General features: G+C 51.8%; 4 protein-coding genes across 6 annotated transcripts in view; 1 reads left to right on the plus strand and 3 right to left on the minus strand.

Annotated features, from left to right (window-relative positions):
• Positions 1-5355: 5355 nt before the first annotated feature.
• RCC2 (regulator of chromosome condensation 2) lies at positions 5356-31146 on the plus strand. 2 transcript variants are annotated; one of them, XM_059073992.2, is made up of 13 exons: positions 5356-5442; positions 6468-6753; positions 12301-12394; positions 15364-15507; positions 18049-18180; positions 18550-18638; positions 19990-20104; positions 22020-22186; positions 24054-24234; positions 24530-24635; positions 25540-25612; positions 27845-27922; positions 28704-31146. In XM_059073992.2, the coding sequence occupies exons 2-13, from the start codon at positions 6475-6477 to the stop codon at positions 28806-28808; spliced, it is 1563 nt and encodes a 520-aa protein (XP_058929975.1). In that variant the 5' UTR covers positions 5356-5442; positions 6468-6474; the 3' UTR covers positions 28809-31146. The 2 variants fall into 2 exon arrangements, with proteins under 2 accessions (XP_058929975.1, XP_058929981.1); XM_059073998.2 differs by lacking the exon at positions 5356-5442 and adding an exon at positions 5494-5517.
• A 1316-nt stretch (positions 31147-32462) lies between these two features.
• On the minus strand, positions 32463-54745 carry PADI6 (peptidyl arginine deiminase 6). The gene is made up of 16 exons (XM_059073976.2): positions 54654-54745; positions 53751-53934; positions 51959-52031; positions 49222-49286; positions 48606-48717; positions 47669-47794; positions 43920-44098; positions 43563-43666; positions 39470-39581; positions 37946-38053; positions 37589-37743; positions 36722-36878; positions 36504-36627; positions 35339-35409; positions 34076-34237; positions 32463-32923 (listed from the first exon to the last, which is right to left on the minus strand). Exons 1-16 carry the CDS (start codon positions 54743-54745, stop codon positions 32690-32692), a joined length of 2058 nt encoding a protein of 685 aa, XP_058929959.1. The 3' UTR covers positions 32463-32689.
• Positions 54746-59635: 4890 nt separating this feature from the next.
• On the minus strand, positions 59636-91791 carry PADI4 (peptidyl arginine deiminase 4). 2 transcript variants are annotated; one of them, XM_059073983.2, is made up of 16 exons: positions 91657-91791; positions 83276-83456; positions 81392-81458; positions 79803-79882; positions 77982-78096; positions 76400-76525; positions 74683-74861; positions 74443-74546; positions 73393-73504; positions 71579-71686; positions 65940-66094; positions 64376-64517; positions 64022-64124; positions 63111-63181; positions 62419-62559; positions 59636-60553 (listed from the first exon to the last, which is right to left on the minus strand). In XM_059073983.2, the coding sequence occupies exons 1-16, from the start codon at positions 91749-91751 to the stop codon at positions 60320-60322; spliced, it is 2013 nt and encodes a 670-aa protein (XP_058929966.2). In that variant the 5' UTR covers positions 91752-91791; the 3' UTR covers positions 59636-60319. The 2 variants fall into 2 exon arrangements, with proteins under 2 accessions (XP_058929966.2, XP_066876026.1); XM_067019925.1 differs by having other exon boundaries at positions 74683-74858; positions 91657-91778.
• A 27941-nt stretch (positions 91792-119732) lies between these two features.
• Positions 119733-140444, minus strand: part of PADI3 (peptidyl arginine deiminase 3) — a 22905-nt gene continuing 2193 nt past the window's right edge. Inside the window, 13 exon segments of the mRNA XM_059037136.1 lie at positions 119733-119966; positions 121932-122057; positions 124256-124335; positions 126177-126281; positions 126377-126513; positions 128259-128419; positions 130113-130220; positions 132116-132227; positions 132330-132462; positions 132549-132701; positions 134658-134912; positions 134993-135107; positions 136061-136241. Coding sequence (XP_058893119.1) covers positions 119733-119966; positions 121932-122057; positions 124256-124335; positions 126177-126281; positions 126377-126513; positions 128259-128419; positions 130113-130220; positions 132116-132227; positions 132330-132462; positions 132549-132701; positions 134658-134912; positions 134993-135107; positions 136061-136241 — 1900 coding nt within the window.

Genomic DNA, 140444 nt, shown 5'->3' on the forward strand with positions numbered 1-140444 from the left:
GGTTTTTCTTGTCCATTCAAACTCGGTCTCTTGACCTCACCGGAAAGTTGCCTGGCTTCTCGGCTCCATTACACAACCGATGCTGGGCGAACATCTGTAAGGCCTGCAAATTGTTTGTTCTTCTCTAGCCTCAAAACCATATATCCATCCTGCCCACGGCCAGGGGAAAATAGCATCTCTGCAGTAGACAGCTTTTATTTGCAAGCTTGGATGAGGGAGAGTCTTAAAAAGACCAATTCTGCCAACTGGGTTCTATCACAGGCCAGGAACACACCACGAATTGCGAACACCAGTGAAGAAGCAGAGAGGGGAGGCACTGGTGGTTATAAACAACATACAGACATTGATGCAATTGATTTTGATTCTGTTTTTCCTGGATCTGAAAAATTAGATTGGACTCCCAAGGTGTGCCTGGTTTCACTTCAAATTTCTCCTGGACTCCCGTGTATGAAAGCAGGATAGCAGGACCAGCGGGGGGCAAACTTGTGAAGAACTGCTTGTTCCTTGAGGTGCAGGTGGCTGGAGCTACAAAAGTGTGAGCCCCTCAAGCCCTTAGGAAGAGAAGCAAGTGCACGGGCTCCAGGTACTGGGCATAGCAGAGGCTCAGGCAAGATTACTGGAATATCTTTAAATCTCAGTTTTCATCAGCCAGCATGTGAGTCCTGGTGACTAGCATCCTATACCTCTTCACCCTGGAAATAGACTTGGAATAGCTTCTGCAGGGCACAGACAGGGAGGCTTTCCTTGAGAGAGGTGACATGACTTCAAGTGGCAGTTTTTGTACTTTAACATACATACAAATCACCTGGGGGGAATCTTAAAAAAAATTCAGGTTCAGATTCAGCAGGGCTGGGGCTGGGCCTGAGATTCTGTGTTTCTCACAAAAGTCCAAGTGTTGCAGCTGCTGCTGGTCCAGGGACCACACCAAGGGTTTCCTGAACTGGTTCAAGAGGACTGTATTCTTCTTGACTCTCCTACCAGCCAGCTGTGTGGCTTTAGGTGGTCTCAGTACCTCTCTGGGCTTTGGTTCTTCATCTGGATATTATATAGGTCAACAAACATATATGGACAGCTGACTGCAAAACAGACTGCCCTGGGTGGTTGCTGGAAAAACAAAGATGAATGAATCACAAGCCCAGCCCAGGAGGGGCTTACAGACTGGGGAGCCTAAAGTTCCAAAGATAATATTTAAAGACCACTTGGATTCTAAAATTTCATGGCTCACTGGTAGAAAAGGCTTAAACGATCTTCCTCTACTAGAAAACATCTTTCCAAACACTATGACAGGGAGCCTCCACCAACTACTGTTCTCAGAATCAGGGAACATGTAATCCAGAAGTAACCCCCCGAAAATGTAGCCCAAACTATATCCTGCCATTTAGCTGATGGGGGAACGAGAGGACAGAGGCAGAAAGGGTTGGGTCCTGAGCGAATTACTGGTTTCCAGCTATGCTTTTTGGAGGTAGTGCTCTCCATTAGAAATTAAATGTGAACCACAAAATTTTAAATAGGTAATTTAAAAATTTGTGCTGGCCACATAGAAAAGATGAAAAAGAAACAGGTGATATTCATTTTAATACTACATTTACCTAGAGGTCAAAAAGATCATCTCAACATGTGATCAATATAATCAAATTATTACTGAGATATTCCATACTTTTTTATGTTGTCCTAAGTCTTAGAAATCCAGTGTAAGTACACTGACAGCACGTCTCAATTTGCACTAGCCACATTTCTGGCATGGCTCTCGTGTTGGGTGGTAAAGATCCAAGTTGTACCGTCCTAGCCTAACCCAACTGTACAAACATCATTCCCATGATCAGTGATCTTTTTTTTTTTTTTTTTTTTTGCGGTACGCGGCCTCTCACTGTTGTGGCCTCTCCCGCCGCGGAGCACAGGCTCCGGACGTGCAGGCTCAGCGGCCATGGCTCACGGGCCCAGCCGCTCCGCGGCACGTGGGATCCTCCCGGACCGGGGCACGAACCCGCGTCCCCTGCATCAGCAGACGGACTCTCAACCACTGTGCCACCAGGGAAGCCCCAGTGATCATTTTTTATAGACACTGGACCAGAAAGTTAACTGTCCAACAGGAGGTGTAGCTTTCTGTGGCCAAGTTGAATAGCATTCCTTTTCTGGGAGGGACCTTAAAAGTAGCTTAATCTAACTTGATATATGATTTTATGAACACCCGGGGCAGCAAAATAGCCTGCTGTGGGTCCCAGGGATGGCAGGCTGGCAGTTGGAACCCACAGTTCCGCAGTTCCGTGCTTGAAGTGCTTAGAACACAGTGCCAGCCACCCAGTAAGTGTCCGAGAAACCTCCACAACCTTCTCTCCTTTCTCCTCTTCCAGTTTTGCACCAAACTGGTCTATCCCAGAGAAGTTGCTCCATTCAAGTGATAGAATTCAGAGCACATCTTGGAGGCAGAAGTGTCATTTCCAGCCTGCCTGGTAGGTGCATCTCCCTAGGTGACATTCGTTACAAAGCCGCAGCATGACACACCTAACTGATGAATGTCGGCCGCACACCCATTTCAGCCAGGAAAGCCACACCGGCTTCTGCGGGAAAATAGTGGTGTGGAACTGAGGCATGTAGTTGCAAAAATTACTTTTCCCATCTGACAAGTAGGGTCAGTTCTTGGGTGTTCTACCCAAAGTGCTTTACTATGGTAGAGCGACCTCAAGAAAAACCAGTTTCGGGGCACCACACCCAGGATCATATGATGCAATCTGATGTTAGCGTCTCATTGCATCAGTGTTTTTGACGCATGTGTCTTTTGCGAAGGCAAAAGGCTTTATGATTGGGAAAGAGAAAAAAGAAAAAGACTCGCTGGCTGACATCTAAAGGTACTGTCAGTGCTGCTCCTAATTGGCCACACAGGGTGTTTGGAGGATAAACACCCACCTAACCACTGCAGCTTGACAAGCATCCGCATACCATTTCCTGGAGGGGACTTGATGGCATATTTAGGTGAAATTCTTGTCTGGTTGGCTCTACTTATGTTTTATACCAAAATATCAAGGTTTAATCTCCTAGATCTTTTTAAATACATGACTATTAACAAGAGGCTTTCAAGGGGTGCTTGGCCTTTCTGAAAAATCTCTGAAATGTACCAGATGACTTCTCATTTCCAAAGTTCTTTTACATAAGTGCTCTTGGATCCCTGGACACACATACACTTTTGACTCTGATCAAATACCTTAGATTTAGGCCTCTTGGTTTCTCTGTCTTCCTTTAAACATTTGTTGCCTCCTGAATCCTGCTTTTTTTTTTTTTTTTTTTTTTTGTGGAGCCATGTGGCATGTGGGATCTGTGGGATCTTAGTTCCCCAACCAGGGATCGAACCGGCGCCCCTTGCCGTGGAAGATCGGAGCTTTAACCGCTGGACAGCCAGGGAAGTCCCATGAATCCTGCTTCTTCCTACAGTGGTTAAGGAATTGACTGAAAAAATCCTAGTACTCTAGGGCTTCTGTGGTGGCGCAGTGGTTGAGAGGCCACCTGCCGATGCAGGGAACACAGGTTCGTGCCCCAGTCCGGGAAGATCCCACATGCCGCGGAGCGGCTGGGCCTGTGAGCCATGGCCACTGAGCCTGTGCGTCCGGAGTCTGTGCTCCGCAACGGGAGAGGCCACAGTAGTGAGAGGCCCGCGTACCATACACACACACAAAATCCTAGTACTCTAGTCATCTTCAGGAAGTTGCCTAAAGTAGGAATTTCCTTGTGCAGAATGCTTAAGGAAAAAGGAAGCCAGTAAAAATCTTTGGTAGGAGACCAAGTGATACTGAGATCATAATGGAGAAGGGGAGACCAGTCCTGCCTCTTCAGCTCGAGCCGTATTGTTCTTCTCTCAACCCCACGGGACACTTCTCCCAGGAGGCATGTCAAGACCCCTGGACTTTTGTGTGTACAGCTCCCTCCACCAGCCCTGGAAAAGTCTTCTCACCCCTGTTCATCTGTTGAGTCTTACCCACCCTGTCAGTCACTCAGCTCAGATGATTTTTCTACAGGGATGCCTTCCCCGACCCCAGAATAGGATGAATTCCCTTGCCATAATGGTCCTACGTAAGTGTCACTTTGCAATACTTATGTAGGGGAGAAAAAAAGCTTTCCTTGACCAGTCCCTGGCTGGGTTTGAAAATTATGCTGATGGAGACAGATTAACAGGAGAAAAGCCTACAAATTTATTTTAACCTAAGTTTTACATGACATAGGAGACCCAAAGAAACAGATCTGTGTATCTTTCTGCTAGTTTTGATGAAGCCTGGACAGTCTGGAGAACTAGGAGAGGTTAAGGAGCTTGAGGCTAGTAGACTGGGGGCAATTTAACAAGGCTTGTTTATCAGGATTCTTCTTGGTTTCCCTTTGTTTTCAGAGATAAGGATGTCCCTGTCCTCCTGAACAGGGAGGGCACCTCTCACCTGAGGGTTTTATGACTGTTTTTTGGGAAGAAGGTCAGAATGACCTTCCTGCTTCTGCCGTTTTCTCAAAACTTCTTCAGTTTATTCAATATGCCAAGGTGGCATAATGTAGGGTAGCATGTCTTGAACCCCATCACTTACACTTGCAATTACTTGTTGAATTATCTGTTTTACCGTTAGACTGTGCATTCCACTAGGGCACAAATCTTGTTCTCTAGCTTTGTTTCCCCAGCATCTAGCACTGTGTGTCTTGCATGTACTGGGGCCTCAGTAAATATTTGTAAAAAAATGAAAAATTTCCATCAGAACTAGCCTCCAGTGCCTCCTTGCCTTCCAAATTAATTACTAATTAATTCGCTAATACAGCAAACCTTTATGTATGTAACTCTACCGTGTAACAGCACCTTGCTACATACTGGGGCACATTCATAGGCAAATAAAATAACAGCTTCTCTCTGCACAGGAGAAAATTATTCAAATTGTATTCATCTTTCATTCCACTCAATTAGGACACGTCCCTTGTTGGCGGATTCGTGAGCGAAGTAACTATTTTCCAGCGAGTGTCCTCAGGTGACCTGTCTAGACATGCCCAGGAAAACAATCTAACACTCTCCTAACCCCCAAAGTAATCTCTGACGCGCTGGACGTGCTGCGCCGCCTGCGAAACGCGCAAGACCGGGAGTGAAAGCTGGCGGCGTGGCGCCCAGCGCAGGCTTCGGTGGGCCGGGCTGCCCCGCGGGCGAGGGCGGGGGCCGGGCCGCCGCCGGGTCCGCCGGCCGGCAGGGGGCGCGGGCGCCCCGGGACCCGCGCCGCCGGCCCCGCCGCGTGTTCGCTTGCCGCCCGGCAGCACATGTGTTTCTGTTTTGTGTTGTAGCATTTGTTCTGGAAGCTTGTATTTACATTTTAAGTGTATCTGGAGAGTGGGCTGGAGCCCTCGTCTGGGCTGGGGAAAAAAAAGCCTTTCGGTTCGTCTTTTAGTCTCTCCTCTTCCTTTTTCTCTCCGGTTTCTCATCACTCCACGCAGGTAGGGGCTGAAAATGAAATCGACAATGATCAGTTTGCGGGGTCTGGGAAAGTTTTTTTTAAAAGAGGAGAAAAGGTAAAGAAAAAAGAAAAAAACCTGGGGGAGGTTGGGGGAATTGAATGAATAAAAAGGGGAAGGAAGGCGGATCCACGTGGTTTAATCGGAGACAGACAGAGATCCCATTGTTCAAAATCAATTAAAAAAAAAAAAAAGCAGACAGGGCGAAGGCGCAGGGACGCTGGGGGAAAGTAGCGGCGGAGCCGGGCACTTTGCAGCCGGGATCGGAAGGATCTGCTGAACCGCACGCTCGGGGAGGGGCTGGGAGAGTGTCGGGCACCATTAAAGTTTTTATTTTTCGTGTCTGTGCGAGCAGGTGTTTGGGGCCGGGGGCCGGCTTTATTTGCGCCACCACCCTCCCACCCTTCCGTGGGGGGCAGCCAACCCTAAGGGGTTCGGCTAATTAGAGCCCGAGGTCGGAACCCCCAGGCTGGAGCGGAACTGGGGACTCAGGCCGGGGGTGGAGAGAATTGCATTTGAGTGGGCTTGGGGAGGGGGGTGCGGAGACAAAAGCAGCAGGTGGGGCCGCCGCGGAGGGGGGAACTCCTTCACCGAGGTGCCAAAAGGGGGTCTTTGAAGTGTCCCAAAGCCTTCTCTAATTAAAACCTCGGGGATCAGAGACTTCCTTTTTCTTTCCCTTTACTTTTTGGGGACCTGGCTGCAATTATGATGCGATGTAGGCAAACCTAACTTGAGGATGGGCCCGGGGGGGGGGGTCTCCTTTTTTCTTTCCCTGAGCGGATTGCAGTCGGGGACCTGGGCTCCCGTGCGGGATTCCCCGGAGGAGGCGCGCCGGGGCCCGGGAGGGGCGCGATTTCCTCCCGGCTCGCCCCCTCTCCGCCCACCCCGCGGCCGCCACTTTGGGGAGGGCAGGGGAGGAAGTGGAGGCCGGTGGCTCGGCTGGCTCCCCTCCCCCCGCGCAGTTTATAACCCGTCCATTGTGCGCCGCTGCCCCGTGTCTCCTCCAGCGCGACCATGCCCAGGAAGAAGGCGGCGGCGGCCTGGGAGGAGCCGAGCTCGGGCAACGGCACGGCCCGTGCGGGGCCCAGGAAGCGCGGTGGCCCGGCCGGCAGGAAGCGCGAGCGGCCCGAGCGCTGCAGCAGCAGCAGCGGCGGCGGTAGCAGCGGCGACGAGGACGGCCTGGAGCTCGACGGGGCCCCCGGCGGGGGCAAGCGCGCGGCGCGGCCGGCGGCAGCCAAGGCGGGCGGCGCGGCCGTGGTCATCACCGAGCCTGAGCACACCAAGGAGCGCGTCGTGAGTGCGGGGCCGGGGCTGGGGGCCGGGGGGCAAGGGCCGCGGCACGTCACCGCGCGCGTCCTGACCGGGGGCGGCGGGGCCGGCGCAGGCCGCGGGCTGAATCATCGCCGCCACCACCGCATAACAAAAGGGCGCGGGGCGGGCGCGGGACGGGGCCTATCCGACCCCGCCGCCGCCCACCCGCGCGGCCGTTGGCCGTTGGGGCGCGCGCCCCGGGCCCCCCGCCGGGGGAGGGGCAGCCGGAGCCCGCGCCCGCCCGCGCGAGGGGGTCATGGCCCCGCCCCCGGCGCCGCTCGAGCCGACTCCCTCCGCCTCCCCTCCCCCTCCCGCCCCGGGAAGGGAGACTTTTCCAAGTTGTCTCCGGCCGGAGGAGGGGAGGCGCGCACCGGGCCCGGGGCGCGGCGCAGCGTGTCCTCGGTTGCCCCGGGCCCACTGTGGCCGCCGGTCGGCCCCGGCACCGCGGGGGAGGGGGCCGCCGGCGCCCTGCGGGAGCGGCGGTTCACGCCGGGGCTTTGAGGTTCCCGCCGCCTCGGCTCCGGCGCTCCGGGGGGGCGGGGCTTGGCGGCAGCCGCGCATGCCCCGTGCGGCCCTGCGCCGTCTCGCGCCGCCGGGGAGGCGGGGGTGGCGGGCGCCGGGGCAGGGTGCGAGGGCGCATGCTCCGGAGAGCCCTCCCCCTGGAGGTCGGGAAGGGCCCCCACACCCCCAGAGGTGTTTGGGCTTTGTTCGTCGCTTGTGGTCTGAGGGAACGGGCGCTTGGTGTGGGCTCTGTGCAGCCCCCCCCCAACACCCCCGTAGTCTGAGTGGGCTTCAATTTGTTCATTAGAGTTGGGCCTTCAAATCTTGATTAAGATCGTTACCAATTCATATGCCTGCAAAACCCTGCGGAGCCAGAGATCTTACATGGGGTCAGTGATGCTCAATCCCCACGGGTTTAGTGTGGGACGTGTGTTTAGGGAGAGGGTCAAAGCTTTCACCAGATGCTCGGATAACTCCAAAAGAGTAAGAATTTGCACTTAGGGTCTCGAGTCTCACGGTCTGGAGGGATCCTTTTCTCAGTCCGTACCAGCGTGATTTCCCCTAGGGGAGTTCAGACAGTATTTAAATGGTTAAAAATAATTGCACTTCTAGGTCCACTTTATAGGTGAGAAAACTGGGGCACAGAGTCTAAGGGACTAGCCCAAGATCACATGGAGCTAGATTTCCACTGGGCTCAGGTTTTTTTCTGATGTCATCCTTAACGCCTCTGCAAATTGTTCATGTGGAGATGGCTTTGTAACTGCCATCTCAGTGGAAAGGGTCAACGTGTTAGATGGGGGAGGAGGGTGATGTTAAGGAGAGACTGTATCACTGAAACATGTCACTTGGGGTTGGAAGGACCAGGCCAGGGCTGTGGCCCTGGCCACAGTATTGAGAAAAGGAAGCACAGGGACTGTTTTCCTTTAACAAATGTGATCTTCTGTGCGACTCCAGACACTTTCCCTCTGATCCTGGTGTTAGGAGGGAACTGAAAAGAAAGGTCAGGTGGGCTCTGCCTCTGCTGCATTCTCTCAAGTGTTTCCAGTCAACCTTTTAGAGTAATGAGTTTTGTTATCAGTAAGTAAAAGATTCTTACCGTGATGCTGAGATTCACCCAAGGAGGGTAGAGTCACAGAGACAGAGCATGTGCCGTGGGCTGGCCAGCAGACCATCAGGAGACGGAGGGGCCAACGAATGATGCTCCTCTGTGCTTCATGGAAAGTGCACACCTCAAGCTTTAAGTCACTTTCACTTTTAGCATCCGTTGGTCCAGGGTCAAGGCCAGGCCCAGGCTTTCCCATTGCGTTCCCAATGCCTTGCCCTAGGTGGGCATTGCCCCCAGGCCTGGGTGTATCCCTGGTCCTGGGTTCCTAGACTCCAGAGGAAGCGCCTGGGAAGCAGTCCTGAGAATCCTGTCTGCTGCCCCAGGCCAGCGGCCGTCCCCAGCTCTTTTCAGAAAGAGACTTTTTACTGAGAATTTCGCAAGCCTTGCTGCCGTTCAGGGCTGTTGGAAGGAGGTTTGTATGAGAGCAGCTGCCAGGAGTTGTCTGAAGCCGTGTTGCCTTCAGTTACCTCAAAGCGGCAGATGTTGGGCTTGTGAAAGATGAACCCCAAGTACTTGTATGGTTGAGGGACAGAGTTGTCTTGAGGAAAAGCTGTGTATTTTTAAAAAACATTCTTAGGATTTCAATCTCGGAAAATGCTCTCTCCAAGGACCTCAGGTTTCCGTGTAGTTGTATCAGATGAGCATTTTAAGACCCTCTAGGTTTGATGCAGCCTGAATTCCCTGTGAACTTCATAACCCTGTAGGTAAAGCGAGCAGCCTTGGCTGACTCCTAGAAGACAGGTGAGTGTCATAAGCTGTCCAGGTCTTTGTAGTTCTTCTAGTTTTGGGTTGCTCGGGTTTTGTGGGCCCTGAGACAACTCTGTACCGTCTGAAAGGACCAAATAAATACAATTGAAAACTGAGCTTGAAGCCTGTCTTAGTCGATATTGATAGCCCACTAGGGAATAGTCGTTGCGGTCCTTTCTCTGAGTGGTCTTCCCTCCACTGAGAGCGACAGCCTTCTAAATGGATGTATGTTAAAGATTGACTCTCAGCCTCGTGAACATGCTCCTTGCACTTGGGCAGTAATTCAAAAATTGCTTTGGACCAGAAACCCCATTTTCTTGATTGAAGAAGCTCGATGCGTGTGTCCCAGCCATCGAAATTCACCCATCCTGTTGGGAGACTGTTCTCCCAGCTTTTCTGCCACATGATATTTAGACATGGGCAGTATGTCTGCTGATTTCATCCAGAAAACAATCTCTTGGCCCATCGTTGAAGCCCAGGTTATACCTGGGAGGGTCCTGTAACCTCTGGTGCTCACAGCCCTGGCAGCTGTCCCTGGGGTTCCTCTGGGTGGAGCCCCCCGCATCCGGGGTCTCTCCCACCTGTGGGCGGGTTCAGCCCTGTGACAAAGAGGGACATGGGCTGTGATTTTTTTAAAAATTTTATTTATTTATTCATTTTTGGCCGTGTTGGGTCTTCGTTGCTGCGTGTGGGTTTTCTCTGGTTGGGTCGAGCTGGGGCTACTCTTTGTTGCGGTGTGCGGGCGTCTCATTGCGGCAGCTTCTCTTGTTGCGGAGCACGGGCTCTAGGCGCGCGGGCTTCAGCAGTTGTGGCTCGCGGGCTCAGTAGTTGTGGCTCTCAGGCTCTAGAGCGCAGACTCAGTAGTTGTGGTGCACGGGCTTAGTTGCTCCGCGGCACGTGGGATCTTCCCGGACCAGGGCTCGAACCCGTATCCCCCGCATTGGCAGGTGGATTCTTAACCACTGCACCACCAGGGGAGCCCATGACTGTGATTTTTAAGTGGGTGTTAGGAGTTCTGGTCCTTACTTGAATTTTTTATTTCATATAAGGTAGAGGGAAGAATTGAATTATAAGCAGCCTACAGCAAAGAGTTATGTAGATGATAACATCTAACGTGTGAGGAAATGAGGCCCATGACAAAAACACAGTTAAGGTACGGCTTACCACCCTCCTTGGACCCCTGTCACTGGAGGAAACACAATTGACCAGTGTTGATCAAGGTTTCCCACAAACACCTTGTGTCAGAAGGCTTGGGGTTTTGTATAAATGCGCAGCTGGCTCGATGGGCCAGTACACATAAACCCTTGTCCACTTGTGCAGGTGCTGGCATCTCCAGGTCACAGAGGAGACCCTGCTCGTGCCCAGGGTGATGGCGGCTAGTTCTGGCAGAGCTGCAGGTCCCGCGGCAGCCAGCAGCACTGCTGACCTGTTTCTGTGCTGAGCGCCCCTTGGTGTGGAGTGGTTTAGCCATCTCTGTCCACCTAGGGGCCGGTGGGGGCAGCCTGGCCTGAGGTCACGGCTCTTCCAGAATCCTCTCCCCACCATCTGGCCTGGTAGCTCATCCCACGGTGCTTTGGTCCATTCTGAGTCTCTGCTGGCCCTCCACGCAGACCTGAGGAATAGTGGAGAGCAAGTCAGTATTGTGGGCAGAGACCCAGGGCTGCTCCTTCCACTGGGAACTTGACAGTCCCCTGATGCTATTTGTCTCCTGCAGTAGACCTGTAGAATGTTCCAGCCAGGCCCGCCAGTTAAACAAAGAAGGGGAGATAACCAGGGGAAACTCGGCTCCCAGTCAAGTAATTGGAGTCTGGGTGCTGTGGGGTTGGACTACCCCGATTAAGGTCATTCTCTGAATAATTGAAATGTGGCGAAGTCATCCTCCAGCCCTGGCTGCCTTGTCGCCCCCTTGCATGCTGACCCTGGGCGCGCCCTGTAGATGGACCGTCTGCCTCCAGCCCTGTACTCGTGGCCGAGCGGGCGAGCGTGACAGGACTGGCGTGGGTGGGCGGGGTGTGCCCGTGATACCGGGTTTGGGTTGCCCAGAGTTCCCTAAGAGATGGAACCCCCCCACGAGGATGTGTTCCTCTTACACATGCATGCACCGGACTGCCAGAACGTACCGCCAGGGCAGTCACTGTGTGGGGGGTTAGAATGACTGGATTTGCAGCTGTGTGGCCTTTTTTCCCTCAAAGCCTTCCAAGAACGCTTCTGTAAACCGAAAGAAAACTCCTTCTTTGCTTTTAACGTCCTGGGATGCTGATGGTATAAAGGATTAAAGCAGAACGGGAAGTTACTGCTTCCCTTGCCTGTGTGGAACTACGTGGAGCCTTCAGAAGTGGATCTTTGACTAACAGTCGACTTTAAAGAGTGTACTGGGCATCTCAGAATTGAAGGGAAGGGCTGAGCACAGAACGAGTGCCACCCGGAATCGGACCATGGCCTTTTTAAGTGGCACATGCTCCCCCTGTGACAGTGAGAGTGTGTGGCCCTGGTGATGGAGGATGGGGACTGAAGTATACTGGCGGGGCCACAGGCCATCAGTCCCCTGGCTCTCGGCCAGCAGTGAGGACGAGCCCATCGGAGGCTGCCCCGTCAGATCCGCCAGCCCCACGTGGGTCTTCCTCCCTCCGGTGGAGGAATGAACACAGGGCTGCGCGGAAGGCTCCTGGCAGCGAGGGCAGTGCACAGGGAGGATAGGGAAGTCGACCGATGTGATCGCTGTGCAGAGATGCCCCGGGGCCCCAAAGCCTTCAGGTCCATATGTGGTATGCTGTGTTTGCAGCGGGAAGATGCAGCCTTGGCCCTGAGGACAGCGGTTTTCACACTCACTCCCTGTGTGACACAGCAGGCCTATTGCAAATACCTGTACAAGGCAGTCTGCAGAGCGGAGGGGAGGAATAGCATTTGGCTGCTTTTGTAGGGTTTTGCCAAAGATGTTTTTAAAGAGAAATCAAAGGATAAAAACGACCCTGGGCTTAACCGATGAGCTGCCGGGGCAGGTTCGGGATTCCACATATGGAAGGGGCTGGCGAGGTGTTCCTCTGTCCGCTGTGTGAACCGCCGAGGGACAGCATTAACAATGAATTATTTTGTTTCCTGCTGTGGTTGGACAGATTTGGGAAGCTAGAAGCAGTGTTACAAGCTAATTCTTTCTCCCTCTCTCTTTGTCTCTGTAGAAACTTGAAGGGTCTAAGTGCAAAGGGCAGCTTTTGATTTTTGGGGCAACCAACTGGGACTTGATTGGTCGAAAAGAAGTGCCTAAGCAACAAGGTATGAGAAACAATTTCTAAAGAATAGAAGACGCTACTATTGATTGAGTGTTTCCTGTGTGCTAGGTGTCCGGTGTGATTCTGGTGACTGTCCGCCAGGTAGGTATTCTCTTTACAGAAGTGCTCAGAGAGGCCAAGCGATTTGCCCAGGGCCACACAGCCACTCTAGTGATGGGGCTGGATTTGAACCCGGGTCTTGGGCAAGTCTCTCACTTGGGTACAACTCTGCTTTTGAAAATTCCATTGAGATTAAACAGAAAAATATAAGTAGTAGCCTCAAATAAACCTCGGCACTTTTTCCCCATCTTCTCATGTCACTTATTTTCATTAAAATGAAGAGGCTGGTGCTGTGGAATGTCAAAATGTCCTCGATATTTGTCATGTGTCAGACGGCGAACCTGTTAGACATTTCAGAAGAGTCCACGTTTCCTTGCAAACTGCCAAATTGTCGAGGGAACTGGTTTGACAGAGCAAGTAGCAGTCTGGAGTGGGGGAAGCAGGGAAGTTCTAAGAAGTGTCTTAGTCCCCAAATGTTTTTAGAAAATTGGTGTCTTTTCTCCGGAGAATACTGGCCCATCCAAGAGAAGTAAGGCTGGTACTTTGCCATATTTTATGGCTTCTTGATTTCATTTGGAAAGATTCCCAAAGTACTTTCCAGCATTGCCCGGTGAACAAATACTTGCACAGGGACACTCCCTGGGGCCTCAGGATGGGCAGTGGAGATCATCTTATTCCATGAAAACAGTGGCCGGAGTTTCAGCGGCACCCAGGGTCCAGATGAGTTAGAAATGGGTTTGAGCCATTTTCTTCCTGTTGGGGAAAGTGCCCAGCCTTCAGGACCAAGCTCTCAGCCTGAGCTGCCTGATGGCTGGTGTCACCTGGAACCTCTCCTGGGACATGATAACATCAGTCTCCCTGCCAGCCCTGGCACAGGTGTCGCATTGTTTCTCCAAGCTGTTCTTTAAATGAGTGGCCCACTTGCAATTAGAGACACTCAGGCCCCAAGCGGGAAGTAGATTCCAGAGGGGAACCCGTGGCAGAGCAGGGCTGCCTCTAGTTGAAGGAATTTTGCCCCACTTGGGCTCATTTTAAGAGTGCCTTTTTGTCTTGTCTGAGGCCCACCTTTGTTTCCCAGATGTTTCTCCCTCTGAATGAAGTTTTATGTAATTAAACAAAAATTTTAAAGTCTTGCAGTGTCTTTCGGCTCTCCGTGAACTTGCCAGTAGACATAATGGGAAGGGAGGGAGAATTTGTTTTCCCACGGGTGCCAAACTCCCGCCCTCACCTTTCCCAGTCCCTCCCATTCTCGAAGCTGCCTTCCTTCCGAGAGCCCATTGGTTCTTGGGTCACTGGATCTCACAAAGTCAGCAGCCTCCTCCTTTTTCAAGGTAACACAGTGATTTTGTGCTCCACCTCTGACTAGGACCAGGCCCTGGGCATTAACGACCTCCAGCCAGGCCGAGTGGCCCGGGACTGCTGCTCTGCATTTCGTATGACCAGGATCCCTCTGAAGAAGGTTCCTTGGGAGGCCCCGAGAATCCCTGCCTCTCATGAGCTGATGACATCTTGGGTACTGACATTTGTGGAGCTCATGCAGGGGAAGATGCTTTGGCAGATCAGACCATCTACTCACCTGTGAGGGGGTCCACTTAGCCACTCTGGGTCAGCCGTGGTGTCCCCTGGCATCTCCTGGCACTGCGTGTTGTCCACAGGCATGGCACACGGCAGCCATGCCACCATGATGAGCAGACGTTAGCATAGGGGTGAAGGCTGTCGTTTCTGGTTTGCCCTTTCCCAGGAAATTGCTGGGTCTTCTTTCACCTTTCAGTGGTAGAGGAGCGTCTTCAGGTGGAGAAGCTCAGGGGTGCCCTGAATCATGGTGGGGAACTTCCCTCTCTTGCCCGACCCGCCCCGGGTAGTTAAATGAGAGGCCGCGCCCGGCACCCTCTGCTGGTGGGGTGCGGGCTGGGTGGGGACGGACGGGAACAGTTCTACAGACTTTGGCGTGGAGCCAGGTACTTGACCTCTCAATCCGTGCCTGCATCCACGTCAGTCTGACACAGTTGATTTCGGCAGCAGCTAGCATTTTATAATAGTCACCATGGACCTAAAAATGGGCTCGATTTTCTGTCCTTGAGAGCCCCAAGTTGAGGAAATTAAGCCCCAAATCGGCCACGCCCTGTCCACTAACAAGGTGAGGTGGGGGGTGTGATGGAGGCGGCTGTCTCCCCCCACCCCCCATGCCCTTGAAGGGTTCCCAGTGCCCTGCCCCAGGCACGGGGAGGCCCTGGCCCTCGGGGCAGGAGGCACGTGAACTCAGTAGGATAAGTGCTGTGACAGGATTCACAGGGCGCTGGGGTCTAGAAAGCAAAGAGTTGGAAAGGGGGATGCGGGCAAGGAAGGCTTCCCAGAGCAGGGGGTGTTTGACCTGAGGTGCGAAGAACAGAGGCAGGGGTCAGGGAAGGGCCTTCCGGGGGAGCAGATACACGGGCGGAGCTAGGGGTCATGACTCGGCCAGCATGATGGGACCCCTGAGAAAGAAGGCACGAAGGGGGTGCAGGCTCGGGCTTGGCCCCCAAGAGAGCCTCGTGGCGGCAGGCCCCCAGCCTCTCCCCACCCCCAGGTAGAGGGCCGGGAGGCAGAGGGAGACTGCGGGTCTGCTACCTGCTCTTCTGGGTCGGCCCCCAGCCCGGCGGGGCTGCAGGGCCGAGGCAGTGGCACCTGCTTTATGGCCACTGGCTTTTTGGCACATTTGGCTGGTGGGTTCGGGCCAGAGACGCAGGTGGAGCAGTGCCTGTACATGTGGCCACTGACGGGTCCACACCCCTGGTGCGCTGCCCCGGGAGCCCCCGAGGGTGTGCTTTATGTGGGGAGCGGGGGGTCGGCCCTCTGGCTGGTGACACTGGGGCAGCTCTCAGCACCCACCGGGGCTCTGCGGCTGTTTGACGTGTGTTCCCTTTGCCTTCGCAGCTGCCTACCGCAACCTGGGTCAGAACTTATGGGGGCCCCACAGGTACGGGTGCCTTTCGGGGGTCCGGGTCCGGACGGTGGTGTCGGGGTCATGCGCCGCCCACAGCCTCCTCATCACCACGGAAGGGAAGCTGTGGAGCTGGGGTAAGTACCACGGGGACGCGGGGAGACCCGTGGCGCGGCCCGTGGGTGGGCTCGAACCTTCCTCCATCCCCTGGAGGGGAGATCCTCGTCCGCCCTCCGGGGCTGTGCTGCTTGCTGTGCGTTTCCTCTCTTCCTGATGCCCGGCTAGTCTGTGCCCCGTGAAAACATCACTTCCTCCCCTCTTCTGCCACGTTTTGGTCTGTACGTAACCCCTGATTTCTCTGAATCCTCTTCTTTAGGCAGCCTTTTCCCGAACGTTCTGACTGACGCTGGATCTGATATCGAGGTGTGCCTAGTATTGAATTCCTATTTTAGGTGTGCTGTCCCCCCAGCACACAGCACAGTGTGACGTAGACCTCTGTTCTTGCCACTTTAAATGCCACCAGCTTTTACATCTGCCACGTGGTGACACCAGCCCAAGTCTATGTAGTCTTGTTCCTCTGTTTCCTGTTCCATTGCCCCAGAGAGTTGAGTTTGCTCTTTCCAAGGTGATCTGCTGGCCCTGCCGCTGGACTCCCTCGCCTGGGTGCTGGTGGGGGGGGGGGGGGCGGCGCTGTCCTTGTCTTTTAGCCTCCCTTCCCTTTCAGGGTCCCCTGCAGAGTGCTTCCACGCCGCCTGCCCTGTTTCCTCTTCCAGATCCTTCACACAGGTCCTGGCCGGGGCTCAGTTTCCCCCACGCCCTCTGCTGGCTCCGCGACTCTTCTTCCCGCAGGGGATGTTGCCGTTTGTCCTCACCCTTTGTTTCTGGCCCTTTGGCTAGCTTTGGGTCCATAAGACTGCATTTTTATTTCGGGCTGTTTGAACCTTTTTTTTTTGCAATTTCATGAGCGGCTGTACCAAAGTCCAAATACATTAACATCTGTTGTCTTCCCTGCACTCTGCTAATTTTGTAATTCTGTTGGAAAAAAAGCTAACAAGTGTGTCTGGCCCAAATTTAAACTTCGTAGTCTCTTGGTGGCACGTTGACAATTGCCATGATTTTCGTTTGCTCCCAGTTGGCACAGGGTTGCGTCCCTCCCCCAAAACCCCCTCCTGCCCACCGCGCCAACGCTGAACGCAGCCTCCTACGCTGGGGTTCCCACCTTCAGGGGTCCTCTCTCTGATCTCTCTACTGAATGTCACTTCCCTGTTGCTTCTAAAAAACGTGCCCTCTGCTGACCCCCTGGGCAGGGAATGATTCGAAAAGCTGTGCGTCTGACCTGCCCCAGAACAAAGACGTGTCCCATGAGCAGATTCACCGCTGTAGGGGGGTGAGCCCGTGGGAGTGTCATGAGGCCACAGTGAGTCCCTGGAAGGCTCAGGGCTCAGTGCTGCAGCCCAGAATTCACGGGGTCTGCACCCGCTGACCACCCGGGCCTCTCGAGCCGAAAAACCGCATCCGGTGCTCGTTCGTGCCTTTCACAGTGAACTTGGACAGTTTCCACTAGAAGCTGGTGTCCGCCTGTCCTGCTGGAGCGCCAGAATCAAAGCCTGAGGACGGTTTTCCTGTAGTAACAGCGGCTGGTCACCCCTTCTCGAGCCCTGTCCAGGACAGTTGAGGCTCATCTTTGTGGCTCTGCTCCTCCTCTTTCATGACTGCAAGGTCAAAGTTCATTCCCCCGCTTTCCGAATTGCCTGGCTTTCTGGCCCCATAAAATCTCCCAAAATGTTTGGTCACAAGTGCGGTTCTTCTCTCAGAGATACCTGGGAGAGGCCCACTGAGGTGCTGAGTTTGGAACCCTTGTAGCCTGTGTTGAGAACTAGGTACGGTTTAGGGGGGCCAGCCTTCTGGCCCCCCAGCTCTCCACACCTGCTTTGAGCTGCAGGACTGTGTGGGGCAGAGGGCCTGGCAGGTCTCGGCCTCCGGCACCCCTCGATTCCACGCCAGCGCAGCCCCAGAGGTGGAGGTCAGCCCGTGGCCAGGGAGGGCCTGTGTTCAGAGCAGGCCTGGCCTTTGGCCGTCGCTGGGGTTCACGTGGCTAAGGGTCCTGCGAAGGCTGGTCCATGGGAGGTGGGTTTAGAGAGGAGGAGAGAAGTACAGGGTCCATGGTAGACGCCTGGGGCACTGAGGGAATCAGACTCCTGTGAGGCAGGTGGTACCGTCTTTAAAATGCCTCGGAGTGAAGCGAATGAAGGAATTGGCATCTGGCAGGTGCGGTGAGAAGTGACAGCGGTGAGCTTCCCTGAGCTCGTCCGCTCGTGTGTGCCATCCAGGTTGAACCTGGTTTTCTTCCGTTTCCCCCGGGGGCAGGGAGCTGGCCAAAGTGCTCCGATCTGCCCCAGCCACTGCCCCAGAAAAGAGGGTCAGAGCAGGTGAGGCGGTGGCTGGCAGCTGCACGCCGAGGCGACTCTGGGGACTGCCCTGCGTATCTCATCTAGTCACCCGACCCCACCGGCAGCCTTGAAAGGCTGGCATTGCCTGCGGAGCCGGGCTTGCTGTCCCCCGGCGCTGGGCTTGTGGGTTTGGAGGGCGCCTTCTGGGAGACCCAGCCTCGCCCGGCAGCTGCTCCGGCCGCCCTCTCTCCTCCTCCCCACTTTATCTGTCCTGCTCCTGACCCACAGGGCGAAATGAGAAGGGCCAGCTGGGCCATGGCGACACCAAGAGAGTTGAAGCCCCCAGACTCATCGAGGGGCTCAGCCACGAGGTGATCGTGTCCGCGGCGTGTGGGCGGAACCACACCTTGGCCTTGACGGGTAAGGAAGGGCCGCTTCCCTCAAAATGGGGTCAGAGGCCAAATGGTCCACCTGGGGCGGGGGGGTGGGGCTGCCCCCGTGACCCATGGTCATGATCAGAAAGGTGCCCAGGGAGCCCGGTGGGCAGCTGCTGGAGGCATCGGGAGCCTCGCCCACGGGCACCAGTGGCCGGGGCCGTGGGAGGGTCTCCGCTGGGGAGTGGGTCTGCTCCGAGGTATCCGCCCCACCCCGTTTTGGAGAATTGTCTCACTTGCCTTCCTCCCGGCAAAGGAGCTGTTTTTATTATTTTAGACTCTTTGATTCCAAGTCTAGTCCCGAATACTCAGCATTATTTTCCCTTTGGTGATGAATGTTGTTCTTTCCTTCCAGAAGCGGGCTCCGTGTTTGCGTTTGGGGAGAACAAGATGGGGCAGCTGGGCCTGGGCAACCAGACGGACGCGGTGCCCAGCCCCGCGCAGGTGCCGCCCTCCTCCGCTTCCGGGCCTTTGTTTCTCGTTGCTTGGGGGTTGGCTCTTCTGGGGTGAGATCAGACATTCCTCTCCATTGTTTGAGTTACTGGGTCCCTTATAAAAGCAGGATCTCGATGCTCTGAGTGGGTCGGGTTTAGTAGATGGTCACAGTTGAAGAACATCCTAGAAACAGATTTTCATTCCGACTGAAATAATTTGTTCCGGAGGCCTGTTTGAAGCCTGTTCTATTCCAAAAAGTGAGAACTGTTACATGGATGTGATTGGTCTTTATCTGAGAATACTCCGAGTTTTGACTTTGTGTAACAAGTCACCGGCCAGGCACTTAGAACACAAATAGGAGGTCGGTCGTCTCTTACTCCTGAGAAACTTTGCAGTCGTTCGGAGGAGTGGGATTTATACCTAAAAAGTGAACTGCTGACACAAGGCAGCAGGATGCTACAGTGAGTGTCTAACGAGGGAAGGGACTTGGGTTTCTTGGTCTTAAAAAGAGACCTTGACCTTGGCCAAGCGTACCTGTAGTTTGGAGGATTTCCGAGGTGTTGCTGTTTTGTTAGCCATTTGCTCTGCAGTGGAATGTGACGGTTTCCAGAGTGAGCCGGGGCCGGGTCGGAGCCCAGGACTCGGCCGTCCCCTCCCCAGTCTCATCGCCTTTCCCCGCGATTTCCCGGGATGTCGGTACTTCGTGCCCTCCGGTTCCTCCGGTCTGGCTTTCCCAGACTGATTAGTTTGCCATAGCGAGTCTTCTAAGCACTTTCTCACATTTGTTTCCAAATCCCCTGTTAAATTACTCAGGGCCTTTGCTGTCTTCCAAGTTCCTAATTCCGAACCATTATATTTCTTCTTCACATCTTCAATTAAGGCTAATTAGCAAGCGGCTCTTACAGTAGTAGAAGAGAGTGTAAAACAGTTCATTTTACTGGTTGGCAATAACGCTTATAAGAGCTTTTCTTTTTAAAGTTGCGTGACATCAAAACTAGTGACTAGAGTGGGATTTGGGAACCACATGTGATTAGTTCTGTTTTCTGACACCTCCGTGCCCACGCCAGTCAGTTGAATTCAGCATTCACTGGGCACCAGGATGTGTGAGGCACAGCGTTGTGCATTTTGAGGGTTACAAAGACCCGGGGACATGATTTGCTTGTCTGAACTGACTCTGTACTGGGAGGTGTTTCTTTACGTACATTCTAAGCCTTTGCCTTCAGCGTTGTTGGGTCCATTAGAAGTCCTTTGTAGCCTAGTAATGTTTTTCACACCGACCTGTGGGGAGGTAGAGACTTTATCAATCTTTAAAAAAAAAAAAAAAAAAAAAGTCTAAAAGTCTGCTGTCTTTTCTTTTCAGATAATGTACAACGGGCAGCCAATTACCAAACTGGCCTGTGGGGCTGAATTCAGTATGGTAATGGACTGCAAAGGAAACCTCTATTCCTTTGGGTGCCCTGAATATGGTCAGCTGGGTATGCGAAGTACATTGTTTAAAAGCTCTGTAATCTAACTGTATGTTTAGAACCAGAAGTCAGTGTGGGGCCGCACACACATGGTAGACATGTGGGTAATTGATCGCAGATAATAGCCTTGATCCATTAGTGGACCAGCATGTCGTAATTCATGGGGTTATGGAGTCTGACAGTGACTTGCCTTAATGAAAGTCAGGGCTTGAGTCTGACAAAGGTTTTTTTTTTTTTTTCTGATTTGGGAATTCGTTTTTGTATAAAAGGATTTCAAAGCGTTTTTTTTTTTTTTTTTTTTTTTTTTTAAATCGAACCACCTTCATTCATTTTCATATTTAAAGATTTGCCTTCATTGAAAGTGAGGAAATTACACAAGAATAAGGTTGTTTTGAAAACCTCAGCCTGGGCCATAATTTCAGGTATACTCATGAAGAGCCCAATATGAAAAAGTGGGATTGCCTTCCGGATTTTCATCCCTAAACAGAAGGGATGAAATTTACTTATTACTCATTGAGTAGAAAAGTAAAACTCAGAAGGTAGTTCTCAACAGTTCTCAGTGAGTGGAAAATGACTCTCCATCCTGACTTTACAAGGTCTCCATTTTCTTTTCCCATCTGACACCGAAGTGTTTTTTTTTTTTTTTTTTCCCTTTCTGGCGTCTTCCCACCTTCCAGCTCCTTCCAAGTGGGAGGTGAGGAGTGGGCGCCCTCTGCTGGCTCCTGAGTTTCACGCTGCTCCGGATCTTCTGCAGCCCCTGGATCTGGGTTGCCTGGGTCTCCACGTCATTAAAAGCAGGCAGATGGAAGATAGTATAAATAGAACGAGGAGCATCTCGCTGGCCTTTAGACTTTAGGGAACAGTGACTTTGTGAAACTAAATATACCTAAGTCAGAAGTGAATAAGAGAGAACAGCCCCAATGCACATTCAGCTTTGGTTGCCAGGGAGTTGCCAGAGACTGTTGGAGAGACCCGTTTCCATGGCCACAGGCCCTGGTGCCGTCCCCAGCCCCGGTCAAAACACTGGAAGCAAGTTTCTGGTCTACTTCCGGAAACGTGCGCAACCCCCCTGCTGTCTGTGGCTGCCCCAGATCTGCAGACAGGCGGTTTGCCGCAGCAGGTAGATTTTCCTTCAGGGAAATGAAATGCCCTTGGCAATGATGATGACAGCTAACATTTAGTGAGCAGTTACCGTGAACCAGTCCCCACTGCAGCACTTTATACCGAATCTCATTTGCTTGGTGTACACTTGTTTAAAGGTATTTTGAGAAGTTGGCTTGATTTATATCTACAGAGTCAGTTAGCCTTCCCAGCTTATTTTAAAACCGGTTTTCAGTGTGATTGTCCAAACCCAGAGAGATCCCTTTTCAGAACTAGAACTTGACCTCGGAAGGTGCATCCCCAGCATGCACTCGCCCCCGTGCTCGCTCCCACGACGTGTTTACTGGGTCAGGCAAGGCAGAGGCGAGAACGTACGTTTAACTCTGCTTTAACGACCACGGCGATGTATCAGGTTACTGGTAATTCATAAAAAAGCAAGCCTGGGAAAGTGGGTTGAACTTTTTTGCCCGTTCTCTGCCCATGCAGGGCTCCTTCAGGCCCCCAGGTGGGGCACAGAGGAGACCATTCCTTTGGACCAGGAGCTTCCCACTTTTTTGGCCACAGCTCAGCCCAAACGTAGACTTGCAAAGAATTTTCACAAAGGTCCTCATTACAGACGGTGTCTTTGGGTGTTTCTTACTCTGTTCTATTCATTTTTCCAAAAAAGAAGAAACTGGTTTCAACCCACAACACCGATTCTACGCCCCACAAGTTGGGTCGTGCCTCAGGTTGGAGGACACTACCTTGGTTGACAGGAGTCCCCACGAGGACCTGCCCAGCCAGGCTGGGCAGGTGCTGACGGCCGGCCCTGTGGTCTCTGCAGGACACAACTCGGACGGCAAGTTCATTGCCCGGGCGCAGCGGATAGAGTACGACTGTGAGCTGGTGCCCCGGCGAGTGGCAATCTTCATCGAGAAGACGAAAGATGGCCAGATCCTGCCGGTCCCGAACGTGGTGGTACGGGACGTGGCCTGCGGCGCTAACCACACGGTAGGGCTTGAGCGTTTCTGGCCTTTCTTCTGGCTTCCAGGGTTTCGCCTCAGTGGAGAGACCCTTGGCTTTGCAAAGCCAGGAGCTGACCCTGGCCCCCTCGACATCCTGCCCTCCTCAAGGGCTTCTTCACACCCTCAGGTGTCCCGGGGCGTCATTCTCACCTCACAGCTTCTCCGTGGCGTCCACAGACGTAGCTGAACGTGCAGACGCTTTGGGTTGGGATCATACAGTAAGAGTTTTTCTGCTTCTGTCTAATAGAACATCACGGATGTTTTTCCAGGTTGATAGACAATATCTGAGATGGGGTGTTGAATAGATCCAGTCATTAAGGGTGTTTCCTTAAAGGTCAATCTAGATAAACGGCAATAACATTTTGTACGTGCATCTTTTTTTTTTTTTTTTTTTCTTGGCCGCTCGGCACGTGGGATCTTAATTTCCCCGACCAGGGATTGAACCCATGCCCGCTGCGTTGGAAGTCTTAACCACTGGACTGCCAGCGAAGTCCCTATGTGTTCATCTTTTTATCTTAGTTGCCTTCCTGTGGTTATTTTGCCTGAAAATGCCTGAGAGTCAGACTTGGTTCTCGTCTCGCTTGAAGGAGCAGGGCCGGGGCTGAGAGTTCAGAGACAGGTCGGTCTCCTGTGTGCGGGCAACTGGCTGAGTGACCTCGGGACTGGGAGCTTTCAGTCCCTTCGTGTCCAACAACTGATTCTCCCTTGTACAGCGTAGTCAGGAGAAATAGATCTTACTTAGGCCCCTGGTGTCAAATCATGTTAGTAAGTTGTACATTCACATGATTCAAACATGAGACATCAGGGATGCTGTGAAGAAAAGAAGATGGATTCTTTTTAATTTTTATTTTTTTAATTGAACTGTAGTTGATTTACAATGTTGTGTTAGTTTCTGGTGTACAGCAAAAGTGATTCATTTATACAAATTCTTTCATATTCTTTTCCCTTACGATTTGTTGCGGGATGTTGAATATAGTTCCCTGTGCTATACGCTAGGTCCTTGTTGGTTATCTATTTTCTATATAGTAGTGTGTATCTGCTAATCTCAAACTCCTAATTTATCCCCTCCCTGCCTGCCCTTTGGTAACCATAAGTTTGTCCTCTCTGTCTGTGAGTCTGTTTCTGTTCTGTAAATAAGTTCATTTGTGTCACATTTTACATTCCACATATAAGTGGTATCATATGGTCTTTCTCTTTCTGACTTACTTCACTTAGTATGCTACACTCTGGGTCCATCCATGTTGCTGCAAGTGGCATTATTCCGGTTTTTTTCATGGCTGAGTAGTGTTCCATTGTGTGTATGTGCCACATTTTCTTTATCCATTCATCTTTCCACGGACATTAGGTTGTTTCCATGTCTTGCCCATCGTAAATAGTGCTGCAGTGAACATAGGGGTGCATGTAAGGAGATGGACTTTAAATTGTTGACATGTCCCTGTGCACACTGCACCTGTGACCAGGTGGAGGTCATCTGTGTGAACCTGCCTGAAGGAGAATGCAGGGTGGCCGGGGCTTTTCCTCTGGGCTCTGTCTGCAGTTCAGTCAGGACTGAAATAGCAAGTGGAGTGCAGTGGCCCGCTCTGGAGACATCACATCACCCTTGTGCTTCTGATGAGGGGAAGGGGAAGACTGTTTTAATAATAGTAATTTGTTAGGGATGGAAAATGGTGTCCCTGGCCGGGAAAACAGCAAGCGTCCTCGCCTTGTGGGCCCGCTGCTGGCGCCTCCCCTGTCGGAGGCCGGTGTGGGTCAGCTTGGGTGTTTCTGCCCTTAGCCCTGGCCCCAGGCTCTCAGAGCAGCAGCCAGCCCGCCTGGCCCCTGCCCCAGCGCTGCGGTCTCTCTCTCTCCTGCAGCTGGTACTGGACTCCCAGAAGCGCGTCTTCTCCTGGGGCTTCGGTGGCTACGGCCGGCTGGGCCACGCCGAGCAGAAGGACGAGATGGTCCCCCGCCTGGTGAAGCTGTTCGACTTCCCTGGGCGCGGGGCGTCCCACATCTACGCCGGCTACACCTGCTCCTTTGCCGTCAGCGAAGTGGGTCAGTGCCTCCCCGTCTGGGCCTCGGGAGGAAGGCATCCAGGGCCAAGTCACGGGTTTCCCTCCCTGGCTGTGTGCTCTGGTGGGGAGGCCCGTGACCTTTGCCCTGTTCAAGACCAGGGACCTTGACTTCATCGACGTCCCGGATTCTTTGGAGAGAGCTCCTTGTGGTCACCGGTGCCAAGCGCCGTGCCTGGCGGGTCCCGATCCTCCTCCCTTTCTCCTTTGATGTTGCTGAGATGAGGACCCAGCTCTTGAGACGATGATGACAATGGAGACACGTTTGTCTTTCCCAGGTGGTCTGTTTTTCTGGGGGGCCACAAACACGTCCCGGGAGTCCACCATGTACCCGAAGGCCGTGCAGGACCTCTGCGGCTGGAGAATCCGGAGCCTGGCTTGTGGGTATGTGGCTGTGTCTCCCGATGAGCGGGGATGTCTGTCCCCGTCCTGGGCATGTTGGACACACCCGGGAGGTGCCTTGTCCTTTGAGGGCTCTACTCTTCCCATGGGGCATAGGGCGCACCAAACTCTAGAGTCAGGAGCGGTGGGGGGGTGGGGGGCTGTGATCGGGGCAAGAGGGGTTGGGAGGTCTTAGAACAGGTGACTCGCTTTGCTGCTTCTGAGGGTTTCGTCCTTCGAAGGCTTGGTGTGCTCTGTCCGTATTGCAGGTTCAAATCATATTTAGTTAGGAAATTTCAGTTACCGTGACACAGTGGGAACAAGAAAGTATCCTCAAGTCAGTGATTTTCCCATTTATTTTGAGGACACCTGTTGAGCTCTGTAGCACTTCTTGATGAGGAGTTTGATAATGTTCATCACCTGCCAGGTTTTGGGGAGATGACAGTGTAGTTGTTGGGGGTTCGGTATGGTTTTAATCTGAAACCTCTAGCCCCGCCCAAGTCGTCTGGCAAGTTCCGCCCCCTTTGGAATAGACTCTCACTTCATCCTGATTTGTTCTCTTCTCCTTTTCCCCCAGTGTGTGTGTTCATCTGAAAGTGACCCCCCCACCCCAAGAGCCCTAGAGCCCCGAGTAGGGTGGGGCAGGGAGATCTGGGGCCCCGAGGCTCCTGGCTCTAAGGGCTTCTGCAGTTTGGGCCTGCGCGGGACAGCATTTGGGCTTCAGAAGCAGCCCATTGCCCCTGTGCTGTGTTGTTTGGAATGGAGTTTTTAGTGGGACCAGCTTGATTTTAATGCTAGTAGGTCACACCCTGCGGGGAGCCCAGGGGAAGTGCCCGGGGCTGCTGGGTGGGTGAGGTGCAGCGCTGGGCTGCCGCCCTCGGCGGTGACAGCCTCTGCCCCTTTGCAGGAAGAGCAGCATCATCGTGGCTGCGGACGAGAGCACGATCAGCTGGGGCCCGTCTCCGACCTTTGGGGAACTGGTAAGCTGGTCCGCGTGGCAGAGGCAGAGCCCGCTCTGGGCTCCCTGAACCACCCCTGAAAACTCGCGGGAGGAAAGTGCGTGCGTGTGTGTGTGTTTCCTTGTTGCGTGAGGGTCTGCGGCATTCCCTAATGTTTAGGTCACTTTGAGGGTTCATTGAGTGTTCCTTTGCTCATCACATAATTGTGAAAGTTCTTTCTGTCCACATTGTTAAGTTGAAATCGGGAAGTTTCAGACCCCATTTCCCCTCATGTTTTGTAGACCATAATTGTGGGCTGATGTCAGTAGGAAAGAGGATGGTTTCTCTTCCCTCTCCCCAGGAGTGTTTCAGTCGACAGGAACAGCTTGTCCTTTTAGACGGTGGGGGTCCGTTGTGACCATACGTTGAATCTTCCTGGTTTCCGGCCGCTTAGGTCTCTCTCAGGGACACATTCTTCTCCTATTTTTCCCAAATAAGTTTGTCTGTGTTCCTGCTTTTATTATTTTTTTTTTTTTTGTGGTACGCGGGCCTCTCACTGTTGTGGCCTCTCCCGTTGCGGAGCACAGGCTCCGGACGTGCAGGCTCAGCGGCCATGGCTCACGGGCTTAGTTGCTCCGCGGCATGTGGGATCTTCCCGGACCGGGGCACGAACCCATGTCCCCTGCATCGGCAGGTGGATTCTCAACCACTGCGCCACCAGGGAAGCCCTGTATTCCTGCTTTTAATCTCAGCTACTTGAGTGACTAGGACCCATGGCCCTCGGAGTCCCCCACACCTTTGGCCTCCTCAACCAAACGTCTGATTCTTAGCTTCTGGGGCGTGGTGAGTCCTTAACTTTTAACGTCTTCATCAGGAACAGCCGGGCTATGGAGCTCACCCTGACGGTCTACCTGTTCTACCTGCAGTTTGATCGTTAGCCTGGCTCTTTTATTTCCTGCTGGGAACTCGGCCTGTTTTCCCTTCCCTCTGCTCTCATGGGTAGGAGCTGATGGGGTGACGGAAGGAGGCGGGTGCTTCTTGACCCCCTGCGCCATCTTCAGGGCTGGTGGCCTGAACATACCTTTTCCTCGGAGCTGTGCGCCCGCTTTCAGTCTGGTGGCTTCAGAGGAGAGCCCCACGTGCCACAGACACTGGGGGGGCCCTTCAGAGGTGGCGCCCCATATGTGGAAGCTTGAAAGAGACTGAGAACCTGGCCCAGTTTTATTTTAAATTTATTTGTTTATTTTATTTTTGGCTGCGTTGGGTCTTTCGTTGCTGCACGCGGGCTTTCTTTAGTTGCGGCGAACGGGGGCTACTCTTTGTTGTGGTGCAGGGGCTTCTCATTGCGGTGGCTTCTCTTATTGGCGGAGCACAGGCTCTAGGCGCGAGGTCTTCAGTAGTTGTGGCACGCGAGCTCAGTAGTTGTGGCTCGCAGGCTCAGTAGTTGTGGCGCACGGGCTTAGTTGCTCCACGGCATGTGGGATCTTCCCGGACCAGGGCTTGAATCTGTGTCCCCTGCCTTGGCAGGCAGATTCTTAACCACTGCGCCACCAGGGAAGCCCCCTTGCCCAGTTTTTATGGGTTGTTCCTAGAAAAGGACAGATGTTCCTAGGGCCTATCAGAAATAGAGTCGTGAGTATCGATTTGGAGACTAGAGGGGAACGAAGGGGGACTTTGGGGGCAGCCTCTCGGGTGAGGAGTTGGCGTGGCACTTGGCTGGTGGCAGATGAAGCTCACCTGCCATATGGGCCCCTCTTTGAGCTGAGCTGAGGGACCTGTCCACCTTGAAATCGCCCATCTTCACACCACAGCACGTGATAGAACCCCCCACACTTCCCCCCCACCGCCAAGCAGTCCTTGACCATCCCTTCCATCTCCGGTGTCCTGGAGTCATTGCTGATCATGGACGCAGGTGGGGACGGGGACAGCCAGCACTCCTTGTGACCTGGTGGCCCTGAAGGGCAGCAGTTGCCATTTCTTCCTGCCCTCGCCATGGTGTCATCTGACCAGTGACTCTCCCTAAAAGGTGTCCTTATCACATAAACCCCTATAGCTTACGTCTCAGCGTCTCGGGCCTGGGGTTAGGAACCGGTCACCTGCTGGCACCTGTGGATTCTTGTTGCTGCCCGGGCCTGGCTTTAGGTCTGAGACGGCGGGCCTCGGCCGCAGAGGCTTCCGGGTCCATGGGAGGTCCAGCCACATGGTGAGGTTCCCCCTTTCTGACGGGCGTTAGTGACCCGGCTTCTGTGAGCATCCCTCTGTTTGCCTCACCAGGGCTACGGGGATCACAAGCCCAAGTCTTCCACTGCAGCGCAGGAGGTGAAGACGCTCGATGGCATCTTCACGGAGCAGGTGAGTGAGGAGCCCTGGGCCCGGGAGGAGCAGGGGCGCGGGAGCAGAGAGAGCAGAAAGCAGAGCCGCGTCGTGTCTCCTCCCGCTTCTGCCCTTTGCAGCCCGCTTGAGCCTCATCGGACACCTCCTCGTGTAGCTCTCCCGTGCCCTGTGCTAGAGCTTTCTGCTGGGTGATGGGGAAGGTGCAGAGGTGTGCTGGCTAGGCCCCGTGGCTGCTGTCAGCCTGAGGGACGCCGGCCAGAGTCCAGCCGCGGCAGATTTGCTCCAGGCCGAGTGCGTCACTCAACGTCAGCTTGGTACCTTCACCCGAGACTCTGTACACCATTAGGCTGTGGGCAGCTGGTGGGGCGAGGCCTCTCGCCAGGCTGCCAGCCCTTGTCACCGATACGCACGTGGGGCTTGTGCCCTTGCACAAGGCAGGGCTGTGGTCCAGAGAGGAGGAGGGAGCAGGGAGCACGGTGCTGAGTCCCCCCAGCCTCTGCAGGCAGTCGGCGTCCAAACACTGCTGGCGGGGGGGGGGGGGTGTGCTCCTTCCGCCTTGTCTCCCCGGGGCAGCCCAGAAGGCAGGCTAGCAGGGTATTGGTGGCAGGTCACGTTGACCCTGGTGGTCCTCAGCAAAGGGCCTTTTTGAGCTTTTCAAGGATGCCTCTGTTTTGACCTCTAGTGACCCCCGTCGGCGAGCCCAGCTTCGCGGTGTCCCGCCGTCTGCTTTGGGCTTGTCGGCCCCAGACTCTGCCTACCCGAAACACCCTTGCCCACCCAGCGCTGGTTTGTCCCCCAGGTTGCCATGGGTTACTCACACTCCTTGGTGATAGCGAGAGACGAAAGCGAGACGGAGAAGGAGAAGATCAAGAAACTGCCAGAGTACAACCCCCGGACCCTCTGATGCTCCCGGAGCCTCTCCAGCTCCACACCTCTCGCGGCAGCTGTCATCTTCACGTGCACTGGGACGGGAAGTCAGACGAGGAATTTTCAAAAGCAAAAGTTGACCGAAGGTGCATTTTTGTTAAGACTCCCTGAGGTTCCGTTTTTATAAGTGATTCAACGTCAACTACCTTTTCTGTATGCTTTCCAAAGTGTTGTGTTTCTTTTTTCCCCCTTAATGATTGATTAAAATATTTGCTCATAGTTGACTTACCATTCCTACAAAAGAGGCAGAAACTTTGAGCAATCTAGGTTTGTTTTTTGCTCTTTTTAAGTTTTCCTTTTTTAGCCCCCTCTCCTACATACACTTGTCAAAGACACCCCTTCCCGGTTGAGATTAGCATTGTGAGCCCAGTGGGTGCTACCTGGGAGAGGAGTCACCACACGCTCAGAAAAAAATGTCCCTTGTGGGAGCCGGCAGCATCTAGGCAAAGACCGTCCCTGGTGGTCAGTCTCCATCCAAAATGGCGCCCGTGTGCTCGGAAGCATCTGGGTCACTCCTCTCCTGCTTTTCCTTCTAGCCCGGCTCAGGCCGTATGTGTTCTGCTTCTCCCCTTGGCTGCTTCTAAGCCCCCCGCTGCCTTTTGGCCGCGACATTAATAGAATCTGCCGTTTTCCCCCCTGGTGGGGGATCTGTGTTTAGCCATTTATATCTGCTTTAGCTGTAAAAGAAGTCCAAATGAAAATCAGGTGATTGTGGAACCAGTGGGGACTTGGGGGGGTGGGCAGATGTGGGGACAGTGTATCTGGTTCCAGATCCGGCTCGAAGGCTCCTCTGAGCCGGGGCTGCCTCGCCAGCACTCGCCATTAGAGATTGACCAGCCAGCAGTAAAAAGTGCATTCTGGAGTCCTTGCAAAGAAGGATCAGCCCTTTGTGTACCAGCCTTTATCGCCTTTGTGCTTCTGTCTTTATTCCGACCCCCTTCCCCCCGCTGGATCCTGCTGGAAGGGGCCCGGTCTGTTTGAGGCCCGGGTTCCTGTTCCGCTAACCCAGCTCTCTAGTCACGTTTGCTTGGCTGTGTAACCAAACAGTTGGGATCACGGAAGAAGTCCCCTTCCCTGCGCGTCAGCACAGAGGCTGTGACTGCCACCCCGGCTCCCCGCCAAGTGCCCTGTGCCCGAACCCGTCCCCGGCGTCGCGCTGCGTGAGTTATGAGGTGCCTTTCCCGGAACCCTCCTCTCGCTTGGACCCAAGAGAGGTGTGACAGCTCTGGCTGGGGCTCTTGGTTTCGAGAGGGTCTGGACTGGTTTGGGTGCTTTAAAATAGATTTTTTTAGTTCAGTGGTGCTTATGGGGGAAACGGGGATAGAACTTCAGTGTGAGACTTGGGTGATGGGAAAGTTAAATATTGGTCTTTTTTATTATTATTTTTTGCTTTGCTATTGTTACCACTTTCGTCTCCATGTTAAAATGCCAAAAATGATCTAGTCGTTGTTGTTTTTTTCCCTACTCGTCCCCCCTGCCCTGTCGCTCCGGACAGTGGCTTCTGCCTTCGCAGGGCGTGTAACGGTATCTGTCCTGGCCAGTCCCAAGGCCTCGCGGGAGGAGGCCGGCCTGCCTCTTTCTAAGATTGAGTCTGACTTCACGCTCGTCTCAACTGTCCTGTGTTTGTAGTCCAGGGGAGAAGCTTCTGCGACTTCAGAGCTTCTGCTAAACTAACCTGATTTGTCCAAATCACCCCCCCAACTACCATTGCTGACTCGAGCTTCCCTGCATAGAACCCCTCGGTTTCCTGACAGACCTCTTTCCTGGAATGGGCTTAGGCGCACGTGCCCCTTGTACCCGTGCAGCCTCCCTTGGGTTGTGCAGTCACCGAGAGGGTCAAGGCCTTCGCAGGAGCTGCCCTTGGCCAAGTGGGGCTTCAATCTTCAAGTGGACTCATCTGAAACCCGCCGCCAGCCCGCTCTCGGGCCCCCTGCCAGGGACCGGAGCGGGAAAGGGATGTCCCTTCCTCGTGGAGACTGCCCTGTTCCTCTCCCACAATCGCTCCTTTGGGCTTAGAACTTTAAAATGAACTTCCTAAGGGGGAAAATCCTTTAGAACAAGGAGTGGGGGAGGGGGGGGGACGGTCCTGCGCTCCTGGAGGAAGGGACACAGCAGCGGGGCTGGGGTGCGCTGATCCTTCGGGCTCCAGACATGCCTTCCAGCTCAGGAAGGAGACTGGACGGCTTAGCGTGAAGGGGAGAGTCCAAGGAGAGGTTGTGATTTGGTCGAAGGTGCCTGGTTTAGTGCTGTAACTGTCTTTTTTTATATATATATTTCTTGGAGTAAACATTTTAAATAAACGACATCATTGTTTACTCTGTTTTGGCTTCTGCACTTCTTTTTCAGCGGAACGAACGTAAGGAACACGGAACGGCTTCTTGCGTGAGCCCTTCCTGCCCCGGCCCGGGCTCCCGCTCTGGGCCCCAGGGAAGCGGGTCGTTTTAGCTTCTAGGCTTGACCCCTGCTGGGGTTGGGAGGTGAGTGGAGCTCCCAGCTCTATTCCTGGAAATGTGTGACCCTCGGGGAGACTTCGGCACCCCATTGGCCCAACTCAAAACATGGAGTTTTTCATATTCATTGCATTTCATATTCACGAGGCTTTGAGAGGACGAGGCGCGGAAAGCACCGGAAGAGGGCTGTGTAACGTGCTCTTCCCCACCCTCCACCCACTCCTCATAAGGGAGCCCTGTTGTCACTTCAGCACTGGTCACACACGTGCCCCTTTCAGGCCATGCTGGCCCCTTACTGGCAGTGTGGCGAGCTGTCCACCTGGGGGCACCAAGCAGCCAATCGTGCATGGGTTCAGAGGCCCCGGGCCTTCTCTGTTCTACCCAAGTTGACAGCCTTTGCTCCAGGCCACCAGCCACCAGCATGGCAACACCGGTCCCGTTTGTGGAGCCTCTGGGATGCCGGCTGCCTTGTGGCATCAGATCAGCCCCTCCCATAGGCGCTGCCCCATCCCACGTACCTGGACTGCTTGGAGCTTCCCGTCGGCAGGAGGAGGGGCAGGGTGGGGGCAGCTGTGGTTAAACCTCAGGATCATTCGACGTAATAGCATTTTTGTGCCATAAACATAGGGGTGGGCAGAGATAGGGCAATGGGCAGCTTTGGGTCCTAGAGTGGGTGTTTGTTTCCTCTCCCCTGGACACTTTGGGCTTAACAAGGGTCCATGCAGGCCTGCCTGTCGCAGCTTGCCCTTCAGAGTCTTAATACCTGCTGACCAAGGAGACTAGAGCCTCTCTGCTGATGCCCGCTGTCTCCACAAGGCACGGGGGTCACTCTTCTTTGGGCCTGGCCTCCTGCAGCTCCTACCAGGCCAAGGGGGAGTCCTCTCCCTTCCCCAAGCCTCTAGAGTCTGTCACATTCAGCTCAAGCATCTACATCCAGCTCATCAGATGCTCGAACTGGAGAAGAATTTGCGTGATCAGAGCCTAACCACTTCCCACTACACACAAAGACCTTAAAGACGAGGGACAGCAACTCCATGGTAGCCTGGTCCCCCGCGCCTCCCAGTGGGGGGACAGCCTGACCACAGGTGTCCCAGCCTGCTCTGCTTTCGATCCTCAGCCATTACCCCCTGCCCCGAAATGAGGCAGCCACGGCCAAAATGCAGTGAGAACGATTAGGGCTTTAATGGGCATTCGGTAACTTCTCAGTGACCACTTTCCATCTTTTTCCAAGGGGCTCAAGCTGCCAGTATTGCTGCCCCGCTGAATGCTGAGGGACGGGGGTGAACAGGGTGAGTAAGGGGTGTAGCACCCTGACTCCAGGCCCCTGAGCAGGGCAAGGGTCAGACGCTGCTGAGTGGTGATAGTGGGCCATTCATGCTGGGGCAGGGCTGGCAGCGCTAAGATGGGTCTAGGGCACCATCCTCCACCATTTGAAGGCAAAGGGCACCCGGCGGATGTTGGCACAGGAGCAGAAGTCTCCGATTTCAGTCAGGTAGCAGTCAAAGTCGTTAATGAAGTTGCACTGGAATCCCAGGGGCTCTAGCAACTGGCGGATCTTTTCCTCCAGGCAGCAGGTACCATTGATCTGGGGCCCAAAAGGCTTGGGGATGCCCAGGGTCTGGCCCATCACGATCATCTGCAGCTGTCAGAGAGGCAGTTAGGATGAACGGGGGTCAGAGCCGTGGAAGAGAGGCCCCTGTCCCTCCTCTAAGGAAGGCAGGCCGCGGGGTTCATTGCAAGGGAAAACCCAGCTGCCTCTGTAGTTGGGCTAGAGCAGGAAAGACAAGCCCAGGGTACCCCCTTCTCCAAGCCTGTGCTCAGACAGACATCGCTAATCCATCCGAGCAAACTCCACCCCGCTCTGCTTGACCCTCCAATGACTCCTGATGCGTTTCTCAATAGCAACACCAAAATCTTGCCTAGCTGAGGTCTGCCAACTTCCCTGTTCTGTCCTCTACTGCATCTCTCTTGTCCTGGCCTTCTAGTCTTGTTTGTGCCATAATCTTGCCTACCTCTCCTGGAATGCTCTCTACCCCCGGCTTTGCCATTGGACTTCTGTCCATTTTTCGCATCTTAATTCTAGCATCTCTTCCTCAAAAGCAGCTTCTCTCACCATTACCCATACCTCCCTACTCCCAGGGCCTATGAAGTCTCCTACTGCATGCCCAGAGGGCCTCACTGGTCTTGTAAAAAGAACCATGAGCGGTTGAATGCAGGGCCTGTGTCCCTGGGGCTCAGAGAAGAGGCCTGCAAGTGTTTAAGGAATCGATGAGCCCAAGTGTCTCAATTCATTCTAAGCACCTACGCGATGGGTCACAGTGGTGAGAGAAAGGTCAGATGTAGGCCATGGTTGGAAGGCTTGGCCTAGCAGGGGTATCTCATATACCCAACACCCCAAAATTCCCAATTCCTGTTCTGAATAGGAGGATGCTGCCCAGATACGTGGACAGGAGGACCTCATCAGGAAGCTTGCCCATGGTCTCACGGCCAGCAGACGGCTTTACCCCCTCAACTCTGGTGAAGCCCAGCGTCCCCGTCTGTGAGGTGGGCTCTTGAAGTTGGTCCCTGTTTGGCAAGTCGTCCAGGCTGGGCGCCCGCTCACCTGCTCCCTGGAGGGGTCTTCTCCAACTGGGGGAGAGAAGGGCTTTCCCCTCCCTTCCTCTCAGGCACCACCGTCAGCTGGGCCCCCGCCTCCGTAGTCTAGCACCGTGTCCGTCAAGAGGCTGGCCGGAGTCGGCCAGGCCGCCCCCAGCCCCAGCCCGGGGACACCCAGCCCGCGCCCCGCGCCCCTCACCAGGTCAGGGAAGTAGGGCCTCGCGTAGAGTTTCTCGGTCTGCTCGCTGGAGGGGATGTTGGCGATATGCTCCAGGCAGAAGAGCTGCGGGATGTCGATGATGTCCTGCTCCTCCAGGCCCAGCTCCCTTTTGAGGATGTTGCGGTTCAGGTCGATGCACTTCTGCGGGGCGGGGAGGGGCCGGGAGGGCAGCGAGTTGGTCGGGTACCGGGGACCAGCCCGAAGCAGCTGCATCTCCTCGGCACTGACTGCAGGCGGGGAGCCATGCAGGGCGGGGCCCGGCCCTCTGAAGTCGGGGCTCAGAGCACAGGCCTGGTCTCGAGAGGCCGGGGCCCCTCGGCTCATCAGAGCCAGCGCCGCTCCTAGACCTAATTCTGCAGTAGCATGGGCCCCCTTAGCCCTCAGTCCTGGCCAGAGTGGGGGACCTGGGCAAGGGCAAGAATAGGTCCTCAAACCCAGGCACTTGCCCCCATCCTTAGGAAGGGACACCAGCAGTGGACCCCCGGGGTACTTCCCTGCCCAGACCAGCTAGTACCCACCCGATGCCTGAGCATCTCCTAGGTCTTGACATAGGGCTTATGACCTCACACCCACGGTGAGTGTCACCAGGCCTCAGAGACGCTGTTTGGACCCCCACCTGGCTGCTGCCCACCCTGCCGTGCCCGGAGGCCTCCCCTGTTTCAGCAGAGGTCACAGGGCACAGAGCGTGCCTTGGCCGGGAGCCATAAGGACTCAGCGGACCAGGCGATTTTATGCTGACGGGTGACCTTGGGCCTGTCATCGTCCTTTCTCCAGGCCGTGGCTTCCCCGCTAGTTGTTTAATTTGATTTCTGGAAAATCTGCTTCTCACAGCCTGTGAATTCACATTTTAAGGGGCCTGAGGTGCTGGGTGATTCTGACTCTGAGCTCAAGGGCTGCTTCATCCAGAAGTGCTGAGGAGGCCCTGCTGGGTTCTCTGGTGCCCAGAGCTTCCCAGAGAAGTCAGGGTCGGGGAGGTCCTCTGTCAGGAGGCTGAGCTACAGCACTGTCTTCGGGTCCAACACTAGATGACTTGGGGTTCAAACCTGGTTCCCCAGTTCATCGGCTCAGGCTGGTGGCTTTCTTCTCGGCCTTGCTATCCTCATAGGCAAGGTGGGTTTACTTCATGGGGTTATTTTGAGGACTGGAGTGAGGTATCGCGTGTGAGGTTTGGTGATGGTTATCGCTCAGCTAGGGACCCGCTGCCAAGGCGGTCACCGCCTCCCACCAAGCCTTGGCCCCTACCTCCACGTAGCTGTTCTGCTTCCTCATTTTTTCATCAGCCAGAAGTTGATTGATGGTATTGGCCTCCCTCCCTGTAGGAAGGAGGAGAGGGCGGGCAGGCCTGTGGGCTATAGGGGGCGGGCCATGTGGTCCAGGGCTGGGCAGACTCCAGTCCTGGGCACAGCTGACTGGGTATATTCTCTGGCCAGTGACGATGGTGGGTGGCCTGGCTGGCCTCCAGGGGCCCATTCTAGGTCAAATGTCCCATGTGGGGACTCAGCAGGGTCCATGAAAGCCCAGGAGGACTTCCACTGCCACGACCGGCCACTCGGTCCCGGGTCGGAGGGGAGGGTGCCTGGGGATCGGGTCTGAGGCAGGCAGCCCGGACCAGCTGAGCAAGTGCCATCGGCCCCGACTCACCTGGCACCTCCACGCCTTCTGTGTACAGCCTGGCTACCTGCCACTCATGATCTTGCCCGGGTTACTTAACTTTGTTCTTCACTTGCTCCACTTGGCCATGAGCTGAGATAACACAAGGTCTTTGGTGTGTGCCAGGTGGCTCAGACTCAAGGTCGCCTTCCATGAGCCCTCCCAGAGCCATGAGATCCTGGGCTGCACCTCAAAATTTGGTCTGAGATTCTGCATTTCTCACAAGCTCCCAGGTGATACTGAAGCTGCTGGTCCTCAGGCCACACGCCAAGAACGTCACCCCCCCCCACTCCCTTTCTAGGTTTCCAGAAGGTTTAGAACAGAACTGCTGCGGCACCAGGCCCCACAATCTCTGCTTGTCCACTTATGTCTTCCTGCAGGGTGACCAGGAGACCCTGAAGTCCCAACACCCAGGTACTTAACCCAACCTTCCCCGAAGAGATCCAGACACCGGTGTTGGTAGCATCTGCTTTGCCCCCCACCACGTGGAGCCATCCATGTGTTAAGTTCCCCTTTGCATCTATTCTAGCAGCCTCTCAGCCATCCCAGAATTTCTGGCTGATCTGCCTGTCCTGTCCTAGTACCACCAGAATGACCCTGAAAGAGAACAAGATGTTCTAACATGGCACATTTCATGCTTTTATGCTTCCCTAGGATCCTTTTCTATCAGGAGGAACCGAGTAGAAACGGTTCTCTAGAAAAGACATCTGGGACCGAGGAGCTTCCCTCTATTCCGGGGTGGGGGGGGTCCCCTTACCATTAGAAAGGAGCTGATCTTTTCTAATCCCTTCAAACAGACGTGCGTCTCCATAGCCCTCCTTCTGTTTCTCCTTGAACAGTTTGTAGCAGGAGCTGGGGCTGGCCAGGAGCAGCCGGAAGTCCTGGGAATCAAAGAACTAGGGTCAGATTCTAGCTTCCCTTCCAGAAGTCTCTGAAAGAAGGTGGGAGACGTCCTCTCCAGCCCCCAACACAGACCTTTTTGTCCTCCACCTTGTACTGTGCAGGGAGGAAGCACATGAACTCATAGGCATGGCCAATCATCAGCCAGTCGGAGAAGAGTTCCACTGGGGCCTGGACTTGCTGGGCGTAGAGGAAGTCCCGGAGGGTCTTACTCAGGTTCCGGCAGTCCTTGCTAAAGGGAAGATGGAAAGAACAGCCCGTGAGCCGGCATGGCCCAGGTTGGCTGCCAACTACTCGGTGAGTGCCGGGCTACCTTTGGGTAACTGGCTGCTCTACCCATTGGCTGGTCCATAGCGGGGTGGGGTGGTTATTAAGAATCCCTTACCACTGTGGAGCACAGGGAACTATATTCAATACCTTGTGAGAAATCATAATGGAAAAGACTATGAAAAAGAATATGTATACAACTATAACTGAGTCACTTTGTACAGCAGAAATTAACATGACATTGTAAGTCTACTATATTTCCATAAAAATTTTAAAAAGAATCCTTTACTCTGGCTCAACTCAGGACTGAGCCAGTGGATTCTAGATAAAGACTGAACCCTGGGACGCAAGTATTTCCTGGATTTAGATGAGCGGCCACCAAGAAATCTAGCCACACATCTTGTGGCTGTAACATCATGTTGGGTCAATAGGCCAACCAAATTTAGCATGCTTCAATTTAAACCCTGGAATCACCACTCAATGAGTGGTTTGTCTGCTTTCTCTACCTCTAGTCTCCTACATGAATCAAAGACTCAGAGGCCCTGACTTGACGGTTTAAGGTCCAGAGCAGATGACCTGCTGAGTCCTCTGGGAATCAGGTGGGTCCAGGTGAACTACAAGAGTCCCTCCCTTTGGTTTGAAGGCATCTGGCCACCACCTGGCCTCTTGCCTCACCTGGGGTAAAAGCTGCTGCCAATGAGGATCCTGCCTAGAGGGTATTCTTTCCCTTGGGCCTTGACAGGTGGGGACACCATCAGGTTCCCAATGGAATCTATGCTGGCCACCGTATGGTCGTGGGTGCGTTGGGTCATGTAGCCAACCCCAGGGCTCTGGAAGGAGACCCAGCAGGGGCAGGGTGTTAGGAGGGACAGGTGTTAAGCCTCAGTCTTACCCCATTCCAGACTCAGTAGATTCCCACACCCCCTTCCCCCAGAGGCCACCTGGGCCCTCTCCCCTGGCACCCATCACTTCCAGCAGGCACCAGGCCTGAGAGGTTGGACCAAGTTCAGATCAGTCAAACCGAGCCCCCACCAGTGAGTATTTCAAGGGGAAATCGTCGAGCTTGGGGAGCCGAGGGGTGTCGAGGACCAAGGAAATAGTCTTGTGGGGAGCCTGGGTATAGCAGAAGGCCATCTCATCCTGGAGGACACAGGGAAACAAGTTGTGAGTTTCTCTCGCTCCATCAGCTGCTTTCCCACATCCGGTTTTCCAGCCACAAGTGCTCCCTGTACACGGGCCACCGCCAGAGAGCAGGTACAGGGAGAACCCCCTCAAAACCCTGCACAGGCCTCCGCCCCTTCCTGGGGATTTTCCCTGGCCTGTCCCTTCTGTTCGTCAGGTTTAAAACCTGATGAGTCACCTAAGACTCTCCCTCCTCTCGTCTCCTGCACCAAATCCGTGAACAAGCCTTGTTGGCTTTATTTCCAAAATACGTTCCAAGTGGACTCCTCTCTGGTACTGTTCAGGGGAAGCCACCTGGGGAAGACCGCCTCTTCCCCATGTGACTGTCAGGCCCTCCAATCAGCATCTCTTCTATTCCTGCCCCTTCCTAAGGCTGGCTCTCTACTTCTCAGCCAGAGGGTCTTTTTAAAACCTAGGTCAGAACGTTCAGCTCCCCTGATTCATACCATTCAACGTCATCTTGTTTGGTTTTGTTTTTGCTGCACCGGCGCGGCTCATGGGCTTTTAGTTCCCCAATCAGGGATCGAACCCCGGGCCCTTGGTGGTGAGAGCACGGAGTCTTAACCACTGGACTGCCAGGGAATTCCCCTCGTCTTGCTTGGGATTGGTTTCTTCTCTTCCTTACCTTTGTGTAAAAGGTCCCCGATATATAATTTAGCTCTTACCTACCTCTGACTGTAGTTCACTCTGATCTGGCCACACCAGCTTTTCTGTTCCTCACGTGGTGGATGTTCAGTCGGCTGTTTCTGTGCCTGAAGGGCTCCCAACTTCGAATCCACCCCCAACCCCAATCTTTGCAAAGCCAGCTCCTTGCTTCCCCCTTCTGAAGACTTTCCTGACCACCCAAAGCGCCAAGGTTAATCTAGTAACTCACTAGACCATATCATTTTCTTGCTTTCATGGTACATAGAGTTCTACCACGGCAAGATCAGAAGCAGAAGTCGGCACCCTTCTCCCTCATCGCTACTACTTAGACAGGTCCTCGTCATTTGTGACTACAGACCAGACCGCAAAAGACTGGGCTCGACACTTCCTGCTCAGCCAGGGTCAAGCTGGACCCTGGGGCAGTGCCCCGGGCCTGCCGGCCTGTAGCTGGAGGCATCAGCCCCTCAGACACCTGGGCCTTAGGGTTAGGTGTTCTGTGGTCTCGAACGTGTACGTTCTGGAATGGGAGGAGGTTGGACTCTAAGCGTTACCCCTTAGTGGCTAGGACTTGGGCAAGTCATTTCATCTCAGCCACCACTGACCTCCTAAGAACAAAGCCACCCCTGGTTAGTCTTAGCTCTGCTGGAAGGCTGAACAGAAGCTGGTGAAGCTTGTTGAATGTGCTGCACATGGTGTCTCCCCCCCCCTCCCCCACAGGTGGGGGGTTACCTGGAGCCACCTGCCCAGGCGGTTGGGATCCTCGTAGACAGATGCCACCTGGATGTTACTTTTCTCGCTTAGCTCCATCACTGTGTTCACGAAGCCCTGGACCTGCAGCTCTCTGCCACGGGAGATAAGCCGGCTCTAGGAAGGCCTCCAAGGCTCCCCGACCGGTCATGACCTCTGGGTCCCAGGGGAAGGGGGAACCTCCTTCTGGTCAGGAGAGATGATGCCCCTGCCCGTGAGGTAAGCAGAGCTGCTGTCCCCCCACGTCATGGAGCACCAGCTGGTAAGCTCAGGGCGTGCCTTGCCCGGAATCACTCGGTTTATTTTAGCTCATGGCAAAGTCAGGTCAAGAATTGCTAGTGTCTTCTTCAAAAACTAAAAATAGAACTACCATATGACCCATGATTATGGGTCATAATTATGATCATAATTCAAAAAGATACATACACCCCAATGTTCATTGCAGCACTATTTACAATAGCCAGGACATGGAAGAAACAACCTCTGTTGTTCCATCAACAGAGGAATGGATAAAGAAGATGTGGTACATATATGCAATGGAATATCACTCAGCCATAAAAAGAATGAAATAATGTCATATGCAGCAATGGATTGACCTAGAGATTGTCATACTGAGTGAAGTAAGTCAGACACAGAAAGACAAATATGTGATATCGCTTATATGTGGACTCTAAAAAAAAAAAAAGGAAACGGATACAAATGAGCTTATTTACAAAACAAAAGTAGAGTCAACGGTTGTAGAAAACAAACTTATGGTTACCAGGGGGGAAAGGGGAGGAGGGCTAAATTGGGATTGACATATACATGCTACAATAAATAAAATAGATAACTAATGAAGACCTACTGTATAGCACGGGGAACTCTACTCAACATTCTGTAATAACCTATACGGGAAAAGAATCTAGAAAAGAATGGATGTATGTCTAACTGAATCACTTTGCTGTACACCTAAAACTAACACAACATTGTAGATCAACTAGACTCCAATAAAAACTTTTTTAAATTGCTGGTGTCAATCTCCGCTCTCATGTCCTGAGACCCTGCTTGTCCCTACTCTGCAGTCACATTCCACCCCCTGCCCCAGTGATCTAGGAAATGCCCCAGGCTCTCCTGCCTTGATCTACCCAGAGGGCTGGCTCCGCTCACCACAAGGGGGCTGTACTTTTCTCCCGAGAAGCCAAGAAGCCTAGTGCCCCCTTGAGATGGCCAATTAGGCTGTCATATTCATATGGTTGTCGGGGGTGGGTCTTGAGCCCTGAGGTCTTAGTGCCATCATGTATAGCACCAGGCTTACAGGCCCACGGTGTACATCCATTCCTTGTTGGAGAGAAACCGTGATGTCTGGGGCTGACGTTGAGACCACCCATTTTACCAACAGGTCCTCATGAGTTGAATGCCAGCAAGGTCACCATTGGGAAGTGTAAAAAATTTGGATTCTAATCCAGGTCCAAAACTTGAATTGCTATTCCACGCAATAGGTTCCAAAGAACCTATTTTTCGATTCTACACAGACAAGACTGCAGGGAACTGGCCAGTCTGACAAGGTCTGAAACAGTCTGAGATGTGTGCTGGGGGAGGAAGTGTAGCCCCAGTCTTGTACACCATCTGTGGCAAAGCTGGGTCAAGCCATGCCTGAATACCACCCTTATGGGAGAGTCTTAGAAGATCAGAGTCTCAGTCGATGCCTCCTGTGAGTGAACTTCTCTCTTCAGATACAAAAGACAAGAAAGATCTTATACCTGGATATCAGCTGTCAGCAAAATCCCTCGAGCTCTTCCCTTTTACCTTCTCATTCTGAAGACTGGCGTTCCTCTGTGGACCTTACTCCCTAGCAGCCCTACCGTGGAAGAGCTATTTTTCTTCTTTCTCTCCACTGAGTCTGGAGGAGGGATGGACGTACTCCTTGCCATGAGGTGCTACAGCCAGGCCACCATGACCTCTTCAGATCCTTGACTTGACAAGGTCTTATTTCTACCCTCCCAACCCAATGGTCTCACCACCTCCAAGATCAACTGTCCAGTTGCATCACCTCCATCTTCCCTGCTCACTTTGGTCCCTGGGCCAGCAGCTTAGCTTGATATCACTGTGATGCCTGGCCCTCAACTGCTTTTATTCCCATCATCTCATGTCTTTGCTTTTCTCCTTATCCAGCTTTGAGTCTGTGATGCATCATAATAATTATACCCTTATCCTTCCCCTTGGGCTTATCTGCCTGGCAAAACTACAGTCCTGGTTAGATTCAGTTCTACATTTCTTCTTCCCTAGAGCTTGTTACCAAAAATGTCGGAGAAAAACCACAGTGATGGTTCTCTAAGTTGGCATCTTCAACAGGTCCTTAGCACCAGACAGCATCCTGCCACTAATAGTTCCTCTAGTCAACTTGCTCCTAGGAAGTGGGTGAGCTGTCCTACCTATTAAGGCCAATGTGACCTGTTCGCTTTTTCCCCACCAAGTTTTCCCCTTCTCTGCTGGATCACATCCATTAGCATTATTCTTTGCTTCCCTTAAAAAACAGCCTTCCCTTTCCCCAATCCCCTTCAGACCATTTCTCTGGAGTTCTGCAGAGTACTCCCCTCCCATTCTTCCTTTGACACAATTGTGACCCCACCGCACTTTCAAACCCACCACTCAGGATCACGCTCTGCACAGTGGCCCCCATCTTGCCAAACCCAATGGGCACTTTATTCTCCTCGGAATTTTCCATGGTTGGCCCCTTACCAGGTATCACCCTCCCCTAACCTCTGGGTCTCCACTCACCTGGTTTTTATTGGAACTTCTTCTTCCTTCTCAGACTCCTTTGCTAGGTTCTTGTCTGGAGCCAAGGGTTCTATGGCTCTAGAGCTCACTTCTCAGGCATCTTCCCAATATATTTCCTCCTCCTCTGAGCTCAGCTAGGCCTGTGGCTCTGAATACCCACAACGTGCCAGGGCCCCCCATCTCCAGCTGCCAGACTTTCCCTTGAGCTCCAGACACTTAGAAACTTAACGGGTGTCTCTAGCTTTGTGTCTCCAGAGGCAAAGCACCGATTTACCCCACCCCAGGCAGGGGCACCACCATTCTTCTTGTTGCATACCCCAAACCCAGGGGACACTCCTGTTGCTTTGCCTCCCATCCCTCAGCTAACTTGGGGGCGGGGGAGCCTACCTTCCAAGCAATCCTGAATCTAACCACTGCGCGCTCCCACCACCCCGGCCCAAGCCATGGCTGCGTCTGGCCCACATGATCGCAATGGCTGAACTGGTTCCTTTTATTTGTACCTCTGGTTTTCCACGTGGCCGAAGTGGTTGTGCAGAACCCTGGCTGGTTTCCCACGGGTTTTACCTGCCAGAGTCTTTTCTCCCCTCCCCCAGCCGCATAGCTAGAGATCGTTCCTGGCCTCCCTGCCGTTAGGTGTGGCCTGTGCCTCTTCAGGCCATTGGCACGTGAGCAGAGCAATTCAGGAGCCTTCCGGACTCCAGCAGCCACAAATGGGTGGCTTTGCCCGGACTTTGGCTCCTCCCCTTTCCTAGGGGCCGGGCCTCAGAAGTGCCTGCGCCTCCACCATAAAGATGAAGCCGCCGCCCCAGGGGAAAGCATTATCACAGCCTGAAAGGAACCAGGGCCCCTGACTGCCACTGTGGGCATCTAGGTGGGAGAAAGTTGACTCTAAACCACTGTCTGGGGGTCCGTTACAGTCCCGGAGGCTACGCCCTAATACGCGGAGGCCCTGCTCACCTTGCCCTGTCGCCCCTCCCCCTCCTCTTGCCTGCTCTCTCCTGGCTCTGCAGGCTTCCCTGCTGTCCCTATAACAATCTCCTCCTTCCCCCTCCATTTTTTACCTGGCTTTATAGCCCTGGATCCTGCCTGAAACCATGCTGTTTGTCTGTCTCCCCTTAAGACCAGAAGGGGACCGCCGTGGTCACAGCTCCAGCCCTAGCCTTGTAAGTATCCAGACAAGCATCGGATGGCTGCCTCAGGGGGAAGGATTTCACATTCCTGGTGAGAAGTCTAATCATCTTTACCCACCCCGCCGACGGACAGGAGAGCATGCCAGTTATAGAAGCGACCCGGCCCAGGCAGGCTGAGGGTTTCTTACCTGCACAGGTATACCTCCAGAGGCATCTGGGTGCTGGGGACAAAGACGCAAGGAGCTACCCGGAACACCACGGTGTCTTTGTACACCACGGTCTCTGGAATCGACTGCGATGTAAGACGAGGTCCTGCTGGTGACCTGGTTCCCCGTCCACCTTCTCCCCATCCCCCCCACCGGGCCTCCAGCTGCTCAGCCCAGCCCACCTCCGGGCCCTTACCTGTACTCTACAGGGCTCTTACCCAAAGGTGACATGACACCCTAGCTCCATCCACTGTGCTCCCATCTTCTGCCCAGCTGTGACAGGTCTCCCTTCCCCCACAGTCCCTGCTCTGAGGGCCGCTTTTCTACCCGGGGATGTACCAGGTCTTGAGACTCTTCCACCAGGGAGGCCGAGTAGGAAATCAAGCCCGAGAAGCTGGCGGACGGGAACTCTAAGCCTTCAACGTAGAAGGTTTCCTCCAAGTCATCCTCGACGGGGGCCAAGTTGTAGGTGTGCTGGTCAGGCCCCAGCACCAATTCGAAGGTGCTAGAGCTGTCTTCTAGGAAGGAGAGAAGGATAGACCGGCTGCTGAAGGAGCCTGGTGCCCGTCACCACACCCAATGGCACGTTCCTCAGGTCAGAAGTCAGGCCGGGAGTCCCAGGAGAGCGGGGGCCAAGATGGCTGTTCGGCCCCTAGGTTCCTGGTGTTTCGGGCTTAGTGGACAGCCAGGTGTTTGCCCACAAACGGGGGCCAGTTACTCACTCTTCAAAGACCTGTCAGGAGCTGGCACTCAGATAAAAACACCTGCCTTCAAGAGGTGAAGGCTCGTGGTGGTTCTACGCTTTGGCCAACTTTGGGGAGAGTATCATAAGTCTTCAGGATGAGAAACTGTACAGAGATAGGCTTGGAAGCCTCACCCAAAAAGTCCGACACAAGCTGGGGCCGTGGCCTGCTTCACCGGCCTCTCGCTCTGGGTGGTGACACAGTGGTCACCCGAGTGGGGCCGTGGCTCGCCTCGCAGACTGGCTCCAGGCGGTTCAGCAGAAGAACCTCGTCGCAGGGGCTAGGGGTGCTGGCTGCAGGCTTGGCCTTAGTGTGTGGCAGGGCCAACTGGACGGCCCCCGCGCCGGGGAGGTACCCATGTGGCCTCCTGCTTGTAGTCTGCCTGGAGGCTTCCTCGTTTGCCCTGAGCCAGACCTTGAGGGGGCGAGACCAGATGACCACCCCTTGCATTCCCTCGGGGCCCCCGCCCAGGGTTCGCAACAGGCGTGCTTGGCGTGCTGCGGGGCTGGATAGTGACTGCCCACCATCTGGTCTCTCTCCAGCTGCTGGGAGCCTTCTCTCGTATCTAGTCGCTTGCTCTTAAGCACAGTTGACGTTTCTTGTGGACTTACTACGTGCCGGCAACTGGGGTCGGGGCGCGGACTCATTTGCATCCTCACCATGCTTTGGCGCAGGTGCTGTAACGATCACCCCCATTATACAGAAAAGGAGGCCAGAAGGACCAGCCACAACACAGTTACCTTTACCTAGAAGGCCCTGTCTGCCTTCGCTCAGCTTGGCTTAACCTGAGCTCTCACCACCTCCACTCCCCAAGCCCCTGCTTGGTACTTGGCTGTCTGTCCATCTGCCCTAGGCTTTGAGGGCAGGAAATATCCTTATCCCTCTAGAGCAGGAGCCCCAGGGCACAGAGTAAACACTCCCTTGAACTGTGCTCCTTTTTTCTACCTTCTACGTACCCCTGGGCTTAGAGGTAGGGCAGGTGCCCTTTGATCTTCGATGGCACTTCTAGACCATCTCTTCATTCCTCAAGAATCCTATCCCTTTGAAGGACATGCTATCAGATAATGCCACCTGCCTCCTTCCTCGCTGTACCCGACTACCACCCTTACCATCCTCCGTGGATTGTTCTAGAACTGGCTTGTCTCCACCACTAGGGTGCTGGGCACCATTTACACCATAGACCAGACCATCCAGTCTGCTTCTGCGACCTTAGTTCAATGAACTTGAGTTCTGCATCATCTTAGACGCCAATGTCAAGGCTCATGGCTCGGATACCACCTCCAAAACAGATCTGGCGTCTTCTTTCAGTCTTTCCAGCTCATCTACAGTCTCATCCCAGCCCCAGACCTTTCTACACGGCCGATTCCCACCCTCCACCCTCCACTCCCCTTTGCATCCTCCTCGCGTTCCAAGACCCATTACCTGACCCACCACCCTGCACACGCCGTCAGCTCCCACACCAAGACCTCAACCCTGGCATTCAAGCGGCTGGAGAAAGCCACACTTTCTAGATCTTTTTAGATCTTTCCTAAAAGAAAGATCTTTTAGGATATGATCAAACCTCAGAGGGGGCCTCAGCAGTACTTGGAAACACTATTGTGGCCATTAACTCTCCCTCTTCCCATATTCTGAGTAGTGTGTATTCATTCCTATAATTTTCTCCTGAGTCTATTTCACCACCTCTGTTGGATGGGTCCCATCTGCACATGGATATGCTGTGTTCTGCCATCTTCAGCTACCGTTCCCCACCCCCACCCCATGCCCCACCCAGTTATTACCGCCACATACTTCCCTTTACGGCAGACTCCTTCCACGGTCTATGTTCTCTGTGCCTGCCCATTTTACTTTTTTTTTGGCTGCATTGCGCAACTTGTGGGATCTTAGTTCCCCAGTCAGGGATTGAAGCTGGGCCACCGCAGTGAAAGTGCTGAGTCCTAGCCACTGGACCGCCAGGGAACTCCCTACTCTTTTTTATCCCCACTATTCTTATCAAGGTCACTAATGACCAGCTTTGGAAACCAACTTTCCCACTGATCTGGGCGTCTTAGTCACTCAACAGCACTGGTCACAGTTGATCACTGCTTTCATGCAAGTGTTTTCCTTTCTTTCTCGAACCTTATGCTCTGGCTTTCAATTTCTCTGGAAATTTCTTAAATTCCTTTGCTCTATCTTTTAGACGATGGCTTTCCAACTTCAGCTCAACTCAGCTTCACCTGGAGGGTACGTTAACACAGTGTGCTGTGTTGCCCTGCCCTAAACTTTTGAATACTTTAAAAGGCAGGTAGGTGGCTTGAAGTGAGGCATCTTGGGCAGGTACACACATCCCTGGCCTCCTGGGCAGGCTCCAAGGCCCGTCCAGCCCACAGCCCGCCTCACAGTTGCCTGGACGTAGTGGGCTTCATAGGACCAGAACAGCCCTCATGGCCTGAACCAGGCCTAGAGCCACAGTTTCTAAGGCTCATTTCCAGCCCACATGTCAAAGGACCACACACAACCTGGGCTGCGTTCTCTGCTAGTCCCAGGTCACTTCCAAGTGCAGCTGTGACCTAGGTCTGCAGAAGAGATGGAAGAGCCGACTCGGAGCTGAGGCCCCCGAGCGCGGGTAAGGAGGGAGCCGCGGCGCGCTCTCCCGTGCTGGACGCGGCGACGGCCCCCACTATAAACCACATGCTCCTCAGTTGCCCAGCTGAAGCTAGACTTGGCTTTAAAAGGAAGTAGCGAAGAATTAAATCTCAATTTAGAGGCACTGAATACTAAGCCCGTTTAGGGAAATCCAAAGACTTGTTTGTTGAAGGATATTTTGATGGAGTTGGGTACATCCACTGTCTAAGCCAGCAGCCCTCCACGCTTTCATCTGTAGAATAGGGACATGCCACCCGCCTGCCACACGGTACCTGGGCTGTGTGGTACCTGGGCTGGATATGCTAGCATAGCTGCCACTCTGGCTTCCCGGCCTCCGAATTCTCAAAACCTAATACAGCCAAGTCTCAGTTAAGGAACAGATGGAGTCGCCTGGCGGGAATACTCAGGAGAAGACATTAATCTATATAAGGCTACAGCCACCCTTTCATCTAATGCCCACCTCTCTTCATCCAGCTGTGAAAGTCCTGTAGGAGAGGCACAATCATCGCCCCCACTGGGGCAAGTGGCTTGGGGGTACAGTGACTCACCCACGTGTACAGACTTACTCCATGGCGAAGGTGGCAGCCGGAGGATCCCAGGGGCACAAGTCCGGCTGTAATAGACCCTGACCTGCTGCTCTCGGTCCCCAGCTGGCTTCTGGCGGCGACCCTGCCGGGAGCAGGTGTGGCCGCAACTGGCCGTGGCATGTTGAGAAACACTCACTTTGTGGCCGGTAGACTCTTGCCTTCTCCGACTCTTCCTTGGAGGTGTGGAGAACCACCCGGCATCTCTTCAAAATGCAGCTGGGTCCCTGAACTCTCAGTATCATCTGGGACAGACTCTTTGTCTCTGAGCAAAAGACAAGGCAAAGATTCAGGGGCTTCTGGAGGCCAGCGCTCCAGGGGTGGAGGGAGCAGTAGGGTGGGGGGTGGAGGGGCTTGTATCCCGGAGCACCGAGGACCCTGTGCCTCCCGCTCTGGCCTAGGCCTGCATCATTGTCTCTGCTACTTGCTGCACCTATGGCTACGGGCAACTTGCCACGGCTGGGGCCCACTCTGAGTGAGGGTGGCATCTACCCCATCCGTTGTAAGGGGTAGATGGTCCCCAAACACCTGGAACAGGGCCTGGCATGGTCAGTTCAGCGTGGGTTCCCCTCCAGCCTTGGTGTGAACCAGGAAATCCCATTCCACTGCTGGGACCTGGAATCTACGTCCAGACCACAAGTCAGGACCAGATCCAAGAGGGCTTTTGCTAGGACCCTCAGGGTCCTGCCCCAGGCTACAAGAGGGTTTTTAGGAAGGGTCTCGCCTACTCCTTGTGTGTCTTCATTTAGTCTTCGCAACCACCTGTGATGTCCGTTTTATCACCCCCATTTTACAGATGGCAAAACAAGACCAGGGAAGTTAACATACTCAAGTTCATGGCCAGGAAGTAACTGTTTGTTACCTGACATCAGAGCCTGTGTTCTTGCCAAGGGGCCCCTTCCTGCCCAGTTACACGCTTCAAGCCATTAAGCCATTGAAAAGAGACTTGATGGGCCCAGAGCAGGGACATCAACCTGGAATTTGGGTTTGCTGGGGGTGGAGCAGTGAAGCCCCAGGGGAGGCAGAGCCCAGGGAGGAAAGTGGGTGATGGTCCTTGGTCAGCGGCCAGTTCTCACCCTCCGTAGAGAACACCTTGCTCTTCCTGTCCACGAGCTGGTGTGCGTCAGCAGGGCTGCAGTTCACAAGAAGGATGGCACCCCAGCCCTTGGGGCCCCAGACCCAGTTTTTCTGTAAAGAAGACAGCAATGTTGGTTCAGGCAGAGGCCATGTTAAGTCCTTGGCTTTGCAGATGCTACCCCACCTCGGGGGCAGAGTCAAGCCTTTCTCCAGGGCCACAGGGACCTCTGGGTCAGAGTTCACCCACTCAAGTACCTACAGGGATGGACAGTAACATCAGGTAAGCGGGCTGAGAGGAAGGCGGAGATCTAGATGTGAGTTACCAGTTTCCTACCTTTGCTCAGTGTCAGGGGAGGAGGGCTCTGGGGCGAACGGGAGGAGACATGTCCCCATCTGAAGGGGGCAGCTGACCCTCCCGCCTAGTTGGTTACACGACCAGGCTAAGATGGGAGACTAGTGCCACCAGACGTTCTAATATTTTGAAAGAGCTAGAAATTGACGTCAGCACTTCTGCCTTATATTGTAGCAATTTGACACTATGAAGGCCAAATTGAGTCTGTGAGCCAGATCTGGCTCCCGGGCCCCTGGCCTGCTTCCTGCCCCTGGAAGCCTCACCTTAGCCTGTTTGTCATTTGTCTCGAAGTTCCCGCTGCGGTAGACATCCACGTCCAGGGAGAGCTCTGCAACAGGAGGGAGAGGTCTCAACCACCTAGACCAGCTGGATGCAGCCTTGGAGCTGTAGGTGAGGCCCCAGGGCTGCCTAAGGCTGGTATCAGGTTCCTCCAGCCTTCGGGGCATGCTGCCGGCCTCGGAAGAAATTTCCTCAGAGACAGACAGTGTCTCGTGAGCAAGCCTGGAGAGGCCCAGGTATTCATGTATCTCCCCCAAACTCCTGGGAGGCCACAAAACAAGTCCACTGTGGTCATGAGGCCATTTGTGCCTCTTGGTTTCTTCCCAGGTGATTCCTACTTGGAAGGCCCTCCTCCCCTGCCTTTGGGAAAGCCCTTGGCCCTCTAGGACACAGCCAGGGCTCAATACACGGCAATTCCAAGCCCCTTTAGGGCTTAAGGATCTAGGCTTCTGCACAAGTATCACCACAGAGGCTCCTTCTCGGTTTTTACATCCCACCTCCCACCCCACCCCCACCCTGCTGACCACTGCGTGGCTTTACCCAGGTTGTATTTTTGTTCATAACTCTTGACATTCAGCGTGCTGTTTCTCAACTGGAATGTCAGGGCCAAGGGAACAGACCTCGTTTACTGCTGTCCACTCAGCACCTGGCACTGACGCTCAAGGATGCCCGTCACCAACCAGGCACTGCGCTAGGTCCTAGGGATACAGCAGTGCACGGGACAGGCCCTCTCCTTTTTGATCTTAGGATGTATGTGTGTGTACTCGTGCACACGTGCAGCAGTGGCAAGGGGTGAAGACATAAGTAAGATACATATTATGTCCAATGGTAAAATGCCGCAGGGAACAAGTGGATGGAGGGGGTGTCTCAGTTTTGGATCAGAAAAGTCTTCTAAGTGTGAACAGAGACCTGCAGGAGGTGAGAAAGTGACCCGTGTTAGTATCTGGGGTTAAAGCAATTCGAATAGGAAGTGCATGGTGGCAAGTTCAAGGGTCAGAGAGGCCAGTGTGCCTAGAACAGGATGAACAGAGGAAGAGAAAGAGGCCGTGGGTTAGAGGTAGCGTAGGGGCCAGCTCGGGTAGGTTGTGTAGGTAACGGTGATGCCAGCTTTAATCTGAGGGTGGGCAAGCGGTAGGAGGCTTTGATTGGAAGAGATGTTATCTGATAGCCTTTTAGAGAGGTGCCTCTCTGGGGGCCGAATTGAGACTGGACCTGCAGAAGATCAAGGTGGAGCAGGGAACTGCACTAGGGACCTGTCGGTGACCCAGGCAGAGATGACCATGCCTCGGACCAGGCTGAGAGCTTTGGTAGTGGCTGGTGGCTGGATTCGAGCTAGACTTAAGGCAACACTGACAAAATTCATGATCAACACGGGCTAAGAGGAAAGTAAGGGCGACACCAAGGGCTTGGGCCTGACCAGCTGGAAGGATGGAGCTTCTAGCACGATGTGGAAGACTACTAGGAAAGAGGCACTCGGGGGCAGAGGGAATCAGCTCAATTTGGGGTGTATTGAGTTTGGCTCAGACTCCACGCTTCCCATGCAGGGGTGCCGGTTTGATCCCCGGTCAGGGAACTAAGATCCCACATGCCAGCCGGGTAGGGCCAAAAAAAAAAAAAAAATAGATAATTAAAATACAAAGAGAAATGTTGATCTGAAAATTGCATATCGCTTTCTCTGAAACACTCTCCTAGGGTAATTTGATCTGGTTTAACATATAGGAAAACTGCCTATCACTCTAAGCATTCAACAAATGTTACCTGTTATTATTTAAAAAAAAAAGGTTTGAGACATTGGTCAGACACTCAGGAAGCTATATTGGGGAGTAGACCCCCACGTTTAGGGGCGATGCTGGGCTAGAGAGTTTTGCGAGTCACCTGTGGACTGTGTGTAGAGCCACGTGACCGGCTGCCTGAGCCCTGCAGCACTGCACTGACAGGCGGGGTCGGGGGGGTGTGGCCAAAGGATCCCCGCACAGGGATCTGAGAAGGAAAGGCCAGCTGCAGAGGGGCAAAGCCGAGTGCAGGGTCCCTAAATGGCTCAAGAAAGGACCACAAGTGTCATGAACACTGAGGACAGGTCCAGGAAGAGAAGAGACCACTGAACTGAGTGCGTAGAGGGTGTTCAGGGGCTCAATGAGGGCAGCACTGGTGGTAGGGGTCTGGGGTCTGAGCAGGTTCAAGGAATAGTGAGGAAAAACTAAGGATGCAGAGGGGTGGGGGAGTGGAGTTTGAAGACAACATAGGATCAGGTCTAAGAATAGGCATTATAGCTGGTTCCTTAAGAGAACAGGCATAATAACTTGTTCCTATTAAGGGAATAGATATAGTTTGTTCTGGAACAATCTAAAGAGGAGGGCAGGAGGGGTAGTGGCTTCCTACATCACTAAGAACTGCTGAAGGAATGTTATTGAATGAGAGGGGAAAGAGTCTGGTATGGTTAAGACTAACTTGGGACCAGACACGTCATCCATTGCAACAGAGGAGGCGGAATGTAGGACCCTGACACCGGTAGGTGGATGATGTGAACACGTGGGGTCCCGATGGCCTCTGTTCTGGTCAGAGAATGAGGTCAGCACTGAGCTCTGAGGGACCATGGGAACGGGTACTGTGTGAACCCATCTGTGACCCACGGGAGGCATCTCGTGACAGGGAGAGCCCCCTTCGGCGCCTCTCGCCTCTGCAAAGCCCACCCCTCCTCTCCAGGGCTGGGAGGTCACTCACCAACGCTCGTGAGGTAGAGCACAGCTGTGGCCATGGGGACGTCCTCGTTGTGCTGGTAGTAGGATACCGAAACCTGTGGGGACAGCACCCAGCAGCCGTGGGAGCATTAGAGGGCAGGGGGGCCAGAGCAGGACCCTGAGCCATGTACCTGAGTCTGGCCGTTTGACCTTGGTCTTGAGTTACAGTTTCTGAGCTTCCGGTGCCCTGCTGTGAGCCAGTACAGAGTCATCGTACTGTAATAACCCCCGTGTATAACATGCTGTGACCCTCCAGGCCCTTCCACACCGAGGCCTCACAGCAACCCATCCAGGTGGGCTCTACCCGCAAGGGCAGAGAGATCGAGGGACTAAATCATTCAGCCAGAAAAAGGGGTGGCGTAGAACTTACGATCTTGGCTGTCCAGCTCTAGAGGTCAAGCTTTAAGTTACACTATACATCCTCCCCACTCTACCTGCCCCTCCTGGGACCCCACCTGTTGACCCATGAGATGGGTCGTGAGGATGTGGGGCCTCCAACGGGTTAAGCTGCCCAAAAGGAAGCAGGACACTGGGGCGGGACAGTGTTTCCTGTGTCCCACACCAACCTCCGCCTCCAGAGGAGTCTTTAGACAAAGACCTGCCTTTCGGCCACTGGCCTTGACCACAGGCCTTGGTCGCGACCCACGGAACTAGCCATTAGCTGGGGCCAGGAGTAAGCATTCTCACTCTTGATGGTGCTGGAGGCCGAGCCCTGGGCAGAGAACATGTCTCAGATCCTCTAGGCTCGGCTGGGCCACATCACAGCCTCAACCCTTATCTGTGAGATGCTCAGTCTTACCTAAGTGTACCACCTGCCTGTTAGGGAGTCGCCTGCCCTGCGTACAGAGTGTAGAGAGGGGTGTGTACTGCCCTCAGTCAGCCCCGCTCAGTCCTCTGCTAACTACCCTCCAGAAAGTTCTGCCAACACGAGTCCCCTGGTCCTGAATGTGCTTCCTCAGCTGTTCTCACCCTCAGCTTCACATTGGAGTCACCTGGGAGCTGTGAAGCCCCAGAGGCTGATTTGATTGGCAGGGGGTGTGGCCTGGGCATCAAGTGGTTCTGATCACTCAGAACCACCACTAACCATTCAGACTCTGATGAGCCTGTTCTACGAAGTGGAAGGGCACCTCTCCCTCACAGGGGCTCCGTTAGGGTGACAGCCTGCCCAGGGGAAAGGGCACGGACTTGGGCTTAGATCCTGGATCTGTCCCACGGTAGTTTCGCTATTTAGGTTTACAGGGGTCTCTCGAGCTCCGTTTCCTTGTTATGTAAAAGGAGGTAATGCCAGCCTCTGGAAATTCAACTCATGATACCTAGTACTCAGCGTTGAACTCAGTGTAGCTCTTGAGGTTCATTAAGAGGCTCCACATCTGGGAGATCAGCCTGAGCCAAAAAGCTCATTTGAGTTCCGCTGCTGAAACCTTTCAAGCCAGACTTCAAAAGCAGCTAATTTGGAAGCTGGTGTCCTGGTCAGAAGCACATATGGAGGAGACAGACATGTTTGAGCTTGAATCCCTGTTCAGCTGATTACTGGCTTGGGCAGAGCACTTCCCTCACTCAGTGCCTCAGTTTCTTCGTCTGTAAAATGGGGTCACGGAGTGCCCACCTCACAGGTTTGTTGCAAGCACTGAGTAAGGTCAGATGTGCAAAACATTTGGCACCGAATTTCTCAGACTCAGAGCTCAGGAAATGTCAGCTGTTAGAAGGGAGACCCCAGGGTTTGTGTTAGCTCCATCTCCTGGGGGAGACCCCCTCATCTTCCCCCCAAGACCTACCTTGCCCTTGTCGTTGGCAGAGCTGGGGGATGTCATCCCCACCAGCACGTTCGTGGGATGTGACAGGGGCCACCAGTTCATGGCAGCCCCCTCCCCGATCTTTACTGGGTCTGTGCCGTAGATTTGGGTCACGACTCCCGGAGAGCTATCGATGGTGAAGGACTCGCACTGCTGTGGAGCACACCTAGGTAGCCCGGCGAGGAGATAGAAGTTGGGGCACAAGAGCCTCACCTTCTCGGCCTAGAGTGCAGCTGGTGTGGAGGGGGATGGTCCCCCAGCCTCTCAGGTGCTGAGACACCCTAACTTATGGTCAGGGCAGTTTTGGGGTCCTAACACAACTTCAGCCTTACTGTTACCATGCCCTGCTCCAAGGACCCCCGTGTCCTCCCTCCGACAAGCTCCAGCCCAGACCCCATCCTCCCACCGACACTAGAAGTTACCAAGCTATGGCTACATCTTATTTATAAACTCCTGACTTCCAAGCAGGGGAGAGCCACTTGTCTCGGCCGCAAGGGATCCTAATAGGGGAAAACCATTGGGAGGTCTGTGCCGTGACCTGGGGAGACATGGCCTTGTGAGTCACCTCCCCACTGAGGCTGCAGCTCACAGGAGCCTCCCTCACTCAATCCTCACGGCTGCCTTGGGAGCCAACCTCACCCCCATTTCACACGTAAGGGGACCAAGAAGGGGCAAGGCTCTTGCTTCTAAGGCCCCACAGCCCATGAGGGACAAAAGCAGGACTGGGAGGCCCTTAAAGACCCAAACTAGGCTCCCTGAGATGAGGCGGGGCAACAGGGTAATATACGGAGAACGGAGGTAACCCCCAACTCCCGCATAACCCAAGGGCAGCCTCGGGAGGGGAACGAGGCACCAGCCCGGCCCCACCCCCACCCAGCTCCTCACCCATTGACATCTAAGCAGATTTCCACGCCCTGCACACAAATGGCATGGGCAGGGCTGTCCAAGGACAGATGAACAATGCTCTGGAAGGACATGGCACGGCCCTCCAAGCTGACCGCCCCCAGACCTGCTCAGCAGCCCTCACACAGCGGCCTCGGATGACCCCGGGGCTCCCCATCGCCCTGCCCTCTTATGGGCTCAGGGCCTCTCCAGCCCGCCCCCTTGTTAAGCAGCTACCCAAGTGTAACTGATTTTCGCCATGGAGGTTTGCTGGGCAGAAGGGAGGTGCCGAGGAGCAGCTGGGGCCAGAGCCCGTGCATCACGAATTTATGAAGCACCTAGTTCCTGCAGACCCCCGGAGACTGAGGCTGTCTGCCTACGTCCCCAGCCTCCAGCTGGGAGCCAGAGGGGCTCTGGGAAGCTGGTGCCTGGGACTGGTCAGCCTGGCCATGGCACTGGAGGCTTAACTCAGCTGGAAGCTGTCAGGAGCAAATATCTGTAGGGGGTGCACGGGGCAGTGGTCAGGAGGGGGGCACGTGGCAGCACCCCTAGGCTCTGGGGCCTGGATTCTAAGGTGTGTGTTCCTTGGAAATTGATGAGATGAGGCACAAAGTGCTGGACCAGGGGTCCTCAGCACTCTGCTGGTTGCAAAAATGATCGGGGGATGGGGGCTTCTTAAAGTTGCAAATTCCTGGGGTGTGGTCCAGGAAGCTGCCCCCCCCTCCCCAGGTGATTAGGGGGATCCTTGACCGTAGCTGTGTCACCAGCTCCCAGCAGGGGCCCGGCAGGTACTGGTGGAATGAATAGATGAAAGAGCCTCGCTTAGCGTGGTCACCAGCTGCTCCCCGTCTCTGCTGAGTTCACTGAGCAAAGAAATGAGAACACCTGTTCCAGCCCACGAGGCTTACCAGCTCACTTTAAAACTGTTCATTTTATGTTTTAAGCGTGGGTTATAGTTATTCGTGGATAGCTCTGACGTTCATGGGTCCAAGTTCAAAAGGGGCTTAGCAGCAGTTTCCCTCCTCCTGTCTCTCACCCATTCAGTTCCCTTACGTGCAGGCAGCCAGAGGCATCAGGTTCTCCGAAGTCTTTCCAAATAAATGTTATGCGTCACCAAGGCAACATGAACCTATAACCTCCCCTCTTTCTTACATTTACATAAATGGTAATACATACGCTGCATAGTATTCCGTACCTTGCTTTCTTCACTTTATCGTATTTATAACTCAGAAGTTCTTCGTATTGGTAGGTAAAAAAGCATCCTGATCCTTTTTTATGGCTGTGTAGTATTCCGAGGAAGCCTGTACAATCATATATAAGCGTTTGTGTTCAGTCTTTTGCCCTGGCACACGATGCTGTGATGAGTAAACTGTGTGTATCTGCCTGGGGGACATAAGTTGGATACCGTGTGAAGGCTGCCGGTGAGTCAGGCTCGGTGAATTCGAGATTAAAAAGAAAACTAGCCCTCCTTGGAGGCTTTAAGCATGCAGCATAACTGCAGGAGTGGCTTTTTGGGGGGCTCTTGGAGGCAGGGGGTGGCCAGGAAGACCCTAAATGCCCCTCTGGTAGGAGGAGCCCATCATGTGTATGCTTTCACCCCAAATGGCTCACCCACACCCGTCCACCGATCTGCTCACACAAAAGCCGGCCAGAGCCCGGCTGGAGGAAAGGGATGGTCTGACTTGGGAGGGGTCGAGAGGGCTGGGCTCAGGATTCTGGAGCAGGACAGCAAGGGAGTTCTGTCCCTCCCACATTTGGGCAGCCCTGCTTTGTGCGGGGCTCTGAGTATAGTGGGGAGGGGCACCCTTGGCCTGCTGCATGGAGAACCCTCAGGGCATGAGAGGGGCTTGGAGGGATCTAGAGCAGGTCCTGCACCCCCTCTAAGGGGATTCCTGTTCACCGCTGACTCCCCATCATCCACAAGAGTCCTGGACATAGTAGGTACTCAATAAGTTTTTGTGGCCCAAAGGACTAAATGACCCCCAATCCCCGCAAAGTATAACCCAGTGGGCTTCCCCAGGTCTCTCCAATGAAGCGAGGGGTTTGTAACCATCAGGCAACTTTTACATGGATTCCCATGCTTCCTCACATGCTGATTCAGTGTAGGAAGTCCTCCCTCAGCTCCCCAGTGATGTTTCCTGAGATAATCAACTCCCATGGTCACTTTGGGTCACTGGTGGACATTGTGGGATGCCACCTGGCCCCCTTTTCAGGGCGGAGGCATTAATTCCCCAGCTGCTATGAGTGTTGGCTTCCGGCTGCTCACAGCAAGTCCCTTTCCTGGAATCGTCTACTGCCAATTCCCTAGGTTACAGCCCCTCCTTGGGGGCAGCTACATCCAATGTGGGGAGACAAAGGGCAGGCTGCTTGTCTTAATTCAGGACAACTCAGAGGGCCCAGCCCCAGAGCATCCCAGGGCATCTCCCAAAGCCTTTGTGGTCACAACATCCCAGTTCATCGTTTCCCACTGTCCCCCAGACTCCCTCCCAGGTATGGGTCCTAAGAGCACCCTCCCACCATTCCCCCCACCCCACCCCTGGCCCAGAAACCTCCTGTGGGCAGAATCGGTTTCCGGGAGCCAGATATAAAACAGTCACCAAACAATCTCAATTCAGAGGTCTGAAAGTTGAACGCCCCCCACACACAAAAGAAAACCCCTCAATTTGCTTTTATGAAATTAAATCTACCCCTCCCCCCAAAGGTGATAATTATGTGATGGGATAGAGATATCAGCTAACCCTACAGTGGTCCTCGTATTGCAATATATAAATGTATCAAATCAACACGTTTGTACACCTTAAACATGTCAATTATATCTCAATTTTTAAAAAGTTGGGCTTCCCTGGTGGTGCAGTGGTTGAGAGCCTGCCTGCCGATGCAGGGGTCACGGGTTCGTGCCCTGGTCCGGGAAGATCCCACATGCCGCGGAGCGGCTGGGCCCGTGAGCCATGGCCGCTGAGCCTGCGCGTCCGGAGCCTGTGCTCCGCAACGGGAGAGGCCACAACAGTGAGAGGCCCGCATACCGCAAAAAAAAAAAAAAAAACAAACAAAAAAAAAAAAATAAAAAATAAAAAAGTTAAGTCTTTCCCGTTAGCATTTAAAGAAGCTGCAAAACTTAGAACTCTGGAAAGGGGATGCTTGGCTTCTTTCTTCCCCTTCTATCTGTCCGGCTGGCAAATGGTGGTTCCTAACCTGTAGTGGGTTGAATAATAGTCCCCAAAAGATATCAAGGCCCTAATCCCTGGAACCTGTGTTATCTCATATAGAAAGAGTCCTTGCAGTTGTGACTAAGAGTGTTTTGTTTGTTTGTTTCTTTGCGGTACGCGGGCCTCTCACCGTTGTGGCCTCTCCCCTCTCCCGTCGCGGACGCGCAGGCTCAGCGGCCACGGCTCACGGGCCCAGCCGCTCCGCGGCACGTGGGATCTTCCCGGACCGGGGCACGAACCCGCGTCCCCTGCATCGGCAGGCGGACTCTCAACCACTGCGCCACCAGGGAAGCCCCGAGAGCCTTTGAGCTAAGATTATCCTGGATTATCTGGGTGGGCCCTAAATGCCATCACAAGTGTCTTTATAAGAGACGCAGAGGGAGTGACACACAGAGAGGAGAAGGCAGCGTGGCCGCACAGGCAGAGAGTGGAGTGATGCAGCCACCGGCCAAGGCATTGCCGACACCCACCAGAAGCTGCAAGAGGCGAAGAACGGATTCCCCCCTAGGGCTCTGGAAGGGACCCGGCCTTGCAGATATCTTGATTTCAGCCCAGTGAAACTGGTTCTGAACTTCTGGCCTCTAGAACTGTGAGAGGATAAATTTCTGTTGTTTTCAGCCACCAAGTTTGTGGTAATTTGTTAGAGCAGCTGCAGAAAACTAACATGTGAACCCAGGAGAAGGGAGGGGAGATGGGTGTTAGGGAGGGGAGGCAGCAGGAAAGTTCTTGCTCCTGGGTGCCATTACAAGATGCTCTACGGGGCTGGTAGGACTTAAACTGGTGCTTTCGCTCACTCGGGCTCCCCTGGCTCCTTTACTGATGCCCCACATTCCCGGTTGGAGGAGGCTCACTTGCATTTAGCTGATGAAAGGGCTGCTTTAGCCGGCAGCTCATCTCTCCAGCCTTCTGCAGCCCCCGGGAGTTTGGCAGGGGCTTCAGCTTTTGTCTACTGAGCTCATTCACCGCTCCAGGCTGCCCTATTGGTCAGGTTTGGGGACAACCTCACACCAGCTTCCCCTTGTGCACGGCCCCTTCTGTCCACAAGAAACACTTGTGCATCTTCTGCCTCAGCAAATTCCAAGCGGGGGGTCGGGGGGAGCTGATTCTCTTCAGAGAAGCACATGGTGACCGGGTTTATGGATCCCTTTCTCCTTAGTCTGTGTGAGGGCAGACACTCTGGATGACCATCTTTTTCCATCATCATGTTCTCCACGACCCACCTGAAAACAGCAACTCTGGGTGTTGTTTGTTTGAGCATCTCAGGCTCTATGGAGCCAAAATCTGGCCTCGATCATCAAGACCTCAAGTCACCAAGTTTTATTTTCTTCAGGGGAATCTTAAGTCCTAATGTCAGGGCCATAAAAGAAAACATATGTAAAGGACACAGTGGGAACTAACAACCTCATTGCACGGAACCCACGGCTCCTATTCTGTGCCACGTCCAGCTAGGCAGCGTGTGGCACAGCAGAAAACAAGAGGGACAAGACTCCGCTTTATGGGGCTTTCTAGCTGGTGGAACGGAAATGACAAATGGGAGAGACAATGAGAATTTGCTGATGTCTGAAACGTTTGCATGTTTGAAACGACAGTCAGTTCTCATGTCGCCCTTGGGTTCTTGCATTCCATGTCTGTTGCCTTCTCTTCAAAGGACAATGTGACCGGGAACCAGGCTGCACCTTTGCCCTCGAACCTATCGCTCAGTGGTATACGGAGAAGCCTGAGGCTGACATGACTTCATCTCTGCTGCTCTTTCCTGCCGAGTGTCCCTGTGATCCAGTCAACTTTTTATAACTTTATTTTTTTAATCATGAAATACAGAGGAGCGCATCTAACATACACACACATTAAAGCAAATAATCAAATAAGCATCCATACACCTCAGGCGGCTCACCTGGCTGGCTGGCTGGCTGGAGACCGACTTCAGTGCAGCTCTGGGGCTGTGCTGCGCCCCTGGGGGGCTCAGCCCTCCCCCTCCCCTCTCAGTCTCCCTCAGAGGCTCCTTGGGAAGCTTAGAATCAACTAGGCTCAGATCACAGAAAATTTTATAGACCAAATATATGCCCGGGAAAGAAAGACATCTGCAGGAATGTTGGCCTTCAGTGTATCCCGGTCAAACCTTCAAGGTTGTAATATTCAATCCGACCATGACAGTGAGTGAATGAGTGAACGAATAAATGAATGAATGCCAGGAGCATTAGCTTGACCTCACGTACGAAGTGACTGCAAAACGTCTTTGCAGCTTCTCACAGCAGAAGTGAGTTTTCAATGCCACGACCGTGTTGGGGTCCTCGGTGGGGATTCCAGGGGCTGGGGCACAGGGGAAGGAATCAAGCCACTGCCCAGAGGGTCACCCGCCACCCCTCCCCGGGAGCCAAAATGTCCCCAGGAGCTCTTGCTGTGCCTCACTGCAGGGGACCAGAGCCTCTGGCCAGTAGCTTCGTGGGGGTGGGGTGGGGGATGGGCTCAGGGCACCATGCACCACCACTTGAAGGAGAAGGGCTGCCGGCGCACGTTGGTGCCGCAGTGCACGTCTCCCTGCTGAACGTGGTAGGTGTAGAAGTCATCGATGAAGGTGCACTGGAGGCCCAGCGGCTCCAGCAGGGACCGCACCTTCTCCTCCAGGCAGCAGCGGCCGTTGATGATGGGTCCGAAGGGCTTGGGGATGCCCAGGTGCTTCCCCAGCACCAGCATGTTCACCTGCAAAGGAGCGGGAGCCCAGGTCAGGGGCAGCAGCGTGCAGCCTGCGGCACCATCTGAGTGCCCCCTTCCTCTTCCGACCTTTGGAAATAACAGCCCCACTTCACGGATGAGCAAACTGAGGCCCAGGCCGGTAACGTGAGCTACTTAAGGCCACCCAGCGAGTCTAGGACTTTATATTCAATTCTGTCGGACTCCGGGGTCCACACTCTTAACACTGTTCTCTCCTTCCCCACTGCCACCCTCTGGCAAACTCGATTACTCAAGGCCCAGCTCAAGTACCACCGCCTCCGTGAAGCTGCCTGTGAGTTAGTCAGTCATCCTCCTCTGTGTTTCCATAGCTCCCAGCACAGTGCCTGGCACAGAATAAGCACTTAAATATCTGTTGATGTGATCTGGTGAATAAATGACTATCTATTCGGGGGCACTTTCCATATGTTATACCTTATGTAAATGACTATGTTTCCTCCATTCTATTGGGAGGTGGCCTGGGGAGGTGAAAGGAGGATTTTGGCTTCAGGCCAACATGGGTTTGAATCCCACCCAGCACTACTATTATATAGCTATGTGGCCTTAGGCAAGTCACTTCGCCTCTCTGAGCCCCACCAGCAAAAAGAGCCCAAACATATTTCCATGGCTATGACAGTTGGATAAGAGCCTGTTTGCAGTCTGTGCCAGCTCATAGTAAGCACGGAGTCAGTCTCCAGGGCTTACGACTCACTGCGGGGGCATCTCACCGCTCAGATGCAGCCCATGCCGAGTGCCTGGCACTCCTCATTTCTCTGCCTGTTCCAGGCCCAGGCCCCCACCCCCACCGCCCATCACGGGGCTCCTGGGAGAGTCATGGCTCAGGCTCCAGCTCCCTCTGGGGCCTCGCACGGTGGAGGTACCAAGTCGGCCCTCAGCATAGCTGATTACTTCATCTGAGATGCCTCATCCCCCATCCGTCGGCATCAGCTTTCTTGCCTAGCTGGGCTGAACTGGAGAAAAAATGAAATGCTTGGGGCCAATTTTATTCCAGGGGTTAAGAGGAGGGTGCCCCCTCCTGTCTCGTTTTAGCCAAGGAACCTCTATTCTAAACAAAATCTTCTGCAGCACTTCAAGGCATGAAACAGAAAAAAATCTAAACCACTGCATTTGAGGTCCTACCTTGGAACCCCAGGGCCCTGGAGAATGGTGCCAGGGACTACAGGCTCTTCCCTGAACTGTAACCCGCAGCTGCAGCAGGAGAGGGGGCTGAAGGACCCCAATAGAATTGGGTGAGGTTTCTGCCTGGCCTTTGGGTATCTTGGAAGAGACGCGGCAAGAGGGCAGAGGGGCGGGAAATATATACTAGATGTGACTTCAAGATGGTGCTGGGATCGGTAAAAAGTTCTCGACGAAAGTGGATCTCCCTCAAGTTCACCCTTCAGACAGGTGAATCCCACTTAGCCCAGGCAGTGCCAGCCTAACCTCCTCAGAGAGGGCTTCCTGGACCAGTCCGAAAAGGTGCCCCACCTTTATTCCCTTCATGGTACTTAATTCGACCTGAGAGCATCTTGCTTGTGGCTGGTCTCCCTCCGCCAAACCTGCCCCACTCCTACCTCACCCGCCACCGGAAGTCCACAGGGGGCGGTTCAGCCAGACCCCAGGCTCCGAATCCCAGCTCTGAATCCCACCTCTTGCCAGGGACCTGGTCTCCCTGGGCATCATCTGTAAAGTGGGCGCAATGATAGTCTTTGACCCCCAGGTGGCTGCCTAAAGCCTCTGTAAGGCGGATATAGGGCTGTGCAAACCCCAATGGGTGAGGAGACAACCAAGCCTCCTGGACCCAGTGCCCAGCTGGCCTCTCTGACTTACGGCTACTCAGAAGGTCACTTCCTCACCATGTTTGGGTAAAAGGCTTCGGCCTTGAGGGTCCCTTTGAAGGCTTTCTGGAGCTCGAAGAGCTGGGGGATGTCCACGATGTCCCGCTCCGTCAGGCCCAGCTCCCGCTTCAGCACCTCCCGGTTCCAGCTGATGCATTTCTGGGGGGGCGGGAGGAGGGGACGGCGGTGGGCGGGGCGGGGCTAGCACGGGGGGGGGGGGGGGCGCGGGCTGCCGTGGGGGAGGGGCAGGTGGGGCCGAGGCCCGGCCAGGGGCAGGACCAGGGACAGGGTCAGGAAGGCGGTGATGGGCACCTCCTTTTCCTGCCTCCTTCCCTCCCTCTGCGTGGTCCCTCTGCCTCTGGTTTCTGCTTCTGTGTCCCTGCCTTTCCGGTCACTCCAACGCTTGGCCTCTCTCCTGCCTCTGTCCCTCTGTTTCTGAGAGTTTCCCCCATCTTTCTCCAACTCCAGCTTTGCCAGTTCTCTCTCTTCCGTGCATCACCTTGTGTGTGTTCCTGTAGTGGTGACCGAGGTCTCCTCTCTCTCTTATTCTCTCTCACACACACATTGACCCAAATCCCAGGGCTGTTCATCACGGAGCCCGTGGAAGGCTCTGCCTTGGGCCTTTAACCTCAGGGAAGGGGGATGGAGGTGGGGGTGGGAGTGTCAGGTCTGCCCGGAGTATGGCATCTCCTGGGCAGCCAGGCTAGTACCTCCACATATGAATTATGTTCTCTCAGTTTCTCGTTTGACAGAATGTCCTTTATTTTCTGCTGGGTTTTGTCTGTCATGGAGAAAAAGAAAAGAAAAAAAGCAGATGAATTCAGAGGTCCATTTTGCTCTTCCCAGCAGGTCCACTCAGGGCTCAGTTTTCCCATCTATAAAATGGGGGCAGCAATGATTCCTTACATATGGGTTTATTATGAGCATCTGGGAGGCAGATGACTTTAATAAACTAATCTATCAGGGTAAGTTCTCATTAAGAGTGTTACCTTCGCTCCCTTGAATTCTCTTATCTCCAAAGGGATCCCGTTTCCAGAGGGGCAAACAGAGGTCTGACCATTGCCTGATGCTACAGGACATATACAGATATTAGGTGAAAACTCTCAGCCGTGGTGACTTCAACCTCTGACTCTGGCCAGTGTCTGTGGATTTTACTGAAAAAAATATTTCATTCTGTGCTCCACCCAGACTGAACTTTTTTCAGGTCCTCAAACACATCTTGCGTTCTCCTGCCTCTGCGCCTTTGCTGTTCCTTCTGTCTGGAATATCTCTCTTCCTCCCATCCCATTGCCCCATTTGCCTGGCCAACTCCTGCTCATCTCTCACGCTCATGCTTGATCTTCGCCTCCTCCAGGAAGCCTTCCTTGAGCTCCTCCCAGACACCGCTCAATGCTCCTGTGTTTAGTTGTTTCCTTGACTCACTTTGCCCTGGACTCTGGGTCCTGAGAGCAGGGAGCTATTCTTCCCTGTTCATACAGCATCCCCAGCACTTAGCACAAAGCCTGGTGCTCAGTGGCTGCTCAGAAGATGTCTGTTACCTGAATGATTCTGTCTGGCAATAGGAGACCATGTGAAGGCAGAGGAAGTTTCCCAGGTAAAAGAACAGGCACGGCCAACTTACACTTGATCCCTTGGAACAGCAGAGCGTCCCCATGGCCTTCCTTCATTTGCTCCTGGAACAGTTTGTAGCAGGACCTGGGGCTGGCCAGGAGCAGCCGGAAGCCCTGGAGGCAGAAACCCTGGGGTCAGAGGTCAGCTTTGCCCCTGGGTCTCCTAAGGAGGAAGGCTCTGCTGAGGGTACGGGGAGTGTGGCTTGGACCTGGGCAGACCGCCTCTTACATGCCCCCTCTTGGGGGTGAGGGAAAAACAGAGTCGGGAGGGTAAGGTCAGTGACCCCCAGGCAGAGGCAGAGCTGTGTCTGGAAACCCAAGAAGAAGGCATGTGGCTTCCTCCAGGGAGCCCCCCCGGACTGCACCTTCTTGTGCACTGGAACGAAGCTCAGGAACTCATCCACGTGGCCCACAGACAGCCAGTCGGAGTAGAGTTTCACAGGGGCCTGCACCTGCTGGGCACTGAGGAAATCCTGCAGGTCCTGGTGCATCTCCTGGCTTTCCTTGCTGCCGACACAGGGTTAAAGGAGAGTTATGGGGAGATGGGGGTGGGGGAGCCAATAAGGGTGGGGATTAACAAGGAAGTCTCTGTGGGACTGGGACTTGGGAGAAGGGGTCAAGGTTCTCCTTCAGGGAAGGGATTCAGGACCCTGGGATGCCTTTTTAAACAAAATTACATTTCCTAACATCTGAGAAATTTAGAAATTGTCACCCCAGTTTTATTGGGGAAGACTGAGGCATGGAGTCAGTACGGTAAGTAGGACCAGAACTTAGCTTCAGAAAGTACTGCCTGTTGACTCAGCCTAGATGCTGGTGTTGTGAGTAAACGTGGGGTCTGGAGCCGGTCCCACGGAGTCAGTGAACTCTTATTAGCTGTGTGCTCTTGGGGACATCAGTCTTCCTCTTGCTCGGACCTCCAAGGTCCTCTGTGATCTAGCCCTTTGCTCCTTCCCCTTGCTCAGTCTGTTTTAGCCACTCTGGCCTGCTTGAACCCACTAAGCTAGAGGTCTCCAACCTTTTTGACACCAGGGACTGGTTTCGTGGAAGACAGTTTTTCCATGGACGGGGATGGGGGGTGGCGGGAGATGGTTTCAGGATGATTCAAGTGCATTACATTTATTGTGCACTTTATTTCTATTATTATTCCATCGTAATATATAATGGAAGAATTATACCACTCACCATAGTGCTGACAGGAGGCAGAGCTCAGGCGGAAATGTGAGCCATGGGGAGCGGCTGTACATACAGAGGAAGCTTCACTTGCTCACTCACCTGCTGCTCACCTCCTGCTGTGAGGGCCGGTTCCTAACAGGCCTCGGACTGGTACCAGTCCGTGGCCCGGGTGTTGGGGACCCCTGCACTAAGCTATTCTTGCCACAGGGTCTTTGCCCATGCTCTTTCATCTGCCAGGAACCCTCCACCCCAGATCTCCATGCAGCCATGTCCTCCTTGTCATCAGACCTCAGCTCAAAAGCCCCCTCCCCAGAGAGGCCCTCCCCGGTCACCTTAACATAGTTTCCACTCTTCCTCTGCCCCTCTCTTTTGTGCTCTCTTCACTGTTTGAAATTATCTTATTTGTTTGCTTTTCTATTATGAGTCTCCCCCACTAGAATAGGGGCAGGGACTTATCTGTCATGTTCATGGCTACATTCCTTCCTAGCTCCTAGCACAGTGCCGGGCACATAGTAGGTGCTCAGTAAATATTTACCTACCAAAAGTGTGTAAGTGGTAGAGCTGGAATTTGAGCTTGGAACGGTTGAGCTCCTCAGCAGGTATTACTTGCTGTGTATTTTGATTGCTCTCATACCCCCTCAACTTTGTTGAGCCTTCTTGGTCTGGGAGCAAGTAGGGAAGGCTTCTGCTCTGACCTCTGCTTTTCCCCAGCATCCCTGGGTCCTGGCCACCCCTCCCCCCGCCTCTCCTCCTTACCTGGGGTAACCGCTGTCCCCAATGAGAATCCTGCCCAGCGGGTATTCCTTCTCCCCGACTGTCACCGGGGGGCTCACTTCCAGGTTCCCAAAGGAGTCGAGGTTAGTAACTTTCCCTGTTTTGGGCACTCGAGTCACATAGCCAAAATCTGGACCCTGAGATGGGAGAAGCAGTGCCAAGAGTTAGAGAACTTAGTCCCTGGGTGAAGAGAGGGTGGGGTCCAGGTTTAAACATTAGCCTGGTCACAGGCAGTAACCTTTCAGCAGCTGGTTCAGAGCAGGTCTCATTATTATGTGCGGAATATTGAAGGAAAGCTGAGTCAGGGGGGCAAGAAAAGGGACCAGGATTTGTAAGAGTCCCTAATGGGCGCCCGCTGCTTCATTAACCTTAACTCGGGTGTAATAATGAATCTGCAAGATCTCGTTTTTATCCTCATTTTCAGAGCAGAAACTAAGGTCAGGGTGGTATGTGGCTCTTCAGGTTCCAGAGCCAGTTTGCAGAAGGACTGGGATTTGACCTGTCTCTACAACAGGCCCTCTTGGACCACATGCGGCTGCATCCTGACCTCGGGCTGGAACGAAACTCCCCAAATGGCTGTGACATCTCCATCTTCATGAGAAGACCGGGCAGGTGACACACCTCTCACCCCCGTATTAGTTTCCAGCTGCTGCTGTAACCCAGTTAGCGGCTTCAAACAACACACATTTGTCTGAAATCAGTTTCACTGGGCTAAAATCAAGGGGTGGCATGTTGGTTCCTTTTGGAGGATCTGGCAGAGAATCCATTTTCTTTCCTTTTTCAGCTTCTAGTGGCCACGTTGGCTGGTCGCCTCTTCTTCCATCTCTTCAATGCCCAGCGACCTCTGCTGCTGTCATCACACGCCTTTTCCCACCGCAACCCACCTTCCTCCCTCTCACAAGGAGCGTGGTGGTTACCTAGAGCCCGCCCAGATCCTGAGAATCCCCATCTCAAGATTCCCTAACTTAATCACATCTGCAAAGCCCCTGTTGCCATGTAAGACAGCATCTGGTTCTGGGGATTAGGCCACATTTGAGGAGCCATCATTCGGTCTACTTACTGCACCTGTAACTCTGCTTCCTACAAGTCGATGGTCTGTACCCTGGGGCTTCATGGGGGCCACAGACTCCCTGAAAACAGATTCCAAATAGTGAGCTTAGGTGCGTTTTTTTCTGGGAAGATGACTAGTCTCAAGGAGGTCTGTGATAGCACAAGTCCAAAAACCATCATTTCCAAATCCTCCCTTTCTCTCTAAAACCCATGCCAACCTGACTTCCTCCCCGGCTGGGCCGTCACCACTGCTCCCTCGAGGTCTTCGTGGTCGCGCAGCTACACCCCATGGGCAGTGGCCAGGCCTCCATGTCCATTAGCAACATACGAGTCAGCTGGTCACCCCCATGTCCCTCCCACACTTCTGCACTTGGCTTCGGCCATCGCTCCCTCTCAGCCTCCTGTGCGCTGGGGGCCCCAGACCCGGTCCTCGATTCACTCCCTCCTTTGACGATCTCACCCAGCCTCATGAAATACCATCCACGTGCTGACCGTGCCCACGTTTATATCTCAGTCTGCATTTCCCTCCCAAACGCCGTACGTGTGGTACAACGTCCGACCTGGCTGTTGACCAACTGTCTCACATTTGCCCCAAACAGAGCTGCTGATCCCCGCTTCCCAGCCCCTTGTTCCCTGTTCCCCCCTCAGCCCTCCCATCTCAAGGGATGGCACCTGCCACTCACAACGGTCAAAACCTGAAGTCACCTAGGCTTCTCACTCCCTCACAGCATCAGGAAATCCTATTGGCTCTGTCCTCAAAACATATGCCAGATCTGGCCGTTTCTCACCCCCTCCCCTGCTCCCCTGGTCTGCAGCCCCATCATCTTTCCAGTTACAGCACCAGCCTCATCCCCACTCTCCCTGCCCCCACCCTCGCCCCACTGCCATCCATTCTCAGTGGGCAGCCAGAGGTTCTCTTTAATAACATCAATCAGATCACAATCATCTACCACTTTGCCTCTTGCTCACTCAGCTCCACCCCTTCAGGCCTCTTCGCTATTCTGTGAACATGCCAGGCATGCCCTGCCTCAGGGCCTTTGCACTGGCTGTTCCACCGCCAAGAACACTCTTCACCGAGATGTCTATAGAGTCGACTTCTTCACCTCTTTCCAATTGTTGCTCCAGTGTCAGCTTCTCAAAGAGGCCTCCCCTGACCATTTTATTTAAAATTGCAATCCAATCCCCCCACCACTCTGGCACCTGTGAGCCCCTTGATTCTGCTCTTTCTTTTTCTGTAGTACTTGATTTCACCTCCCAACATATAATGTAATGTATTTATTCATTAAACATATTGTTCCTTGTCTATCTCTCTGGGCTAGAATGTCAACTCCCTGAGGGCAGGGGCCTTGGCATTGCTCACCAATAGATTCCAAGTGCCTAGAACAGGGCTGGGCACAGAGCATGTGCTCAAAGAATGCTTGATGAATGAATAGCAGATTCATCCAAGTCACTGCCCTGGCTGTCGCCATGAGAAGAAAGCTACCTAGGCTGCAGGCTTGGATTTCTGCAGGCAAATGAAGGGGTATCCATGGTCTGGAGAAGGGCCCCCCCCGCCACCCAGAGCAAGATGTACAGGAGATGCTCACATGTGCTACTTGCTACAGATTCCAGCACAGGCTTAGAATGTGTCCAAGTTCTCCTCCAGTCTTTCTGGTTCATCAAAGATGAAAGTCCCAGAGTGGGTGATGCAAATCCTTCCTTAACACCCGCTAACCTCTCGTCTTAACATGCGGAGGGCGAAACCTGGTTCGGAGTTTTTGCAGTCATTTGTGTGGAGCTGGATTTAATAGCACTCTTGTTTTCATTCTGTTTAACTTCAAGGCTCAACTCTTCTACTTATGGCAAGTGCTACTGGTGTTCCACTGACCGGTTTAAGATGTACTGATGTTGTCTTGTGGGAGAACACCCACCACGTGTAAGCTGCGTGCTAAGTGCCTGGTGTACAGTGACAGGCGCTACGGCCCAGGCCCTGCCCTTGTGATGCTTCCAGTCTAGCAGGGAGACAGAGGATGGAAAGTAAACAGTCTGGTGATTTATAACAGAGACTCCAGAAGGAACCAGCAGTGCTACAGTGGAGAATGCCAGGGGCGTGGATGTGTCCTTCAGTACCAGAATGGCCTCACTAAGGAGGGCATTGAAGCTGAGACCTGAAGGTGGAGAAACAGCCAGACATGTGAACCGGGAAGCTAACGGGGAAGCGGAACAGCATGTGAAAAGGCCCTGGGGCAAGCACAAGTTGGGTACATTTGAAGAACAGGAAGGAGGCCAGTGGGGCTGGAGCCAGGTGAGGGACAGGGAAAGTGGCCCATGACGGGGTTGGAGAAGCAGATGGGGCCGTTGCCTGGTGAGCAGTTTGACTTTTTTTTTTTTTAACATCTTTATTGGAGCGTAATTGCTTTACAGTGGTGTGTTAGTTTCTGCTGTATAACAAAGTGAATCAGCTATATGTATACATATATCCCCGTATCTCCTCCCTCTTGCGTCTCCCTCCCACCCTCCCTATCCCACCCCTCTAGGTGGTCACAAAGCACTGAGCTGATCTCCCTGTGCTTTGCGGCTGCTTCCCACTAGCTATCTATTTTACATTTGGTAGTGTATATATGTCCATGCCACTCTCTCACTTCGTCCCAGCTTACCCTTCCCCCTCCCTGTGTCCTCAAGTCCATTCTCTAGTAGGTCTATGTCTTTATTCCTGTCCTTCCCCTAGGTTCTCCAGAACCTTTTTGTTTTAGTTTTTTAGATTCCATATATATGTGTTAGCATACGGCATTTGTTTTTCTCTTTCTGACTTACTTCACTCTGTATGACAGACTCCAGGTCCATCCACCTCACTACAAATAACTCAATTTTGTTTCTCTTTATGGCTGAGTAATATTCCATTGTATATATGTGCCACATCTGCTTTATCCATTCATCTGTCAATGGACACTTAGGTTGCTTCCATGTCCTGGCTATTGCAAATAGATCTGCAATGAACGCTGTGGTACATGACTCTTTTTGAAATATGGTTTTCTCAGGGTATATGCCCAGTAGTGGGATTGCGGGGTCATATGGTAGTTCTATTTGTAGTTTTTTAAGGAACCTCTATACTGTTTTCCATAGTGGCTGCATCAATTTATATTCCCACCAACAGTGCAAGAGGGTTCCCTTTTCGAGGAGTTTGACTTTGATCCCAATTCTTTTCCTGAGTGATTTGAATACCCCAGACGAGCGTGGCTAAGAGACCGTCTCAGCCCCCCTCTTCCGAGGCTGTCTGTGGGTTGGGTGAGGACACCTGTGCTGCGGTGTCTGTCTGCCTGGCAGCTGGCTTGTGACGTCAGAGAGCCTAGCCTTCCTCACTCTTGGAGACATGGCCACTGAACACAATAGGACTGAAATCAGTGAGAAGGGCCAAAGTCTCGGTGCAGCTGGCAAATTCATCCTGTTGCTCCTGAAACAGGATTAACCTGATTCTGTGGTAGAGAGACACCAGTGACCCCAACTAAATCCCCTCCTTGGCACCACCCAGCACAGGAGAACAAGCGAGTTAAACTCAAGTTTCTTTTCAAAGCCTCCCGCATGGGCAGGGCCGCTTCCTTTCCCCTTGGGGCATAGGGTGCCCCTTGGAAAGCCATTCACCACAGCAAACCTTGCACCCCACACTCTTTCCTTTGTTTTCCCTGGTGCCTGAGGTTAGGGGGCTGTCCAGGCTCAGATCGCAGGCCTGGGGTCTTACTGGGAAAGCAGGGAGCAGGGTGCCCATGGCCCAGTTTGAATTCTGGCTTCACTCTCTTTTTGTGTGACCTCAGGAAAGCTGCTTCACCTCTCTGAGCCTCAGTTTCTTCATCTATAAAATGGGCCTAGTGATAGCATCTCCCTTAGAGGCTGTGAGATTAAATGAATCAACTCATGTAAGAATTTAGCCCTGTGACTGCCACAGAATGCGTGCTCGATAAATGTAACCATTATTATTGCTATTATTATTCCTTGCTGAGTTTGCCCCAAACTGCCAGGTTAGTCGAGCATGTCTCACGAATACGTCACCCTCGCCCCAGCCCCCCAAACACACGTAGAGACCTTGGCTGGTAAAGTCACCCCGAGGAAATGACCACTCTGATCCTGAACACCCCCATGTCCCAGACGGAGCCCCCCAAAGACCAGACTCCTACCCAAAAGACAGAGCCTCCAGCTGGACATTGGGGAAGGTTCTGGTCCTGGCCCTACCCTCACCTTCCAGTGGGATATTAGCTCTCCGACCAGGGATCGAATCCGTGCCCCCTGCAGTGGAAGCGTGAAGCCTTGTCCACTAGGCTGCCAGGGAAGTCCCAAGAGCATCTATGGAGAGGACTTATGTCCTCGGCAGGGTTTTCCCGAGGACAAAGTGAGCTCATGGCCAGAAAGGGCTTTGGGAAAGGAAGAGCCAGATCTCATCACATAACAAAAAAGCCCCGGCCACCTGTGTGACGGCTGCTTGGGCAGGACGCACACCTGCAGGCTGCCCAGCAGCAGGCGGGGGTGGGAGAGAGAAACTGAGGAAGGAGGCCTCAAGGCCAGGGTTTCAGCGCTGGTGCCCATCCCCGCCTAGTACATACCAGCACGCATTTGATGGGGAAATCCTTCAGGCCTCTGTTCCTGGGGGAGTCAAAGACCACGGGCAGCGTTTTGTGTGGGGCTTGGATGTAGCCGATCTCTATCTCATCCTGTGAAGATCGAGTGGAGGGGAGGCTGTTACGTGCGCTGCCTGGGTCTCAACCCCCAGCGCAGGGATGGGGGTGTGGAACCATCCACACTCTCTCCCCCTTGCAGTCAAGGGCAAACGCATGTGGGACATTCAACTCCAGAGGAGGAGCTCCGGGGAAGCAGAGCTTACTGTCCTGTATTTCAACCGATGCGTAGTGGAATCCATGACGTGCCCGACACTCTCGCGGCTGGTGAGAGCCGGGCCAGATGCCAGGGACCCGTGGCGTACGAGCCTGTCCTCAAGGGGAGAGCCAGGAGCCGGCCACTCACCAGCCGGTGCTAGGAGGTGATGGGAGGGAGGTGAGGGGTCTTCGGGAACACGGAGGAGGGACTCCTGATTCAGATGGGACGGGTCAGAGGAGAGTTCTTAAAAAGAACCTACTTTATAGCACCGGGAACTCTACTCAATGCTCTGTGGTGCCCTAAAAGGGAAGGGAATCTAAGAAAGAGAAGATATATGTATATGTGTAACTGATTCACTTTGCTGTACAGCAGAAACTAACACAACACTGTAAAGCAACTATACTCCAATAAAAATTAATTTTTAAAAAAGAGAAAGAGCATTGCTGAGCTGAGGCTGGAGGGCAGAGGTAGCTCTGCCCCAAGGGAGGGCAGGTGAGGCCCCAGCCAAGCCCGTGGGGCAGAGACGGGGAGGGTGCAGAAATGAATCGGGTACACATCCTGCCTGCATTTTAGCAGGCAGGCGTGATGTTGGACGCATCACTACTAGCTGAACCATCCGAAACTGCCATTCTTGGAGGTAAAAAATGGTGGCATATCAGCCATTTCTTCCGGTTCAACCTGATTTAACACAGATGGAAGGATGAGAAAGGAATAGAGAGGGTATTATTTGGAGGTTTAGAAGAAAGAGAAATGAATTCCCGCTGGAGGGACTGAGGACATTGATGGAGGGGATTCGAGCTGGGATTGGCCAGGACTGATTTGGACGTGGGGGTGGGAATGGGGAGGGCGGCTGGCGAGAAGGGGCAGGGCTATGGGATGGGGTGGGGGCAGGGCTATGGGGTGGGGTGGGGGCAGGGCGGGCAGCATGGAAGGAGAGGCACGGAGGCTCGGTCAGCCCGCCAACTGCCCACTGGCACCACCCAATGCCAGGTTCTGGGTGCTGAGCTGAATGAGACTCCCTCTCTGCCCTCAGGGGGCTCATGGCACGACGGGGTGGAGGGGGAGCCTGCCACAGAGACGGAATGGGGATCTAGTGTGGCCGGTGTGGGACAGCCAGATTGAGAGGCAAGCTGAGAAGGAGGAGATGGGAGCCGTGGAAAGTGCTGGAGCAGGGGCGTGGCCTGGCCTGGTGGGCGAGCCCGGGAAGGCTGGCTTGGAGGGAGACTGCTAGGGGGAATGGTTGGGCTCCAGCCCCCTGAGCTTTGCAGCATTTCCTCGATTTCCTGAAGTTGTCTGAGGGTTTTCAGGCAGGAAGGTGGTCATCTTGGTGACCACGGCGGGCATGACGTGGCCACAGTAGATGTCAGGGTCCTGTCATCTACTGTGCCTGAGCCCTCCGTCTGCGAGGACCCTCAGGGGCTCCTAACTCCCTGCCTGTCTGAGGAAGGGTGGCCAGCCAGGTGCTTGGCCGAGCCCTAGGAGCCCAGGTCCCCGTGTCCCTTGACCCTCAGGGATGCGTCTCCTGTGTGCCCGGGCCTCGCACCTGTATCCACCGGTCATTCATGTTCTCCTCCTTGGCGCAGACCATCAGCTTGCACCTGGCTTTCTTGGCCAGAGCAGCCACTGACTTCAGGAAATCCTCATTTTCAAATAACCTAGAAAGAATAGAAAAACAATCTCCTTAGTGCCCTTGATTTAGCAGCCAGTGGCCTTGGCTGGCCTCCGAGGGGGGCAAGCTGGACGCCCTGGGGTGTCTCTAGGGATGGAGTAGGGGCTCAGGGCTGGATGGAGTAGGGGCGGGGCACAGTGGGTGCTCCAAGGCACCTGGAGCCCGGACAGAGACCGCAGCTCACCCGGTCTCTGTGCTCTTAGCAAGCTTAGCTCACTGAACTCCGCTCACAACCCAGGAGGGGAACTAGCGGGCAGCCTTCCACTGAGGAGGAGACAGAATGAGGAGGTCAGAGCTCAAGGTCACGCCCTCTGGATTCGAACCCAGGTCTTGCTGGCTTCCAGCCTGCGCCCTGACCACGGGGTTACATTCTCACCCCTTCTGCCCCAAAGCAATGGGAAGAGGAGAGGGGCAGGTCCCCCCTGTGACCCTGCATGGTTAGCAGGGGCTCTCAGACTGCGGGAAGGATGCCAAGCCTCCCCCGGCAACTTGTGAAAACAGCGGAGCCCCGTCCCATCCCCAGAGTGGAGACCCAGCAGTTCAGAGGTTGGCCGGGAACGTGCATCTTAAATGAGCGCCCAGGGGTTTCTGGTGCAGAGGACGCACAGGCTGCCCTCTGAGGAGCCCTGGAGGCCTCACCCAGGGACTCAGACTTCTCATCTTCCAGGTCTGGCAAACTCTAGAGGCCCCCAGGAGCTAAAGCAGCCCTGGCCTGCCTCAGGGCAGGATAGTGACACGAAAACACCACCAATCATGATTTTCCCGACCTTTTTATGGATCTTAACAAGCCTCAGTCCTCAGCAAGTCATAGCACAGATATCACCTTTTCCCCATTTACGCAGCAAGTGCATGACGGGCTCCTGGTCCTGGGCTCTCCCTGGGGGTGTGTCTGTGCCCCGCCCTCAGCCCTCCAGGGCCCCTCACCTGCACACATACACCTCCTTCGGGGGCTGAGTGTTGGGGGTCATGATCCAGGGAGCCACGTGGAAGACCACGCTGTCTTGGAAAACCAGCGCCTTGGGGAGCTCCTGCAGGGGGAGGGGCGGGGGGGAGGAACTGTCACAGCAGCCAGGGCCCAACACCTACTGCTCCCCAGTGGCTGTTTGGAGCCCCCTCCACAGCTGGGCCAGTGCCTGGCAGCCCAGATCCCCCCTCTTGGCCTACCGGGTTGGACGTGTCCAGCAGGGAGACATTGAGGGAAATGAGCCCTGGGAAGCTGGCATCTGGGAAAGCCAGGCCCTCCACATAGAAGTCTGTGCTGTGATGGCCACCCTGGAGCTCCAGGGGGTGAGAGGGATGCTGTGGCCCCAGGATCATGCCGTACCTGGAGGGCTGTTTGTCTGCTGGGAGAGAGCAGGGGAGGCTCAGGTCTGCAACCCTACTTCTGAGACCTTGTCTTCTTGGTGTGTGATGCCTTCCCAAGGCCGTGGCATCTCACCCCTAAGGACCCCTCACAGCTGGATCTGGCAGGAGCCTCCCCTTAGGAGGAAGGGACTAAAGGCCCCACCCTCACCCTCCCGATGGAGGTCCAGGAATGGAGTGATGAGGGGGCCTGAGTCATTCACAACTTTACAGAAAGTCCAATATACATTATAGTTCATTCATTCATTCATCCATCCATTCACTCCCTATCACCTGCTCTCAGCTGACACCTGGGAAGACCAGGGTGACAGTCACTGTCCTGGCCCCCAGGGAGTGCACAATCTCCTGGGTAAGTAGGGAGGAGCAAAGATAGTCAAAATTACAGGTAGTAGTAAGTTCTGGAAGGTCAGGGAAGGCTTCCTGGAGGAGGTGATACCTCCACAGAGGCAAGGAGTTGGTTTGTGGCCAAACCAATGTCAGTCTAATCACTGTGGTTTGAATGGAAGTCAGATCAAGTTGTGCCTCTGCACAGCCCTCAGATGGCCCCCCACTTCCCACAGACTAGAAGCCACAGTCATTTCCTGCCTCCCTGACCCAGCCCCTTCCCCTCTGGCCTTTCTTCTCCACCCTCATCCCCGCATCCCCCCCCCCACCCCCGCCGCCCCTTAACCCTTGCATTATGCACTCCAGCCGAGCTGGCCTCCCTACATTCCTCAAGCCCATGGGCACATCCCACCTCAGGGCCTTTGCACTTGTGGTTCCCTCTGCCAGGAGTGCCCTTCCCCTGGGTGTTCCCACACCTCCGTCCGCTCAATGACACCTTCTGGGGGAAGCCTTCCCGGCCCCCCTTCCCCACAGCCCTCCTTCTCTTCCTCTTCGCCGTTGCATCCTTCTGTGTAGCATTTAATGCCGTCTGAGGCACTAGACACTTCACTTAATGATTTTACATATCATTGCTCTCAACCCGCTGAGATGAAAGTGACATGAGGGCAGAGACTTTGTTTTGTTCTTTGCTCCGTGCCCTGTGCCTAGAACCGAGCCCGGCACTCAGTGGCAGGTGCTCGCAAAGCCGCTGAGAAGTTACTGATGTCTCTGATCGCCAGGTTCTTGGGGAACAAATTATTACATATTACAGTTATTATGTGCAGTCAGCTTGGATTCAAAAACCTCTGTAAACAACAGTCCTGTGTGTGTGTGTGTGTGTGTGTGTGTGTGTGTGTGTGTGTGTGACAGAGACAGACACACAAAGAACAACTACAACAGTCCTGGGAGGGAGGTCATTTCCTTCTCAGTGCCCATCCAGCACCAGACATCATCTTGTTTGCAGCATTTTATCTGTGCCCTTTCTGCAAGGTAGTGGGCAGAGATGTCCATCTTGCTCACTGCTGCATCCTCGGTTCTTAGAACCTGGCACAGAATAGGTGCTCGGGAATTATTCAGTGAAGTGTGTGTGAAGGGGCTGAGTCCCATTGGCTGGGGTGGGAAGGGAACACCAAGGTGACGGCCAAGGGCGACTCACCGTTGGCTTGAAACACCCTGACTTTGTCCATCTCAGATTTGGCCACGTGGAGCACCAGCTGGTGCTTGCTGAAGAAGTCCCTGGGGGTCTTTGTGCTCAGGGTCAACAAGGACATGTCCTTCAGGTCTGGAATGAGAAGGGCGTGGCCGGAGATGCAGGCCCCTGAGACTACGCCTCCCCCACCAAGACCACCCTTCATCACGTCACCTGGCTTTATTTTCCTTATGCTCTTTCCAGTATTTAAACAATATTTTTCATTTTAGAATTAAAGGAATTCAAGGTTTTGGTCCTCTCCCACTAGGATGAGCTTAGCATGTAAGCTCGCCAAAGCAGAAATCACATTTATCTTGTTTGTTGCTCTGTTCCCAGCTCCGAGAAGCATCTAGAACAACGCCTAGAACGAGGCAGGTGCTCAACAATTATTTGTGGGGTGAATGAGTGGAAAGGTTTATCCCCGAGGCCTGCATGGGAAGTGAGCCAACCTGAATAGTGGCCGGCAAAGGCTCGGGGGGATTGAAGCTGGACGAGAGTCAGAGGCTGGACAAGAGTCACGTGGTCAAGGGCACTGGAGTGGGCGGGGTTTGAACCCTGGATCTGTGTGAGCTTGGGGAGGTATTTCAGCTCTCCGTGACTCTGCTTCCTCGTAAATACACAGGGCTAAGCGCAGAGCCCATACAGAGGGAAGGATGCAGTCATATGTGTAAAGTGCATATTACAGCGCCCGGCATCCTGGGAGGGTACATACGGGCTGTTTGATTATTACTGTGTGCCAGGCACCATGTAGAGGCTGCTCCCTGGCATCAGGCCAGGCCAACTCCACGCAAATTTAAAATGCATCCATTTCTAGGCCGTTCTAGCAACTCCCCGGGAAGGCAGCAGCTGCTGCCCTGGCCAAATGACCCCGCCCCCCTCAGCGCCCTCCTCCAGTGCCGGTCTTCCACCCTGGCCACGCCTCAGAGGTGTGCCAACAGGGACCCGGCGCCCAACTTGTGCCCCTAAACCTGCCCTGGTGTTGGGATGCCTGGGTCCAAATCCTGAGCCTGTGACTTACTAGCTGTGTGACCCAGAGCAAATTGCTTAACTTCCCCCCATACCTCAGTTTTTCCATCTGTAAAGTGGGGGTGAGGACCATACATACTTCTGAAACTTGAGCTGAAAGATCAAATGAGTTAAGAATTCTGAACTGGTCCGAGCAGTGCCCAGCCTATGGCAGGGGCTCAGGGCCGCTCTGACGTGAACTTGGGGCTCTGGTCAGGCTTTCATTTTGAATTATTTTGGGCCCCAGGTTTGACCCAAGAGCAGAAGTTTGGGTTGGTCAATGGGCTGGGGATGGAAATTGGGCCCTGGAGGAGGCATTGGGAGACTCAGCATTGCTCCCAGCTCTTTCCAGGCTGCTGTGTGACCTTGGGCAGGTTACTTGCCTTCTCAGGACCCCTGTCCATTCCTTCACCTACATAACGGGCGTGCTAACAAGAACACGCTTCCAATAACCCTGGTTTCTGAGGGTTGTTACAAGGCTCAGGACAAAAGTCTTCACAAAAAGGCAAAGCTCTATTCCCATTGGTTCTTGGGGGGTCTTTACCTTCGCTGTCAAGCTGGTCATCCTTGAAGTCCACAGTAGAAGATTTGGGATTGTCTTTGTCACAGTTCACTAGCAGGATGGCGCCCTGCCCATGAGGGCCCCAGCTCCAGGTCCTCTGCGGACATGCAGCAGAGATGGGGCACACTTAGGAACCTGTGTATGTCCCTCCAACTCCTGGGAAAGCCCAGCCACCTTGCCCTAGCACCTCGATAGCCTTGTGTGATTTACACATTTTGTTCCCACATCAGGTAATTTTTTGATCCCAAGAGTGGATTTTTGCCTCCCCCAAAAGTCATAAACAAATTCCATTCATCCACTTAAACAAAGGAGCCCAAGACAGTAAAATTGATTTCAACAGCTTTTAAAAACTGTTGGATTAGCAAACCAAACTGAGCTAAATATTTGTGTCTAGATTCGAATCTAAATAGCTCCTCTTCTGAGAGCTCTTAATTACTCGTTCACCAAAGTGTGGGCACTATTCTTAGCAGCCAGTTACTGTCTGCCCAAAGATGAAAGCAAATTGAGCAGCCCCTCCCAGCAGGAATCTACTAGTGAGGACATCTTCTGTTTGTAGGAGACCATTCTCCTCCGGGGAATGACTGCGTTTTGGGAGGGACCCAAGGATGAATTCCACTCCCAGAGCTGTAATTCTTCCCCCCACTTTTTTTTTTTTTTTTTTTTTTTTTTGCGGTACACAGACCTCTCACTGTTGTGGCCTCTCCTGTTGCGGAGCACAGGCTCCGGACGCGCAGGCTCAGCGGCCACGGCTCACGGGCCTAGCCGCTCAGCGGCACGTGGGATCCTCCCGGACCGGGGCACGAACCCGTGTACCCTGCTTCGGCAGGCGGATTCTCAACCACTGCGCCACCAGGGAAGCCCCTTCCCCCCACTTTTGACTGACCCCACAAAGGGATCTTAATTTTTGACAGGTCATATCATCCTAAAGTGCACACCAGCATATGGGGAATTCCCTGGCGGTCCAGTTACGACTCAGTGCTTTCACTACCCGGCCGGGGAACTAAGATCCGGCAAGCCACGCAGTGTGGCCAAAATAATAATCAACAAACAAACAAACAAACAAACAAATAAATAAAATAAAGTGCACACCAGCACAGAAATGTGCAGGCAGCTTTGGGGTTTCAGGGACACCCTGAGGTTTATCCACGGACCCCAGTTAAGACGATTCATCACCTGCGTACCACACCACCCTATATTTCTGCAACATACATTCCCTTCCCCCACCTGGCTCCTTCCCTCCTCTACCCACTGCCTCTTTTCTTTATTATTCACCCCATGTGAACCTCTCCCACCAGTCGCTAAAATCTAGTATAGGGGATTTTTTTTTTTTTTTTTTTTGGCCACGCTTTGCACTTGTGGGATCGTATTTCCCCGACCAGGGATCAAACCCGCGCCCCCTGCAATGAAAGTTTGGAGTCCTAACCACTGGACAGCCAGGGAAGTCCCCATAGTATAGGGGATTTTTGAGCCAGAGTTGAGACCTGCCTGCAAATTTTCTCTCTCCTGTGCATGAACTGGGTGAGTCTAGTTTCCAGTTTGTGGGACAACACATTCTCTGAACCCACAATCGTGAAAATCTAGTTTTGTAGAATAGATGGGACCTATGTAAACCAAAACGGTAATGGTATTCGTGATTTTAATTTTCTTTTTTTTCCCTGTTCTTCTTAAATTTGTGTTTCTTTTACTGTTAACATGGATACATGAGACAGACCGCTGTTCACCTCATCACCACCAGGGGGCGCGCTAGGAGAACCCAGTGGAATTTCGGGAGCATTTGGGGTGCAGGACAAGGTCGAGCCATACCTGGTCCATTCTGCCTCTGGTGGAAGTGCGAATTTTTTTCATTTTGCCAGTGCGAGTGAAGTCCGCGCTCAAGGAGATTTCTGAAATCCCGGGGAGTAAGAGGAGAGGGTTAGCGAGGGTGCAAGGTGGGAGCACTCAGTCTGGTCCCAGATGGACAATCCTTTCCCCAGGAGACCTATCTGCACAAAGGTTTCTTTCTCACCGGTTCAGAAACACAGGTTCTAAGATACCCCCATGTCTCCCAAGAAGAAGTCTGGCTGCAATTCTGACAGCAGAGCCGGGGCTTCTAACCACACACAATCTCCTCTCACGGAGGACCTGCCACAGCTGTGATGCCAGCCAGACCCTGCATGTCTGGCCACCCCCAGTGGCCCCAGAAAGAGTTTCTGGCCGCCCCAATGGATGCAAGGACACCTTTCCAGACTCTCAAAGGCCTCTGACCCCAACTCCAGCCCCCAGTGACTTTGGGGTAGAGGACACAGTGGTTATTCCAACCCCACCTGGCTCTTCGTTCTGTGTACTGTGACTGCACTGGGGGCAAACCACAGCCCCAAACATACCCTGCTCTGTCCAAATGGCATGGCTGAGAAAGCGTATGTTCGCTTCTGAATCCTTCCCCTCTCATCAGAACGCATGACTATACGGCCATTCCAATGCCATTGTGTAGCGACCTCGTGAGCTCACAGAATGAGATTGACCTAGATGGCATTTTATACATATCCATAGCCACGTATCAATGCTGGGCCATAGAGCATAGCGCTTGGTGGCCAGGACTTCCTGGCTCCTTTGCTAACCAGCTGTGTAATCTTGGGCAAGTCTCTTTACCTCTTGTACCTCAGTTTCTTCATCTGTAAAATGTGGTAATAATAGTGCCAATTTCATTGGATTGTTGTAAGGTTTAAATGTAAAGTCTTGGCACCCTGCCTGGCGTAGAGTAAGTGCTGTATAATAATAACAACAACAATAATTATTATTATTTTGAAAATGTGTATTAATGAAATGAATGAATGAAATTCATTAGTGAAAAGAAACCTGAAGCTTTCACATGCTGTTCATATATTTAATGTATGTTTAAATAGTAATAATAATATTACGATATTATTATCCCAGATGAGGTCAAGTTAAAAATGTACTTGATTTAAAGAAGAATACTAAATAAATATGAGTACAAGCAGATCACTGATGTGGCAAAAATGGTGAAGATGGGATGTAAATAATGGAATTTGGGGCACACTGGTCTATATTATTGTGTAAAACAGTCTCATCATCTACTTTTTCTCACAAATATTTGACGTTTTCAAAAGGTAGAGAGACTCGTAGGTTGAAAATCCACGTACCACTTCCTAAGCTGAGAAATAAAATATTGAGATGTAATTGAAGCTTCCTGCAAATGTCCCCTCTCCCCAGCTTTATTCGGGGTTCACTGACTGGGTAAGGAATACTTATGAACTACCAGATGCATGACTGGCTAGAAATTATCCTTTTCTCTGCTCAGTCTAAAGGGTGTAGTTTCTCCTGGAGAGATGCCTTGCATGGGTGTGTGTGTGGAGGGAGACGGGTGGTGCTCCAAGATCCCTGGCGTCACTTACCGACCCCGGTGATGTAGAGCAGGGCTTCAGCTGCAGTGGTCTCGGGTCCATAGTATGAAATCTGAACCTATAGGACAGGAGCAAACCACTAATGATTTCCCTTAGTCATTCAACAAACACTAACTGGCCTGCTATGTGCCAGCTCAGAGCAGGGTGCTGAGGAGACAAGGATCAGGATCCCAGCCTGTTAGGAACACCCCAACTGGTGGGGTTGGAAGGGGAGCAAAACACTCAAGTGACTATGATGTATAGAAGAGGGTCCTTTGGGAGACCAGGGAGGCAGCGGCTTCCTCTGCCTGCATGGTGTCAAGGAGGTACACTCTGAGGTAGATCTTGGAAGGGGAGCAGGAGTTCAGCAGATGGGGATGTGGTGAAGAGGCAGTGGAGGGAGAGTGGCAGCACCAACTCTCACAGCCCAAGGTCAAAAATCCAGGAAGAAGCCATCTGATTGGCCCAGGCTGGCCAGAGGAGGGCAGAATGTCAGGAAGCACATTTCTAAGCAAGATGACGGAGGGGAGTTCCCCAAAGCAACACCAAAGAGCTGCCACCAGAAGAAGGGGAGCTCCTGAGGGTCTCGCACTGAGGGGTCTCGACCTGTCCTGCAGAGAGTGGGAATCCAGGGAAATGTCACGGCCACTGTCACCTTGCATCTGGACCACGGCCACAGCCTCCAGTTGCCCTGCCCCCAGTCTGCTGCCTAGATCTAACGGACTCACTACACGGCAGCCAGTGGGTCTTTCTAACACACATATGTGGTCTTGTTACTCCTGGATGAAAGGTTTTCATTGGCTTCCCATTGTCCTAAGAGAATGAGGTCTCTGATGCCAAACCCTCTATACTGTCTCCCTCTCTCCCTCACCTTCCCTTCTACCTTCCTTTCTTTCCATACAGCTCTTCCCCAGCACACATCTCACCCTCTCTTATCCACAGTGTGCACACAGGCCACATCCTCTGTGTAGAGCTCTCGCTTCTCTTTTCCTCTCGTAAGCAGGTCACTGATACCATCCATCAGCTTGCCACTTCTCCCAGGAAGCTTTCTCTGATTGCACCCTTGCTGACCGGCTTTGATGCCCAAGGTCTGTATTCTTAGAGCAGGCAACACCTCTGCCCCAGGAGGTATCCTGCTTGGCCTGTCCTGCTGGGAACAAGTGGTTGTTGGCCCAGATCCCTGTGGGAATCCTGGAGGGTCCTGTTGAGTCCATCTATAGTCAATGCGGCTACAGTGGGTTGAATGGTGATTCCCCAAAAGATATGTCCACATCCTAATCCTTGGATCCTGTGAAAGTGACCCTATTTGGGAAAAAAAGATCTTTGCAGATGCAATCAAGGATCTTGAAATGAGTTCATCCTGTATTATCCAGACAGGTCTTAAATCCAATGACAAGTGTCCTTATAAGAGTGAGGCAGTGGGCTTCCCTGGTGGCGCAGTGGTTGGGGGTCCGCCTGCCGATGCGGGGGACGTGGGTTCGTGCCCCGGTCCGGGAAGATCCCACATGCCGCGGAGCGGCTGGGCCCGTGAGCCATGGCCGCTGAGCCTGCGTGTCCGGAGCCTGTGCTCCGCAACGGGAGAGGCCACAACGGTGAGAGGCCCGCGTACCGCAAAAAAAAAAAAAAAAAAAAAAAAAAAAAAAAAAAAAAAAAAAAGAGTGAGGCAGAGGGAGGTTTGACAGGTTGAGGAAGAGGTAATGGACCACGAAGGCAGAGACTGGAGCCACGTGGCCACAAGTCTAGGAATACCAGCAGCCACCAGAAGCTGGGAGAGACAAAGAACTGATTCTCCCCAGAGCCTGCAGAGGGCTGGGACTCTGGGTCGATTGAGCAGCTGATCTGTTATGAGCTGCTGACCTCCTCCTACACATCCCAGCCCACGGCTGCCACACTCACCTTCTGGTCACCTGTGCTGTCACTGGCAGCTCTCATGTTCAGGCTCACCTCCAGCCCGGGGTCCAGGGGCCACTTGAAGGAACCCGTGAGATTCTTCTTGGCTGGAGGGTGGTGGCCAACATCTACCACCACTCCTGGGGAAGCACTGATGCTAAAGGATGTGCAGTCCTTGGGGGCAGAGCTGTGGAAGAGGCAGACGGGGAGGACAGGGGGACACAGTGAGGCAGGGCCGGGCGCACTACCGCTCTCCCTGGTGTTCTTCCTTTTCCCACCAGTGTGGACGCCAGAAGGCAGCCAGACTGACCCTGCCCATGAGAGGAAGTACTGGTAGGTTGTCAGGAGGTAGTGAGAAACAGAAAGAAAATCCCCTGACCTGGAGAGATTACCCTTGAACTAGGAGAAGACACACACACACAGTTGTATGCATAGAGTGATGTGTGCACCCAGAGGTTCATATTACACAAACATGCACACACAGCGTTGTGCATATACGAAGAATCACACAAACAGTACAAACAGCACTCTGAACGACCTTCCCCTTACAAAACAACTGGATCATGGTTAGAATATACTTATTTATGTATGGCTTCGTTTCTGTGTGAGGGCTCTCTCTAGTTGCAGCGAGTGGGGGCCACTCTTCATCGCGGTGCGCGGGCCTCTTACTATCACGGCCTCTCGTTGCAGAGCACAGGCTCCAGACGCGCAGGCTCAGTAGTTGTGGCTCACAGGCCTAGTTGCTCCGTGGCATGTGGGATCCTCCCAGACCGGGGCTCGAACCCGTGTCCCCTGAATTAGCAGGCAGATTCTCAACCACTGCGCCACCAGGGAAGCCCTAGAATATACTTTACAAAGCATTGCTGAGATGTGAAAAGTAAGGGAAATTGCCAAGAATCCCCTTCTCTGCATACACACACACACACACACACACACACACACACCTCACTGTGGTTAAGAATACCAAAGACAAACAGATCTTAAAGGTATCCAGAAAGAAGAAAAGTCAGGTCACCTATAAAAGAATGATAATTATCAATAGATTGAAAGTAGACTTCACAACAGCAGTAATGAAATACGGAATAATATCTTCAAAGTATCTTGAAAAAATAACTATTAACTTAGAATTGTGTACTTAAAAAACTATATTTTAATAAAAACATTTTCAGATGGAGAAAAACTGATATTTTAAAACCAACACACTTTCACTAAAGCAACTTCTAAAGACATACTTTAAGGAGATACCTAGGGCTTCCCTGGTGGCGCAGTGGTTGGGAGTCCGCTTGCAGATGCAGGGGACGGGGGTTCGTGCCCCGGTCTGGGAAGATCCCACATGCCGCGGAGCGGCTGGGCCCGTGAGCCGCGGCCGCTGAGCCTGCGCATCCGGAGCCTGTGCTCCGCAACGGGAGAGGCCACAACAGTGAGAGGCCCGCGTACCACAAAAAAAAAAAAAAAAAAAAAAAAAAAAGATACCTAGTGTCAGAATCATCTGAATGCAAGAAAAAATGGTGAACAAATAGCATGGTAAATATTTTGGTAAATCTAACAATTATTGTCTGTATAAAAAATAGTTTATAAAGAAATCAAAATTGTGAGATTAAAAAAAAGAGCAGAATGTAAACTGGGAGAGATAATGAGAGTTAAAGTGGTATGAGGTCTTCAACTGAAGAGAGAATTAAGATAGTGTTTAATTCTAGAAATGTAAAAGTAGTCACCAAAAGAATAGAAATGGAGTTCATAAATTTCTATACATGGAGAAAATGCAATAATTTTTTAAAAGAATGGATAATTCCATTCAAAAAGGCAAGTACAAAGAAAAAGGCGACATAGATAAAAATAGACAACTAAAAACTAAAAAGCAAATGGTAAAAGCAAACTCAAATATATAAATGATCAAAATAAATATAAATAATGTTACTAGTTAAAAGAGAGTTTTGGACTAGATAAAGAAATAAAATCCAGCTCCATGCTATTTATAAGAGATGAACCTAAAATACACGGATCCAGGAAAGATGAAGTTTTTTTAAAAAGATACATTAAGCCAATATTAGCCAGAAGAGAGCTGGGATGGATATATTAATATCAGACAAAATTAATTTTTAGACAAAAGCCACACTATTAGCATATAATTTATATTAGGAAGAAATACTGTAAAGTACCTAGGATAAACCTAACAAAAGATGTGTAAGGCTTTTATGGAGAAAAATGATCAAACCTTATTAAAATCAATTAGAGAAGACCCAAATTAAAAGAAAGAAATACCATGAACATGGTTAGGAAGGCTTAATATCATCATGGTATGAATTCTCTCCAAATGGATTCATATGGTCAGAGAAATTCCAAGGTTTTACTTGAACTTGACAAGTTGATTCCAAGGTTTACTTGGAAAACCAAGGGGCTAAGATAGTCAAAGTACCTTGTAAGAAAAAGAAGCAAAAGGTGAGGGACTTGCTCTACAAGGTATGACTTACTGTAAAGTCATGGATTGCATTGTAATGGCTTAGGTAAAGAAAATGACAGATGCAATTTAAGAGAGATTCTACTTGATCTATGACAGAGGTGGTCTTGCAAATAACTGGGGAAAGTGAAGATTGTGTAATAAATGGTGCTGGGACAATTGCTTATCCATATGGAAAATGATTACATTGAATAAATAACTAAATTGATGTGAGGATGGGTCCTCACATCATATACTAAAGACTTAAGAAAGACAGAATTTTGGATCTTTTTTTTAAAAAAACAGCTCATTTTCTAGAGAAGTTTTAGGTTCACAGCAAAATTGAGAGGAAGGTACGGAGATTTCCCATATATCTCCTGCCCCAACTCATGTATAGGCTCCCCTATTATCAATCTCTTCCCCCAGAGTGGTACATTCTTTAGAAATGATGACCCTACATTGACACATAATTATCACCCAAAGTCCACAGTCTACATTAGGGTTCCCTCTTGGTGTTTTACATTCTGTGGATTTAGACAAATGTGTAATGACATATATCCACCATTATAGTAACATATCGAGTAGTTTCACTGCCATAAAAATCCTCTGTGCCACATCTAAAGACGAGTTGACTATATCTATGCATGGCTGTTTCTGTCTCTATTCTATTCCATTGTTTCATTTGTCTATTCCTTTGCTAATACCACATTGTCTTGATTACTGTAGCTTTACAGTTAAGTCTTTTTCAAAAAATAATTTTTGTTAGGGTATAGTTGATTTACTTTACAGTAAGTCTTTTTTTTTTTTTGCAGTACGCGGGCCTCTCACTGCTGTGGCCTCTCCTGTTGCGGAGCACAGGCTCCAGACGCGCAAGCACAGCAGCCATTGTTCACAGGCCCAGCCGCTCCACGGCATGTGGGATCTTCCTGGACCGGGGCACGAACCCGTGTCCCCTGCATCGACAGGCGGACTCTCAACCACTGCACCACCAGGCAAGCACTTGGAGAATCTTTTGCACATGTACACCAGGAGACACGTTCAAGGATGTTCAGAGCAGGCCTTTCTGTGACAGTGAATGACCCACAGACAGTGAAATCCTCACAGACAGAAGGGCTAATAAATTGCAGCAGATTCAAACCATAGTGGAAACAACTTAGAAAGGCAGCCCTCACTCCATAATGTCACAAGACATGGATTTTATGATTACACTTTTCATTTTTATTTTTGTAATAAAGTTCTTTGTCTCCCTATCAAAAGCTGTAGGTATTTCTTGTAGAGAATTAGGAAAATACGGGAAAAGTACGTGGTAGGCAGGATTCTGAGATGTCTCCAATAATCCCCACCCCTGGTGTTCATGCGCTTGTGTAACTTCCTCCCCTTGAGTGTAGGAAGTCTTCCCAGAGACTTCCTTTCAACCAATGGAAAATGGCAAGAGTGATGAGCTGTTACAAGAGACCTCTTCCCCCGCCTCTTTTTCTTTCTCTCTCTCTCTCTCTCTCACCTTCACTCACCTTGATGAAGGCAGCTACCATGCTGTGAGCTATGGAGAGGCCCACAGGGCAGGGAACTGGGGGAGGCTTCCTGCCAGCCACGTGAAGGGAACTGAGGCCCTCAGTCCACAAGCCCACGAGGAGCTCAATCCTGCAAGAGCCACGTGACTGAGCTTGGACACAGGGCTTCCCTGGTCAAGCCTCAACATGACTTTAGCCCTGCTGACACCTTGATTGCAGCCTTTGAGCCCCCAGGGCAGAGGACCCAACTAAGCGCCACTGGATCCTGACCCACAGAAACTGTGAGATCATAAACGCTATTGTTTTGAGCCAGCACGTTTTGGGGCAATTTGTTACATGGTGATAGATAACGAATACAGGATCAGTCCTTGACAAAGACACCGTTCCACTTCTGCTAAACTCTAACAGCAGGTGTCCCTGTGTGTCCCCTGATGCAGGCACTGGCTTTCCTACCTGCCCCCAACTGCTCCCAGCACCATAGTGGCCGGGGAGCAGGATGGCTGGGTTTTCGTCCCTGGGAGGCACTGACTGTCTGAGTTGGGGAGACAGCCAGGGTCAATGTGGACAAAGCATACAAACTATGCCTGCCACCACATCGAATAGCCCAGGGGCCAGTCTGTCTACACCAGCTGGCTACGGCACATGCCTGTGGATGTGGTGTCTGCAGCCTGCTGGGGCTCTTTGTGATCAGACACTTGCCTGCAGACTAACAGGGACGCGGGGGCTCAGCTGCCCATGGGGAAACCTCTCCCAGGCCAGCCCGGGAACAGCAGGCAGCCTCAAAGGGCTGGAGAGTGGCGATGCTTGGGCCACTTCTGACAGGCTGTGTGACCTTGGCCTAGGCACTGACCCTCTCTGGTCTCAGTTTCTTCCTCTGTAAAATGGGAATAATGTTTACTACGATGATGCTTTCTATGATGTTGTGCAGATTGAAGGGCCCACGTGTGGTGCTCGCCCCTCTTCAGTAGCTGGGTAATAATATCAGAAATGAAGGGACATGATGGTAACAGTAATAATAAGGAATGCGTGGCCCTTGCTGGAGGAGAGTTCACGTCCAAGAGACGGTACAGCAGAACCAGTGCCCCTCTGCTCAAGTGCCTCAGTGGACCCTACACCTCCCTGGCCAGACCAAAACTTAAGAAAAGCCCTGGTTTCTCTGCCAAAGCCTGGAGGCTCCTTCTCTGCTCCATGCGCAGCTGTCTGCCTTTATGCTCACAAAGCCGAGGTGGGAAGCCAGGCGTCCCCAGCTGCCCAGGTGCCGTGGCAGGAGGATGGGGATGGGAGAGGGACACGCCATGTGTCTGTTACAACAGGAGAACGAACAAGAGGCTCAAAGAACAATGAGGAGACAGAGACTTGGAGACAGAGACAGTGGGGGACAAAGCGGGATGCAGGACCTGCCCGCGGGGCGGTTCCCCTCGGCTGGCTCTGCCTGACATGGCTTCCTCTCCAGAACCAAGAGAAGAGCGTGGACAGATGGGTCTGCCACCTGCTGGGGCTCTACAGCCATCCTCTCTGCCAGATGGGAAACGGAGACTCAGAGAGGTGAGGCCCTGCTGGGAAGTGGCACCACTGGACTTTGATTCAGGATGCGTGTTCTTTCCTTTGGCTGTTTTCCAGACCCTCTCAGGTCCTAAACAAGGGACTTTCATAAATACACAAGGGTTTTTACTGTGTTGGGGGCTGGGGGACCCGTGTGTGCTATTATAAGATAACCCAGAGCTGAATCTTCTAGTAACTTCCAACAGCCTCCATAGAGGCAGCACCAAGAACTTGGGCCCCAGACAAATGACATCATTCCTTCAGCTCCTGCATCTAACATTTCCTTACAACGACCACCAGATGGGCAGCAGCGTCTGCAACACTCTCACATTCAACAACACATGCAATCCTTACGGAAAAGGGGGACCACTCTGCCAGACTCTTGGCATGCATTGTATAATTTAATCCTCAGTGCAACTCAGCAGGGTGGGTGTTAATTTCCCCATTTTACAGATGAGTAAACTGAGGCTCAGAGACACGAACAATCTTTCCCTGCTCTCCACTGTCACACTGAGTGGTTTCCTGTTGAGAAGGAGGCGCCAGAGGAAAAGGAGCACCCCAGTGATTGCAGCTCCAGAGTGCCCACAGTCCTCCGTGGTTGCCACCTCCTGGAACCCCCACCCCTACCCCTTCTGGATCTCTCAAGCCCTCTGGAAGCTCTGGAAGCTCTACCAGCCAGGCAGCAGTGCCTAGCAAGGCCAGACCCACAGCATTGGGAGGCAGCGTGTGCTGGGGAAGCTGGGGAGTCCTGGGTTCAAATCTCCTGGCTTTGACACCTTTAATTTGGGTGACCTTGGGTAGGTGTTTTCACCTCTTGAGGCCTCAGTTTACCCCTCTCTAAAATGGGCATGCCGATCGTGTTTACCTTGCAGAATTTCTGTGAGGATTAGAAACCAGGAACAAAAGGGCCTGGCACGTGGTAGCTGGAGCCATGATCCCTCCCTGACTCCAGCTGCAAGCATCACAGAAAGCCCTCGACAGGTTTCAATATTCATCTCAGGTCAGCGGAATTTTGTTTGACTATAATCAGTGTATTTCCCATTGCAGACAAAGTACTTTCCAAACTCAGAATGAAAATCATAAGCAGAGCTTGTCAGAGCAGCTCTGGAAAGGCACCCATAGCCTGTGGTCTGTTCCTCTACAACCTTGTCTTTCTAACCCCTGGGACCTCTGAGCCCAGCTGCAGGGACACAGCTTGAGCAAAGGTACGGAAGCTTGTGCTGGGAGGGGGTCAAGGAAGCAGTGCTGGTGAGGGGGGTTGCCAAGCCCATCTGTGTTTTTGGAAGGGAATTAATTCAGGCCGAGTGAGGGTGGTGGCTGTACAGGACATGGGTGTTGGCAGGGAGCTGCTGTGAAGGGCAGGCAAGAAGTGACAGGAAAGGCTGTTTCAGGGATGGAGCAGGAGAGAGGAGGGTCCCAGAGCCAGGCTGCGTGGCTTTCAATCCTGGCTCCCTTACTAACTAGCTGTGTGGCTTCAGTGGGTTACTCAACTTCTCAGAGCCTCAGCTTTCCCTTCTGCAAAATGGGAATTACAGCACTGCCTACCTCATAAGGGGGCTGAATGAGTTGTGTGGACCAAGTGTGATGTGAATATCAGCCATTTTTGTGTGAGACATCACACATCACAAGGGTACTTGAATACAGGGCTCAATGCCTCACTAATGGAAGGCTCTCTCCTGGGAGTCGGGTGGCCTCAGATGACTGTCAGCCTCTACTCCTTACCCTCTCAGTCTCTGCTGTTCTCCTACTGCTGGCTGGGGGCTGGAAGCGAGCGACACTTCCAAGGAAATGTGCCAGACACTCCTGTGGGCACCATTCTAGGACCACATCTGTGGAGCATTAGATGGAGGAAGCCAGGGGCTGCCACTACTATTACTGACAACAGCAATGACCCCAGCCATGCCCACCAAGAGCGTTCCTAGACCACCTTGTTCAGCCAGAGCCTGGCACAGAGCTTGGACATAATAGGTATTCAATTGGTATTTGTTGAATGAATTAATTAATGGATGAATGAATGAACAAATACTAGGGGTAGGCTCAGCACTGTGCTAAGTACTTAACAAACTGTTTTTTTTTTTTTGCTGTACATGGGCCTCTCACTGTTGTGGCCTTTCCCGTTGCGGAGCACAGGCTCCGGACACGCAGGCTCAGCGGCCATGGCTCACGGGCCTAGCCGCTCCGCAGCATGTGGGATCTTCCCGGACCGGGGCACGAACCCATGTCCCCTGCACCAGCAGGCGGACTCTCAACCACTGAGCCACCAGGGAAGCCCACTTAACAAACATTTTTATGGTTTTCACATTTAATCCCTACAAGCACCCTACGAAGTGGGTATAATCCCCATTTCACAGATGAGGAAACTGAGGCTCAGTTGCCCAAGGCAGCCCAGCTAGCCAATAGCAGGGCCTGGTCTCATCCTCGGCCTCTCCATGCCACAGCCCGTCTCATCACACCCACGCTATTACCCACCCACAGAGGGAGGCTTAGCTGAGAGGTGTAGGGTAACAAACTGCAGGGGGATCCAGGTCTGGGCTATGAAGTCCAGGGTCCAGCCTTGCTTCCAGGGCACACTTGCTGTGTGACCTTCGGTAAGTCACAGACCCTCTCTGAGCTCCCATTGCCTCAATGGTGAAAGGATAGGGTCCTGTTTGCCCTATAATAATTCGTTTGTGGTGAGGCCCTGGGGAAGACCCACTTGTTCATGGCAATGAACTCACTGCCTTGAGTCCACGCACATCCCAGGGCCACTCAGGTCTTAGTTCTCTAGCTTCTCCCCTGCCGGTGGCTGCAGAGGCTGGAGCCTGAAGCTTGAGGCAAACACACGTCTTGTGTCAGCAGAACCTGCTCATCCAGCATCACCAGACCTGCCCTCCGACCCCAGAATGTCCCCTGCTCACCCATAGACATCCAGCTGAGTCTCGGTGCCCAGCACACACACGGCATAGGTGGGCTGCTCTGGGGCCACATGGATCACTGTACCCTGGGCCATCATCTGGCCAGCTCGTCCCTCCGGCTGTAGAATTCCCCAGGGCTGGTTTGTTCACAGAGCCCAGTGCCCAGCGGAGGCCATGAGTCAGCACCTGTGGTTTGTGGCCCAGCCCCTCCCCACTCAGGTCCCCCGCATGTCTTCTTAGCCCCTCCTCTGCCCTGAAGCTTCCCCCTCAAACCAGAACCCTGTGTGGTGTTGATGCCAGAATCAGTGGCAGCCTGGATCGTTAGTTTCCTGGGAAGAGCCAAAGAATCAGGAAGCCTGGGGGTAGGGGTGCGATTCTGAGGCCTCATGCCCACTGCCCCGTCCCTGCCTGGGACCATGAACCCCTGGACTCATCCAACCTTGCTTCACTGTGCCAAACAGGGTATCAGAGAGGAGAAGGCAAGAAAAGGCGGAGGCTGGGAGATTTTATGCACAAGGTCACAGACGGGGCTACACGTTGAAAGACTGACCTGGCTTGGGCCAGGTCTCCCCAGGCTGGGTCACCCACGTGACATCCCACCCTTCTGTATTTTCTGTGTGCCAGGCACCTTTCTCTGGCCGTCTTGTGGAATAACTCACTAAGGCAAGCCTGTGAGGTAGGGACTATTATAATTCCCTCAGTGCATTCTCTCAGCATCTCTCTGAGGTCGGTACAATTATTATTCCCAATTTCCAGAAGAAGAAACTGAGGCACAGAGAGGTTACACAGCTAGAAAGTGGTCGAGCCAGGATTTGAACCAAAGGCATCCTGCTCTTGGGGGTATGAGATTTATCGGTTGCCTGTCCACGTGACACGAGCTTTTCAGACTTTAACACATCTACTTCTTGTGGCAGTACAAGGTCTGTATGGGCTTGTTATTACTACCCATTTTACAGAAGGGAAAACAGAGGCGCAGAGAAGAAAGGTGATGGGCCCAAGGCACCATAGCTAGTATGTGGCAGAGCTTGAAGCCAGAGTTCCCTGCACACATGGGAACACTCACTCAGCCACAGAGCCGGGGGTGTGGGCCCCCGGTGCTAGGCTCTGCCTGCTAGTCGGGTGATGGGTGAGGGGGCGGAGGGACAAGTCCCAGAGGGAACACCCAGAGGAGGCGTGCACAGGGATCTGGAGTGAACAGAGTGTGTCTTGGGGGTTGGAGATTGCACGTGTGTTTTTTGTTTTCTCCGGCTTTGAAACAAGGCATTTGCCTCGTGAATGAAGAGCCAGGCTGTGGGATTAGACAGGCCTGAGTTCCAATCCTGCTTCATACCAACGTCCCCATGTCCCCATGAAGTGGGTCCTATCACAATGCCCACATTATAGTGAGGCCACCGAGGCTTCAAAACATGAACCGGGGATGGGGAGACACAATTCAGTCCACAGCACTGCTGGACGTGAAGGCTGTTTACAGATTTTCTGTATCATAAACCACTCTGTAATGCATTCATTGTGTCCATGTCTGTGGTTATTGGGAGGGACTTTGTGGATTTATCTTTGTCTCTCTTAATTCTCTTGCAGAGCATTTGGTTCTTTTCCTGAAATTTGCCACAGTTTGTCATTGTGTGTGTGTGTGTGTGTGTGTGTGTGTGTGTGTGTGTGTGTGTGTGTTTAAATGTCTGTGCCCCAACTAGGCGTGAGAGCAGGGACTTTGTCCGTTTCAGCTGCACCCTCAGTGCCTAGAACAGCTCCTGACTTGTAGTAGGTGCTCACTAAACCCTTGTGGCTGAAGACCATGGTGTTCTCCAGCACCCAGCACCCAGCCCAGCGCTTGACCCATGGTGGGACCCCTGAGGGCAGTTTCCTGTGAGGATCCCTGAGAACCTGGCCCGGCCCTGGCCTGGCCATTACCCTCACAGAAGACATTACCCTTTCAGAGCCTGAAAGGGGCTTTGGGGTTTGGGAAGCAAATCCTTTTGCACATGAGGGCATCTGGCTCCGAATCCAGGTCAGAAACCCCAGAGGAAGTGGGCCTCTCTTTCTGCTGAAAGGCAGAAACACCAGCCCAGCTGCTCGCCAGGAGGAAGCCAGGTTGTGCTGAGGTTGCCCAATGCCCTCTGGGCGTTTGGGGCCAGGTCACTGGGCACCTGAACTGATTGATGCCCCAGTGACCAGCCTGTCTATCCTCCTCCAGGTGATTGTGATGACATCATTCTGGGCAAAGGAACTGGCGTCAGGGATCGTTCCCAGAGGCTGCAGGACTGAGTATGCTGCAAAGCTGTGCTTGGAGGAGATGGCCGGGCCATTCCTTCAGTGTTCTTCATTCATAGACATAGCTCAGATTCATTTATTTAGCTCTTCACCCAACATATATTCATCCAGTGCCTCTCAAGTCCCTGGCGCTCTCTTAGAGGCTAATTAGGCTTTGTCTAAAACAGATTTACAAGGACTAAGGTGATAACAGAGACTCCCATCTATTAGACATCCACCACGTGCCACACTTGCCACCAGGTCCTTGGGCTGTATTCTTTCTTTCTTTCTTTTTTAATATTTATTTACTTATTTATCTGGTTGCACCAGGTCTTTTTTTAAACCAGTTTTTATTGCATACATTTGTATACAATTTTTAAAAATAGATAAATTTATTTATTTATTTATGGCTGCGTTGGGTCTTCGTGGCTGTTCGCGGGCCTTCTCTAGTTGTGGTGAGCGGGGGCTACTCTTCATTGCGGTGCGCAGGCTTCTCATTGTGGTGGCTTCTCTTGTTGTGGAGCATGGGCTCTAGGTACGCAGGCTTCAGTAGTTGTGGTGCACGGGCTCAGTAGTTGCGGTGCACGGGCTCAGTAGTTGCGGCGCACGGGCTCAGTAGTTGCGGCGCACGGGCTCAGTTGCTTCGCGGCATGTGGGATCTTCCTGGACAAGGGATTGAAACTGTGTCCCCTGCATTGGCAGGCAGATTCGTAACCACTGCGTCACCAGGGAAGTGCCTGCACCAGGACTTAGTTGTGGCATGTGAACTTTTAGTTGTGGCATGCATGTGGGATCTAGTTCTCTGATCAGGGATCAAACCCAGGCCCCCTGCATTGGGAGCATGGAGTCTTAACCACTGCACCACCAGGAAGTCCCTGGGCTGTATTACTTCTAATTCTCACCATAAACCAGTGGGCAGGACTTATAGTCTCATTTCTGCAGAGGCATGAAGCACTGTGTTCAAGGCCACATGGCTTCTAAGTTGGTTTCAAACCCAGCTTTGTCTAACTTGCTCTGCTTTCTGGTGTGGTCCTTACCTGTGCCAGGCTGCTGACATGCATCATCTCTAATCCTCACAGCAAAATTTGTCTGAATTATACTCTCCCCATTTTCCAGATGAGGAAACTGAGTCTTGCAGGGGTTAGGTAACTTGCCCACGGTTGCACAGACAGGAAGTGGTGACATTTGGATTGAACTTTACCCCTTGTCCCACTCCATGCGATGTGCAGCTGCCTCCTCCTGGTCAGGTCCCTTGGCCAATGAGCTCTGAAGTCCCTCTGAGCACAAATAACCCCAGTCTCTCCATAACTTCAAGTAGAAAACTGGGAGTGTATCTAGATCATCCAGACTGGCCAAAATTGGCAAGTCTCCCCTTCTTACTAAGGTGTTCATCTAAGAGCCCTGTGTCTGCACTTTCTTCCTCTTTTTGCTCCCACAGTCCTGCCCCGCCCCCCGCACCTCTCCCTGCTCTCCTTCACATAACCCATCCAGGCTCTGGAAGGATTTGGGCGTACAAGGGCAACATCTGACTCTAAGATGTGCCAGGCCCTGCACTGCACTGTTTTTATTGCATCCACTCATGTGAACCCCACAACAACGTGATAAAGGGAAGACCTGTTAGTCATTGACAGATGAGCATTACTTCAGGGGCAGAGACGGGAGGCGGACTACAGTTCTGTCTGCATTGAAAGCCTGTGACCTTCCACTATGCCATCTTTGAGAAGGGGAAGGGGACCTAGCAAGAGGAAGTTCAATGCCCCTGCATTCCTTTTCTGGAGCTGGCTCCTACCCTATCTTTGACCCCAGGTGCCCACTTTCCTTTTCTAGCATCCACGATTTCTCCTGGGGACAATGACCATGAGAATGTCAGCACCACAAAAGCAGGAACTTTCCTTTGTTCATTGTTATACCCTTAGTGCTTAGAATAGTGTCTGGCTCAGAGTAGGTGTACAAGAAATATTGTATTTTATTAAATAGAAAACACCATTTATTTTAAGATACATCCTTGCTCCATCACAATTTGTTGAAAAGACTATCCTTCCTCCATTGAATTGCTTTTGCGATTTTGTCAAAGAATCAGTTGGCCATACTTGTGTGGGTTGTTTCTGTGTCCTCTATTTCATTTACTTGATCTATGTGTCTATCCACCAGCCAAACACAGTTTTGACTACTAAAGCTGTATCTTGAAATTGGGTAGACAAGTTGCTCTCACTTTATTCTTCTTTTTCAAAAACGTTTTAGCTATTATAGTTCTTCATAATTATATATAGTTTTAGAGTAATCTTACCTATATCTAAAAAAAATCTTTCTGGGATTCTGATAGTAATTGCATTAAATTTCTATATCAGTTTGGGGAGGATTGACATTTTACTATGTTGAGTTTTCCAATCCATGAACATGGTATGGCTCTCCATTTATTTAGATCTTCTTTCATCAGCCTTTTGTAGCTTTTAGCATACAAGTCTTGTACATTTACACCTAAGTATTTCATTTTCGGGGAACGATTGTAAATGGTATTGTAGTCTTAATTTTGTCCACCTGTTCATTGCTAGTATATCAAAATTCAATTGATTTTTAGGTATTAATCTTGTATCCCATGACTTTGCTAAACTCATTTATTAGTTCTAAGAGTTTTTCAGTAGATTCCTTGGGATTTTCTATGTAAATAATCATGTCTTCTGCAAATAGAGGCAGTTTTATTTCTTCCTTCCTCATTTGTATGTCTTTTATTTCTTTTCTTGGTTTATCACACTTGCTAGAACTTTCAGTACTAAGTTGAGTTAACAGTGGCAAGAATGGTCATCTTGCTTCATTCTCAGTCTTGTGAGGAAAGTGTTCAGTCTTTCACCATTAGGTATGTTGTTAACTGTAGACTTTTTGTATATGCCCTTTATCAGGTGAGGAAGTTCCTCTCTAATCCTAATCTGCAAAGAGTTTTAATCATGAATGACTATTGGATTTTTCAAATACTCTTTCTTCATCCATTGATATGATTTTTCTTCTTTAGCCTATTAAAATGGTGGGTTACACTATTTTTTGTCGAACAGAACACCAGACACCAACTACCAATGCTGGGGGAAGACTCCAACTACTTAGAGGATAGCAAGATTATCACAATGCCAGGCACCAGGAAGAGAAGTCCAAACACTTCTGCCCACTGCACCTTGGTATCAAAGTTGCCATGGAAACACAACCCAGTCAAGCACTGGATGGAAATGCTTTTACTCACATAGAGAAGAGAGAGCAGGATCAGCTGCAATAGTGTTCATCAGTCCCTCATGGTTAGCAGGTGCCGCTGGCAGCCATGGCAGGGCAACTGGCCTGAGTGCACCCCTCTTGTGCCTCAGGAGAAGAACACCTCTCCCTCCCTCAAGGAGTCTGAAATACTGAAAGCTGAGGGTGTGCCTCAGAGCTGTAGGGTACATGTTTTAACAGAATGCTCATTGAGCCTAAAATAGGGAAAATATTCCTGAGCAAGGTGACAAGCCCGGCACAGGCTGTGTGGGCTCATCTCTGAGTAAGGAAGTATTCCAGGCTCAGGGCTTATTCTTATGCGGTCTAGGGGGACCCTAAAGACTGTGCACATGAGACCTCCTGTACCAACAGTCTCGAATGTTACAACAGCCTTGCATCCTTGAAATAAACCTCACTTGGTCATAATATGTAATTCTTTTTATATATTGCTGAATTCTATTTGCTAATATTTTGTTAAGAATGTATGTCTATATAAGTGATATTGGTCTGTAGTTTGGGATTCTTTTGTATTGTTTTTGTATTGTTTTTTGTCTGGTTTTGGTATCAGGATAATACTTGCCTCTTTAAATGAGTTGGGAAATATTCCCACCTCTTCTATTTTTCTGGAAGAGACTATGTAGAATTGGTGTTAATTCATCTTTAAATGTTTAGTAGAATTCTCCAGCGAGCCATTTGGGCCAAGATGTTTCTTTTTGGGAATTTTTTTTTTCTTTTGGGGAATTTTTAAAATTATGAATTCAATTTCCTTAATAGGTGTGGGGATATTCAAATTTTCTGTTTCATATTGGGTAAGCTGTATTCATTTGTGCTTTTCAAGAAATTTGTCCATTTTTCTAAGTTGTCAAATGTATGTGTGTAGAATGGTTTGTAGTATCCTCTCATCATACTTTGGTTGTCTTCGGGACCTGTATCGATATCTCTATTACATTCCTGATATTGGTAATTTGTGTCTTTTCTCTTTTTTAATTTGTCAATTCTTGCTAGATGTTCGACAATTTTATTGATCTTTTAAACTAACCGGATTTTTTTCATTGATTTTCTCTATTACTTTTGTTTTTAATTTCATTAACTTCTGTTTTTATCTTATTTCCTTCCTTCTGCTTGTTTGAGTGTCTTTTGCTATTCTTCTTCTAGTTACTCGAGAAGGGAGCTTAGAGTACTGACTTGAGATTTCCCCTCTTTTCTAGTGTAAGTGTTTAGTACTATAAATTTCCCTCTCAACTCTGCTGAGTATCACCTATTTTGATATGTAGTCTTTTCCTTTTCACTCAGCTCAATGTATTTTTAAATTTCCCTTGAGATTTTCTCCTTGACCCATTGATTGTTTGGAAGTTCACTGTTTAGTTTCCAAGTGGAGTTTCCTGTTATTTCTCTTTTATTGTTTTCTAGTTTGATTCCACTGTGTCAGAGAATACACTCTGTATGACTTCAATTCTTTTAAATGTGTTGAGGTTGCTTTATGACCCAGGATATGATATATTTGGTGTAAGTTCTGTAAGTACTTGGAAAGAATGTTTATTCTGAAGTTCTTGGGTAGAGTGTTCTATGAATGTCACCTCAATTCTGTTAGTTATGGAGTTTTTTTAGTTCTTCTACATCCTTGTCATCTAGCTATTCTCTCCATCGTTGAGAGAGAGTGTTGAAGTCTCCAATTATTATTGTGAATTTGTCTGTTTTTTCTTTCAGTTCTATCAGCTCTTCACACCTTTTGCAGCTCTTTTGTTTGGTGCATACACGTTTAGGATTGCTATGCCTTGTGGTGGACTGAAACTTTTAGCATTATCTTATGTCCCTCTCTGTCTCCTGTAAATTTTTTGCTCTGAAGTCTACATTATCTGATATTAATAAAGCTATTTCTGCTTTCTTTTGGTTAGTATTTGCATGGTATATCTCTCTTCATTCTTTCACTTTCAACCTAGTTATTTCTTTACGTTTGAAGTAAGTTTTTTGTAGACAGCGTATAGTTTTAAAATTAATTCTGCTAATCTCTGTCTTTTAATTGGTGCATTTAGACAATTTATATTTAATGTAATCATTGATATATTAGAGCTTAAATTTGTCATTTTATTATTTGTTTGTTTCTGTTTTCTTTTTCCTGCCTTCTTGAGGGTTACCTGAATATTTCTGAGGATTTCATTTTGATTTATCTACAGTACATTTAAGTATATCTCTTGTAGTGGAGGATGATGGTGGGAATTCTGACCTCAGCTGATACCATCCTGGCTGGAAGGCATAAGGATACCTTGTTATTACTCTCCATATTGTCTCCACTAGCACTGTGTGTGTGAATGGGTAACCTCATTGCCACTGGGTAGTCATGAAAGTCCTGACTCCCCCGCTGGCCTCCTGTAAAATATAGGAACAGTTTTACTATCTCAAGAAAATATCAACCAGATGTGTTTTGGGGGCAGGGCCATGAGACATAAAATGATTCTCTCCTTGCCATAGAAGAACCACAGAGCCTATGGTTTTTAGTCACTATGACAACAGGGGACTCCAAGTCCATGTCATTTAGAGGGTTGACAGTTTATCCAGATTCAAGTTATACCTTCAAGGTAATTCTTTCATTTGCTTTGAGTCTGGAACCCTCTATGGGACTGAAGCTAAATTTTTTCAATTAATTGCTTTGCTGCCTTGTTGAATTCCAGGTTCTTTCATTCTCTTCCTTTCTGGTTTATAGTTATTTACATTACATCCAGTTGGATAATGCAGAGCTGAAGCACTTGTCTGGCACTGCCAGGGATTTGAACAGGGATTTGGACCCAGGCAGACTCAGTGCTCAAGCCTTTTTTCCTTCATCACTGGACTGTTTGATGTAAGGCGCATGCAGCAGACATGTGAGAGGGGCTTGCTTGGTGCTGGCAGCAATCAAGTATCTGGTCTGGATGGTGGAGAAGAAGAGCCCGGATCTGCTTCCCTCTTTGTGGGGAGGAGGCTTCCCCACCTTGGCAGGGATTCATTCAAAGGATCAATTCTTCTCCTCTTTGGGGAAAGCAACCAGGTCATTATTTGAGAGTTTAACATGGACACTTCCCCCACCCCCATAGTCAAGGTTCTCTCTGTAGCTGCTGGAAGAAACTCAGAATGCCTCCAGGGTTGGAGCTTTGTATCCTGCTGATGGATACCTCCAAGATACCCTACCATATTTCACATGGCAGGATTACTGAGTTCCATAGTCTCCTTTTAAAAAGTTCATGGGACCTAGAGCGTGGACTTGAGGATATGGGGAGGGGGAGGGGTAAGCTGTGACGAAGTGAGAGAGTGGCAGGGACATATATGCACTACCAAATGTAAGTTAGATAGCTGGTGGGAAGCTGCCGCATAGCACAGGGAGTTCACCTCTGAGCTTTGTGACCACCTAGAGGGGTGGGATGGGGAGGGTGGGAGAGAGGGTGACGCAAGAGGGAAGAGGTATGGGAACATATGTATATGTATAACTGATTCACTTTGTTGTAGAGGAAAAACCAACACACTATTGTAAAACAGTTATACTCCAATAAAGATGTTAAAAAAATAAAAATAAAAATAAAAATAAATAAAAAGTTCATGGGACATTTCTCCCTTCTTACTACAAGTGGCTGATAATAACAAGTTTGGGGGGGAAAAGGCTAGTTGGAGGAAACATATAAAAATATTCCCTGATTCCATCAGTCACTTCTAGCAGATAATTTTATTTCCTTCCATTTTTTTCATATATAGAATTTTAAATTTCATATCTTATGGATCCTTTTCTGTTCTTATATAACTTTGTTTTTTAAAAATTTCCAGTTCTTATACCAAAGGTAATATTTTTTAAATAGAAAGAGAAACTCCTCCTCACCCACACCCCCTCATTTCACTCCCCACTGGTAACCTCTGTTGTCAATTAAGTGTAGATCCTTCTAGAATTTCTTCTAGAGCATTATAGATGATGAGATTATGCCAAACCTACTGTTGTACAACTTTTTTCACTTTCTAGGTCTCAGACAACTTTCTATCTTGTACATATAAATCTGATTTTTTCCCTCTTTTCTCATACATTTAAAATATAAAAGACGTATTCAAAGCAAACTGTGCCCAATTTAAACCATTTCCATAGGTAATGATTGCTACAGCTGCTCCCACTTATCCATTTAACATTTTGCCGTTTCACAGGTCACTTCCTTTTGTAGCCAGATTTTTTCATCTAGCAAAAAGGTATTTATCATATTACCATAAAGACCTTGCAAGTTTCATATAATCCATCAGATGGAGGTACCACAATTTTCCTACCCATTCCCAAATGCTTTTACATTTTGACCAAGCGTTATTCTCATTTTCTGTTATGATGAATTCCAAATAAACATTTGTCTCTGAATAGGGTTACTTCCTTGTTTATTTTCCTGGAGGTAGAATTCCTAATATGTGAAACTGTTCTCCAAAGGATTATATAAAATCGCATCTATATAAGCAATTCACGCAACTGCTCACTTCATCCTGGCCTTCCCAGCGACTTTGGATTTTGTTTTCATGTCTGCTATTTTGATAGTGGTATTTTGTGTTTAGTTCTTAATGAGACTGAAAAATGTTCCAGATGTTTGCCATCCAATCTGCCACCCATGTTCTCGTTGTTTTAGAGCAGTTTTGATCAGGAAGGATATTAGGAAGGGAAAGGACGAGAGCCAGGAGCCGGAACCCTGCAGGCAATTCATCACCTCACATATTCATCACTTTGTTTTTTCTGGTTAGACTATGATTGCATCTCTCCAGCAGCAACTAGAAGTTTGAACCTGGAGCTACGTTAAAATAACACTTCTAGGGCTTCCCTGGTGGCGCAGTGGTTGAGAGTCCTCCTGCCGATGCAGGGGACACAGGTTCATGCCCAGTTCTGGGAAGATCCCACATGCCGCGGAGCGGCTGGGCCCGTGAGCCGTGGCCGCTGAGCCTGCGCGTCCAGAGCCTGTGCTCCGCAACGGGAGAGGCCACAGCAGTGACAGGCCCGTGTACCGAAATAAAAAAAACAAAAAACCAAAAAAACACTGCCATACAAACTTTTTAAAAATATAAATTTATTTATTTTTATTTATGTATTCTTGACTGGGTCAAGGGTCTTCATTGTTGCACGTGGGTTTTCTCTAGTTGCGGCGAGTGGGGGCTACTCTTCGTTGTGGTGCGCGGGCTTCTCATTGCGGTGGCTTCTCTTGTTGTGGAGCGCGGGCTCTAGGCACGTGGGTTTCGGCAGTTGCAGCACAGGGGCTCAGTAGTTGTGGCACGAGGGCCCTAGAGTGCAGGCTCAGTAATTGTGGAGCACAGGCTTAGTTGCTCCGCGGCATGTGAGATCTTCCCTGACCAGGGATCTGAACCCGTGTCCCCCTGCATTGGCAGGCAGACTCCTAACCACTGCGCCACCAGGGAAGCCCTGCCATACAAATTTGAACCAAGCGCTGGTTTAAAATAACACTGACACCTCACGTTCTTCTCAGCCAGGCTTGGGAGCTGATCTCTTCCGGGATTTGTTTGCTCAGTGGACGTACACCCAGCCGGGAAGCTGACAGGCAGGGCTGGAGAATGGTGTTGCCGAGGGGTAGGTAGCGCATGCCTGTTTGGTGGCTGCCTTCTCTAGCACTCTTCTTCCTGGGTGCTCCAGACCTCACTGTGTATCCCTCTCACTAAGGAGGGCTGCCCAGACATCTTCAGCTGCCCCTCAAGGGCCCTGTGAGTATAACATTAACATGCCTCCTTGTCCTATAAAGTCCAGGGCTCAGAAGCCATCACGGAGGATGATGAGACCTGGGGCTGCCACTGTCCTCACATTTAGGGCTCTCGTCCTGTTTTTCACCGAGCAGGGCCTCCAGTGGCTGCACTGTACTACCTGTGCACCATCCTTTCATGCAATTACTAGGCATTCACTATGAGCCAAGTCCCCTTCCCAAGTCTTAAGGAATCCAGGGAAAAAGCCTCAATTTTTCTGGGATATCCTGCTTTCAAGTATGGCATCCCAATATACGTCTTCTTAACTGCCTTTGTGCAGAGAATGTTCCAGTCCTGTGCTTCCAACCAATAGCAGCGACTAGCAGGTCCTGAGCTCCAGGCAGGCTCCAGGCGAAGTCCTTGACACACACCAACTCACGTGATCCAGGAGGAAGGGGTTATCACCCTCGTTGTGTAGGCAAATAAACTGAGGCTCAGAGAGGTTGAAGGAGTTGAACAAGATCACACACTAGTGGTAAAAGAAATCAAGATCTAAACCCAGATCGAGCAATGGCAAAGCCTTAACCACAAGGCTTTACTGGCCAATTAGGAGGGAAAATAAAAGACCCCAGACACACTGGTCTGCTGACTTAGATTCATTCACAGACATCTGCTGAGCCTGGTGTTGTGCCAGCTATGAGGGACGCAGAAGATAGAAGGGTCCTTGCCTTCAAGGGACATGAAACAAAAGTCAAAGAAACAGAACCAACAGGAGATTGTCTCTCTCTCTCTCTCAGAATGTACAAAAGTCAAAGAAACAGAACTAATAGGAAATTCTCTCTCTCAAATATATATATATATATATATATATATACACTGTGTACACATGAGAGAGAGAGAGATTTTAAGGAATCAGCTCGCATGATTATGGAGGCTGGTGAGCCCCAAATCTGCAGGGCAGGCAGGAGAGAACCCCAAGGAAGAGTTGCTGCTGTGGGTTGAGTTTGAAGGCAGTCCGCTAGAAGAATTCCCCTTTCCTTGGAGGATGTCAGTCTTTTTTCTCTTAAGGCCTTCAACTGATTAGATGAGGCCCACCCACATTATGGAGGGTGATCTGCTTTACTTGAAAGTCCACTGATTTAAATGTTAATCTCTTCTAAAGATACCTGCACAGCAACGTCTGGACTGAAGTTTGACCAGATATCTGGGTGTCATGGCCTAGCCAAGTTGACACATACAATTAACCATCACAGAACACATAGTTTAGGACAGCTGTTCCTTTTTTCTCCTTGTCTTTTAAAACAACTTTGTTGAGCAGTAATTGACAAATATAATTGTATACATTTAAAGTGCACAACATGATGATGTGATATGCATACACATTGTAGAATGATTACCAAGATCAAGGTAATTAACACATCCATCACCCGACACAGTTAACGTTTGTTAACTCTTGTATGTGTGTATGTGGTAAGAACGCTTACAATCGACTCTCAGAAACTTTTAAGTATGCAATACTGTATTATTGACTAGAGTCACCATGCTGTATATTAGATCCTCAGAACTTATTCTTCTTATAACTGAAAATTTGTACCTTTTGACCTAAATCATCCTATTTTCCGCTCCCCCAACCTCTGGCAACCACTATTCTATTTTCCATTTCTATGCAATGGACTTTTTTTCTGTTTTTTAGGTTCCACATGTATGTGATACCATACAGTATTTAAGACAGGTGTTCTTCTTGTTTTTTTACTTTTTTAAACTTTTTGTTTTGAAATAGAAGATTCACAGGACGTTGCAAAGATAGTACAGGGTAGGCCCATGCATTTACCCTTAAACAAGTTTGCTCCAACAGTCACATTTGATAGTCACAATATCAAAACCAGGAAATTGACATGAGCACAATGTGTGTGTATTTAACGTCATTTTATGACACGTGTAGATTACTCTATCTCTCACCACAATCAAGATGCAGACTATTCCTTCACTGCAAAGATATCCCTTGGTGCTATCCCTTTATAGCCACACTCACCCACCTACCCTTCAACCCTTCCAAACCCCTGGCAACAACTGTCTGTTCTCTATCATCATAATTTTGTCATTTTGAAAATAGGACAGGTGTTCTTAACGCATATGGGTCACTTACCCTTTTGAGCATTTAAAGGAGGCAATAGAGATGCCCTTAGCTTTCCTTCCCTTGCGGATGGGGAAAGTGAGGCTTGGGGAAGAGCTGTAACTGGCCTAGGGTCATGGTCAAGTTGGTGCAGAACCAAAGATGAGAGTCTCTCTTCCTGACTCCCTGTGAGCGTTCTTCATCTTCTTGGGGCTTCTTAGTTTGGGTTACCCCAGGGGAGACTCTAAGACAAGGATCTGAGTGTAAGTCGTTTACTTGGGAGGTGCCGGATACACTGGGAGGGAGTGGGAAAGTGAGACAGGGAGGGAAGAATCAGTGCAGGCATATTAGTGAGCTGGTCACCACCTGTGGGCGACTGGAGCTTAACCCACCAGGGAGCCCTGGGAAGTGGTGTGGAGCTCAGGCTCCAGAGCGAGCCCTCCCAGGAGCAGCCGAGCCAGGGCATTAATACACCCGATGCCATCAGTCGTTGGTTACGGGCTGCTCCTGGGGGCCGTTAGTTCCCTGCACTTTGATGGGCGGGCTCTGGTGGCCAGAGAAAACCTCAAGCAGAGTGCAGGTGCTGGCACTCGCGGGCTGGACCTCCATGAACTGAAGAGGGAGGGGTTAGGGGGGCACCGACAGCATCTGTTACAAGAGGTGGGCCGTGTGCTCAGCCCTTCAAGGAGCAGGGCACAGCTGGGGACACATTTCCCCTGAAAACGGCATATGTCACAGACCCCTGGGGATTCTGCTTGACGATCTCCATCTCCAGTGACTCTTTCTTCCTCTCCCCCCACCCCCACTCCCCGCACCCGCCCCGACCCGGAGATGGTCAGGGCTTTACTGACACAGCCACCCTCTACACACACGGACACACACACACACACACGCATGCATGCATGCACGCACGCGCGCGCGCGCGCGCGCTCAGGGACTCTTCCGGGGTAAGGTGGCTCAGTGATGACACTGTAGTCTGGTCACCCGTCTGTGGACGCCCTCCTATTCCCTGAGCTTTGGAGCAGCTGACCTGCTTGCAGCCCACCCCCAGAAGCCCTTCCGAAGGGCTGGCAAATCCTCCGCCATCTGCCACTGGAGGCGGGGTCTGCTCTTGTTCCGGCCGGTGTGAACCGTGTTGGTGAACTTGAGCCACTCGTGCACGCTTTCCGTGGTTGCCTTTACATTCGTGTGCACGTCTTCAAACTGCAAAATGTATCGTGCATTCGGAGGAGCCTGTAACATGCAATCATTTTAAGGAATAACAACAAAGTGAACACCGTGGAAACACCACCCGGGTTGAGGAGTCGAAAGTCTTCAGCACCTTTGAAACTGTTTGAGGACACCTCCCTCACTCCTTCCCCCCAGTTGCAGAGCAAACAACGGTGCAAACATTTGCCATCATCAGTCTGTTGCTATGCTTTATGGTTTTTACTTTATTGTTTAGTTTTGCCTGCTTTGGGTCTTTATGTAAATGGAAGCACACTTTATTCCTTTGTGACTTGCTTCCTTCCCTTAACGTGGTGTTTGTGACATGCATCCATGTTGACGCGTGAGCCATAAATGGTTCATCTTCATTGCTCTCTAATATTCCACCATATGAATGTACAACGATTGAGTTATCTATCCTACTGGCGATGGGCATTGTTTCCAGTTTGGGGATAATTTGACAAATGCTGCTGTGAATATTCATGTCTCTTCAGGTACCAGTGCAAGAGTTTCTCTAGGTATATGCCTAGGGAGTCAAGTTTCTGGTGTAGGGTGTGGGCATTTTTAACTTGCTGGGTAGTAACTATTTTTCAAAGTGGTTGTACCAGTTTTATCCCCAACAGCAATTTATATACAAGGGTTCTGTTGTTCCATATCCTCACTAACAGTTTTACTTTATGTATTTTTGCCCATCTGGTGAGCATGTAATATTATACCACTATGGTTTTCCTTCATATTTTCCTGATTACTAATGAGGTTGAATATCTTTTTCATCTGTTTATTGGAAATATGTGTTTTTTGTTTTGTGAAGGGCCTCTTAAATAATAGGATAGTTTTATAAATATAGATAATAGGCCTCTAAATAATAGGATAGTTTTATCCTATTTTTCTAGCAGTTTGTTTCCCTTTTTCTTTTTCTGTTTTTTATTGAATGGTACGAGTGGTTTATACATCCTAGATACTGGTCCACAAAGAACAAAATGATAAAGGAAAGGAAGGATAAACTTAGTTACACTAAAGTGAAGAACTGCTATTGACTAAAAGACAGATTAAGAGAGTAAAAAAGAAAAGCCACAACCTGGGAGAAAATATACCTGTAATACATGTAAGTGGTGACAGATCAGTATATAGGGTTTATAAACAACTTCTACCATGCAATAATAAAATGTCTGGCCCTCTGTTCTGTGTAAATGGTCTGTCTATCTCTGCATAAATTCTACATTGTTTGATTTACTATGAATTTATAGTAAGTCAACATCTGGTAGAGCAAGTTTTCACACCTTGTCATCTTCAGGAGTGACTTAGCTATTCTTGGCTCTTAATATTTCTATATACATTTTATAATCAGCTTGTAAGTTCTACACACACATACACTGTAGCTATTCTAATTGGGTTTGCGTTAATTTACAGATCTTGGGGAGAATTGGCATTTTTTTCAACATTAAACTTTGAATTTATAAACATGGTAACTCTCTCCATGAATTTAGATCTTCTCTAATGTTTTTCAGTACAGTTGTATAGTATACTTCATAAAGGTTTTACACATCTTCTGTTAGATTTGCTCTTTGGTGTTTTATTTTGTTTTGCTTTTTATTGCTATTATAAGTGATATATTTAAATTTAAAATTTTTTTCTATTTGCTGTTGGTATATAGAAATACAATTGATTTTTGTATTGGTTTTATAATGATAGCCTTGCTAAACCCTCTTATTGATTCTTGTAGCTTGTAGATTCTTTTGGATTTCTACATATATAATCATTCTTTTCCGATCCTTAAAACTTTTATTTCTTTCTCTTGCCTTACCTACTACTTGAACTTTCTTCGTTCAGTGCTGAATAAAAGTGATGATAGCGGACACTGTTGTCTTATTCTGATCCTAGAAGGAATAACGGTTTCAATATTCCATCATTAAGTATAGGTTTTGTTTGTTTGTTTTGCTTTTTTGCGGTACGCGGGCCTCTCACTGCTGTGGCCTCTCCCGTTGCGGAGCACAGGCTCCGGACGCGCAGGCTCAGCGGCCACGGCTCACGGGCCCAGCCGCTCCGCGGCATGTGGGATCCTCCCAGACCGGGGCATGAACCCGTGTCCGCTGCATCGGCAGGTGGACTCTCAACCACTGCGCCACCAGGGAAGCCCTAAGTATAGTTTTTGATGTGGGTTTCTTGGTTGTCAAATTCTACCAGAGCTAGTTACCTGGAGAGCTTATTGAAACAGACTACTCCCCCACCCCAAACCCCAGAGTTTCAGATTCAGTAGATCTTGGTGAACCCTGAGGGTTTTCATTTTGGACAAGTTCCTTGGCAATGCTGATGCCCTTTGAGATCCACCGTGATAGATATTCTTTATCAGGTTAAATAAGTTCCTTTCTATTCTCAGTTTTTTATTTTAAAATCATAAATGGAAGTTTTATCAACTGTTATTTTCTGATTTATGGAGAAGATTGTGTAATTTTTTTCCTTTGACCTGTTAACCTATTGAACTGATTTTCTAAGATGAAGCTTGCATTCCTGGGATCCATTTAATTTGACCTGGTATTGTATAATCTGATATTGTATCCTTTTTGAATGCAGTTTGCTAAGAGTTTTACTTAGAATATTTTTGTTTCTGGGTTCATTGCTGTGTCTATAGGTTTCCTTTCTCATGCTGTTCTTGTCATGCATAGTACTTAGCGCAGATTAAGTGCTAAAAAATGGAAGCCATTATAGTTATTATTATGCCCTTATAATCATACTTACCCTGCCAGGCTGCCATTGTCTGTTTGCCTTGCTTCTCTGCTGATCTGTGAGCTCCCTACAGGCAGGATCCACATCTGCTCATTCACTGCTATATCCCCAGAATCTACCACTGAGCTGGACACATAATAGGGATAACTGTGTCCATATAAAGTAGGCATGAGGATTAAATAGCTAGATAATAAGGAACCAATAACTATAGTAAGGCACTAGTCCTGTGGGGAGTGATTGGGAATAGAAAGTAAAGAAATGAATTTTGGTTGGGTGCTTACTGCCCGCCGGGGCTGGCCTAGTCCTCAAAGAACCCAAGAAGCAAGCAGTGCTCACATTTTACAGATGAGTAAGCAGAGGCCCTGCCCCAGGCAGTCTCTCATCGGGTTTGCTGCTACTAGGTCGTCGAGGACACTGACTGCTCCACATCTTTTACAAAGGTCTGTGTGTGGCAGGAATCGTTTGGCATGTTGCCTTGCTTCTAATCATGAGAATTAGATGCCTAACTCTGGTCCCCTTCTTGCATGGGCTGCTGGGAAGCTCAGATCCTAACTCTGAGCTTAACCACAGGTGCTAGTTCGATCCTCGTGGTCATAGGTATGTTTGTCCTTTCCCATGGCCTTTATGTCTGAGATTTTTCCTGCTTTGATGTCTTTATGTTTCTCTACTTTTTAGTCACCCGCTTGTTGAATATTTCCTTCTTATAAGTGGCCTGGAATCCCTTGAGAAATGTGTCAAGGAAATAAAAATTAAAAATAGAGATAAGTAAGGATAATGACTGAGCTGTCCAGGAGCCTCTTGGGTCATGTGACTCACAGGAAAACTCTTTTCTGAATGATTCCCTGCCCAGCCCTGCTGAGGTGCCTGCTCGCCCGAGCCCTGGAAACTGCCCAGGACAGCTATAATTTCTGCGATTAAGGTAATTAAGATGTTCCAATTGATGTAATTAACACTGAGATGCTGTTTCTCAAGATGCTGAGACTCATTTAAAGACCCAAGACAGGTTCAAAAAAGAAACCATGGAACTAACTTTACTGCTGGCCCTAAACCCTTCGAGGACAGCTCTGCTTCAGGGAGTTATCAATTGTGCTTCGTTTGCATCCACTGGTTCATGACACACACGTCAGATGGGCACCCACACCAACAAGGCTCACCCTCGGCTTTCCAAGCACGCGTTCCTTTCTAGGAACTCCAAGGGTGACTGCTGCTCCCTGACATCCTATCAGCAACCATCCCAGATCCTTGCTACCCAACCAGGAGACCCAGGACAGGTGCCCAGAACTGATGGGACGGGCTTGGGGGACTAGAGTCCAGCCCCTCTCCCACCCTGAGCCTCATGAAAACCTGCCCAATGTTTGTTTCAGCTTCAAATCGTAAGGGAGTGGCCACTGGCACATCGCAGTGGGCAAATGGGAGACACCACTGCCCACCCGCAGTGGGCAGCAAGTGCTTACACTTGTGGTCTTAATGAAGGCTTTGCTGTCACCTGATTTCTTTTTTTTTTTTCTTTTTCTTTTTTTTTTTTTTGCGGTATGCGGGCCTCTCACTGCTGTGGCCTCTCCCGTTGCGGAGCACAGGCTCCGGACACGCAGGCCCAGCGGCCATGGCTCACAGGCTTAGTTGCTCCGTGGCATGTGGGATCCTCCCGGACCAGGGCACGAACCCGTGTCTCCCGCATCGGCAGGCGGATTCTCAACCACTGCGCCACCAGGGAAGCCCATGTCACCTGATTTCTTATGTGTCCGGCTTATCTTTTTTTTTTTTTTTTGGCTGCGTGGGGTCTTAGTTGCCGCACTCGGGATCTTCACTGGGGCATGCAGGATCTTTCACGGCAGCGCGCGGGCTTCTCTCTAGTTGTGGCACGTGGGCTTTCTCTCTCTGGTTGTGGTGCACAGGCTCCAGAGTGCGTGGGCTCTGTAGTATGCGGCATGCGTGCTCTCTCGCCGAGGAGCGCGATCTCAGAAACTGCAGCGCGCGGACTTAGTTGCCCTGCGGCATGTGAGATCTCAGTTCCCTGACCAGGGATCGAACCCGTGTCCCCTGCATTGGAAGGCGATTCTGTACCACTAGACCACCGGGGAAGTCCTTGTCCGGCTTATCTTAAAAAAATATTTATCATCAGAAAAAAGCAGGCAAGATTGCTGGAGGGAATGTAAATTGATACAGCCACTATGGAGAACAGTATGGATATTTATTAAAAAACTAAAAATAGAATTACCATATGACCCAGCAATCCCACTACAGGGCATATACCCTGAGAACACCATAATTCAAAAAGACACATGTACCCCAATCTTCATTGAAGCATTATTTACAATAGCCAAGATGTGGAAACAATCCAAATGTCATCAATCGACATATGAATGGATAAAGAAGATGTGGTACATACAATGGAATATTACTCAGCCATAAAAAGGAATGAAATTGGATCATTTGTAGAGACGTGGATGGACCTAGAGACTGTCATACAGAATGAAGTAAGTCAGAAAGAGAAAAACAAACATCATATCTTAATGCATACATGTGGAATCTAGAAAAATGGTAGAAATGAACCTATTTTCAGGGCAGGAATAGAGACGCAGACGTAGGGAATGGACATGTGGACATGGCGGGGGAAAGGAGAGGGTAGGACGAATTGGGAGATTAGGATCGACATATATACACTACCACGTGTAAAATAGATAGCTAGTGGGAATCTGTTGTATAGCACAAGGAACTCAGCTCAGTGCTCTGTGGTGACCTAGATGGGTGGGATGGCGGGAGAGGAGGAGGGAGGTGCAAGAGGGAGGGGATATATGCGTACACACAGCTGATTCACTTCGTTGTACAGCTGAAACTAACACAACATTGTAAAACAACTATACTCCAATAAAAAAAGAAAATTTTTTAAAAAAGGAAAAAGCAGGCAAGAGACTCCTTAGGTGGCAGTGCAGAAAAAAACGAAGCTTTGGAGCCAAACATACCTGTCTTTATAGCTTACTCGGGTAAGTTACTTCAAGTTACTTTCTTCCTGTCACTTAGCTGCAGTTTGCTGAGTGCCAGGCCCTATGCCAATCACCTACCCGGATCTGTCACACTGCTCACAACACCGCCCTGAGATGGGTACTGTCACTATCCGCATTCTACCAATGAGCAAAGTAAAGTTCAGAGAGGTTAAGTAATCAGCCCGAGGTCACACAGCTGGCAGTGGTAAAGCTAGGAAGCACACCCTGGCAGCCTGGCCCTGGAGCCCAGGCTCTGAACTATGCCACAGTCACTGTCACTTATTGCCTGGGTACATAGTACGTGCTCAACAAATATCCACTGGATTAAATGAAAATATGTTTGAGAGTCCACTCCTGCTTCCTTATCATCTGCAGAGCTCTTCCTCACGAGCAATGACAGGGACAGTTTCTCAGGTAAACCTCAACCTGCTTCTGTGTTGCCACACCAATTGCTCCATGGCCACAAATAGGGAAGCAGAAAAGACAGAGACATTTCCCAACACGCTTTCATCAGTCCCCAAGCCCTTCCTGAGGCCCTTGGTCAGCTTCCCTCGCAGAAACCCTTGACTCACTCATCTCTCTCTGGGAAACCCTGCTTACAGTGGCTCTTGCTCCGCGAGAGAGACCCAGAACCGCAACATGAACGGGCCTGGGATGGGGTGAGGGATCAGAGAGGAGCCTACGGCGTGGGCCTGTGCAGTCTGGCCACCACTGTGAGAAGAAGCCTGGCTCTGCATCCCTAAGGGTAGGACACGAAATGAATAGAAATGAGACTTGAGCCAAAAACTGAAGGATGAGCCCTGGCAAGCTTCTCGCCGTGAGCGAGGTTTTTCTCCTGGCCCGGTCTCCTTCTCCTCTGGGTTCGGGGTGGCTAGGGGTCAACAAGGAATTCCTTCCCCATCGTCTATAACGTGGACCCGACTCTGGAGGTGGCTGCCCAGCCAACGACCACATTTCCCAGAGTCCCTGCATCCACACGTGGCCACTGAGTTCTCCCTGTTGGACTGTAAACGGAAGTGATCTGGGGCCCTTCCGGCCTGAGGTGGTTCAGATACTGGTGTGCTTTCTCCAACCTCTCTCTTCTCTTTTCTGGGGGCTCAAGGTCAATGCCCAGAGTGACGCCAGCAGAACCTCCATCAGCCTGGGTCCCTGAGGGACTGTATGGAACAGAACCCCCCCCCTCTACCCCAACATTCATACTTACCATTCAGACCTGAGCCACCTTAGACTGTTGGCCTGAGCAGGAAATAAACACATGCGGCGTCTGAGCCATTACACACTGTTAGTCTAGTTGTTAGAGCAGCTGGCCCCCCTGAATGCTCGCTTCCTCCCAAACTGCTCCTACCCCTTTTTTCTCCACAGCATCACCATTCTCCCAGTGAATAAAGCTAAACACCTTCTAGGAATGTATTCTAGAGAGACTCATGAATGTGTACACCAGGAAACATCTCCAAGAATGGTGAGAGCCGCACGGTTATAGCAAGTGTAGGAAGAACCCGAGACACTTTGACAGAAAGAGGTATAAATAAATCTCATTCACAACGTGGAATACTACACAACACTGAAAAGGAATGGATTACGGTGACCAGCAACATGAAAGAATCTCGCCAACACAGTGGTGAGTGAAAAAAGCAAGTCACAGAATAACACAACAAATACTGTTCTATGCATATGAATTCTAAAAACAGGCAAAATGCAAGAGTAGGTCGTTCAGAGATACTGAGATAGGTGGTAAAATTATAAAGAGAAGCAAAGTCATGATAAACACAAAATTCAGATTAGTGAGACCCCTGGGTGTGGGAGAGGGGTGGGAAGGACATTCCAAACCCCTCCACAGGACTGCGGAGGGGTTTGGAATGTTCTCTTTCTTAAGGAAATCAGCGCTGAGTACACAGCCTTTTCGCTTCCTGATTATCGTTTAAATCATTCAGAAATATCATAAAAACTTTTTTGTACCCTTATCTACTTCATAAAAAATCAAGAAGTAATAAGTCTGGAAACCTGGCAGCTGATCCCGCCTCTCCCCATTCTCACCTCCTGTCCGTCTGTCCGTCAGCAACCTGCTGCTTCCTGTTTTCACCCAAATGGAGAGTTGAACGCGGTCGCTTCTCTGGCTGAACTGACGTGCAGCCCTCTGACCTGTGTCTCTGCTCCCATCCCATTCCTTACCCCCAAATCTCACGCTAAGCTGTTCCACATCTAGAGCAATCTTTAAAAAAACGTAGACCAAATCACATCACACCCTGCTTAGAGGGGTCCCCACTGCTTCGGAGTGACAGCCAAGCTCATCGCTGTGGCCTGCCAGACCCCAGAGACGGGGACCTGCCTTCTCTTCTACCATCACTCACATCACTCTCCTCGTTCCCTACGCTCCCCGCTGGAGGCCTTTGGCCAGATTTTAGAACATGTCAGGCCAGTCCCCACTCAGGGCTTTGGCATCGTCTCCTGTCTCCACCTGGCTCCTTCCCATCCTTCCAACCCAGTCGAGATGCCACCTCCTCCAAAGGCCTCCCTGACCTCTTGTTGAAGGTAGATCCCCTGCGGCTCCCAACCCCATGTCCCATTTCTTTACTTCCTGATCCAAGTATCACTTGGTGCTGGGTCACTGTGGGCTCCATGGAGGAAAGGGCTCCCTGTGGTCTGTACCGTATCTTGTCCTTTATACTCTCTCCAGGACTTCGACCTGGACTTTGATTTCCAAGTGTTGCCGCGGTCTTTGGCCCAAAACACAGCTCATTTTAATTTTTTTATAAAAAGCTTTTATACATATACACACCAATGTAATTAAAATAAGTACATCACATGTGTGGCCAAAACGCACTCTTCTTTTAAGCTTTTTTTAAAGCCATTGCCTGTCTGCTTGGCTTCTTCCTGCCCCCTGCCACACCCATGCTAACATCTGGGGTGGACCGGTCCATATTTTTTTCCATGATCATATAATCATCAATCGACATACACACACATACACACACGGGGGCAGGGTGGGGGGGCGGCGTGGCTCTGAGGTCACAGTGACCACGCTGACATCAAAATGCACAAACTATCTTGTGTCTTGTCTTTCTTACTCAATACTTTGTGGAAATTTCTCCAAGTCAATTGGGATACTTGCTACTCCTTCTTGTTAAATGACAGTGTAACAGTCCAAGGTGTGAAATATACCAGAATGTGTTCAAAGACATCCTCTTGACAAACGTTCACTTTGCATCCAGGAGTTTTTGCCACGATGAATAGGAAAGAGTTGGGGTTTCAATCCAAGTGTGCATCAGAACCATCTGGGAAGCTTTACAATATACAGTTGCCCAGGCCCAGGGATTTGGCCTTGGGAGGCCTGGCTGGAGGGGTTGGGGGCCCAGGAATCTGTATTTTTAATGACTCTTCCAGGAAATCTTGTGTGCACTCTGTTTAAGAACCTCTGGCCCAGCAAGAAAATTTGACTGTAGCAGGAACTGTCTGGTCGTTGAAGGTGCCACCGCAGCCTGAGTGGCTGCCACAAAAGGGGAACCACGACCCCCTGAAACTGCTGATTCCAGACTGGGGGAGGGGTACCAGGGCAGGGGCGGGGCAGAGATGCTTAGGAGGACAATATGGCAGGGGTCGCTGACACTCCACGCTGGCCACAAGGCACAATCACCGGGCAGCTTTTTACAGTATCCCAACATCCAGACAGCATCTCCAAGGGGGAGGAGGACTCTGCTAGGTTTTCATTTTTTTTGAGGTGGGGTTTTTGTTTTGTTTTGTTTTGTTTTTTGGCCACGTTTGTGGGATCTTAGTTCCCCGGGTAGGGATTGAACTCCGGGCCCTCGGCAGTGAAAGCGCCGAGCCCTAACCACTGGATAGCCAGGGGATTCCCTTTTCTTTCTTGCTAGTTTTTAAGAGCCTTCCAGGTGATTCTAATTTGAGAACCGCTGGAGTGGCTGGTTGAGAACCCAGGCTATGGAGGTCACCTGTCCAGGCTCAGACCTGTCTCCCCCACTTCATAGCTCTGTGACCCGGGCAGTTTCCTTCATTTCTCTGTGCCTCAGTTTCACAGTTATCTTTTATCAAACACTTACTATGTGCCAGGCACTGTGCTACTAGGCACCTCACTTAAACCCCACTCAAGCTCTATGAGGCAGGCACAATTATCATGCCCATTTTACAGAGGAGAAAACTGAGACTCAGAGAGGTTAAGTGCACAGCTGAGAAGTGTCAGTTCAGCGTCGGGTCATCTGACTCAGAGGCACGTGGCCTTTTCACTGTGCCATATTGCTCTGTCCAGGAACTCTGTTGGGCGGGCAGAGTGCCTGGGCATGCTCTACCCTCTCCTGCCCACCCCTGAGTCAGACCCTGGAGAGGGCGAGCGGAGAGGGACAACATGCTTCAAGATGGGCGTAGTAGGGCTACAGGAAAACAGGCCTCCTCCTCATCTACTCCCTCCCCACCCACACCCCGCCCAGGGATTTTGGTCCTGCCTATGCTGTCTGTGCTCCCCTACTTCCAGGCCTTTGCACAGCAGTTCCCAGCGCCCAGAAGCTTGCTCCCCTGCTCACCCGCAGCGGTGACATCCTCCGGTCTCAGCTCAAATGTCAGCTCCGTTGAGAGGTGACAGTTATCCTGCTGAAGCAAGTCCCTATCCCCTTTATTCCCTGGCCCTCACTTCCTCTACTTAATGGCACTTAGTTGTTTGTGTTTCTTTTCTTGCTGCCTCCCTAGATGTAAACTCCTGAGGTTAGCGATTTTTGCCTGGCAAACAGTAGATGAATATCTACCGAATAGTTTTTTGAATGAGTGAGGAATTAACAGAGGGTGTTGAACAAACTTTTGCTGGGGTGTAACAACAGCCCAGTCTAGCAGGCTTCAGGCTCTCTTAGGACCTCCATCCCTGACCTTCCCAGGGTCGAGGCTAACCTCTCTGTTGAAGGAAACATAGTAAGGGGTGGGGGACGGGGGTGGGAAAGGAGTCGCTCCAAAAAATCTCAGCCCTCATCCTGGTCTCCCTGGGGGTTTCCAGGCCTGAGAACCAGGCCCTGGAAGGGACCAAATAGTGCAACACAGGCAGCCTTCTGAGAAGACAGTGGCCAATGGAGGGGACCCTTGCTCCCAGGCTTGATGAGACAGCCCCCCGGTGCTTTTAGGAGCCACCCAGCCTGCACCCATGGGGTCCCAGGTCTCAGCCCAGTGTCATCAAGGGTCCAAGACTGAGTGCCAGCCCTGGAGGGAGAGTTCATTGATGGCATATTTCTCCTACTGACTCCGTGACACTTGTCAAGAGGCCAAGCTGGAGTTTAGAGGTGGCTGGTGTGGTCCAGATCATGGAGGCCAGAAAGCCCAGTCTGGGATTAGTTGGACAGAATAATGCCCCCCCCAGATTGTCCACATCCTAACCCCCAGAACCTATGACTATGTTCCCTTACATGGCAAAGGGGAATCAAGTTTGTAGATGGAATTAAAGTTGTGAATCAGCTGACCCAGAGGTGGTGGGGGATCCTGGCTTATCCAGGTGGGCCCAATGTAATCACAACGGTCCTAAGAAGTGGAAGAGGGGGCCAGAAGAGCCGGAGAAATATTTGAAGATACTACACTGCTGGCTTTGGAGAGGGAAGGAGGCGCTACAAGCCAAGGAATGCAGGTGGCCTCTAGAAGCTGGAAAATATAAGAGAACAGATTGTCTTCTAGAGCTGCCAGAAGAAACACAGCCTTTCAGACTTCTGACCCCCCAGAACTATAAGATAATACATTTGCATTGTTTGAAGCCACTGAGTTTGTGGTCATTTGTTACAGCAGTAGAGGGCAAAAAAGACACTGGCCACGGCCTCTGCAGTGTGGACAGGTGAACGTGGTCTTCAGTGGCCCAGATGAGGGCTCATTTTGCTTCCTCTGCTTTGGGGTTAGGTTCCTGGGCTGCCCATTTGTCTCACCCACATCAGCCTGGACCACGGGAGGCAAACCTGAGGTGTGAGAAGTTTCCAGGACTTTCTGCTGTGGGTCCACCCAGAGGCCGCTGGGCAATCTGAGAGCATCCGGGGGTGAGAAAAGCCTGCTTGGAAACTCATCCCAGTTCTTCCAGTTTGAGGCCCTTGCCTTCTAGAGGCGCTTGCCTTCTTGCCTTCTATGTACCCCAACCCAAACCCTTTCAAAAAATATGGTTTCCTCAGCAACCTCATTTATCTCAGCTTCCCTTGGAGGTGAGCTTATTCTGTCAAAATCTGGTCACATGAGGGGCATTGGGGATCCGTTCCAGAGATTCTAAGTAAACCTTGGCCGGGACGGGAAGCTGGGGAGGCTGTGGTATCTTCTCTGACCCCCCAGAAGTAACCCAGCCCTAGGACCAGCTGGAGTTTCTATGGGTTTTGCGTCTCCAGAGAGAATACAGGGCTTGGAAGGGACAAGCAAAGAGAGCGATTTCCTGGAGCTCTAGAGCAAGCCCAGAGCCCGGGGCCTTTATGGGGAGCTCATGGCCTCCCCATGGGCAGGAAGGAGGATGTCGCTGGGGGCACATGGCAGGCGTCTCCATGCTCCACGTACACTGGCTTCCCTCACTGCCACACTCACGATGCAACCTTCTGCCCACAGCCCAGACCCTCACCTCGCCATGCTCGCTTGGTCCTGGCTGCCTGCCATTTGACCCCTGGGCTTGCATTTCTGCATCCGTATCATTGCAGCTGTCCATGGTGGCCTTAACTCATCCTGTGGCCAAGATGGAGCAACCTCGCAGTCTTACCAAAATTTGGGCTTCTCAGCCTCATCTTCTTGGGGGCCAGGCAAGCAAATACTTCAGCCGCAGAAAAACTTCTCTGTTCTTGTGGTGGCGTTCTAAGCCCAAAGAAGGGCCCAAATTAGACTCAAACCATTTGGGTTTCTGTAGCTTTATTAGCCAGGGATGGAAACACAGCTGGACCCACACAACACACATGTAACTGCCACACATCTGGAGAAAAGCACCCAACCCCTCCCCCCACTGCCCTGAGCTCAGAGCGCTTCAGTCCCAGAGTTGCCCCACTGTGGGCCGTCTTGGTGGGTCCAGCCCCACCAGGCCCCCCTCTCCTGAGGCGGAGGCAGGATATGGAAATATTGACCAGGAGTCAACAGAAAGCCTAGGACTGATTTTACCAGGGCTCTCCCCTCCTGCAGAGAGGCCCCAGGGCCACTGATGCACCCCATGTATTATGAAGGACATTTTTCACCCTTGCACCCAGTCTTCCCAATCTCCGGGAATTCCCCAAATATTTTCATCTCCAAGAAATTCCAGGAGGTCTTAGAACCAAGTCAGGTTTCTGAACATCAGATGATGAGACGTTTCTAAGGCTAAGTAAGGGGTGACTACCATTGCTTCAACATGCATCTAGAAGCACCTACTATGTGAAAGCTCCCGCTGGGCACTGGGCGGGGGTGGAGTTCACCATCTGGTCAGGAGCTTGGGAGTTGGAATGCTGGTCCCGCCCTTGCTCCTTTCCTGTGGGTGAGGCTATGGGCTGAACCTCTGTCCTGTGACTTTAGGACGTTAGTTCCCCTGTAGCTCTAGAGGCAATCAGACCAAAGCAGGATCGTGGGTCCTTCCTCTGTTAGGACACACAGGCCAAGAGGGCAGAGGAGATGCATGGATGTTTCTAGACCCCAAAGTGAATTAGGCCCCATACAGACGATTTGGGGGAAGGGGGGAGGAGTCCCCATGGGTCATGTTGACCCGCATGAGAGGCCACAAGAAATGAGGTCCTTCTTATTGGGAGGCCAAGGGGAATCAAGGCTGAAAACCAAATGGGCTGCAGGTGAGGCGTGAACACTTCTAAGGAAAAGACTTCCAAGAGGGTTTTCCATCTGGAAACTTGGAGTCTCTTAACGCTTATTGTTCAGGGGCCTGTCTCAGTCTCCATCACCCAGACCGACATCCCACCCCAGGGGTAAAGGATGGTGGGGAGATGGGCTCAGGGCACCATGTTCCACCACCTGAAGGAGAAGGGCTGCTGCCGCACGTTGGTGCCGCAGCGCACCTCCCCGTGCAGCTTGTGGTATAGGGTGAAGTCGTCCATGGAGGTGCACTGGAGGCCCAGCGGCTCCAGCAGGGACCGCACCTTCTCCTCCAGGCAGCAGCGGCCGTTGATGATGGGTCCGAAGGGCTTGGGGATGCCCAGGTGCTTCCCCAGCACCAGCATGTTCACCTGCAAAGAAGCGGGAGCCCAGGTCAGGGGCAGCACTTCATCATCGGCTCCCAGCCCAGCACCCTCACTATACCTGGGAGGACCTGGGTTTGTCTTTGAGGCAGGCTTGCAAAGAGCTACTCGCCTCTTCAGGCAGTGGGAGAAGACCTTGGGCTGGTAAGAAATCTGTCCAGCTGTGCATTGCCGTGGGCACGTCTGCAGAGTTCACAATGACAACTTATTTCTCTGGTGACTGCCCTCCTTATTGGTGGATCATGGTGGTTGCCATGTCTGTGCTACAGAATCACCAACCCCTAGGCTGTAGCCAATTGGACCAGGGTAGACATATGACCCCAGCTGCACCAATCAGATTCTCTCCTCAGGTGTTTGAAGTTGATATGGTGGGAGAGTTGAGTCAATCTCTGCCTGTGTCTATACTTATATGTGGCCATATTAATATTCATCCCCAGGGACGGAGAAGCAAAGGAAGCCAAGAAATGGAGGAGGAGGAGCAGGGAAGGAGAGGGATGAATGATGTAGACGCAGAGACAAGAAATGCTTCCACGCCCTCCTGATGTCCCCCACAGCTGCCCCTGGCTTTCCTGGTGTCCTTATACTAAATCTTCTGCTCTGGCTGAAGCTGGCTTGGGTGGTCCTCTTTCCTGCAAACACAAGAATCTGGACCAATGCACAAGCTTCTTGGGGGCACAGACATAATTGCAAGGCCTCCTTAGAGATGCAGGAAGGAAAAGGAGTGATGAGAGCCTTTACAAGTGGGGAAATCAAAGAGGGCAAAAAGCCAGAAGGAGAAGGAAACAAGGAGGGATGAAGCAATGGTGGTGTGGACAGGCTCCCTGCAAGCCTCTGACAATGGGCGAGTCTAGTTCTTCTGGGCGATGGAGGTGTAGAGGGTTTGAAAGGTAGGGGAAAGAAGAAGGAGGAAGCCGGGTGATGGACAGCAGCGCTGCTCAAAGTGTGGTTCTCAGAGAGGAGCAACAGCAGCAACACCTGGCTGCTTGCTTGTTAGAAAGGCAGCAGTGTCTCAGGACCCTGCTAAATCAGAACCCCTGGGGTGTTCAAAACCCAGGTGTTCCAGATGCAAGTTCAAGTTTCAGAGGCAAAGCCCTCAGGACTCAATCAAAGGCCACTTCTTCCATGAAGCCCTCTTGGATCTCCAGTCCTACCTCTTGGGCCAGAAGTGCTTTGTCCCATCTCTGAACTGCCACATCACTTTATTATACAAAGTAGGTTGTTGGGACATATCCTCAGAGAGGTGAAGAGAGTTTTCCCCTGAACAGATTTTTTTTTTTTTTTTTTTTTGCGGTACGCGGGCCTCTCACTGTTGCAGCCTCTCCCGTTGCGGAGCACAGGCTCCGGACGCGCAGGCTCAGCGGCCATGGCTCACGGGCCCAGCCGCTCCGCGGCACGTGGGATCTTCCCGGACCGGGGCACGAACCCGCGTCCCCTGCGTCGGCAGGTGGATTCTCAACCACTGCGCCACCAGGGAAGCCCGTTCCCTGAACAGATTTGACTGGCAGCTCCTTGGGAGCAGGGAGCAGCCTTAATCCTCTCTGTATCTCACACACGGTACCCTAAATATGTGGAGGATGGTGAATCGCTGTTTACCGGGGGAAAGGGAGCAGAACGGGTATCCGAGCTTCCAGTGGATACTACATGCGTTACACGCACAGCCCCGTGCAATCTTTCATTCACTCCACAGATATCAAGTGGGTCCCTGGGAGGAGAGAAGAGCCCTTCCCTGAGGGCCCCTGAGCAAGGGCTTGGCCAGTGAGCATTTCACAGTGACATGACAATCAGCCAAGAAGAAGCCCTTCTGCTGGGCACCACTGGACCTCTGATTCTCCCTGCCGCCGCCACCAGCCACCACATTCCCAAACACGGCAGTGACCCAGCGTCTTGCCCACCGGGGAGCAGAGGCTCAGAGCTTAATTTGATGAAACCTTAAGTCACGGGTGGTGGCCTCACCAAGTCAGGGAAGAAGGCCCCCGCCTTTCTCCTCTCCATCTTGAAGAGCTGGGGGATGTCGATGATGTCACCATCGGTCAGGCCCAGCTCCCGCTTCAGCACCTTCTGGTTCCAGTCGATGCAGCCCTAGGAGAGGAGGAAGGAAGAGGTAGGAGACCTTGCCTGTATCGGAGGGAACTCCAGGGGTCATGTCTGGTTAAGGACGGGCAGGATGCCCAAGCTCCCGGAGATCAACTCTCCACACAAACCTCTTTGTGCCCCTTCATCAAAATATACCTGCCCCGTGTCCCACCCCTCATAGCCCTATCCCATTAGCCAGGCTCAAGTGAGAGTGTTCCAGAGTGTTCCATCCTTGACCCTCTCCCTTCTCGAGATCCTTCACTCCTTAGGGGATCTCCTACAGTCTTTTTTTTTTTTTGGCTGCGTTGGGTCTTAATTTCGGCATGCGGGATCTTTCGTTGTGGTGTGCGGGCTTCTCTCTAGGTGTGGCACGTGGGCTTAGCTGCCCCTCAGCATGTGGGATCTTAATTCCCCGACCAGGGTTCGAGCCTGCGTCCCCTGCACTGGAAGGCGGATTCTTAACCACTGGACCGCCAGGGAAGTCCCTCTCCTTCAGTCTTACGGTTTAAAACACCAGGCACTGACAACTCCTAAATTTCTATCTCCCAACCGCTTTATAAAGCCCAGCCTCTTTGCTGAGCTCAGACGTGCAAGTATAACCAGCACTTTGCATCTTTACTTGGATGTCTAACGGGCACATCAGATGTGACGCGTCCAAAGACAACCTCTTCATTTCCACCCGAGCCCCCGCCACGTTCTTCCACCCTGTGAATATGGACCCACTGCTCGGGCCCAAACCCTTGCGGTCATCCTCGACGCCTCCTTTCCCCTCACTCTGCATCCATCATCAGCCAGTCCCTGGGCTCTACTTCCAAACTATACCCCCGATCGGATCCCTCCCCACTACCTACCCCTTCCACCCCGGGGGGAGAGGCGCCCCCTGCCGCCTGGCTGCCAGCAGCGGCTTTCACCCCGGCCTCCTTGCTTCTTCTGCTCTCAGTTCCATGTGGCGGCCAGGACAATGCTCCTCGCAGACCTCCAGCCATGGCAGTGGAATTGACCGAGGGTCACACCTCCCACCAGCTGCTAACAGCCAATGGCTGAGCTCCGCAAGGATACTAAGGCAGACAGTCTGTGGGAGCCGGGACCCTCTGATGGCTGATTGGCTCGCAGAATCCTGCAGTTTGGCCGAGCCTAACTTGACCGTGTGGCAGTAAAGGATGCATCCACCCTTCCGTCCCTCTCCTTCCCTCGGGACCAGCTCACCCAGCCTCCTCCAGCTCCCTTCCTCTGTCCCTCCTGCAGCATTGTTCCTAATAAAATCCTTGCATGTTTAACCCCCATCTTGGCATTCGCTTCTTGCAAGGCCCTGTGCTGGATATTCTGTTTGCTCTTCTGGACCCATCTTATCTGCTCTGTGCCCTGGGAGGCTGACCCTTGGGAATCAGGGGCTCCCGGACCCACAGGCTTCCGGTTGGGTTCACCAATGGGGGCCCTGGCAGACGGTGGGGGGCTGGTAGGAGAGGGCGGTGGGCTCTTTGCTCCCCCAGCTCCCTCCCTGTCAGGTCACTGTGGGTTGGCTGTGACTGCCATCTCGTAGCCTCTTTTCGTAGTGACCCCTCCAGGTTCCAGTAACATCTTCCTTGCCTAATTCCTCCAGGCCCAGGGGTGGTAACAGCTCCCCTCTTTCTACCCTGGGGATATGGAACAGGCCTTTGTTGATTTCCTCAAATCCTCCCTATGTCTTTGTAAATATTCTCTTTATTAAACTTTTCTACAGTTATCCGCTTCAAGTGCCATATGTTTCCTGCTGGGACCTACTGTCACCGCTCCCCACCCCTCGCCATAATAGAAGATATATTCTCAACACAGCAGCAGAGAGATCATTTCAAAGCGTAAGTCCTCTGATCAAATTCCCCAGCGGCCTCCGATCTCACTAGGTCACAGCCAAAGCCCTGGTGACGCCCTCCAAGGCCTTGTGTCCCGTCTCCCCGCACTCCATACGGGCCTCCTGGCTTGTCCTTAAACAGCCCAGGCCCCTTTGTTCCACCTCAGGGCCTTGTCTGTGCTGTCCCCTCTGCCTGGAACGTTTGTCCTCCTCACATGCACCTGCGTCATTTCTCTCGGGTCACAGTCAGGGTTTAGAGGCCCTCCATCTGGGCCTGTTCCAGCCTGAGCTTTCACGAGCTGTGAGCTTCAGACCCCCGTCCCCATCCCGGTCCCCAGCCACGCCCAGCTTCCGCTCACAGCCCACGGCCCTGTACCTGGACAAACTTATTGTAGCTGATGAGGTTTTCACTGGAGAGGACCTGGGCCATGGAGATGGCGTTGACCTGCTGATTGTCTGTGAAGGAGAGAGAGACACGAAGGGCAGGGCGAGAGCAATGCCAGCAGGGAGGGCCACCTGCTCTGGGAAGCAGCCAGGCAGAGGCCAAGTTCGCAGGTACCGGTCTTGCTGAGTCAGCAGCTCCCTGGCCTTTCCGCTTGGCCACCGTGCGAGTCTGCGTGTGTGAGGACGGCAGGGGCAGGTGGCTGCAGTGCCATGAACTTTAGACCCTCATCTGAGCACTTCGGAAGCGGTGACACCTTTTATTGGAAATGTACAGCCTCCCCCACTCCCACCAGGGCACTGGGTGATGATCGCTCTTTTTTGGCTAGTGGTGGGGGGGCAGGGAGCTGGGTCGCCCACCTGCCACCAGGGCCAGCCCTGACGGACACCATTAGACCCCGTCCCTGACCTCCAAGAGGTGACTGCATGGCAAAGGGGCTCCCCCAGGCCCAGCTTTCCTGCAGCCTTGATGAGGTGCCCGTGGAGACGGGCATGACAGGGGAGGTCAGAGCCGATGGCTCACAATCCTCATGGCTGCCATTTTATTAAGCTCTTACCCTGTGCAGGCCCTGAGTCCAGTGCTCTACACTCAGCACTTCCTTTAGGCCTCATGGCGACCCTACGAGGTATGCATCCTCATCCCCACTTTACAGATGAGGAAACTGAGGCTCAGAGAGGTAAAAAGACTTGCCTCAGGTCTTGCAGCTAGGCAATGGGGGTGCCTGTGATTCAAACCCAAGCCCAGTGCTCATGAAGGGGTGAAGCCTTGACCGAGGGAAAGGAGAAGGCTTGATGTTTCCCCACCCCCACTCCGCAGGCTTGACATCCCCCCCACCTCAGCTGGAGTCCAGACCCAGCTCCACTGCATTCTTGCTGAGGCCTCTGGGCCAGCGACTTCCCCTCTCTGAGCCTCATATTCTGGCGTGTGAAGCAGAGCGGCAGGAATCCTCACAGGCCCTCCTGAGGTCAAATGGGGTAACCCGCGTGGACCACACAGCCTGGGGGCTGGTACAGAGTAGGTGACCCCTGCGGTGTGCGGGGCCTCCACGGCCACCGCCCTGGGTATCAGCTCTCCAGAGCCACACAGTGGCTGTGTGTGGTCTGACAGCTGTGAATTCCCTCTGTCCTGCTCAGCCTCTCTCTGGGCCTTGCTCACTGTAAAGCGGTACTTCTAAGAAAGATGAAGATAGCTTTCTCCCTGCCTGGTACATGACATTTGGATTTGAGGATTTTTTCAGGTCTCATCTGAGCTCAAAGGAGTCTATTCATGGCCCCTGCGGGAGTGATGGGTTTGGGGAAAATTGTATGTCTTCCACTTTATAGCTGGGGCTTTGGGGTGATAGTAGTGAGGGGTGGTAAGGGGACGTGGGAAGTTATATTGGGGAGCTTCTAAGTTCTATGGAAGCTTTTCTCTCAGAGAGAGGTGTGGTCCAGGGTGGGACTGTTCATGAACCCAGGCTCCAAGCCCCCAAAAGATGCTCCATTGATCAATCAGATTTTGCTCACAAAACCCAAGTTATTAAGATTTTCAAGACAGTGCGGGGCAGAGCATCAAATGCCAAGTGCTGGACCCTTCTGAGCAGAGGGCCCTGTATGGCTGCCCTGGCCACGTGCCCACAAAGCTGGCCACATCTCCACTCTGTCCCCACCCAGCCCAAGCCCATCATCCATCACGGAGCTCCCTGCCAGCTCTGGCCCAGCCATGGACAGTGGTGTCTGGTGGAGCAAGGGATCTCACACTTGGGGGGGACAGCCCTTTTTTAAAATGTGCCATTCCTCTCTCAAGTCACGACGTGTCTTAATTTAGGTGACGGGGGTGGGAAAGCTGTGATGAGGGACACAGCACTGGTCCCCACCAATAACCCCTTGGAACAGGAGGGCCGTGCTGTGGCCCTGCTTCCGCTTTTCCTGGAAGAGCTTGAAGCAGGCGCTGGGGCTGGCCAGGAGCGTCCAGAAGCCCTGTGTGGAGAGAGCAGACTCCATTGAGCTCCCTGGCCTCAGCATGGCTCCTTGGAGCTCATCCCCTAACCCAGAGCTGTCTCCCGAGTCCTTCCCTTCCCATCCGGGGCAGGGACAAAGCTCAGAATCTCATCCACATGGCCCACGGCCAACCCGTCCACAAAGAGCTCCACACGGGGCTGCACCTTCTGCGCGTGGAGGAAGTCCCGAACCACCTGGGTGACCCTGCGGCCCCTTGACCCGGGGCACAAGGGGTTAAAAAACAAAAGTTAACTAAAAATACACATATATGCAGAAATGGAATGACAAGAGTTCAAGATTTCTGCAATATCTGCAAAAAAATGCATTGCTTTTGTAATCAGGAAAGACAATAAATAGATATATATTTAAATTACACTCGTGGCTTCCCTGGGGGTCCAGTGGTATAGAATCCACCTTCCAACGCAGGGGACGCGGGTCCGATCCCTGGTGGGGGAACTCAGATCCCACATGCCGCGGGGCAACTAAGCCTGCGTGCTGAGACTCCTGAGCATGCGAGCCACAGCTAGAGAGAAGCCTGTGCCCAGCAACGAAGATCCCGCGCGCCGCCACGAAGACCCAACGCAGCCAAAAATAAAAAAGAAATAGGCACGGACTTATACACACTACCAAGTGTTAGCTCGTGGGAAGCAGCCGCATAGCACAGGGAGATCAGCTCGGTGCTTTGTGACCACCTAGAGGGGTGGGATAGGGAGGGTGGGAGGCAGGGAGACGCAAGAGGGAGGGGATATGGGGACATATGTATATGTATAGCTGATTCCCTTTGTTATACAGCAGAAACTAACACACCATTGTAAAGCAATTATACTCCAATAAAGATGTTAAAATAAATAAATATAAATATATAAATATAAATAAATAAATAAATATATATAATAAATTACACTCCAGGTGAGTTCTCGATGAGGCAGACACAGGACAGGTCAATCACACCAGGTCAGTGACCCACCCAGGTCTCACCATCCAGGTAAATCCTCAGAATCACCCTCAGACCCCATCCTCACATTTCTCTAAGAGACTGATTGCACCCCCATATTCAATCACCGGCTGGGCAGTCCTTCGTAGAGTTTAACTTACATCTCTCTTGCTGAAGCCTCGCCTTCCTGCATATCAGTGAGGGGAGAGGGTGATCTTTTCTCATAGCCCCAGCATTTTATGTTCATGAATTTAAACCCCATTCTTCTCTTGCCTTCTGAAAAAGTATGTAATGGCATGGCCCCAACTTCCTCTTTCTGTGAGATCATGTGTTTGAGGGCAGGTACTTCTTGTTTCACCTGTTATTTGATCACAAGTCTGTTCGAACTGCTTTGCTGAATTTGGTTGGCTCAGTCTTGGTCTATTCCATGGCAAATAACCATTATCATGTAATTCCTTTTCTTTTTCATCAGTACCCCTGTGTCACATATTGTACAAGACATAATCAGTTACTCTCTCTCTTTGTGTCACTGCTGTCTCAATTTTCATGTCCTATACCTCCTTTTTGCTCTTAGGACAAGGTCTGATATTAGTCATTTACATCATAGTATGAACAAGCACTGATTTAAATGTAATTTCTCCTGGGACTGCTGAGACTTAAAGCTTTTTCATCTATAACTATTAATTGATGTCAACATCTATGTATTTTCTGAATCAGAAGACCTAAGTCTAGTCATAACTTTGCAGCCTGTGTGACCTTTCCCAGGTCACTCAGCTTCTCTGGGCCCACTTACGAAATGAAAGGGCTGGATTGAATGATCTCTTACGTCTCTGCTTGCTCTGGTCTTCTCAAACTCCCCAAGGTAAGTGTGGACAGTGTCTGGAGAACAGTCTTCTGCTCCCATTCCACCACATCCAGGTCTACAATTTCATCACTGATTTTTTCTGGTTCTTTTCCAGGAGTAGAATGGCCCCTCCCCCAGCCACCATCACCACCCCACCCTCAGTCTCCACCCCAGGAACACCTCTCTCACCCAGGCAAGTTGCCACCAAAGAGGATCCTCACCAGGGGGAATTCCTTCCCATTGGCCACCACTGCGGGGCTGACCTCCAGGTTCCCAAAGGAATCCAGGCCACTCACAGAGTTGTCTTGTAGTTCCCGAGTCATGTAGCCGAAATCTGGACCCTGGCAGGGGAAATTGAGTCAGGCTGGGAGTGGGGAGGCTCACCAGGAAGAGCTGGAGCCTAACTGTTGGGCTCTGAGCTCCTTAAAGGTAGAGTGGGAGTGACCACCCATTCTTCAGATGGAAATACTGAGTCAAAGATGGGGATCTGACCTAGCTGTATTTTATTCACGCCTGCCAAGGTTGGGACACACACAGCCCACTGACTGGCCCTGCTGCCATATTAGAGAACGTTATTCCCCATGGTGATGGGGAAACAGCAGAGAGGGCCCTGGCTGCTCCAACACTCCCCATTAGACACTGAGCCTGAGGCCACAGCTTCCCCCTTTACCCTCTACACGGCCTTCCTGCCAAGTACAATCCAAGGCAGGTATCGGGCTGCTCTAGAGTAGCCTACTTCGGGGACAAAGAGGCTGGTGATGACCCGCTGAGACTTAGTTTTTCAACTCTGGAAAAGGGGAGAACTTCCCAGGGCCATCTCTTAGAAGGAATTTAGACAATATCGAGGGCCAGGGGAGAGCTCCTCCCACCTTTGTGATCCAATAAGGTGTTGGAGAAGTCTTCCGTTCTTCTTGGCACGAGGGAATCTCCCCTCTTCTCAGGAGAGGTTGACTAAGACACTTTAAAAAAAAAAAAAAATTATTGACGTTTAGTTGATTTACAATGTTGTGTTAATTTCTGCTGTACAACAGAATGACTCAGTTATACACATATCTCTTCTTTTTTTTTTTTTTGGCAGTATGCAGGCCTCTCACTGTTGTGGCCTCTCCCGTTGCGGAGCACAGGCTCCGGACACACAGGCTCAGCGGCCATGGCTCACGGGCCCAGCCGCTCCATGGAATGTGGGATCTTCCCGGACCGGGGCACGAACCCCTGTCCCCTGCATCAGCAGGCGGACTCTCAACCACTGTACCACCAGGGAAGCCCTATCTCTTCTTTTTCATATTCTTTTCCATTACGGTTTATCACAGGATATTAAATATAGTTCCCTATGCTATACAGTAGCACCTTGTTGTTTATCCATCCTGTATGTAACAGTTTGCATTGGCTAAGCCCAAACTCCCAGTCCTTTCCTCCCCCACTCCCCCTCCTCTTCGGCAACCACAAGTCTGTTCTCTATGTCTGTGCATCTGTTTCTGTTTCATAGATAAGTTTATTTGAAGACACCCTCTTTATTACCAATAATCATACGAGCAAACTATGTTGTATGCTTTCTTCAAGTAGGCATGGAGAAGCCTCACAAACACCTGTGAGGCCAGGGCCAACATATTTTTACTGACAGGAAACTGAGGCTCAGAGAGGGGAAATTATTCATGCAAGGTCACACAGCTGTGAGTGACAGAGCCAGGCTGTCTGACTCCAAAGCCTATGTTCTTAACAGCTGCACTGTCCTGCCTCCCCTCCCCATCTCGGGCTGCCAGACTTAGTAAAAAAAAAAAGATACAGGATGCCCAGTTCAATTTGAATATCAGATAAACAACAACTATATTTTTAGTATAAGTATATCGCATGCAATGTATGGGACATACTTACACTAAAAGTTACTCACTGTGTAGCTGAAATTCAGCTTTAACTGGGCATCTCCTATTTTATCTGGCAACTCTACTCCTGTCCCTAAAGAACATAGTTCCCAGTCTGGCCCTTGGGGTAATGTCTCTCAGCCCTCAGGCCTAGGCTGTGGCCTTGACCACTCACCAGGATTCTTTTGCAAGGGAAGTCCTGCAGTCCTCCATTCCTGGGGGAGTCAAAGACTCCTGGGAAGGTCTTGTGCAGTGCCTGAACGTAGCCCAGCTCCATCTCATCCTGCAAACATGAGGGACGCCGGCTGCGGACGGTCAACAGCTTCCCCTGCTAGCCTGGCACTCAACACCTTGGGGACGACTGTTCACGGGAGTTCTCTGCCTCAGGCCTGCTTTGCCCTTGGCGGGGAGGGGCCATGATGTCTGCTAGCTGGAGGAGGGGCTGGAGGCTCAGAGAGGGGGTCCACTTGCCTAGGGTCACACAGCAAGACAGGTCAGGCATGAAGGAGAACATGGCCTTGGGGTTGTCCCTGTGCTGGGTCAGGGCAGAGTGGATACAGAGACGGGCTCGGGTGGCCTGCGATGGACAAAAAGGTTGCTGAGCATGAGCCAGCACATCTGGCCTCCGCACGTGGTCATGAGGGATTGATGGCTGGACAGGGCTGAACGCACCTGAGGAGGTACAGATCTGCCTCCTTTTCTTTTTTTTTTTTCTTCCACGCTGCACGCGGCATGCAGGATCTTAGTTCCCCGACGAGGGATCAAACCCATGCCCCCTGCAGTGGAAGCTCGGAGTCCTCACCACTGGACCTCCAGGGAAGCCCCAGGCCTCCTTTTCAAACACGTAACCACACCCAGGTCAATGCTGAGCCCCCTGGTTCCGGAGGCAAAGATGACCCATCACCGATGAACTACCTATCCAACAAGAAGCTCACGATTATGGGCCCGGCCCTGCCCTAAGCTCTTTACAAATATTAACTCCATCAGTCCTCATGACATGCCTATGTGGAGGTGCCATGATTACCCCATATCACTGATGAGGAAAGTGAGGAACAGAGACATCTAGTTATTTGTCCAAGGACACACAGCTAGCCAGCAGCATAGCCAGGATCCAAACCCAGCCTGTCTGGCTCCAGAGTCCTGCTCTGAACCAACTCATTGGATGAACCTCCAGTTGAAATGAAAGCTTCTTAGCTTGGCATTCAAGGCCTCCTACCTCAACTCTTGCCCTTCAAAGAAACTGGGCCCTGGCCAAAGAGAATAGTTGACATCTTTTCTCATGCCTCCCACCTCTGGTCCTTTGCACATACCAGTGTTCTGCCAGGACCACCGTCCATTGAGTCTCAGCACAGCCCTTACCAGATCTGTGGTCCTAGGCATTCGCTCCCCTGAGGGCTACTTCTTTATTGATAGGGCATTGTCAGGAAGATGAAATGATGCTACACGTGGCCAGCAGTTAGTGCTCGATAAACGACACAAATCATTATCCACTCGCCAAATCTGGTCCAGCTCAGATGCCCCCTCCGGGCAATCTTCACTGATCCCCCAGACAGAGGTGAGGCCACACTCCTCCAAACCCTGCTGGCACTTTGCCAGCACCCCTGCTACATCTTAGACTGTTGGGTGGGGATTTCTGTTGCAATCTTTCTCTACATCAGGGCTTCTAGCCTCGGCACTCTTGACACTTGGGACCAGATAATTTTTTGTCATGGAGGCCGTCCTGTGCGTTGCAGGATGTTTACCAGCATCCTTGGTCTCTACGCACTGGAAGCCAATAGCACCACCTCTCTCAGTGTAACAACCAAATGTCTCCAGATGCTGCCAAATGTCCCCTAGGGGGACAAAAATCACCTTCCATCGAGAACCACTGGTCCAGGTTGTTGAGGGCAAGGAGCGTGTGCCCTGCACCTCTGCCATCCCCTTCAGGTTCAGCCCAGTGCCTATACCAGATCCTACAGGTGAATGGATGTCAAATTCTATGTCAGTGTGCTTGAGCCTCCAGAAGGTTCTGGAGAGAAGGGGAGAGCTCTAGGTCTAGAGTTAGAAAGAGCGGTGCCCTGGGGAGGACGAGCACAGCCCCGGTCCTCCTGGATATTCCCAGCAGCACCCGCGTTGGGATGGGCCAGCCTCTCCCTGCAGGCCAGTGTCGGGTGAGGTGCTGCCCGGCGGCCGTGGTACCTGGATCCAGTGGTCGTTGCGGTTCTCGGCCTGTGGGCAGACGGTCAGCTTGCAGCCGGCCCTCCTGGCCAGTGTCGCCGCTGCACCCACAAAACACGTGTTGTTCCTCACACTGCAGACAAGCCCAGGGAGGGTGGCTCAGGACAGAGCCGGGCCTGGGGGTGGAGAGAGGGACCACCAGGGTCAGAAGGACACCCAGCACCCCCGGACTCACCGGCACACGCACACGTCCAGGGGCGGCAGGGTGCTGTGCAACATAATCCAGGGCGCCCCACGGAACACCGCGGTGTCCGTGAAGATGGGAGATTCGGAGAAATCCGGCAGGGGAAGACCAGAGGGGAAAGAAACTGGCCTCAGGGTCCAGAGCCTGGATGGTTCGAGAACCACCGTGGACTTGAGCAAGCCGCTTGCTCCTTAGTTTCTAGAGAGGCACGAGCGGGGTGGTCGGGACCTCTCACGCCAGCGTCAGGGAAGGAGAGGCCCTCTACGAAGAAGCGCTCCTCGTCCCCGTGGAAGTGGGGCACCTGGAACGACACCTTGTGCTGGCCCAGCACGTGCCTGTAAGCCTCGCGTGAGTCCTTGGGACCTGGGAGGGGACAGAAGGGGTGGCCGTGGCTCCCGAGCGGCCCTGGGGAGCAGGAAGGGCTGTGCAGCCTCACCAAGAAAATGTAAGCCAGACAACAGCTCGTGCCTCTCACCTCCCACTGGCAAAGGAGAGAAAGATGCTTAATACCTGGCATGGGCAGGCCTGGGTGGGGGCAAGGGAGGGCATTCCTTTCTAAGATCAGTGCTCACATCTTTCGGGGGGCAATTTGGTGGCATCTAAGAAGGTAATGTTGGGACTTCCCTGGTGGCGCAGTGGTTAAGAATCCGCCTGCCAATGCAGGGGACACGGGTTCGAGCCCTGGTCCGGGATGATCCCCCACGCCGCAGAGCAACGAAGCCCGTGCACCACAACTACTGAGCCTGCGCTCTAGAGCCCACCAGCCACAACTACTGAGCCCACGAGCCACAACTACTGAAGCCCGTGTGCCTAGAGCCCGTGCTCCGCAACAAGAGAAGCCACCGCAATGAGAAGCCTGTACACCGCAATGAAGAGTAGCCCCTGCTCGCCGCAACCAGAGAAAGCCCAGGCACAGCAACGAAGACCCAACACAGCGAAAAGTAAATAAATAAATAAATTTATTTTTTTTTAAAAAAGAAGGTAATGTTTACCCCTAACCAGCAATTCCATGGCTAGGTATCTTTCCTACAAAATACATGTACAAGAGTGCTCACTGGTTAATTATTCATTCATTGAATAAATATTTACGAGCGCCTACTATGCACCTAGGAGGCATAGTTCTGGGCTCAGTGTATGGCCGTAAGCAAGGTCCCTGCCTGTCAGGAACCTAGATTGTTGTAAGATCAGAACACTGCAAAAACTGTGCCTTCAGGGGACCAGATAATTTACAGCACCTCCATGCTTTGGAACACGATGCAGCTGTGGAGGAGAGTGCAGCAGAGCTAAATAAACACACAGGGAGATGTGTAGGCTGTATAACTCAATGAGAGAAACCATTTGGAAAGCAGAGTATGTACACAGACACATGCACGCACCCCCCACACACACACACCACGCTCATCTAGTGCACATAGAGAAAAGTTGGGAAGAACACACACCAGATTGTTAACAGTGAACACATTTTAAGAGTCAGGTTTTAGGGTAGGGATAGCAAACTCTCATTTTTTATTGTACATACTTCTATATTTTTTAAATGACCATATTATTACTTGTATACATTTGTATTTTTAAAATGTAAACAATTTGTACATTATATACTCATATTTGTGATAATGGAATTGTGGCTATGTAAAGCAATAGTTTGGGGGTATTTTGGGGGGTGGGGTGGGGAGATATAGACTGAATTATTATAGAGGCAAACAGCCAGGGTGTCTGGGACTGGCTTTAAAATACTTCAGCAAACCGAAAAGGATAGATGAAGTAAGAGAGGCAAAATAGCGATCACTGTTGAATCTGAGTGGGTGGACACGGGGGTTCATTACACCGTTCTCTCTACTTTTGTGGATGTTTGAAAGTTTTGATAATAAAAATTTCTAAACGTGCTTAGAACATATTTTAAAAATTCAGTCATCCAGGGCTTCCCTGGTGGCGCAGTGGTTGAGAGCCCGCCTGCCGATGCAGGGGACGCGGGTTCGTGCCCCGGTCCGGGAAGATCCCACGTGCAGCGGAGCGGCGGAGCCCGCGAGCCGTGGCCGCTGAGCCTGCGCGTCCGGACCCCGCGCTCCGCAACGCGAGAGGCCACAGCGGTGAGAGGCCCGCGTACCGCAAAAAAAAAAAAAAAAAAATTCAGTCATCCAATAAAACCACCTGAGGCACGGCTGTGCCAGGGATACCAGCCGACCGGTTCTGGAGTCCCCTCATCTGCTTCTTCTTCCTCTGATCCCCAAGGCAGCCCAGGAGCCAAAGCAGAGCCCGCCCTCTCACCCCAGGTGGGGAAACTGAGGCCCCCCTGGCAGGGCCGGATGGGCATGAACTCACCGCAGGCACGGAAGACCCGTGCCCACTTGGGGTCACAGCTGGAGGTGTGGAGGACAAGTTTGTGGTCGTCGAAAAGGGCAGCGGGGCCTTGGGTCTGCAGGACCATGACAGACATATCTTCCAGGTCCGGGGAGCCAGGCACAGGGCGGCAATTCAGGGGGCCTCCGACACCCCAGGCCCTCTGACTAATGCCCGTGCCCTCGCCAGGGCAGAGGGTGCCAAGATCTGGGTCTCTGAGCCCCAGCTTCACCCACCCTGTGGAAGCACTGGGAGCCACCAGGACCAAACCTCAAAGATGTGGCTGTAAGCATGTGACACGGCGAGCTACTTCCTACCCTCTCTGCGCCTCGGTTTCCTCATCTGCCCAGAGAACCAGGAAGTATAAGCAGCCAGCCCGGTGCCTGGCACACGACAGGTGTGCAGGAGAAGCATGTGGGCTAAGAAGGCCACCTGGGCGGCATGAAGGTGAAGGCCCCTGTCTCCGTCCCAGAATCACTCGCTGCTGCCCTGGGCCAGCCCCTCCCCGCCCCAAAGCCTCAGCCTTCCTGTCTCCAAAGCAATCATGGCAACTTTTAGAGTAGCACGGGCATCTCAGGGCTGTTGTGGGGCTGGAGGAGGTCACGCTGCCCCAGGCTGGGCGCACGGTCAGTGCTCCGTAAAGGGCCAGTTTCCCAAAGTATCGCTCCCGACATGGAGTGGGGACCTGCCACCCATACGACAAGGCCTGGTCCCCATCACCCCTTTAGGGGGCGTCCCCCGTGCCCTGTGTCGAGGGACACCCGACTTCTCCCACTTTTTAAATCCCCCCCCTGCCCTGGGGCCAGAATACTGCCTCCAGCTGGGTCTGTTAAACTCAAACTTAATGGGCAGAGAGAGGAGGGGAAGGGGAGGCATCCGGCCTCTGAGAAGTGAATGGGGGTCAGGAAGAGAGTGGGTTAGGGGAAGGTGAGGCCCCTGGGGAAAGGGGTCTCCCCAGGCAGCAGCTTCCCTCCCCCCATCTCTGCTTTCTCTCCCTCATTCAGAGTATCAGAGACCACGAGTCAACCCTCAGCCTACAGATGGGGAAACTGAGGCCCGACACAGAAGAACTAGGACAACTCCTGCCTGCACAAGGGATCCTGGGAAGCAAGAGAAGGAGCAAAGGCTGGCTCCTGTTCAACACGGGGAGGAGGGTGCTATGAGTATCCCCATTTTCCAGTTGGGGGAACTGAGGCCCAGAGCGGTGATATGACTCATCAGCAGACTCACAGTTTGTGTCTGTAAGTTGCAGAGCTGGCCGGCTCCAGGGCCAGGCGCTTACCCACCGTGCTACCCTGCTCTCTGGATAAAGAGAGGGCACTGGGCCCTCGTGGAGTGAGGTCACTGCCTCCCCATCACTCCCTCAGACCAAGGGTCCTGCTTACGTGACTGTCCTTGAGGTCGCTGCTGGGAGAGTTCATGACCATGATGGTCTGCAACCCTGCATTAAAGCACCACCACCCGGTGTCTGCATGCTCCCGGCCCCTCTCCACTCCGGCAGAGGTGTAGATGTCCACACCGGGGCTTCCGTAGACCTCAAACATCTCTGTTCCCTCAGGTACTGACCTGGGAAGAACAGGGAGCCACGGGAAGTGCTAGAGGGCAGCCCTTGTTCAGATGCTTGAGCTCTGGCTCAAACTCTTGCTTCCAGGAAGCCTTCCTTGACTACCCCAGGCCTCTCAGATTCTCACAGCCAGCTCCTGGAAGTAAAGCCTGGACCTCACACACAGATAAACTTTCTCACATTCTAAGGTTCTGTGTTCATTAACATTTCCCTTGTGCGTTCTCCAGGCATTAACTGTAGGGTTAAAAATTCCAGGCTGTTCTGTGGCCCTGGGACCTCATTTCCCCCACTCCGGCTAGTCTGGGAGTCCTGTTTGAAATCAGTCTGTTCATCCTCTGATTGTCTGTGGGGTGCCTACTGTGCATGCTGGCACTGCTGGGCTGAGGAAGATACACCCACTGCCCCCGAGCCTTCAGTCTGGCTAGGGAGCTGAGGACAGCACTGCCCGGGGCAGCCAGATGGGATTCAGGGTGACGGGGGTCAGGGGTCAGTGGGATCCCATGTAGGGAGAGACCACTGTGGGTCAGAGGAACCAGAAGGCTTCCTGGAGGAAGCAGCACACACATCCAGCTGGGGGATAACAGTAGCTGACTTTGGTTGAGCCCTTGCTATGTGCCAGCCCTATCTGCGTTTCTTTATGTGCCTTATGTCATGTAATCCACTCAAAAACCCCAGGAGGTAGCGACTATTATTGTCTCCCGTTTTACAGGTGGGAAACTGAGGTTAAAGTACACTGTCCAAGGTCATGGAGCTAGTTAGTGGCAGGACTGGGGTCCAAACCCAAGCCTTCTGGCTCCTGAGTCCACATTCTTACCCAAGAGTAATAACAACAGTGATCATAAGCCCCAAGGCTCCCATCCCCTGAACGTTTACCACGGCAGGCTTGGCTAAGACTTTGCCAGTATCAGCTCATCTCATCCTCAGCACAGCCCCAGGAGGAGGAGATCATTACTCCCACCTAATGTGGGGAAACTGAGGCTCAGGATGGGCAAGAGGCTTCCCCAAGCTTGCACAGCTGGCCACAACCACTACCCAGGCCCTTTCCCTTCCCTGCCTCCACGTGGAAGGAAGCAGACCTCCTCCAAAGCACCCTCTTCACTCCTCCGCCAGCATGAGTCTGACACTTCTCCACATGCCTTTCCTTTAAAAAAAGAGAAATCAACGAAGCCTAACTGTACTCCACCAGGCAGGTCCCACTCCAGGACTTGGCCCTGCCAGGTATCCTCACCAGGTGGGACGGGCTGACACACCTGTGTCTCCTTCCCAGCAGGGCTGCCAGATTTAATAAAATACAGAACACCCAGTCGGACTTGAGTTTCAGATAAACAACAAACAATTGTTTTAGTATAAGTATGTCCCATGAAATATCTGGGACATACTTACACTAAAAAAATTATTCATTGTTCATCTGGATTTCAAATTTAACTAGGCATCCTGGATTTTATCTGGCAACCCTGCTCCCGAGGCTGTAATTTCCAGGGCTCTGTCCTATTGTGCCCTGGGTGGGTGAGAATCGAGACAGAGAGACATGGGGACACAGAGACAGCGACAAAGGGACATGAAAAGATATGGAGAGACAGAGACTCATGGAGATAGACCCGGGTACGAAGGGTCCCCAGCATCCTCCCCCCAAACACAAGTTAGAGAGGAGCGCCTTGGATGGTCCTCCTGGTATGAAGCCCACCCAGTTCCCAGGCCCCAGCCTCTGGTTTGGGGTATCTCAGACCAGCTCCCCTGCACCTCCCTGGCCCAGGCCTTGTATGAGGCACCAGGGGACCCCTGATGAAGACAGAAGTGCCCCTGCCCAGGAGGGGCCCAAAGAAGCTGAGAGCTTGGTAGTGCCAGGACCAAGGTCAAGAGTCAGGTTCTAGACTGGGCTGGGTTGCCCATCAGCCAGGTGACCTTGAACAAATCACCTAGCCTCCCCGGGCCCTGTTACCTCACCTGTAAAGTGAGATAATGACACCCACTGGGCTAACCTCACAGGCAGTTGTGAGGCTCAAGCACGATAATAGATGGGGGAGTCTTGGAAAACCACCGGCCCAGGACTGGGGAAGGGGTTCCTAGGGTAAATTAGGGCACAGGAAATGGGTGGATGGGAGCAGGTTGAGAGGGTGTACTGGGGTGTCTGGGGAAGGCTTCCCGGAGGAAGGCAGGTAAACCGAGGACAAGGAAGAGACACATCTAAGGGGAAGGGGTTTCCACTGCAGAGCCTTAGGAGGTCAAGTGCAAACTCAGGCTGCAACGAGCTCATCTTCATTTCACCCCTATGTAATGGGAAGCCAGCGACGGCTCCTGGTCAGGAGGGGCAACACAGTGGAACCGTGGCGAGGTGGTTAAGCCTGTGGACTCCGGGGGCAGGAAGCCTGGGTTCAAATCCCAGCCCCACCACTCCCTAGCTGTGTGACCTTGAGGGAGTGACCTGGCCTCCCTGTGCCTCAGTGTCCACATCTATAAAGTGGGGAGATGAGAAGACGAAAGGAGTGCGAGTAAACACTGGGGATGAGTAAAATTTGGAGGCACCTGAACCCAAGCCCTCATTTCACTGCTGGGGAAACTGAGGCCCAGAAGAGGAGAGACTAGAAGACAGGGCCCTAGACTCCCAGTCTAGTGCTCATGCTTCATAATGCAGCCGTGTGTTAGGAAGATCGAAGGGGAGGCTTCTAGGAGGAGAGCCTGCGTCAGGTACAGGAGGATCTGGATTCCCCATTTCCTGGAGGACAGGGACAGCGGCCAGAGGCTCACGAGGATGAAGTTCTTTTTCCAGCCAGGCCACCCCGAGTGCAGCATATGCTGCTCTAGACAGCACCCCCAGCCCAGTCCTGGGGGCACTTGTGGCTGGGGACCTCGTCCTCTCCCAGCGAGTAGGACAGTCCAAGACCCTCCCCAGCCCTGAGCCCTTCTAGCCAGCCCAAGGGCCCAACTGATCCAGTGGTACAGCCAGCCTAGGAGCTGGTGCACAGTGGGAAAAACATGATGGGATGAGCAACGGTTCTGGTTTGCCAGGGACTGAGGCACTTCCTGGGGTGCAGGACATTCCATGCTAAAACCAAGTCTTGGGCAAACTGGGACATCCTCACCGTGGTCAACTTCAGATGTAGCTGTTGAAAATGCAGATTCCAGAACCATAAGTTCTGCAGTCAGAGCTCAGGAACGTGCATTTTAAACCACACTGATGCCCTGTGAAGTCTGAGGACCATGGCTAAGGATGGACTGTCTCAGGAACAGTGGACCCTGGTCCCCCGGGAGTGTGGGAGTGACTCCATGCGAGCTCACGCCCTCCTGGGAATCAAGACAGGTCAGGTCTTCCTTTAGAGTCGTGCCACCCCTTCAATGGTGAGGATGATGGTGACGACAAGAGTAATGAAGACAGCTCTCCTAGTCATAGGACGTCAGTACTATTTCCCCCCACTTTACAGATAAGAAAACTGAGGCCCAGAGATGACAGGTGACTTGCTCAAAGTCACACAGCTGGTGAGTGACAGAGCCAGGACTCACAGCCAGGTCTGTCCCCACTCCCTTGCAAACCGAAACCCGCTCTCTCCCTTCGAGGGCTCAGGGCCTTCACCTCTGGGAAAACAAAATCAGACATTTCAGAGCCGGGAAATTGACAGCAAAGGTCTTTGTGGCTGAAAACAGGAAAGTTGACAAGATGACCACCAAGGGCCCCAGCAAGTTGGCCCATAGGAGCCGAGGAGACCAAGGCCCAAACAGCTCAGGCTCTGGATACCAGCTGCCCCTCCCTCTTCAGTGAGGCTCCCAGATCCCCGGCTGCACTGGCCTCACCAACAGAACACAATTCAGGAAGTCACTGCCCCTCCTTAATTCTACATCTTCCTGCCCCTGGAAAATGGCAGTCACACAAACACTTTTTACAAAGTCCAAATAGTTAAGAGAGTTAAAGATGCGTCCACCTCCCAGAGCCCAGCTCTCTGCACAGGCAGGTTGGAGCTTTACATCAAACAAAATCTGGTAGAGACAGAAGGGGAGGTGCTTTGTCAAATCAGGGAGGAGGCTCAGAGGCCTCCATGAGCAGAGCTTGAAATCCACTCTTCTACGCCAACCTCCTCAGAGTACATATGGGGAAACTGAGGCCCAGGAAGGAGCAGAAAGTTACTCAAGATGACACAGCAAAGGGTGAAAGAGCTAGGGCCAAAACTCAGGGTTCCTGGCCCCCAGGTGCCCCAAGCCTTTTCTTTCCATTA

The sequence above is a fragment of the Kogia breviceps genome, chromosome 1 (assembly GCF_026419965.1).
Source record: "Kogia breviceps isolate mKogBre1 chromosome 1, mKogBre1 haplotype 1, whole genome shotgun sequence".
Classification (NCBI taxonomy): Eukaryota; Metazoa; Chordata; class Mammalia; order Artiodactyla; family Physeteridae; genus Kogia; species Kogia breviceps.

What these genes read in the sequence shown, in the direction of transcription:
- RCC2 (XM_059073992.2), top strand. Translation starts at nt 6,475, where the DNA reads ATGCCCAGGAAGAAGGCGGCGGCGGCCTGGGAGGAGCCGAGCTCGGGC. An exon ending in CCCTGAATATGGTCAGCTGG is followed by an intron (nt 20,105 to 22,019) that starts GTATGCGAAGTA and finishes TGGTCTCTGCAG; the next exon opens with GACACAACTCGGACGGCAAG. An exon ending in ATCCGGAGCCTGGCTTGTGG is followed by an intron (nt 24,636 to 25,539) that starts GTATGTGGCTGT and finishes GCCCCTTTGCAG; the next exon opens with GAAGAGCAGCATCATCGTGG.
- PADI6 (XM_059073976.2), bottom strand. Translation starts at nt 54,745, where the DNA reads ATGTCCTTCCAGAGCATTGTTCATCTGTCCTTGGACAGCCCTGCCCAT. An exon ending in CAAATGACAAACAGGCTAAG is followed by an intron (nt 48,718 to 49,221) that starts GTGAGGCTTCCA and finishes TCTTCTTTACAG; the next exon opens with AAAAACTGGGTCTGGGGCCC. An exon ending in CTGGAGGTATACCTGTGCAG is followed by an intron (nt 39,582 to 43,562) that starts GTAAGAAACCCT and finishes CTCCCGTGGCAG; the next exon opens with AGAGCTGCAGGTCCAGGGCT.
- PADI4 (XM_059073983.2), bottom strand. Translation starts at nt 91,751, where the DNA reads ATGATGGCCCAGGGTACAGTGATCCATGTGGCCCCAGAGCAGCCCACC. An exon ending in TGACCAGCTTGACAGCGAAG is followed by an intron (nt 76,526 to 77,981) that starts GTAAAGACCCCC and finishes TTCTCATTCCAG; the next exon opens with ACCTGAAGGACATGTCCTTG. An exon ending in AAGGAGGTGTATGTGTGCAG is followed by an intron (nt 73,505 to 74,442) that starts GTGAGGGGCCCT and finishes TATTCTTTCTAG; the next exon opens with GTTATTTGAAAATGAGGATT.